This window comes from Sciurus vulgaris, assembly GCF_902686455.1.
Source record: "Sciurus vulgaris genome assembly, chromosome: 13".
Taxonomy (NCBI): Eukaryota; Metazoa; Chordata; class Mammalia; order Rodentia; family Sciuridae; genus Sciurus; species Sciurus vulgaris.
The window spans coordinates 57,797,554-57,916,077 of NC_136474.1; the positions used below are offsets into that span (position 1 = coordinate 57,797,554).

A 118,524-nucleotide genomic window follows, 5' to 3' on the forward strand; every position below is an offset into this window, starting at 1 on the left:
TGCCAAATGTGACTCAGATCCCAAGTTTGATAGCCATCACCCCCTCAAAAACAAACAAACCAACAAGGCACAGTGGCGGCACACACCGTAATCCTAACTACTTGGGTGGCCAAAGCAGGACTACAAATTTGATGCCAGTCTAGGCAACTTAGCAAGACGCTGTTGCAAAACAACATTTAGAATATTCTGGGGAAGTAGCTCAGTGGTACAGTGTTTATCTGGCATGTGCGAGGCCCTGGCTTCATCCCCAGTTTGGGAGCAGGGGAGGAAAAAGAAGTATGCTTTATCTTCTAGATTCCAGATTATTTCTGCCTTTGTCTTTCATTTCCATTAGTTTCACTCAGATGCATATGAATATAGGTTTTAAAAGAATTTATGTTGTTTGGGATTTACTGAATCTTGTACCTGCAACCTGATGCTCATTTTGGAAAATTATCAGAGATTCTCTCAATACTGTCCTATGCTTTCCCTCCTTTCTTTCTAGATACTTGTAAACGTTACAAGACTTTTTTACTAAGTTCAGTATTCTCTTAGCTTTTTCCCTATTTTCCATTGTTTTTCTCTTCTCACTTCCATTTATATTATTTCTCCTGACATATATACTTCTTATCTTGAAAATATGTGCAATGTATGACTGTGTCTCTAGGTCGCTGCTTCCTGAGTGATAAAAACTCCCAAAGCAAACAATCCCAATTATACTGGCCTCATCTCTCTGGCATTTCCTCTCCTGGATTTTGATCCACTAATGACTGATTATAATGGCAACACTTCAGGAAGAGGTTTTCTTTTGTTAACATTTTACTTCTCCTCAGCAGAAAGGCAAATTATCTAGTCTGTCACAACCACCTCAGAGTCAGCAAGGTAGTTATTTACAATAGGTTCAATAAGCTTTGATCTTCCTTTCCACTAGGAAAAGTGGATTATTCACATTTGTAAACAGGCATCAGACATGACAAATTTAAAGACAACATTCATTTGCTCATGTATAATAAGGCCATCAAGGACTTTAGAAAATTTAAGAATAAAGACCATATTTCACTTTCAGAAACAATGGCGATAAAGCTTTCACAGAAAATTGGGCGGGTACCTGCTGTATATGGTTGGCATTTATTTTAAATAAAGAATATATTAGGTCTTCAGAAAACCAGATTTTAAAAAAGGCATCTAATAAATCTATACAGTGAATAGCATGTCTTTATTCTATTTACAGTACATTTGTTATAAATATAATACATTTTTGAAAAGCTTATTTAATTAACTTGAGTAGATTTATATTTAAACAGATCAACTCAATTGTTAAAGTAATATAATAAAATGATTTTAATGACAAAAATCTCATATTGTGAAATAGTGCACTCTAGACTGAGATGAACGAGGAAAAAAAGTTAAACTCCTTTCAAAACTATTATTCAAATCATCAGAAAAAAAATTTTTTTTTCTCTTTACAAAGTTATATATAAGCCATAGAGACCACCAGATACTGAAATATGAAGACTCTATAACCAAAGTTCAAAATTGATTTTGGAGAGGTGTGTGAAGCAAGACAGGAAAAACTGTATTTAACACTCTATAGAACTTCACAGTAAAGCTGGAATTTATAGACTAATGGCTTAACAGTATTGCCGACAAGGCCTTTCCTTCCTCAAAATCATCTCCTAATATTCATACCACTGACAAGTTGTAACAGCAGACTTAGACATTGTTTTTAAGATGGGGCTTAATAAGGTGCATGGATATGCTGAAATTCTGTATTATGAGCATGTAAATTATTACCAGGTTTAAAGAAAGAAAAAAAAAGAATTTAAGTATTCTCAGTCCAACAGGGTTTGCATCATCAACAAAGTGACAGGTTGAATTATTTTGCAGCAATCAGACAACCACCTCCAAACACGTTAGGTATTTCAAATACTGTTGTAAAAACCATTCAGCAAAATTAAACTGATTTTTGTGGATTTCAGTATAAATTTGCAAGTTGTCACACATTATTGATGATGATCAGAGCAGGCATGGAGTTCTGCTGACTTGTTTCAAACACTGTAACTTGGTCCGATAACTTGGCAAATACCCTAGGAGTTCCAAGATTATAAACACCTGTATGAACAAAGCAAGCTTTCAGCTGCAAACTGTGAATTTCCTGGCTTTTAAGCTGAAGTTTATATTGTGTCTGTCCAAGCCATGTGAATGATCCATGAATTTCCAATGCTTCTGGACTAAAGGAGGAAGAAAATGGTAAGTTGCGAGGTTTTTTCTCAATAATTTTTCCCCATAGTCCCATTACCATAATATCTTTCATCTAATACTTCTATTTCTAGAAATTAATTCATGGAAGGCAATTGTTTATTAATCATAACAACATATTACTATAACACTTACCATGTATTAACATGGTATTACCATGTATTAACAATTATTATCTTCTAGGCAAAATATTAAGAGAAGATTATCTCATTTAATGCCCATAAAATCAGTTAGTAAATGATGGAACCTGATTTGAAATTTGAGAATTTTAACCCTTTGGATTAACCCAGCACCCACAAATGGGCATTAGTTAATTAGTTTATGATACACACCATTACACACATGTGCTTGGATTTGACAGAGCTATCACAAATCATGTTTGGGGTGTTACACAATAATATATAATACATGCTTCAAATTATTTTCCCAAGAATCCAAAAATTTCTGAGTTCTAGAAATCTCTTGGGGGAAGGAAAGATAATGAACTGAGACAGACATCATTACCCTATGTACATGTATAATTACATGAATGGTGTGAATCTACACCATGCACACCATAGAAATGAAAAGCTGTACCCCATTTGTGGACAATGAATCAAAATGCAGTCTGTAAAAATAAAAAAATTAAAAACAAATAAAAAAACAAGAGTGTTTATCTTTAGGAATTTTTATTAAGTATTATTTTATAATTGGGGGGAAAAATTCTAATGCCTCTGAAACTTTTCTGTAATACCATACCAAAATCTGGGCATGCTTGAGTAACTTTTGGTGTCAACATTAGGCAATTATCTGAATAATTTCAAAACAATAAAGTGCTCTAAAATTACATTAAACCCTAAGCTACAAAACCAACTTTCACTAAATAAGTCTTTACCTTGTGGTTTTATGCCGAAGATCAACTATCACGTCTACATCAGCCTTAGAACAGTTAGAAAGTAAAAGAGTGACTGGTACTAAACAAAGGCTAGGGAAGAAAAATAAACAAAAAAAGTTAGCTATATATTTTTTCTTAAAAATAGCTTTCTTAAAAATAAGGCTTATGAATATCTAACAGGGCTAGGGATATAGCTCAGACTAGAGTACTGGCCTAGACTTGGGTTCAGTTCCTAGCACCACAAAACAAAACACACACACACACATTCTCTGTTGACTATCTTAACAGAACACAAGCACTTTAAAAATATATTCAAGTAAGGGAAAAATCAAGTTCCAAAATGATTCAAGATAACTTACTTTGTAAATAAAAATATGCTAATACAATGCCTCAATACTAAGTATATGTATATATTACACTTAGTATTAGAATATATACTTTCTAAACAATACGGTAAGTAATACAGATTTCCCTAATTGTGCTGGTGCTATGCCCTAACCTCCCCGACAAGCTTCTCACATGGTGGGGAGGGCAACAAAGACGGATAAGTAGGTTTCCAGTCTATAGCATCTCATTAAGTTAAATCTCAACTGCATAATGTAGACCCAAGCAAAAACACAAGAATTTTTGCTATTCTGTTCCTATTTGATCCTCAAATGTCAAATTCTTTATGCCTTATTTAAATGCTACTAGAAGAAAAGTGAACATTTGGATATTTCCTGATCTCTTCATTCCTCCTCTTCCTCCATTTACTACCTCAGTAAAGAGTGCCCACATTTATCCTGGCAAAACTTAGGCTATCAGACTGACTCTTCCTGCTGCCTCACTAGCCCCCATTCCCAATCATCTTCACAGATTCCTGTCAATTTTCTTTCCCAGGTATTTCTGAAAACTTAATTCACTCTTTCTCATTTTCCTTACAAGTTCAAGTTACCATATGTCTTGATATATACAGGAACCTTTTGTTTGCAGTTCTGGGGATCAAACCCAGAGCCCTGCAAATGACAAAGTGCTCTACCACTGAGCTACATCTCTACCCCTATTTATTTTATGTTGAGACAGGGTCTTGCTACATTGCCCAGGCTGGTCTCAAACTTGTGATCTCCTTGCCTCAGCCTCCCAAGTGGCTGGGATTACATACTGATACAATTCAGTCTTTGCGAATCAGTGTTTCTCACACCTGAGCATGCACAAATATCACCTGGTGGGTATATTTGAAAAAAAAAAAAAGACTGATAAGTTCTACTCCTAGAGTTTTCTGACTCAGTATGTCTGGGGAATGGTCCCCAAAATTTCCCGTTGCTGCTGCTGCTAGTCTGAGACTACATTTTTGAAGACCATTGCTTTATACAACAGTCTTTCTGAACTGCTAAACTGATGAGCCACAAATAGTGCCCAGAAATCAAACTGCTGACAATGATTCCACAAACTCTGTATCTAATTATTTGATTATTATTAAAGGCCTGGGCTCTAAAGTCAGTTTACTAGTGCTCAAATATTGGCTCAAGAGAAACCCTCTATCTTACTTTGCTCAACTGTAAACAAGGAATAATAATAATACCTACCACTCCTGGAGCTTTTTGTTGTGACTAGGTAAAACAAAACACATTAAGTACTGAGGATGACCAGCAGACTTTCTAAACCTTCACGAACATCATCCTATGATTTTGAAAAGCTTATAGCACCTAATCTAGCATGGTTTATTTCTTTGTTATCTCTGGTCACCTATTCTTTCTTATAGTCTCATTTCTCTACTGCTCAATGTTCTACTGTCATGACCAAGCCTCCTACTGCCTCATTCCCGCCCACATTTTTATTTTTCTTTTCTGGAATTCCCTTTACGTTGAGGATACTTCCCTATATCCTCAACCTCTTTGTTTCTACATGTTAACTTCATCTAAAAGTTGGCTAAGGACACAATTTCCTGGATAGTCCTTCTTTACAGTAATACATGCTGCATTCCTTTTCTTTTGTGATAGAGGGATTGAGCCCAGGGGTGCTCTACCACTGAACTACAGGTCCAGCTCTTTTTATGTTATATTTTGAGACAGGGTCTTGCTAAGTAGCCCAGACTGACCTTTAATTTGCAATCAGTTTGAATGGAAACCTGCCTCAGTTTTCAAAATAGCTGGGCTTATAGGTATGTGCCATCACACCTGGCTGGATGCTGTATTTTTCCAACATCTTCCACATCTCGAGGTTATTGGTGAAGTTCTCAATACCAATCTTTGATGATTTTCTCCTCCTACCTTTCCTATAAGAAAACCTTCATTCTTTTGTCATAAGCTATGCCAGAGTTTTCATATTTTCTTCATAGTTCCTATGCTGACAAACTCACACCAGTGATAGTAACTCCACATAGCATGGGTACTTTGGGAGAAGAGAAAGAAATGGCTATTTTGAAATAGTTGAGGTACAGATGAGGCATGTGTAGGATGAAACATGTACAAATGCACTGCTCAATCCATCAAGCAGATACACAGCACCTAAGTAAGGCCACTGCCATACCACTCCCCTTCCACATTATCTGCTATTTTAAAAGCTTTGCCATGTGTTTGTTTTCTCCCTTTCGAGTCTTGTTGTTACTTTGGACAGCTTCACCTTCTAGGGAGATGACTCTCATACAACACTTTCTCAAATCCCTCACTTACCATCGCCACAATCTTCAGTACTATTCAAAACTCAGTCACCCAACTTTCATGACCATACCATGAACTTTTTTTAAGTCACCCAAAAAAGCTATCTCTGAAATAATTCTCAGTCACCTACTCTCTGACCACTATTTCCCATCTCTCTCTCGTCCTCTCAATTATCCTCTCTCATTTCAGAAGGATGTTCTTTAGTTTCACAAGGATACCTAATCACTCAGGCCTCTATTTCAGTTCTTCTTAACCTTGGTTACTTCGATAATTGTTCAGCAGTTATTTATTCCCTTTACCTTCCCTGTGGGGTTGTGTATCATCCTTGTTGACTATGGAGGTGAGGCTATTTTGCCTAGGGAATTTTAATGTCTTTGATGGAAGCAGAAGCCTTAAATTTGCATCTGTAATTTGATTCATTCTTTGTACTTTAGAAACATGCAATGTGAAGAGGGTGGCTGTCCTCTTCTGGATTAAGACCCAAATGTATGTGGCACAGACAAATACAACTTTCCTCAAGCGCCAAACCTAACCAACCCGCAGACTGGAGCAAACTTCAAACTGTAGTCACCCTACAGACACATAAGCATAAAAACTAATGCTTTACTATAAGCTAACTGCATTCTGGAGTGGCTTGTTAGGAAGCATTATTGCAGTAACAGTAACCAACAAAGATGCACACTGGTATTACCTGAAGACATGTTAAAAATACAGATACCTGAGACTTGGGTTCAATCCCCAGTATCCAAAACAAAACAAAACAAAAAATATACATGCCTGGCTCCTACTCCCAGAGATTCTGATTTAATTACCATGAACTCTTTGGGAGTTTCTAAAATTCTCAGGTAATTTTAATATGCAATCAAGGTTTGAAAAAACTGCCGTGTTTTACCTTTGTTTTATCGTTGAGCATGCCTACCCTGGTCTCCCATACTTCCATGCAGAGTTTTGATTCTGTGATGCTTCATTGAACCACTCCTCTGATTTGATCAGTCCTGTCCTGCTTCACATGCTTCCCTACACTGCCTAGACTGTATGGTGTCTTCTAATCCCCAACAGACAATGTGGAGAATTCCTAAATATCCTAGCTTCCAAAGTACAGCCCAGATTTTAACCACTAAGGTTGAGAAAAAGCATTGTGAAATCTAAGATATTTAGGAAGGACATGAAATAAGACAGATTTCATAAATATGGATAAAGTAGGACAGGATTAAAATGGAGTATCATGCTGGGTGTGGTTGTGCACGTCTGTAATCCCAGCAACTCAGCAGAACAAGGCAGGGGAATTGCAAATTCAAGAAGAGCCTCAGCAACTTAGTGAGACTCTGGATGTAGCTTAGCAGTAGACTGCTCCTGGGTTCAACAACAACAAAATACATCATGGGATCAAAACTGTGCATGGAGATATGTGAAGCCAAGACAGGTTCAATAAGAATAAATATGAAAGCTCTCCTACCCCCTCAGTTTTGGCTACACATTAGAATCACCTGGAGCACTTTAAAAAATCCAGATGCCCAGCATCTTAACTTGGGCCCATCAAACTGGAATATCAGCAGTGGAACTGAAGCATTAAGCACCTGTATTTCTTAAATTTCCCTAGGTGATCCCAGTGGTGCATCTGTATCAGACAAAGGCACATAAAATGAGTTCTGCATATTAACACCCCAACAGATTTAAGATAAAAATTATTTTTAAATTAACTTAAATGACTAATTTTTTAAAATCTGACAAGAATAAGTGTAAATAAAGGTGTGGAACAGGAGCTACCAGTATATATTGCTAACAGGACATGCAAATTGGTAAAATCACTTTGGAAAAGTCCCTAGGTAAATCTCAAGGGGGTAAAAAAAAGACAAGCACACATGAACTATGACAGGTACACAAGAATAGTCACAGTGGCAAAAATCAAAACACTTCAAATCTGAAGATAATCCAAAAGTCTATCAAAAGTAAGGTAAATAGATGAATTCTGCTACATTCAAACTTATTTATATAGAAATGAAAGTTAATTCCAGTTTTAGCAGTGGTTGACTCTGACATATTACAGAAGCTGGACATAAAGTGAATATACTCTGTGTAATACTGCTTGTACACAAAGTTCAAAAAATATGCAAAAAAAAAAAAAAACCAGGTTTGAACCATTTAAGTTAATTTATAAATAATTTTATCTTAAAACATCTGTCAAGGTCTTAATTTTGCCCAGAACGCCAGTGTGTCTTCATCCAGTTTGTCATTCCTCTCAACTGTTATCCTGAAATTCCACCTTTTTCAAATTCTCTACCTTTGACTCTCTTATCTCAGACTGTTCTGAGTAGTTAACCTTGCTCCTACAAACACTTCCTAAGACGGAAGTGCTGCATAATGCATAGACTTGTTAAGATTTTTTTCCTGCTTGCTTCTTTCTTTCAATATAAAATTTTAGTCCAAAGCCAATTCTGTCATTTTTCAGTGTGTATATCTTTCTGGGTATTAAGAATTCTGGTACTCTCCTTGCACCACATTATTTTTTCCAAGACTATGGACATATCCATATCTTACCTAGTACAAAAAAGTTATTGGCAGATAGTCCATGATCTCCATTCACGGACATCCCTGACCACTTGAAAGAACAGTCAACACTTAGCAAATTTGATCCCTTACCACCCTTTCTCTTCTCAACGTGCTATTACCATGTTTCTACCCCCACTATATAGTGACAATCTTCTCAAAAGTCATAAATGATGTTCTTATTGTCAGACCTAGTGAACAGTCCAGTCCTTTTATTATTTGATCTTTCCAGAGTATTTTCAAATGTTAACTACCTCTCTATCTTGAACAGTTCCCATGGACCTCTGAAATGCCACCTTCTTCTTGTTGGTCCTTTCTTCCTAATTCTTTAATTGCTCCATTTTAGTCAGTCTTCTCTGGGGTTCCTTTATCCTAAGCTGAACTCAAAGGTCTCATTGTTCATTTTCTTTTTGTCTTATCTCAACCCATCTCATTCCCAGCTCTATTTAGTGTGACTCTACCAAAACTCATACCTTCAATTATCGCCTATAGACTTGTCCTAGTAAGCCTTCCCTCCATCTCATGTTTGCAAATTAGCAACCTTTTGAAGTGTCACCAGATTTTAAGACTTCCTATTTTTAGAACTTCATATATTCAAGTTATTTACCAAAATTACAAACACATCATGCCCCATGAAATTTAGCACTTAATAAATCTTCAGGAAAGACACTATCTAAATTTGAACTGTTAAATGAGTCCATAGTATAGTCATGTTAAAGGTTTAACTTGTGACTAAAACAATAAAAAAAGAAATGTTATTTTTCTCTTGTTCTTCAAAAGGAAACTTCAAGCAACTCAGAAGTGGCCAGGCAATGTTCAGGTACAACTGCCACATAAACAGTAATATGGTAAAGGGTAAATTACTTACAAGTAATTTCTATAGAATCAATATTATTCTAAATTTCTTAGGTATTTGGGTTAATGCCATTGCCTGAATAAATAAGTAAATAAATACACAAAGTGTATAACTATGTGTGTACACATGTGTGAATTACAGGAAAATTTTAACAAAATGAACCTCAAACCTTTTTTGATGAAATGGATGATTGAATGATTCTGGGTAGTGAAGACTTGTTTTAATGAGATTAGAAAGCTGGTCCACTGATGGTCTTGAGGAAACTGCAGTGTTTTCTGGCCTGAAGAATTTTAACAGTTCCATTTCTGGTGGTTCCTGAGAAAAGAAGAGATTTATGACAATAGAAACATTGCTTTGTTTAAAGAGAGAGAGAGAAATGTAGTATAAACAAACAAAAGAAGTTAAAACCAGTAAAGAGAATATAAAGGACAAACAGTACTTTTCCTTCTATTAACTCTCAGTGGCTGTCATCTGCACTGCAATTCAGAATAAAGATATTAGGATCTGGAATTATCCATTCACTTATTCATTCAGGGCTAAAGTTAGGATTGAATTCCAGCAATTTCACAAATTAGCTCTGTGATTTTGAACTTTACTTAATATTTTAAGACCTGATTTCCTCATATGTAAAATTGGGTTCAAATAGGGTTAGATTTTTATCAGAGTTTGATGTGATTCTCTTTCAGTAAAATTGCTTAGAAATCTGGATGTAAACATTCAATTGCACAGCACCTGCTTTAATAGATGAAAATCGAAGATTGACTTAAAATTCAATTTTAAAAGTATATTGCTATAGATTACAGTGCTTTAGCTATATTGGTTGAAGGTTAATAGCATGTTCAAAATCTTAATACAGCCAGCATTAGACACACTGTAAATATATTTTAAAATATTAATCATTATTATCTAAATGAAAGTAGAGAAATATTCTATTTCTATATCCTTTCTTAATTATTTTCACTCTATTTTCCCTCCCCACAAACAAGAATTTTGATTTTTAATTTCCTGCTAGCCTAGTTTGATTCTGACTTATATCCAGGGACTGGCAAACTACAGTCAATGGTCTAAATCCTGCCTCCAGTTTTTTTAAAGAAAGGTTTATCAAAATAGAGCCACACCCATTTAATCTCAAGGGTTTACGGCTGCTTCTAGATTCCGCTGACACAGACTGCCTACCCCAGCAAAGACTTGAATAGCTACTTTCAGGCCTTTTTCGGAAAAAGTTTGCTGATCTCTAAACCTATGTGGTTATGAAAACCAGCATTAAGTTTGTTCAAAATGAACACTGTGGTACTGATTCCAATGATGAGGTACAGGGTCAATCCACTGACAAGTGAAGTAAAAATTTACCATTTTATACACACACACACACACACACACACACACACACACACATATATATTCCAATAACATACTGATATTATTGGTAAAACATTTTAAAAAATAAAAACCCAGAGCGTATATCCTAGTAAATGTTAACAAATAAAGATATAAACATATGGATTAACAATTTAATGTCTAGAAATTTATTCATAAAACATATAAAAAGCAAAACATTTGAAACTAGTATGATACAAAAATATATGGAAATTGACTAAAAAATCTCATGAAAATCAAAAGGAGATGAGTAGAGTAAAGAAAAGGGACTAGGGGCAGGGAGGAAGGGAGAGAGGGGGAAAATGCTGGGGAGTGATATTGGCCAAACTATATTGTTACATTGTTTGCATATATGAATATTTAACAATGACTTCCCCACCATCATGTACAACTATAATGCACCAATAAAAAAACATGGAAATAATAAGATGACATTAAAAAAAGTAAACAGGAGGAAAATTGCTCAGAAAGTTAAAGGTTGCATGAGATCTTAAGTGGCACAGTTCTATTTGACCCCTAAAGCCTATGCATTTAATAACTGTGCTATCTTTCTTTTTCTAATCATGACTTAAAATTACAATTTTTATATATCTTCTGTTGCTTAAACAAGAGAATCGAGATTATGAGAACATCCCCCTATACCTCACAGGTTTGTTATGAGAAGTACTGATATGAATCAACACTTGATAAATGCCAAACACCCAATAAATGATACACAGTATTTACCTATGTGATTACATTGTTCCCTGGTATCAGATAAGAATTTTCTGTAGCTTGAATATAATATTTTAAAAAGCACTTGTATAAAAAAAACTATTTCAGACTTTAAACATATTTAAATTGGCCAATGAAAGACTCAAAACACAGAAGTGGTACACTAACTATGTTAACAAATGCCTACCTTGGAGAAGTTAGTTGCTCACCTTTTGAGGCCTTAAAAACTGACATATACCTTGAGATTTCACCCTTTTCCAGAGTCTATCATTCAGCCTTACAGACTCCAGTGCTTAATATTATTATCTTCTTAGAAGTTGCATTACAGTGAGATGCTTAATCAGTATAACTGAGTTCATGCAGATGATATGTAAAGCCAGAATGTAATATAATAATATAAAATGACAAATATTACTTGCTAACAGTCTAACCATGAACAATCTTTCCATTAGAAGGCTGTTCTGGAAACCAAAATTCCTGAAGACTGCTTGTTGCCAAATATGGAATCAAAAAAATCAAACTAGTCAGATAACAAACGTTCACTGGAATAAGGTTGACTCCCCTACATAATAAAGATGTAACTGAAGGTACATCAAGTACTAATGTGGGTGAGCAGAGTCCATTTACCCCTGGAACTGTGCTTGGTCTAGGAACCTGCAACAACATCACCTTCAATTAATTTCATAGCTGATCTACTTCCCCTCTGAAGAATGGTTTCTTTGTATAAAATGTGGAAGGAAATAAAAACAAAAATACCCTTAGACTTCCCTTTCATATATATATATTGCTGTTGTTTGTTTGTTTGTTTAAGGGAAATTGCATAGAAAAAAAAAAAAAAGATGAGGTTTCACTATGCTGCCCAGGCTGGACTCAAACACCTGGGCTCAAGTGATACTCCCGCCTTTTGAGAAGCTAGTACTGTGTGTGCCATCACTCCTGGTTCAGAAAAATGCTTTCAAAACACTCAAATAGTTGTATGATCATCTGACATGTAATCAAATTAGCAGGCTCTTATAGTAAAACATAATAAATTATAACTATCACTCTGCTTAGACCTACAGTTTACTAAACAATATCCCCTTCTCACCTTTTTCATTAAAATTTACCCTTGAGCAAAATGCTTTAACATTTCACTTAAGATGTACTAAGTGTGAAACACATCTTAGAATTGAGTCTGATAAGTAGACACATAAAAAATCTGGGAACAGAAGATGGTCATGTGTTACCTAATCAAGTTCCAGCCAACCAACAACTGCATTTGAGGTTGGTTCCACAAGATTATAATAGAGCTGAAATTTTTCTATTGCCTAGTGATATCACAGCCATCAAAATGTCTCTAGCACAATCATTATTCAAGCATTTGTGGTGACACTGGTATAAACAAACCTACTGCACTGCCAGTCATATAAAAGACAACCAATTATGTACAGCATATAAAACTTGATAATAAGTGTTACTGGTTTATGTATTTATGATACTATATTTTATCATTATATTCTTTTCCAGAGTAAGAGGCATGAGTTCATCAGAAGGGATCTGAAAAGGGGACACTCTGGGTCTTCTCTGAGAAGGACCTTACCATTTTGGAGTATACTGCAAGTGTACTGTAACATACTACTGCTGTGTTATGTTGCAAGTAGTAGACTCCCATTTACCATGCCCCGCCCCTCTCTTTTTAAAATTAAATCCAAGGCTTTGTGCATGCCAGGTAAGCAAGCACTCTACCAACCACTGAGCTACACTCCCAGCCACCTGTTTCATTTCACTCAGCATAATGCCCTTCAGGTTTTTCTGTTATCAGAACAGAAGTTCCAACTTTTTAAAGGGTGAATATTCTATTGCAAGTAGCCTCACATGTTTACCCTGTCTCTTGATTGCATCATTTTCTGTTGTGCCTGATTTAATTTTGTTTTGCTCATTACAGCCTAGAAGCAATAGGCTGTAACACACCATACACAGACACACGATATAGATTAGGTGCATTGTAGGTTGTACCATCTAGGTCTGTGTAAGTCTATGATAAGTACACTTATTTGATGGAGCCTCATTTGTAAAATGGGATAATTCTGCTTTGCTTAGAATATTTATGAGGATAAAAGAATAAAAATTACTTTGTATTTTGTAAACAACAGAAAATCAATATGCTCCCCATTAGTTTTGGGGCACTTCTTACTTTCTGGCACCATAAGATCCTACAGCTCATCTTGTATTTCTCCTGCCCTGGCCCTGGAATCAATCATTGTTCCAAGGAACCCTGGTTCCTTAAAATAGAGAATGATAAGTTTTATGCTGAAATGTTTGTTGCAAATCAAAGAGCTACAATATGGATCAATTTCACAAGCATGAACCTTGAATTAATGCCAGACAAAAAGAGTACCATTATTATGCGATTATATTTATATAAATTCAAAAAAAGCAGTTTTGCTTTTGACTTATAAGTCAGAGAGAAATACCTAGGTTTATTCTGGGAGAAGACTTGGAGAAAAAAACAGGAACAGAATAGAAGCAAAGCTTCTGAGGTGCTGGTTAGGTTCTATGTCTTGACTGGGTACTAGATTGGAATATTCATCAATTTGTAAAAACCCAATGAGCTATTTATACACTTTTCTCTATCTATATTTAACTTGAAGTTTAAAAAAAATTTAATATATTCAAATCATCCAAAAAATTGATAATTCTAAATTATACTGAATAAAGGTAGAAGACATAGCTCAATGATAGTGTGGGCTTAGCATGCATTAGGTCCTGAGTTCAATCCCCAGCACTAAATAAATAAATTATACTGAGTAAATTTCTATATATCATTTGCCAGGAGAAAAACATGTAAACAACAGGATACCTACGGCCGGAAACTCATTTCCTGAGAAAATATTTAAAAATGTTTCTCTCTCTCTTCCAGCATAAAAGTAACAAGTATTTTCACAATCAAAGCAAGAAAATTTGTACAGTCATTTCTCAATAAGGGTTTGATTCTATTTTATGAATGCCACAAGAGGGGAAATATGTAAAGTACTGTTAATCATTGTTTTATAAGTGAGTAATAAGCTAAGATTAATCAAGTAAAGTAATTCACAGTAGGTCATCAATATTAGTCTTTGGGTTCCAAATTCATTATCTACAATGTGATGAAACTGCCTTATCTTCCAAGCTTAAATTCTCTTTATATATATATATATATAAAACTTATATACATATAACACACACACACATATATATAACATATATAAAATATACATAACATTTATTATTGCTTTCAAGTTTTTTTACATACATATTATGAGACAGAGAGAGGAGGGGAAACAAACTATTTTAATAGTAATATATTGAAATAGTGACATACAGAGAAATAAAAGGGCTATGTCATACATACCATGTAACATGGGAATAGAACAAGAGTAAAGTTCATAGAAAACATACAACTTCATTTTCTAAATGCTGTCTTAACATTGAGACACTCCAACTTATCAAATGTTTATGACATTAAGAAATAAAACTTGAGGTTTTCATATTAATTAAACTAAGAAAACCACTTTCCTTAAAATAAGCAACAGATTTGGGGTTAAATTTAGTATCTCCATTAAAACAAATGGAAAATTAGCATTGTATAATCAAGAGAGTAAAAACTGATCCAAGTTATAGACTTGCCAACAGATGCTAAAATTAGTAGAGAAACCATACATTTACATTCTCAAATGAACTACCAACAAATTACTTACCATTATGAAAAGAAAAATAACTTGTGGAGAAACATGGTAGATACTATCTTAATCAAATGATCTACCACTAATAATGTGACAAACTACTAACATGTCCTCTGATGTAATACACTGAGGACATAACATCATTTATGTAGTAGTATTTCTACCAAAAATGTACAACTTTAGTTTAATCATAAGAAAACATGAGAAGAACCCAGAGATATTATACTACAAAATAACTGGCCCAGGCTCTTCAAAAATATCAAAGGAAAAATCAACAAAAAAAGGCTAAGAAACTATTCCAGATTAAAACAGACTAAAGAGACATGACAACTAAATGCAACGTGTGATCCTGTACAGGAAAAACCAAATAATTACAAGGATATAACCGAAATCTCTGATGGCACCTGAATATGGACTACATATGAATAATGAATGCACCAAGTTTGAACTTCCTGAATATCTCAATAGTCATTTCTGATTATGTTACTGTCTTTGTATTTGAATATACAATGTAGCATTTAGGGGCAGAGGGACATAGGTCTACAGTTTACAATAATTACTTGAGAAGGACTAAGGAAAAAAATTAACATACATGTAAATACTTAAAAAGAATAAAGCAAGTAAGACACATGCTAACCACTGGTGAGCCTGAGTGAAAAGTGTGAGGTAGTTCTATATATTATTCTTGCAACTTTTTCTGTAAATTTGAAAACTATTTTAAAATAAAAATCATCAAAAATAATGGGGGAGCACACCATGGAAATTAAGAGCATTATTTAAATAAACACAACATAGAGCCACTATTTAAATAACTGGACAAAGTGTGATTAAATTTTCTATGTAAGAGAAGTTTTTAGCAAAAACTTTAAATATTATTTTAGAAAAAAATAAGAAAGCATATTAAACACTGTTATAGTTTGGATCTGAGGTGTCCCCCAAAAATTCACAAGTGAGACAATGCAAGAAGATTCAGAGGAGAAATGATTGGGCTATGAGAGTTTAACTCAGTCAATGACTTAATCCTCTGATGGGATTAACTGAATGGTAACTGAAGTGGTAGGGAGTAACTGGAAGAAATGGGAATCAGGGTGTGGTTTTGAGTATCTGGAAAGTAGAGTTTCTCTCTCTCTCTGCTTCCTGATGATGCCCGCTGCTTCCTTCTGCCATGTTCTCCCGCCATGATGCTCTGCCTCACCTGGAACCCCAAGGAATGAAGCCAGACTTCTAGGGACTAAGACCTCTGAAACCATGAGCCCTCAAATAAACCTTTCCTCCTCTATAACTGTGCTGGTTAGATTATTTAGTCATAGCAGCAAAAAAGCTGACTAAAACAAACCCTATTGCTACACAACTCCAAAGGACACCCTTTACATATCCCCTGGAGTGTGGTGCTGTTATAACAAATAAAATAGACACTATGCCACCCTTCCTCTCCAGCAAATCACTTCTTTATGTAGTTTTGAAATCTAGATTTAATATAGAATATATCTTAGGAAAACAATACCTTTACAGGTGCTTATCAACTTTGAAATTAATTTTGCTCATTTTTAATTTTATTTTCTTGTAGTACTAAGGATTAAACTCAAGTCTTCAAGCACTCTAGGGAAGTGAGCCACATCACCACCATCATTTCTAAATTTTAGTAAGTCTTCTGCTACCAAACCAACCCAAATCCCAATATAAAATCCTGAACAAATCAGATCCCTTCAAAATATAAAAATCAAACTAAAAACTCCACAAGTTCACAGGAAAGCCCCAAAACAAACTACATTATTACCTGTTTCTGAGGATAAGAAAAGGCTTCTTTTCCTATAGTGCGAAGAATTACATGATGCTGACCTTCCAAAATCAGCTGCTTACTGTCTTCTACAACATATGCCTTAAAAATACAAAGCACAAAAAATGTTACCCTCTTCGGTAGAAACTGAAAAAGCAACCAACTGAACACATGATGGGAGGCAGAAATACTTTGGCTAATATCTATAAATTATCAATAATCTTGGTTGGCTGTGTCAGCGCTTCAACTTTTATTTATTCATTCAATCAATAAAGACTGTGCCTACAAAATCTCTTTTGATTCAATATAATTCAAATGGCCTGGATAAATCTTGAAATCTTTCCTAATTCTCTCTAGATTCTTAAGAAACTGCTTCAAAAGAATTATGTCATAACACAGGGTTTTGTCATCTCTCCCTCCCCACTGGAATGCCAATATATAGAGTAAAGTTTTTTTCTTATATTCTTGATTCTAAAATGCCCTAGGGTTCATCACAGGAGAGAATAAATAGTGAGAATAATCATAAATCCTATCAGTGGAAATGTGATGTCCTTGGGACACCTTAAATATAAATATATATGCTTTAAAAAGAATTTTTTTTCCTCTAAGACAGCCGATTTCATCCCTATTAAATATTTGTTCCAGTTTATAAATCACCCTCTTTAACTGCTTGTTTCAGAGAACATATATTTTTTTTTATCTTTAAATGGCTCTGATTTACTGTTATTGTTGCATTGTGCAAATACAGGCTTAATTTTTTAAAATCCATATTTTTAACTGTTAGAGTCAACAAACAAAAAGTACTTAGTCAAAATGCTATAAAGTTTCTAATACAGGTTTATTTCAATTTCTGAACTTAACTTACTAAGGAGTAAACCCAGGTTAGCACTCTACCACTGAGCTAAACCCCAATCTCCCAACGGTTCATACTTTTTGAATAGTATTGCATTAAGGCATGGCATAGCCCAGAACCTATTCAGCATCCCTATGTGCAAAACCCAGAAAGGCAGGAGTTAAACAGTTAGGGAGGCGACCTTTAATTCAAAAGTAGATGAAAGTTGATGGATAAGATCTTAATACAACGTCAGACATCTTTTCTAACAGTCCCATGGAATCCAACAACAGTTGCCATGACTAATTCTATCATGCATCCTCCTCTCTGCACAACAGCTTAGATTTTTTGGGGGGCGAGGGGATTACCGGGGATAGAACTCAGGCACTCAACTACTGAGCCACATCCCCAGTCCTTTAATCGTATTTTATTTAGAGATAGGGTCTCACTGAGTTGGCTGGCTTTGAACTCAATGATCTTATATCTCAGCCTCCCAAGCTGCTGGGATTAGAGACATGTACCACCACACCCAGTAAGGCTTTGACTTTTTTAAACAAACTTATTTCTGGTTAAGACTGGTCAGAAGTTGTAGAATCCTCTTTTTTCCAACTTCCTTTTTCAAAAAATTTTTTAAGATTTTGGTTTTCTCTTGAATCATATTTTATTCAAGAATCCTATGCTTCCTGTGCATCTTAGTCAACATTTAAAATGACTTTGCAAGTCTCCTCTAATTTAATGTGTCATTTCTGCATTCTCTAGAGCTCTCACTCAAAAACAATCTACCAATCACTTTCTCAACTGAGTATCAATACACTAATAAGAACTAGCTACTACCAAACTTCATATCCCATTCAAACTTCCACTTTCCAAAAGTCAAGGATAAACACACTTTTAGATAGTGTTCTTCTTCATGTGATCAGTAGTAGTAGTGGGTTTTTGTTCAGGGCCATCTTTAAAAAAACAAAACAAAACAAAAACAAACCTTCCCGCCAACACAAGTTATTGTAGATTTCAAAATCAGTACAGAATACAGCATACAATACTCAAAATCTTGTCTCAAAAACATTGCAGTTACATGGCATGAACCTGTGGAGTGACAGCCATGAATGCCAAGAGTCTATTATACTTAATTTAAATGAATGGTGATTTATATCAAGGGACCATACTATTCAGCCTGAAAACAGGATCATCTTGATTTTCAGTTTTAAAAACATTTCATTCATTTCATTTCAAGCTAATAGGATGTAAGTGATCTTTTTAACATAAAACACAATGACAGCAATCAGGTTACTTAAGTAATAGTTCACCTGAAACTTCATGAAGCTTGGTTTCAAAAACAGTTTATAGGGATGGGGAGATAGCTCAATTGGTAGAGTGCTTGCCTTGCAAGCACAAGGCCCTGGGTTCGATCCCCAGCACCGCAAAAAAAAAAAAAAAAAAAAAAAGGTTTACTTTTATTAATAAAAAGATCCCCCTATGATAAATCTTCCCTTTGCTTTTTTTCCATATTTTCCTGGTACATATTAGTATACATAACAGTGGAATTTGTTGTTGCATATTTGTACATGAATGTGATATAATAATATAATTTGGTAAAGCTCATTCTGCAGTATTTTCCCTTTCCCTGTCCTCCTCCTCCCCCTGGTCCCTTTTCTCTATTCTACTATTTCCCTTCACCCTCCTGTCACAACTTTCTTTTCCTTTATCCTCTCTAGCTTTCACATATGAGAGAAAAAAAATATGAACCTTGACTCTCTCATTCTGGCTTATTTTGCTTGGCATAATCAACTATAAATGATATAGTTTCATTCTTCTTTGTGGCTGAATAAAACTCCATGGTGTATATATATATAACATGTTCTTTATTCATTCATCCACTGATGGACATTTAAGTTAGTTCTGTAGTTTGACTATTGTGAACTGTGCTGCTATAAACAAGAGTATGCAAAAACTTCTATAGAAAGCTCTTTTATTCTTTGGTATAAATGCCTAAAGAATGTTTGCAGTACTAGGCATCAAACCAGGGCCTGGAGCATGCTAGACAAGTGCTCTATCACTAAGCTACACCCCCAACAACAACAAAAACATGGTCCATATAAAAAAGCCTGGTTTAACAAGAAAAGCCCAGGACCAGATGAAGTCTCAGCCCAGTTCTACAAGACCTTCAAAGAATTAACACCAATACTCCTCAAACTACACAATGAAATAGAAAAGGATGGAACCCTTCCAAACTCATTCTATGAGGCTAGTATCACCCTGATACCAAAACCTGACAAAGACACGTCAAGGAAAGAAAACTTTAGAACAATATCCCTGATGAACATACATGTAAAAATTCTCAATAAAATCCTGGCAAATCACATACAAAAACATATTAAAAGAGATAGGCACCACGATCAAGTGGGATTCATCCCAGGGATGCAAGATTGGTTCAACATACAGAAATCACTAAACATAATACATCACATGAACAGACTTAGAGACAAGAATGATATGATTATCTCAACGGAGAAAAAGCATTTGACAAAACACAGCACCTCTTCATGTTTAAAACACTAGAAAAAGTAGGCATAGTAGGAATACACCTCAACATTGCAAAATCTATCTATGTGAAGCTCAAGGCCAACATCATTCTAAATAGAGAAAAACTGAAAGCATTCCTTCTAAGAACTAGAATGAGATATATTTGCCCTCTTTCACCACTTTTATTCAATATCATCCTTGAAACTCTAGCCAGAGCAATTAGAAGAAAGAAATTAAAGGGAAACAAGTAGGAAAAGAACTCCAACTATCACTATTTGCCAATGACATGATTCTATAATTAGAAGATCCAAAAAATTCCACCAGAAAACTTCTAGAACTAATAAATGAATACAGCAAAGTAGCAGGTTATAAAATTAACCATAAATCAAATGCGTTCTTATACATCAGTAATGAATCTACTGAAAAGAGAAATTAGGAAAATTACCCCACTCACAATAGCCTCAAAAAAATAAAATAAAATACTTGGGAATCAATTTAACAAAAGAAGTGAAAGATCTCTATAATCAAAACTATAGACCACTAAAAAAAGAAACCGAAGAAGGGTCTTAGAAGATGGAAAGATCTCCCATGCTTGCAGATAGGCAGAATAAACATTGTCAAAATGACCATACTACCAAAAGCATTATATATAGATTTAATGCAATTCCTATTAAAATCCCAATGACATTCTTCACAGAAATAGAAAAAGCAATCATGAAATTCATTTGGAATAACAAGACACCCAGAATAGCCAAAGCAATCCTTAGTAAAGAAAAATGAAGTAGGAAGCATCACAATACTAGACCTTAAATTATACTACAGAGCCACAGTAACAAAAACAGCATGATAATGGCACCAAAACAAATATGTAAACAAATGGTACAACAGAATAGAAGACACAGAGACAAACTCACATAAATACAGTCATCTCATACTAGACAAAGGCACCAAAAACATACATTGGAGAAAAGATAGCATCTTCAACAAATAGTACTGGGAAAACTGGAAATCCATATGTAGCAAAATGAAATTAAACCCTATCTCTCACCCTGCACAAAAATCAACTAACGTGGATCAAAGACTTAGGCACTAGAACAGTGACCCTGCACCTAATAGAAGAAAAACATACCAAATCTCCACCGTATCAGCTGAGGACTGGACTTCCTTAACAATACCCCTCAAGTGCAACAAGTAAATTCAAGAATCAATAAATGAGATGAAATCAAACTAAAAAGCTTCTTCTTATCAAAGGAAACAATCAAATACTGTAAAGAGAAAGCCTGCAGAATGGGAAAAAATGAGTGTAACCTACACCTCAGACAGAGAATTAACCTCCAGGACAGAGAGAACTCCAAAAACTTAACAACAAAAAAAAAATAAAAATAATAATAATAATAACAACCCAAACAATAAATGGGTAAAGAAAATGAATAGGCACTTCACAGAAGAAATACAATCCATCAACAAATATATGAAAAAATGTTCAACATCTCTAGCAATTAGAGAAATGCAAATCAAAACTAAGATTTCATCTCACCAGTCGGAATGGCAATTATCAAGAATACAAACCATAGGGCTGGGGAGATAGCTCAGTCGGTAGAGTGCTTGCCTTGCAAACACAAGACCCTGGGTTCGATCCCCAGCACCGCAAAAAAAAAAAAAAAAAAAAAAAAAAAAAAAAAGAATACAAACAATGATAAATGTTGGCAAGGATGTGCGGGAGAAAAGTACACTCATACATTGCTGGTGGGACTACAAATTGGTGCAACCTCTCTGGAAAGTAGTACGGAGATTCCTCAGAAAACTTGGAATGGAACCACCATTTGACCCAGTCATCTCACTCCTAGGTTTATACCAAAAGGACTTAAAATCAGCATACTATAGTGACGCAGCCATATCAATGTTTATAGCAGCTCAATTCACAATTGCCAAACTACAGAACCAACCTAGATGCCCTTCAACAGATGAATGGATAAAGAAACTGTGGTGTATATATACACAATGGAATATTACTCAGCCTTAAAGAAGAATGAAATTATGGCATTTGCCGGGAAATGGATGGAACTGGAGAATATGCTAAATGAAATAAGCCAATCCCAAAGAACCAAAGGCCAAATGTATTCTCTGATATTCAGTTGCTAATTCAGAATAAGAGGATGGGGTATAAGAATAGAGGTATTTTGGACCAAACAGAGGGGAGTGAATGGGGGAGAAGCATGGGGGTAGGAATGATAGCAGAATGAATTGGACATTACTACCCTATATCATATATGATATGACCTGTGAAACTCTGCATCATGTACAACTAGACAAATGAGAAGTTATACCATTTATGTGTGATGTGTCAAAATGCATTCTAGTATCATGTATAACTAATTAGAACAAATTTTAAAAAGAAAAAATATTAAAAGAAGAAAAAAAGAAAAAAATACCTGGTTTAATAAAAATAACACTCTAGAACATCTGAATCAATTTAATGACCTAGTATTGGAATGTCTCTATGCTAGTTCTTGTAGTAGGTGACACAAAATCATAGCTTTGTCCCAAAATTGAGGTAAGGATGTTCCTGGACAACATCCTTAATTTCACTCTAGCATTATTTTTAAAAAAACAGGTCAAAACATGCATATGATGCAAAAAGGTGTGCTGTTAAAAAAAAAGTTTTTCTGTATTACTATTCTGTTCATTTTAAGAAAAATTCCTGCCTAAATACTCATTCTGGGCTACCACATGTGGACTTACTTGAATTTGAATTTTTAACACACTGGTATTTTAAAATTCAATGGTATTTTCAAATAATTTGGGAAACTAAACAGAGCAATAATTAAGTAACTATTAAGGAATTATAAATGATTTGGCTGGGAGAGAGGAGAGAGAACAATACTGTGGGATTATATTAAACAAAAATATTGAACTTGGGGTACAGATCAGTGGTAAAGCATTTACCTAATATACAAGACCAAAGGTTCAATCTCCAGCAATGAAAAAAAAAGTCTTTATCTGCTAGAAAAGTCTTTTAAGTTGCTATAAGTCCATACAGAAACATTTATAGATGAACTATGTCATTTTTTGAAAAATGACAGAAAAAGCAAGCCTAGTATGTACAACTGACCTTGGATTCAATCCTCAGCACTTAAAAAAAATAAATAAATAAAGGTAAATTAAAAAAAAAAAAGGAGGGAGGGGGCAAACAAAATAGGTGACATGAACAGCAACAACTTAATGACTCTTGAAACCTTAATAATGGTACCCAAAGGCTCACAGTGCTTTGCTTCCTTTGTTACAAAAGTATTTGAAAACTCCCAGAATAAAGAATATCAAGAGTTTAAGGGCTGGGGATATAGTTCAGTTGGTAGAGTGCTTGGCTTGACCCTGGGTTCGATCCCCAGCACCACAAAAAAAAAAAGTTTAATAACCCCTGCTTTCATCGAGCTTACCATATCCATAATATTCTCAGTCACACACAGAAATAACAATAACACAGAAAAAAAGTCATCTAATTTGAATTAATTCTTTAGGCAAAAAATTTTAAAAGTGTATGGAACTGTTAAAAAAAAGTCATAAAACAACCGCAATACTGAATGTAAAAAATTTAAGCAGAAAATATATAAACAGTAGTATACGTTTATTCTTCAGCTTAAGAATCAAATATCTATGAGGCTATTGCATGCCATCTTTCTGTGGCAGGTTGGTTTTTTTGTTTGTTTTTTTGTTTTTTGTAGTGCTAGGGATTGAATCCAAGGCCTTGTGCATGCAAGGCAAGCACTCTACCAACTGAGCTATATGCCCAGCCCTCTATGGCAGTTAAGTAGAGTCGCTATATTAAATTACTGGGCATTCTCAATACTTGAATATGGAACATGCACGCAGGGAACACATCACACTTTGTAAGCACTGTACCATAAATAGAAAATGCAATGTCTTAAATAAAACTGTACACTGGAAAAAAATTTGAGGCTTGCTAAAATAATTTAGTAGCTCATACCTTCCATAATATGACAATATTCAAATCCACCTCGCTGCATTTTTTAATCAATCTCAGAGCATCCTCTGTTGAATGCTTTTCTGTATGCAGAGACAACTGAGCTTGTGGTTTTTTCAACTCAGAGGATAAACTTCGATAAAAGAAATCTGCACATGGGCTTGCTGAACTTATTATCTGTTAAAAGAAAATCATATCTGTATGTAAATGCTTTTAATTAAATGTCTTGTCAGAACTTATTTTGCATCACTCATTTAAAGGTATCCTGCCAAAATTTACAATTCTATAACTTAAATATACCCAAAAGACTTATTCAGTAACATCCTATCAATATGATTGAATACAGGATGGCTACCAGAACACTTAAAAGATATGATACAAATTACTCAAAATCTTAAAAGCTGTCACCCCAAAATAATCTATACTCCCATGGACTTCCAAATATCCAGGGAGGATGAATAAAACAATTAAATGTTGAAAACAGATATTTTACTATTAAAATAAGAGGAGTGTTTCTCAAACACTTAGAACACTAGACAATATTCAGTGAAACAGAATGCAAATAGTTGTTGGCATTAACTTGGCTTTTATACTTGCCAGGAAAGAACATGAGAAAAGAATTTTAAATGAACTCAGAACTAACTATAGGACTTCCCTTAATGGAATACTGTGCTTCATAGTAAAATCTCTGCACTTAGGGTTTCATGAATTGCAGGCTATGTATATATCATGTAGATGTTAAGCTTTAAGATAGTAAACAAATTTTAAATATTAATGTATACATTTTTCCCTTGAGTGAATTTTCTCTGATAAAACATGTCTCATAGTTTTCTCCTTAATCTGTAGTACTTGGAAAATTTATTCAACCAGATGTGTCAAAAGGGGAAATGTCATCGGACAAAACTTTCCTATGTTCATGTATGAATACACAATCAGTATAACTCCACATCACATACAACCACAAGAATGACAAGTTACACTCCACGTATATACAATATGTCAAAATACATTCTACTGTCATGTATATCTAAACAGAACAAATTTTTTAAAAAGGGAAAAAAAGGGGAAATGTCTTTGTTTCTACCTTCTATGGTAAAATTATTTAACAAATACAATAAAAATTACAACCTTAATATAATTTAAGGGCCCTACTGATATTTCCAGGGATTTTTAAATTTTTTAAAGAAACAAACAAAACAAACTGAAGGTCCAAAAGCTAAACTCAACCACATTCAAAGTATATTATCTCCAAAAGTCACGCGTGTTTTAGAATTATTGAGCTTTTACAGCCATGAGATATTTCTAAATAGCTGCTTCCTTAAATTGTCAAAGATTGTCACAAAGGGTGCATCAGATGAAAGCCAAGGATAAGAGAAGTAAAAATTATAAAGTTGTTTGAAATTATCAGAGAACACAAAGAAAAAAAATCATCCCATTAATAATATTCAGTTACACAAAATTGTAATAATGTGGGTCCAGTATTTTTCAAAGTAGGTCCCCAGATAACTTCTTCACATTATCTGCAGGGCTGGTTAAAAAAAGCAAATTCCCAACTCACGGTGCAATGAACTACAGCTTTAAAGAAGAGGATGCAAAAGCCTATACTTCTACAAAATCCTCTAGAATCTTGACACTCAAAACAAGGGTCTGCAGAATAAAACTCAATGTTACCTAGTATAACAATTTAGGACCTTAGGTTCTTACTCTCATCCTACTGAATCAGAATTTGCATCTAACAAGATCCTCAGTAAACATTTTTTGAAAGATTAAAAACTACTGCTCAAGTTGATTCTTACACACAGTTATAATGGGCTATCATTGCTGTCAACAATAGTACCTCTAAAAATCACAAGATAGACTTAATGTATCTAGCTTATTATTTGAGTTTCAGAACCATATAATACGCCAACATCCTAGAGTTAATATCTATATAGTGTACTGGGACCATTTCTCCTAACAGAAAATTTCCCAGGGAAATTTCTGCTTTTTCTTTTTTTAAATTCCAAGATCTATGTTTACGTCATAAAATTTTTTAAAAGAGAAATAATTTTAACAGAGAAACAACATGTATCCCATTTGTTTACAATAAAAATAAATTTAAAAAAAGAAATAATTTTAAGTAAGTAAATGGTATGGTTTATGCTTTATTTTTGGTTTGTTTTAGGGATTAAGCACAGGTTGCAATACTCAACATTTGAAATGTTCATCCTCCACAGAGTGTGGGGATTACTAAAGCAACTATTTTGCTCAAACAGTCAGATATTCCAGAATTATTATTTTTAAATCAAATATCATTGTGTTTATTTGCATACCTGTTCATTTCCAAAGATGATATCTGCAAAGGTATACCTTTCTGAGGACTGCATGGCACCTAAAAAAGAGAGGGAAATGAACTAGTCATATCATTGCCACAAAATATAAAATGAACATTTAAGAAAGTATAAAAGTAAAATGAATTTACCTTCTTTTTCCTTACATCTTATTGCTTTGAAGCAAAACTTTCCCTTCTCCCTACTGGCAAGTTTGGCCTCTAGGAAGAAAATGGAAGTTTTAAGATATTTCTCAGATCACGACACAGTAAAACCTAATTAATTATTCAGACTTTTTAGTCAAATTAGAAAATAATTCATAATTATAACTAATGCTTTAGAAACATTTTTGTTTTCATTTCAATGAAGTCAATCTTCATTCACCTCTTATGATAAAATTTAAGTTTTCTCGAAATACATGTGTGTATGTGAGATACATTCCAAATAAACAGCAAGATAAAAAGATTACAACTGGGAGTGGCAATCCCACCACTCTATCATTTCTTCATTTCCTTTCAGTATATTCTCATATATATGACTTATACCAATTCAATGCACACACTTTGCTATGTGGGTGTATTTTTCCCCTATTGCAGACACTTTAAAATGCTAATGAATATATTTTGATACCATGAGTCTGAGTTATAACATAATTTGCATTGAAGCCACAAAACAATTTTCCCATTAAACATAATCCCATAATAAACTACTCTGAACACATGAATTTTCCCATATTTTGAATTTATTATTTTATATAAAGATTATAAGGATTATATAAGGATTAATGTGAGGTTAAGGGCATAAACATTTTTACATCTTTTGAAATATACTATTCAGTTCTTTTCCAGTAATAGCCAATATTATTCTCAACTTCACATCCATTTTATAACCATAAGGCAATCTTATATTATTCATAGGATGACAAGTTGACAGGAATATTCTGGACAATTGTCAATGTGTATGATAGTGTATACATTCTTTTGTTTGTATGTTATAAAATGAAAATATACAAAAAGTCAGTAGAAATACAGGCATAGCTATACACAGAATAACCAATCTACCAGCAATGAAGAAAACAAACATCTTTATTCTAGTATAAATATATCTTAACTGTTTTGAATTTCTGATAGTGATCAGGTACTGATTTTACAAATGCAAAAACAAACAAAAAAGAATGAAAAGAAAAAGAAAAGAAAGAAAAATGTAAGTAGAAAAATGTGGAAAGGAATAAAAAGATGGAAAAGACTGGACCAAAACAGGTAATTTGGTTTATAATCATGTCAACAAGGAAAGCACAATTTAATACTAAAAAAAGAAAATTTTATGGCTGAATAATATTCCATTGTGTATACATAACCACAGTTTCTTTATCTATAAAGAATAATAATATTATGGCATTTGCAAATAAATGGATGGAATTGGAGAATATCAACCTAAGTGAAATAAGCCAATCCCAAAAAACCAAAGGCCAAATGTTTTCCCTGGTAAGTGGATGATGATATATAAAGGGGGTAGTGGGGTGGGGAATGAGAGAAGAATGGAGGACCTTTAGATTATGTAGAAAGAAATGAGAGGGAGGGAGGGTATGAAAAGTCGTAGAATAAGACAGACATCATTACCCTATATATATGTATTACACAAATGGTATGAATCTACAATGTGTACAACCATAGAAACAAAATGATGCACCCCATTTGTGTACAATGAATCAAAATGCAGTCTGTAAAAAATGAAATAAATAAATAATTAAAAACAAATAAATACAATTAAATTAAAATTTTAAGGACAGCATCAATAATCTTATGATATTCTGGTACTACTTTGAAAAATCAAGCAGTGATGACAGAACTTCTTATGAAGAGAGATAAAGGCACAAACCTTTATTTTCAGCAAGATTTACAGAGTTCTGTAATTTCCAGTGCTTGCTACTACTTGATACTTGGACTATGTGGAATTCCTTAACACCTGCTTCACTCTGTGAAAAAGAGAAGAGTTATTCACAATTTAGGAGCACTAAATTAAACTATTCTGATAAGAACAAAATTCAGATGTTACCCAAGTCTTTACCAATTAACATCAGATGGGATTTTTTATCTTGAAATAAGGTCAAAATGCACATTTCAGAAAGTTAACATTGGGGAGATCCAAGATGGCAGACTAGAGGGAGGCTGCGTTCCTTGCCGCTCTGTAACTCCGGTTTCAAGCAGAGGATATCTGTTTCTTGGTGAGGCAGTTTTTGCTGTTTATCTATCCCCTGCTGTTTACCCCATTTGTCTGCTGTGATGACCTGCAGTCTGTCAGCATATCGACGCCTTTTTTGAGTGCAGATTGTTCGTTGTCAGGCGCCTATCATCCGCCATTTGCCTGCCTCTCACCTGTCCATCACCTGCCTTACACCTATCCATCACCCAATGCAGGAGGTTCACCTCCGGATTGTCTGACAATAGTCAGCAAACTGATCGCCAACTGCCAGTGGAGCACCACCTGCCTGCTGTTGCCTGGAAGTTCACTGTTACAGTACCTGCAGTACCCCTGGCCGGACTGACTGAGCCCGTCTCCAGGATACCTCAGCCCGACAGATCACTTCCTGCCTCTGGGGCCCTCACATTGACTGAATGCTCCCTGCCGCCTGGACCCCAGACCAACTAACTGCGCCCTATCACCGCGACCCAAGACCGACTGATTGCACCCGGCCTCTAGGATCAGAAAGTTAACATTATTTAAATTCCTGACATTCTTAAACAGCAAACATTTTATCTGAGCGGTATTTTGAAATATAATGCACACTCAGTGGTAAATTTTAAAATACTGAAAGGCACTGAGTTATCAGAATCTATCACAATAAGATATTGGAGTATTTAATAGGATAAAAATTATCTGTTGTCAATATTCAAATAAAACTATGGACTTTTTATTTCTTTTGCTCTTTCTGAAATCTCAATCAATTAAGGGGGGGAAAAAAAAAAAAAAAAACAAGGAAAACCCACAAAATACAGCCTCAATGTATAGCCCACGTGTACATGAAGCAACTTAAAGAGGATATAATTTTTATTCTCCTAAATAAGAGTTATTTTGGAATTAAAATGATTAAAAATTTCTTATTCAACGACAAACATACTAATTTTTTTTGAAGATCAAAGTACTAACATATTAAATATTCTAAAAAAGTGATCATGCCCATTTATGAATGCTATAAACAGAACTAATACTAATAATTCAAGTATTATCTGAACTACTGAATCAATCTGAGTCTAAAGTTCTATAATTATGAGATCACATTCCCTTCTTCGAGAACATCCACTCTGATATTTAGAGTGCATAAAAATGGAAAAACTTTGGAAATGCCATATATTAAGGAAATGGTACTGTCAGAAATGTATAATTGAAGGATTACTAAGTTAACACTATGTATGAAATTTTGAAGAATTTCATAAACTTAATTATATCAATAGAATATACTCAATGATGAGCCCAGAAAGCACTTCAAGAGGTTTCTTTTAGATTGCATTACTAGCATATGCGGCTATATATCATATAAATATGTACCTTATTAATATCAGCAGATCCTTTCATTTGAAGAGAAGCTAAGGGATAAAATTACAAAGCTAATAGATAATTAAGATGATTTCACAATATTCTATATGAATATTCCCAAATTCCTAGCTTATATTGTCTTATGAAGGAAAAAAAAGAACCTATACTTTAAAAAGGGCAAATATTTCAAATGTTTTGTTAAAAACAAAACTCAGCTCTAAACCAACTTACAGTATTGGTATTTTCCACATCCACAAAGACTAGCATATTGCCTCCTCTGCCTTCTTCATCTTCTAAAGAATTACTTCTGCAGACAGTAGCTCGCACATTCAAAGATCGACTGGTACAAATAACTGCAGTGTGTCTTAATATTCTGTGTCTGAAGAAATAAATGTACATGCAAATTTAATCTAAATTAAATATCATACTCTAATAAAATCATTCCCTGTGTTACCATTCTCTAATTACAAATAAAGATTTTAAAACCTGATAACTCAGGACCATTCATATTCTAGAAAAACAAAGAAGATACAATAAAGTAAAATTACGTAGTTAGCCCACCTTTAAATTCTTTCTTCTCAATTTGGAAGGAAACTATTAACCTCCCTGACTCCAGGCTTATTCACTTGTTTCATGGAGTAATGTCTTGATTATGCCTCTTCTCTGATAGTGTTTCCAAAGTTACAACTACCAAACTCTTCACGATATAGTTTAACGTTTCAAAGGTTTAGTTCCCTCTACTTCTTTTAAACAAAGTTTACACTGTGGCTGAACTAACTATATTCAGTTTATATTCTCTAAATTATAAATCTTTTTTCATAGATATGGCCACTCCCTGGAATATCCCACTACTCTGTTACCTACTCCCTTGCTATCCAAATCCTGACATCTTTACTGTCCTTGGAAGCTCTTTTCACCACTACCACACTCCACAAAGCATTCCTTGATTGCTTTGGCCAAAATAATCCCCTTCTATCATCTTGTGGAAAATTACCATTTACTGAGGATTTAAAATGTACCCATACTTATAAATACTTCATTTTGATCCTGAAAGTTTTACAAGATATTTAGACATTCCATTGAATAAAATAAATGTAGCATAATTATTCCTAGTTAATTTTGTAAAATGAGAACATTTTACAAATGTGTAAACACACAGGTCCCAGGTTCTGGTGAGCCAGTTAGATATAATTTCTTCAGTGATTACCCATTATAATTCCACTCTAATCATTTGTTCTGAAAATACCATACTGATATTTTGTTCATACGTTAGAGAGAGGCACTAAGGAGAAGAACAAAGTAATTTTCTTAAAAACAGATAGCTGTCTCACCCCAATTAGAATGGTGATTATCAAGAATACGAGCAACAACAGGTGTTGGCGAGGATGTGGGGAAAAAGGTACACTCATACATTGCTGGTGGGACTGCAAATTAGTGCAGCCACTCTGGAAAGCAGTGTGGAGATTCCTTAGAAAACTTGGAATGGACCCTCCATTTGACCCAGCTATCCCACTCCTTGGCCTATACCCAAAGGACTTAAAATCAGCATACTACAGAGATACAGCCACATCAATATTCATAGCTGCTCAATTCACAATAGCCAGACTGTGGAACCAACCTAGATGCCTTTCAATTGATGAGTGGATAAAGAAGCTGTGGTATATATATACAATGGAATATTACTCAGCCATAAAGAATGATAAAATTATGGCATTTGCAGGCAAATGGATGAAATTGGAGAATATCATGCTAAGTGAGATAAGCCAATCTCAAAAAGCCAAAGGAATAATGATATTGCTAATAAGTGGATGATGACACATAATGGGGGAGGGAAGGGTTAGTGTTAGGGTTAGAGTTAGGGTTAGGGAGGGGGGCATGTATGGAGGAAGGAAGCACTGTATAGAGGGAAAAGAGGGGTGGGGGGAAAGGAAAAAATAACAGAATGAATCAAACAACATTACTCTGTAAATTTATGATTACACAAATGGTATGCCTTTACACCATGTACAAACAGAGAAACAACATGTATCCCATTTGTTTACAATAAAATAAAATTTAAAAAATAAATAAATAAATAAAAAATAAAAAAAAACAGATAGCTGTAGTTTGGTTGGTTCATCTACAAATGACATCCTATTTTAATATGCTGGTATCTATTAATTTCATCATTGTGAGAACTTTGGTCATAGTACTTAGTCACAATGAAGAATCATGAAGTTTACAGACAGAGGCAACTAAAAAGACCAATGTAGTTAAATATTCTCTACTTTTTGCTATTAAATTAAGATATATTTGGGATAACTTCATATAAAAACATCATACATGATTTAGAAAATAATAATTTCTCAAAAAGTGATATATATTAACAAATACAGAACGCTGATTCAAGTATGTGTACCTATATTAAACATACTGGTAAAATTTTTTAAATTTTATAATACTTACCGTATTTTAGGCTGCTTTTTAACACTTTCATAGTAAAACAAAAAGTTAATTTCATGAACACCTTCTTCATCTGGCCCACGTAACCACATTGGTAGCTGGACTGAAGCTCCAGGTAGAAGAACAGTGTCAGGAAGGGGAACAGATATCACCTCTGGCTGACTCCCTATACCAATGCCAAAGTCTACAGAAGAAGCCGATGATATGAGTGCTGTACACACAGAGGTAGAGTCTGTCACAACAGTCTTGTAAGCACTACAATTTTCAGAAGCTGAGGGGCTCAGTGGTGTTAGAACAGCAGTATTACCACCAAAAGTAAAGAATTCTGGACGTTTAGAAACAACCTTCAATCCAGTAAGAGGACATTTGCTGACATTGACAAATTCTACATATGCTTTTCTGATTTCTCCACAGAGGAGCCCTGTAGGAAAATGTATAAAGAACACCTGCATTGGAGGGAAAAAATATTATTATATTGTCTGTTAAAAATTCTGAACTTCTAATGAGTAATGCTTTTAAGATGCTGTATGTTTTTACTAAAGGTTTACAAGTATTTCTTAATTCTCTTTGACAGCTTTTTAAAAATAAACAGCTCCATTTTAGAAAAACACAGTAAGACACTCAGATTTTGAGTTAGGAACTAAAGGTAAAATACAAGAAAGCAAACCTATAAAAATTCCATAACTTTGCAGCTTATGGACAAAAAAAATGATAAATAATTTAACATGACTATAAAATAATAATCATTTTCAATAATCCTTATCACTGTCAGTTTAAAAAGCTCAACTATACATCCTTAAAATAAAAATATATACCAGGGGTCTTAAAGAAGAGGAGCACCTAAATCTGATTATACAACCATAATTACAAAATCCACAATGCTCCAAACAACCTCAGGCTTTTCATTAAACTGCATGGGATCAAAACCTGGCATAACCAATAGAGTTTTTTTATCAGCAGATAAAAACTAGGTATATACTGTTCTTAGATTACATGACAATTATCATTAGGTTTTCACTTAGAAGAAACCAAAACTGGAAACTTAAGGTGACAACTTCTGAATGTGGTTTAATCCATAAAAGACCAAATTAAACTCAGATTAGAAAATCCATCCCAGTACTCCCAGAAAAAAGTCTCTCATCCTAATTCCACAACCCCCAAAATGGTATATAAATGCACATTGTATGTTTTAAATTTAAAGAAGAATGTTTAGGAAGTGGATCTACTAAAAGATCTGCATTTGTAACAATACAAAAAACACAATTTCTTTAAACAATAGTTTTCTTAAACTATCATATGTAAGGTTAAAAAAAGAACAAGTGCTGTCAAAAACAAGATGAATGTAAATTCAGAATGTTGTGTACTGAGGAATGAACCCAGGGGTACTTATCACTGAGCTATACCCCCAGCCCTTTATTTATTTATTGAGACAGGGTCTTGTTAAGTTGCTAAGGGTCTCACTAAATTGATGACACTGGCCTTGAACTTGATGAGGATGGCCTCTTTCCTCAGCCTCGGGACACCACAGGGGATTACAGGCATGTGCCACAGTGCCAGGGTCAACAGAGATTAATATCAATTATCATCTGGTTCAACTTTCCTCATTTTATAAATAAACTTTCAAGGGACAGATAGGGATGAAACTAAGTCTAACACTAAAGTCAGGTGTGGTGGTGTACACCTGTAGTCTCAGCTACTGAAGAGGTTAAGATGGAAGGATTGCTTAACCCCAAGAGTCTGAGACCAGCCTAAGCAACACAGTGAGGACACATCTCAAAAAAAAATAAAGCTCTATCCAAAACAATGTTATCCAAGAAGCACTGCTTTTAAAAACAATTTGTACATTAACAGTCTTATATTTTAAATGATACAGCTTAATGAAAACTATAAACTGGTAGAATCACTTAAAGATGAATCATTTATTTTGACAACTTTACACTAATCAAAATATTCTCTTCTGAAAGTAATAGTCTCAAAAATGCTTACCTATATAATCTCAAACAAATGTTTTAAACTATAATGGTGAGTAGCCCTAAAGTAGCACTTAAATTCTAACTCATTTCAATTGTTCTTCAGTCCCTTAACTTCTAGTTATAGCCATGCAATATGAATCAAAATTATTACTATGGAAACTTGACAAGGTTGGACAAGATGTATGAAAAAAAAAATATTAAAGATTATGAGATGGAATTGGCTTGCCAGATTTAAAAAAAAAAAACATGATAAAGTAACAGTATAATACTAACACAGAAAGAAATGAAGAAATCATTACTGAACAAAAAAGGAGGCATACAAAAACAATCAAACAGGAAGGGGTACCTTTGGGACACTGGTAAGTAAAAAGATAGCACAATGGGTTGCCCATACCCTATTAATGGTATTGGGACTAAAAACAAAGTTTGATTTCTGTTCCCTTGCTATTAAGAAGAAAATATTCTCCAGATTTAAAACTTGCAGATATTAAAAAATAAATAAAACCAGGGCTGAGGATATGCCTTAATGATAAGAGCCCTTCCTATCATGAGAGAGACCCTGAGTTTGACCCCAAGCACTGCAAAAAAATAAAATAATCTGTAATTTTACCAAGGAAGCCTATTAGTAAATATAAAACTTATATACAACAAAGTAAAAGACTACCCAACATGATTTCATGTAAGTTAAAAACCTCAACATGGTGAAAGACACCAGATTGAAGATAAAACATGTAGAAAATATTTTTTAACCAGAAAATGATGCTCAGGTCCATAAGTCTTTTATTACCTTTAAATGCAACATAATTTAGAAAGTGGCAAACCTGGGTAGAATAAATATATTGCATGTACCCACACATGCACACACACGCATCACTCATCACTTTCATGTGTAGTACGACTCTACTTATAATTATTAAAACTGTAATTAAGTGCACAAGAAAGACATAAAAAGATAAAACACAGAAGATTCAGGAAACGAAGATTCAGGAAGAAGATTCAGGAAGAAGAGTCTCCTTCCAGTGTTCATATTTATACGCTTCTATGACACAACCCTGCCTTTGATCACTCAGGTAAGAAACTTGATCCAAGGTGGGCTGCTTTTCTTTTCCAGAAACTTGAAATTTGAAATGGCATAAAGACTAAAAGTTGATGAACTACAGTCATATCAAAAGTAATTCTCCGCAGGTGTGGTGGTGCATGACTGTAACCCCAGTGACTTAGGAGGCTGAGGCAGGGGGATCTCAAGTTCAAGGCCAGCCTCAGCAACCTGGTGAGTCCCTAAGCAACTTAACGAGACCTTGTCTCAAAATAAAAACTAAAAGGGGTCTGGGGCTATGTCTAAGTGATTAAGCACCCCCTGGGTTCAATCCCCATTATACCTGCCCTCTAAAAGCAATTCCTTCTAGAGGCTTATAATGTTTCCTCCTAAATTCTCTGGAGCTGTTGAATGCCCCTTCTTTGAGACTTCTTGTTCCATAATACTTTAATTCCCCTGAGATATTAAAATGTCTTTCAACTAAATAATATTATTTTCTCTTTCTCTGTAACTAAAAATTCCTTTCATACTGCATGAAAGTAGGATAGGGTGGGATAAGAGGGTAAAGGGAATACTGGTTCTTTTTTCACATACTTCTATATTGCTTAAATATAAGCATTCACTCACACACTATTGTGATAAACTACAAAATTACAAAAATTACTGAGTTTAAAATAACCAAATTGTTTGCTAGAAGTTCTGTCCCAATTTCCATTAATTTAACGTTTATTATTTTATAACCTGGCTGTGACTTAATATGAATTTGTATAATTACCTTATTTTGTAAATTGAATTATTTTAAAACTTGCCTAATAAGACTTTAAAAATATAGCTTGATGTAATATCAACAACTTCAAAGTCTAAAATTAATTTATTTAAAGTATCTTCTGGCTATGTCAATTATGAAGTCCATTAAATTTTAAGAAGTGAAATACCTCCAATAGTGGCATTTCTTCAGTGATTATAGGGTCTAAACGTCGATCAGGACCATATTTAATAGATGTTTTTTCTTCTTTTGTGTTGTTAAGTCGAGGACCTTGAATTTCTAAATCCTGTCTCCCTCGGACTGACATACTCAAGGAATGCTTTCCTGAAATAAAAAACAACCAATGCCCTAAAATAATCTGGTATGTTAACTGACAAGAATTTAACTTGAATAAATGAATATTTAAATTTCAGATAATTCAATTACTGATTAACATGATTAATCAAAGAAATACCACCTATGTTATGCTGCTTAATTTTTCATTTCTTTTGGATTTACTTATGTTGCATAAAGATTATAAATCGCTGAAGAGAAGTTCTTTGAAAACTGTATTTTCTAAACTATAATACTTATTAATCAGAAAATTCTGAGAGAATATCCTAAGTCCAATATTTAATTGGGCCATCAGAAGATAGAGAATAAATATTCAAATGAAAAAAAACTAAAAAAACACAGAACAGGCCAATTCTTCACTTACTCATATTTGAATACATACTAACCTGAATAATTTCAGGATTATTAAATACATCTTCTCAAAAGACTGAACAAAGAAAGTTGAATACGGTATAGGTAGTTTTAACTTATTTAATTCATGTGAGATTTTTCCCAAAAGCTTCCATACAGTACATGTATGTACTTTAAAAAAAAGGGGGGGGGGCGGTTACGGTACACAACTCTATCTTTCCTGCATGTCTACTCAAAGCCTTTAATATGCTGAAGGTTACAGTAAGGGTTCCAGGCCAGATATATAATATAGCATTTCCCACACTTCATGATTCAGATCCCTACTAGCATTTTACATAATACTGAACTACATTAAAACATCACGAAAACTCAGTTTTTAAGATGGGACTTATTTTAATAGTTAATTCATAGTCTCCACCTACTAACACCTTCTAATTACATATAAATTACACTATTAATGCATATGTTTAGTCCTTAAATGGAAAATTAGCTATATTTTACTGACAACCATAACTTTGTGGTACTAGGTCAAGAAATGATGTATGCACAAATGAGAAAGGAGCTTCAAAAAGTTCTTAACACCCAGTTATCTTGCTTTTAAAATGCAACAAATTAGCAGAATTATTTACAAACAAATTTGTCTGGTACTTGCCAAACAAGAAATACAAATACAGTATAAAAATAAAGAACACCTTACTCAGTGTATTTTTTTTCTTGTTTAGAACTTTTTAGTTATTATGAATTCATTATTTTCTAATTTTGTATTCAATTATCTTAGATATGCAGGCAACAGAAATATTCAACAGGGGACTAAAAGGATCAAGTTTTCTAAGTGTTCCAAAAGACTTCCCATTATTAATAACCAGCTTTTATAAGTGCTAAATTCACAAGTATCAATAACTAGTCACTTTAATTTGTTATAAGATACATCCACTAAAATGAAGGGCTGGGATAGAAGGTTTAGCAGTGAACTTCTTTCTACCATCTTTTCAACCTACATGTAATTATATATCATAATTACCAGGTAATATCAGATCCTGAAAGACTCCCTGAATTTAGAAAAAAAAAAAAATGGATAACTATGTTAAGTGTCTATATTATAGTTTTAATCTTCAAAAAAATTGTAAAACATTCTACATATGGCACCAAGAATATCAATTTACACTAAAACTCCAGTCTTCTTCAGGATAGAAAACAAGTGTTTAGATGCCAATGATGTGAAAACCAATGTTTTTTAATTTGTTCTATACTTTTTTTTGGGGGGGGGGGTAAGGGATTGAACTCAAAGGCACTCGACCACTGAGCCACATGCCTAGTCATATTTTGTATTTTATTTAGAAACAGGGTTTCGCTGAGTTGCTTAGTGCCTCACTTTTGCTAAGGTTGGCTTTGAACTCAAGATCCTCCTGCCTCAGGCTCCCGAGTCACTGGGATTACAGACATGCGCCACCGCACCCGGCTGTTCTATGCTTTATAAAAAGAACATATTCAAAAAATAGAATATACTAAGGTGGTTTCTACATTGGCAGCCAGACATCTTAATAAATGGTTAAAATTTATTTGCTGAGAATTTACTAAATTTGCATCAATAACAGAAAAGAATTATCAAAAGAATATATATTAGAAAGGAAAAATGTTGTTTAAGGTTTTTAAGCTATGGTAGAGGATAAGATAAATTAGTCATTCTTACGTCTGCCTAAATACTTTTATCTAAAGGTATATTAGTCCTATTTAGAAAATACATCATTTTCATCCATTTTATTCTATGGAATGACTTAGGCATTAGTTTCTAATTGTTTAGCAATGCTATAACTTTACCTGTATGACATCCAGGAAGAGCACCAATGCCATCTACTGTCAAGGAGCCCTGAATAGTGCCAAGATTATAAACAACTCCCAGAATATGCAGCTCCCCTATGTGATGGGGAAAGAGCTTTAGTCTCGCCTGTGGAGATATTTAAGTGACTCTTATTATGTTTTCATAATATCAAAGAGTGCAATACCTAAATTCTGTAATGTTGCAAAAATAAAAATGCATGACCTAAACTTTTCAAATACCAATATTTCTTATTGAAAAGCAGCTTTTTCAAAAGAAAAATCTCTAAGTTCAACAATTACACTAGATCCTCAATAGTTTTAATAAAAATCTAAATATGCTGTTCAAATAAATATCATGTGAAATTACCACAATGACACTAAGAAGGAAGTGAAAACTTTTCACCAGGCTTCCTAGGAAATTAATCAAAGACCACTACAAACCTACTTCCCCACCAATTTCTTCCTAATTTCAATTTCCTAATCATCTAAATTTTAGTTCTTAAAAATACTGGAATACAGATAATTTCATTGAGATAAACTGATTTTTATTAAATGTTTTCAGCTTACTGTTAGCAAAGTATAAAACAGAAAAATGATAAAACAATTACCACTTTAGATTCTTCACTATTAATTAAGAATTCTGAAATAACTTCAGTTCCAATCATTTCAGGTTCACCTGTAATCTAAAAAATAAGTCATTTTTAAAAATATACATATCTAATAAAGTGTCAGATTAATATTCTTATATACCAATATTAAGAAACAATAACACTAATTAAAGTTAGCATTACTAAATCTTTATGAATGTATGTCGTGTTGGGGATCAAACCCAGGTCCTCACACCTTCTAGGCAAGTGCTTTAGCACTGATCCATAGCATCAGTGCACCATTTCCAGGTTCTTATTATTTCTTAAGCTCTATGAAAAGTGTTTATTTCCATCCCTGGAATGGGGCCATGTTGTAGTGAGTACTTAAAATGTTATTTTTCACTTTGTTCCATCCAACTCAACTGGAGAAGATAAGTGATCTATTCAAAGATGCAATCACCAAGAGTATAAAACCCCAAGAGATAAAGTTGTACTTCTCATAGTCGACAATGGCCAAAATGGTAATTTAATATTGTCAGAAGAACAAATCTCTCCATTTTTTGTCCAATCACATCTTTTTCCAAACTGGCCAATTATACTTAGAAAACACAGATGGTAGCTTAGGCATGATGCAGATAAGACAGGTAGACAACAAGAGCAGTAGGAGAAAGGCAGACCTATTTCCTACAAACCACTGACATTAGTAAGAGAAAATATCTATGGTAATATGGCAAAGCAGAGCTAACTAGCTCACACTGGAGGTAAAGTAGATTCTCAAAAACATTATTTTACTTTTGCTATGAAACTAAATATTTGATACAAAAAAAATAAAAAATTACATCTCCCTAAATTCCAGTTTAGTATCTGTGTCCATGACCAGAAGAAGCCCACTAAATAAATCTAGAGTTTGGGATTTGTGGATGTAGCTCAATGGCAAAATGCATACTTAGCATGTGGAAGGTCCTAGGTTCAATTCCTAGCAAAGCACCCCCCATCCCCTAAAAAAGAAATCTAGTTTGAAATTTGTAGAAAGAAATGTAACTATTTATTTCAGCAGTACTGAACATTTTCATATAGCTTACTAAACCTCCTTTAAAATCCAGAATACTAAACAGACTAATATATTTATAAAACTAATATATTTTTCTTAAAAACTTTCCCAAATTCAATGGTTCATACTCTTATAACCACAAAATATCATCAATGAATTTAACCAGCAAGAATTTAAATGAGGCAATCTTTAAGAAAAAAATCAAAATACTTCAAGAAGAAAAATAGTCTAAATAATTTAAAGTTCAAATTTCATACAACAGACATCTTTCTAGTTCTCCCGTCACAGACCAGGACCAAAATGCTAGGATGCTTCCCAGATTCAAAATAATTTTAACCACATTATTAAAACGTATAGTCTGGGTTAAAGCATTTATTTTCTGATGTAAGACTCTAGTGCTTTCCTTTCTTGCCTCAATCATGAAAGCACATATATAGTTAGAGGACATATGAGATCAAAGCCATCACTAATACTAAGTCCCCACATAGAGGCCAGCTCTTCTAAAGTCCCCACACTTGTAAGGTACTTTGTGGGGATAAAAACTAAATGTCTGTTATATTAAAATATATATATTCATATATATATATACACACACATATGTACATATTTAGGGGGGAGAGAGAACGGAAAAAAAAGGCAATACAAAACAGTGAAAGTTTGTGTAAAAAATACTGGTAAATAACCTAATAAATTATTAGCTAAAAAACATATTTGGAGCCAGGCACAGGGTGGCATGTCTATAAAAATAGCTTACTAGGGAGGCTGAGGCAGAAGGATCCAAAGTCTGAGATCAACCTCTACAACTTAGTGAGACCCTGTATCAAAATGAAACACACACATACACATACACAAACACACACACACACACACACACACACACACACACACCCCTGTCAAAGGGATTTCAGTTACAATCAACTGGGTAACAAGAATGATTTGTTCAAATCATTCCTGCTTTAAAAATAACTATCTTAAATATACAAAGTATTTATCATAGACATGGGTATGAAAAGAAAGATAAATACATATATGAAGCTTGTTAAGTAGATAATGCACAAAACAGGAAATAGAAATACAGTAACTTTGACTCCACTGGAAATCAATGAAATGGATAATAAATCAGCAAGATGATATTTTTATCTATCAAATCAACCAAGTTTTTTGGTAAATAATAATATTAATGCTGCAAAGATGAGATACCCAACTCTACATGCTGCAGATGAGAAGCTTATTGGTATGAACTTTTGCAAAATGAATACAGGATGAAAAAACTTATTTCCTAAAATCTTGTAAGTTCACATCTAGAAATCTATTCTACAGAAATAATCTGAAGGCTAAGAAGTTATGCACAAATATATTCATCACAAGGGGTGGGGGTGTAGTTCAGTGATAGCTTGGCTACCACCCAAGAGGCCCTGGGTTTAATTGCCAGCACTCCATTAAAAAAATTAAAAATAACCACTGAACTATGATAGTATTCAAATGGAAACCTCCAAAACAACTACAGATAACAGCAGGATACCTATGAATCATCCATAGGATTATGTAAAAATGAAATATTAAGATGCTTGAATATCAGAAAATGCATATTAACACAGAATGAAAAAAGCAACATACATAAGGAAATCCCAAATCCAAGCCAAAAACACACAGGTGGAAATGACTGAAATGACAAAATGTTAAAAGTTGGTTATTTCTAAATATTAGAAAGACAGTTTCATTTTTATACCTTATGCAGTTCTGTATTCTCAGTTTTCAACACTAGCACACATAAATTTTAAAACTAAGGAAAAATAAGCAAAAGAAAGATTAAGTATAGCTCACTGAACCAAAGCAGAAATGTTATTACAGCATTTGTCAGACTACAACTGAAATATGCTTATTACAAATACCTTTTAATAACTTACTAGTTCTTTAACTTCTTCATTATCCTTTCCACTGAAATCTTTAGGTTGAAACTTCCAGAGTAATGACAAATCAGTCAACAGAAGTGGAACCTTCAAAGGGTTTCTAAAAGCCACTTCTACTGTAATGGGTTCTATAAAAGAGAGACCTACATTAATAACTTCGATAAATCTCACCCCTCACCCTAAGTTTTAAAGTTCTAAACAACACCCTGCTTTCATTTCTGCCTAAACTGTCCTCTACCTTATAAAGTTCCATTTATTCAGGATTCAGTTTTTAAATTACCTCTTCTAAAAGATTTTCGTAATTTCTCTCAACTAAAGGATGTCATTTCCTCTTCTATATTCTACCACCACATTGCATATTCCTATATTAAAGCCTTTACCAGTTTTATAAATGCAACTCGGTAAATTACTAGTTTTTAATTCATCTTTGCATCCTCAGCCTCTGAAACTGATAAATTATCTTAAATCTGCTGTAAGTAAAACAAAGAAACAAAAAACCATAAATAAAATTGAAGCATATCACCTTCCACAACAGCAAGTGGAAATCTGGAGTTATCTGAATAACTGTTCAAACAATATTGTGTGGGATGGAAACTGGATGGAATTATTCCTTTGTTAACCACAGCCACAACTTGCTCTTCAAGTTCTCGCCACTGCTGAGAGGATTCAGAGTCATATTCTTGATCCAGACTTACGTGAGTAGCTGCTTGCTTTTCACCTAAAAAAAAGTCACAATTAAATACACGCTCATGAACTACAAATTTATGAAGTATATGTTTGTGAATGTCCTCAAATAAAACATGCTAAAAAAAAATCAGAGGTATTCAAATAAATACATATAAATCACTCTTGCCTATTTCTTATTCTCTAATAAAATATTCTCTTATTAACCATAACTTAACTGGAACTTTGCTTACAACATTATTTTCCTCTTGACTCTGAATGTATTTTCCCTATCTTCCATGAACAAATTTTATGAAATATTTCAAACATACAGAAAAGGAATGGAGAATAATGTAGCAAATACTTCTATTCTGAAATGTAACAAATGTCAACTTTTGTCATATTATTCTGAATATTTTTTATAAAATGAATATTACAGATATAGTTGATATCCTCTCTGCAATCCTCCCACATCCAATTACTCTCCTCCACTCCCACTGGTATCACTTCTTCCCAGAGCTATTTCAAAGTTGAAACCTATCATTCTCACCTATGTGTTTGTTCTGTTTTAGCACAGGAGACTAAACATAAACAATGCACAGGACTGAGTTGTATATTTGAAATTCAGAGTAAAAGAATTTTTTCACATACATATTGAAACACACAACTAGTTCACTCTTGCCCTGCAGTATAAATTCATTATGTAAAAATACCAAAATATATTGATTCATCCTCTGCTATTAGGAATTTTAGTTTCACTTTTTTGCTATTAAAAACAACACAGGCACAGTGGCACAGACCTATAATCCCAGTGACTTAGACGGCTGAGGCAGGGGGATCGCAAGTTTGAGGCCAGCCTCAGCAACTTAGTGAGGTCCTAAGCAATTTAGCAAGACCCTGTCTCAAAATTTAAAATAAAAAGGTCTGGAGATGTAGCTCAGTGGCAAAGCATCAGAGTTCAATTCCCAGTACCAAAAAAATAAAAATTAAAAAATAACAAAAAATACAGCTATAAACATAATAAATATATTTTTAAGAACACTAAAATAGATTTCAAGGAGAAACATTAAGCTCAATATAACAATATTTAGGATCACAAACCTTACTTCAGTGTACATCAAGAGCCTTAATATATTTATACTTTTGGTCCAGTACTGCCATTCCAAGGTTCAATCCTAAGGAAATAATATAATTCTACATATTTTTTTAAAAGTCTTAAAACAAGAAATGTAGAACACAGGTAACTGTTACACAATTCTGTGTACATTTAAAATTTTTCATAATAAAAGGTTAAACAAGTTTTGCACACAAAGATGCTAATCACAACACAATTTTATATAAGCAAAAAGATGGAAATAATCTAACTATATAACAAGACAATGTTAAAATACTTTACACTGAATGGAATATCTTACAAACATCAAAAATGCTTATAAAGATCATAAGCACTTTCTATGTGAGAAAAGTTGTAATTATAATTTTTTTTTGTTTAGTTTTTAAAGTTAAAAAATAACAATGTAATAGCTGTTACCGTCAGATTGACTAGACAACAGATGAAGTGGTATAAAGTTATTTATTTTCAAATACTCAACTATACAGCATTTTTTTAATGAAGAAAGGAAACTCCAGAAAACTAGTCATTAGGTAACTTAGGTCAAATAAAATTTTACTAACCATCTGCTGGTCGTCTGTCATGGCCAAAGAAAACCCGTGTTGCTGAACTGTTAATATATGGTAAAGGAAGCTGTGGTAAAGGACCATCTGGTGATAGCTGACTTACATTCTAGGAGAAATATGAAAGAAAGCAAAAATAATAGTTTTTAAGAAAACTATACTTTCTTCACATATGCTTCATTTTTTAAATATGCAAGGTATTAAAAACACATTAAGCAAAAATACTAAGACATAATTACTAGTTTTAATATGAAAGTCATATATTTTATAACTGAAAATAACTTTAGATATCATTTATTCTGCCTTGAAAGATCTTTCGAAGATTACCTAACTAATTAGTTCCCTTTTGATAATATACTTCCAAATATTATTTTGGTATGCATTTTACTTCCTATGACTCATTTTAGCATTCTATCTGCCAAAATTCCAACACAAATGATTTCGAATTAATAAAGTCTAAAAGTGTAGTCATTGTATATAGGATAAATAAAATATTTATTTACAGGTCTTAGGGGGGAAATTACAACTCCTATTTTTTTTCCGTAAATAATGCTTTATGTTCTATCCTCCTGCCTCAGTGAAATATTTTTTCTTCCTATTAATTTTTCTGAATTATGCCATAATAGCCTGTTTACTTCTCACAGATCCATACTTCCTCATCTTTCATAAGGAAAGGAAATAAATGTGTGTTTTCAAAGGATTATAAAAGGATCCACTGTTGTGAAATTGATTGTGGTCCTACAAAACAGAATGAAAAAACAATCCAGAAAGCTTGTGGCATCTTTTCTTTTTAAAGTTTCCAAGAATTGCCACCAATCAAATGTTTACAGAAATATAAAATTCTCTCTTAAAAACAAGGGATAATAAAACAGATGATTGAATAAAAAACCTAACCTGCCATACTTTATTAGGATGGATAATTACATGTATTCTAACAAGACCATTTTATTATACTCATAGAATACAGCAGAATATGCTTTTTTGCTAAAAACAACTTCTTCAATATAATTTTAGTATCTATTCCTGAAACAGTATTCACCTTATAAACATAAAGATACTCTCTAAGGAAGGCCCCTTGTTGAGCAGCAGACTGTTTACTTTCATTGATTAAAATATGCCTAAAAGCAGACACAGCATTGTCCAGTTGCCTAAGAGTATAGGACTGGCGTCCAATAGTGAAGTTAATGTGATCCTCCGCAAGAGACCAGCCTTTTCCTTTGTAAACTTGCATGGCTTGACAATAGCAGCGTAAAGCATGCTTCTTCTGTAAGAAAACAAAGAAAACAAAGTATAATCCAAATTCATCTCAGACTGGATAAAAAAAATCTCACACACATATACACATACACACACACATATACAAAATCAAGTAAGTGGTTCATACTCTAATAGAGAATAGGATGTTGGAGACAATAAAACTAATATTTATGATAACCTCTTCATAATTATACAATCACACATGCAGAAAAAGATTCCTCAACCATCCAAAGGGTGTGTGGGTATGTTTATGGTACATAGGTGTAGGGATGAAGAAAGAGAAAGGAAAACCAGTCTACCATCTACCCACTATTCCTCTGAGCAGCATCTTAAAAAAGGTCAACTTCAGAAGAAAATGCTCACTTCTCAATTTGGCTTTATCTACTTCTTTCTGGAAAAGGCAAGGTCTATATAAACTAACAGTTTTCAACATCTAAGATGGGCAAATTTTGCTAACATTAGGAAGAAAAAAAAGTTCTGACAATGCACCTAGAAGTGTACTATATATTTTCAAAGAAGTTTTTTATATCAAGTGAACAAACACCAAACTTTTCCCCCCTTGGTTAAAACCAAAAACATGCATCCAATTTATGTGGCCATATATGCCATGTGACATGGAGATTTACATGAAATATAAGTAAACCTTACTTTTCTATATTAAAATTCACATACCAGTCCTGCCATGCTGACCCTCACCAGCCTGCCAACCACAACTCACTGGCCAGTGCCATGAAACCATAGGGTTGATGCATCATATCTTTCAGATATGGCAGGGTTTTCTGCCAGCATCAGATGACAGCACAAATTCATATTCAAGGTGGCCTCTATATGGATTAAGGTGTACATTCTGTGGTTTGGTACAACCTACTGCAATACTGAGAACAGCAAGGAATTAAAACCACAATATGCTACCCAAGAAATGTGTTCAGAATGGAAGTAGTGCAGAATGCCAAAACCTACAAGTACTGCAGCAAAACGGCAACATTTATGGCAATAAATGTCAACATATGCACAAGAAAGGTACAGATCACTACATTCTTATAGCAGTGCAACAGTATGTTTGATAGAAAAGATAATAAAAAATCAGGAAATGGAAAATTTGCATTGTCCATACACACTACACAGAACTTTTAGAAAGCACCAGACACAATGGTGCACACCTATAATACCAGAGACTTGGGAATCAGAGGCAGGATGATGGCAAATTCAAGGCCACCCTCAGCAACTTAGCAAGACCCCCAGCAACTTGATGAGACTATGTCTCAAAATAAAAAATAAAAAGGGCTGGGGCTGGGGCTCAGTAGTAAAACACCCCTGGGTTCGATCCCCTGTAACTTTAAAAAAAAAAAAAAACAAGCTTACAAAGCAGATAAAGCACCAAAGCAATTACTCCAACTGCAGTCATCAGGAAAAGAAGACAATAATAGAATAGGTAGCAGCCATTTTAACAGCCAAAGAAGACTTGCCATATTTAAAAATAAAAATAAAATCCTAAAGGATAAAACCCAAGTTTCTTCAGTGACAACGGAGACAGCTTTTCTTCAGATTTGGCTCTGGACTCATTAGGTATCGACCACCGTGTCATCACCACCCAATGAATGAATGAAGTGGCCACTTTGAAAGAAATGCTTCAGCAAAAGGATCTAGTGATTTTAGAAAAAGGAAAGAGGGTTACAAAGCTGAAGGCTGGGGATATAGCTCAGTTGGTAGAGTGCTTGCCTCAAAAGCACAAGGCCCTGGGTTCAATTCCCAGAACCACAAAAAAAAAAAAAAAAAAAAAAGGTTGAAGGCTGGTTTTCAATACCAGGAATCTCAGATGAGAATCAAAATTAACCAGAGAGGCAGCCTGGAGGGGCAGGCACAACTCCAAAGAACCTCCTTTCAGTCAGAACCACCATCTTCCAGTAATTCACCAAAAGGATGAACACAAAAAAGAGGCACCTGATAATATATTCTCTATCTCTTTTAGAAAACATGGAGTTATTCCTTTGGACACATATATGTGAACCTATAAGAAAGGTGATTTATAGATACCAAGGGAATGGGTGCTGTTCAAAAATGAGTGTCCCACAAATGATACCATGGCAAAACTACAATGATATGATTATGCCTGACATTTGACAATGACACCCAGCATGTATTAATTCTTGCCAAGAGAATTAATGTATGAGCCAGGCAAGGTGGTGCACACCTATAATCCCAGTGGCTCAGGAGGCTGAGGCAAGGAGGATCGCAAGTTCAAAGCCAAACTCAGCAATTTAGCAAGGCCCTAAGCAACTCTGTGAGACCCTGTCTCTAAATAAAATACAAAATAGTGGCTCAGTTTCAAGTACCTATGAGTTCCTGGATGAATTTTTGTATTTCTGAGTAAGAATCAGTATTTATAAAACCTTTACTTAGTAATTACAATGAGAGAGCACTTATAAAGAGAGAGAGAAAGAGAGAATTAATGTATTTATAGAGCACATTACACACTCTTAAGAGATAAGCTAGCTTCCTGAAACATGTGAAGGAAAGCGATCAGAAAAAGAAGCCAAAGAGAAAGGTACCTGGATTCAACTGAAGTGCCATCCTGCTCTGCCCAGAGCAGCACACTTTGTAAAAACTAATGGAAAGGAGCCTGAGCTGCAGCAACCTATGCCCTATGAATTCATGGCATAATAGGTGTTAGGAAAAAAAAAAAAAAAAAAAAAAAACCTCTGAGCTGTTGAAAGAGAAAGCGAGAGAGAGAGAGAGAGAGAAACAAATGAAACAAATGCAGTCTAAAAACACAGAAGTCCCAAAGCAAACAAGCACCACCTGCTTTGTCTGAACACAAGAAATCTGTCAGGCTACTCAAACTTTGTGAAAAACTATCTAGAAATGCCCAGAGCAGAAGCATATAGATTAGGGTCAGGGTGGTTAGTTTGAAACTGAACTCTCAATGAAATCTAATTCTGCTATGTCTATCCCTCTTTATACCACTACATTAAGCTAAGTGGAAATAACCAGTCTGTGCTAAAACTGCCAAGTTTAAGTGTACAGTACAACTGTGTATATTTATACATAAACTTTTTTACACCACTGTTTGTGTTTGGTAGTGATAGAGTTTGGTATTCTTTTCTTTTTCCTATCAATGCACTCCCATAACAACCAAGAGAAGGTATTTGGTATTAACTATCTATCACTGCTACCCTTTGAATTAAGACAACTTCCATCTTAAAAATGAAGTCTGTCACTGTGGTGAACACCTATATAATCCCAGTTACTTGGGAGGTTGAGAAAAGAGGATCATGAGTTTGAAGCCAGCCTAGGCAACACAGCAAGACCTCATATCAAAAAATTAAAAAATAAGATTTGATAACAAGAAGAAGCTTCTCTCCACTAAACCTTTGTTTAAGAGAGTGTGTATGTGTATATCATCTTGGGGGGGGGGGGGTGGGAAAAGGTGGGTGGTACTGGGGTACTCCAGTAGTATTATACCACTGAATTACATCCCCTGTCCTTTCCATTTTTTAAATTTTGAGACAAGGTCTCACTAAGTCACCAAAATTAGAATCAAACTTGCCATCCTCCTGCCTCAGCCTTCCAAGTTGAGCTTATAGGTGTGTGCCACTGCACCTGGCTCAGAGTACACTCTCGTATTCACTACTCTCCAAAACTGAAATTATAACCTTTGTACTAATTATAGTCAGAGATATCTTTGTGAGCTTCTGAAGAAATATTTTCTGAATTGTTAATGAAATCGAAGTCAAATCACCTGCCACCTGATAGCATCCAGAACAGTGTGTCTTTTGCAAATTTCCATAAAGATACCAAATTTGAATAAATCTAATGAGAAAACAGTATCAGGAAAACCTAACTGGAGGGACATGCTACAAAATAACTGGCCTACAGTCTTCAAAAGTGTTAAGCTCATGAAGTTAAGGAATCCTTTGAGTAAAAAAGGACAAAAGATCCTATGTCCTTTGATAAAGGACACTTACAGTACAACAATCGAAACATGAATGGGGTCTGAGGATTAGACAGGAGCACTGTATCAATGCCAATTTTTTATTTTCATGGTTATAACATGGATATATAGGAGAATGTTCTTGTTTCAAGGAAAGAGAAAATTTGTCCTGAAGAATCTGGGGGTAGCAGGGTACCAGGTAGATAACTTCATTCTGAAATGGTTCAGATAAACAAAATTTCTGAACTGAACTTGCAACTTTTTTATAAGGTTGAGGCCGTTTCAAAATAATTTTTAAAAAATATTTCTTGAAAAAAAAACAAGCTATTCTCTAGTAGCATTTGATAAAGCACACAATTGTAAACATTGATATACAGAAAACAATTGAAAATGTCTAAATGTCCAATTCAAGTGCATTTATTTAAAAATATTTTCAGTTGCAGATGGACATGATATCTTTATTTACTTTTTTAGGTGGGGCTGAGAATCAAATCCAGTTCCTCACACCTGCTAGGCAAGCACTCTACCACTGAGCCACAACCACGGCCCTCAAGTGAATTTTTGAATATTTCTTCGAAAAGTATCTTAAAAGATTTTAAAATGGTGTAAAAATTTAAAATCTGTCTTTTAAAATAAAAACAGAAAGAAAGATTGTCCAGGTTATATGGAACAATTGTACACACCTTCCACAGCATTTTTCTTAAACATTTTTCACTGATTAAACTTCCTAAAGAAAATTACATGCTTAATATAATTTTCACTTTTAAAATAGAAAACTTTCAAATAAAGACAAACACTAAAATAATGTGTTTCAGATGCATTGTCACTTACTATAGGATTATGAAAAATGAGTTAATTTTTAATGTTTTTTCCCCACTTTAGAGTCTAAGAATTCTAATTGATGAAGTACATCAATTATCGTAGGGCTGGGGAGATAGCTCAGCTGGTAGAGTGCTTGCCTCACAAGCACAAGGTCCTGAGTTCGATCCCCAGTACCACCAAAAACAAAAATTGTAAAAAATTTAATTTTATGACATTTTACTAAGTTTTTTATTTAATTAAAATAAGTCCACTTATTTTCTAATTTTCTACAGGTTCCAAAAATAGAGGAAGGAACCCAATATTAAAATGTCGTTTACTGCCAGGCGCAGTAGCACATGCCTATAATCCCAGAGGTTAGGAGTTGAGGCAAGAGGATCTTGAGTTCAAAGTCAGCCTCAGCAAAAGCGAGATGCTAAGCAACTCAGTGAGACCTTGTCTGCAAATAAAACACAAAATAGAGTTGGGGGTGTGGTTCTGTGGCTGAGTGTCCCTCAGTTCAATCCCCAGTACCCAAAAAAAGTGTCGGGAGCAGCAGGGATGTAGCTCAGTAGTAAGCACTTCTGGGTTCAATACCTGGTACCAAAAAAAAACAAGTTTCTTATTAAAAATCAGAAAAGTTTGCCGGGCATAGTTCTGTACACCTGTAATCCCAGCAACTCAGGAGGCTGAAGAGGGAGGATACTCCAAATTCAGGACCAGCCTCAGCAACATAGTGAGACCCTCAGCAACTTAGTATGACTATCTTAAAATAAAAAGGACTGGGTATAGCTCAGTGGTAAAGTGCCCCAGTTCAATTCCTAGTACAAAGAAAAAAAAATAGAAAAATTTTACATGAAATTGAGAGAAATTTTTTAATATCTTTCTTTGTACCTTTGAAATATCATTTACAATACTGGCAAGTTTTGTTAGCACAGGCTTGTAAAAATGTTAAGTATGTTCATTAAAACATATTAAGACTGGGAATGTAACTCAGTGGTAGAGCATTTAACTAACATGTATGATGCCCTGGATTCAATACCCAGCACCACCCAAAAAATACAGTATTAACTAAATTTTTTAAAATTCTCATTCTCCCCTATTAGATCAAAAATTCCTTAAAAGGCAACACCATGTTGATTTTATGGGTTTCCAGGGTGTTCCTGGAATAGTTTCTGAAATACAGAGATTATTATTCAATCCGCATTTCTATTTAAAGTAAACCATTATCTCAGTGCTGCTTACCCTAAAAAAGCTCTCTCCACCTAATGTTTATAGGAACAACTGGGACTATAGAAATTTCCCAATATAAATAAAGATCTCCAGCCCAATCACTTTGAAAAGATAAGAAACAGAGAGTTCTACACATTAAAAATTTAGTCAGTAACCATTATAAAGCATTCTCAAAGACACCAGAGGATCAGAGTGCAAGCATTCATCCCTTCTTAAATGCACAGTGTATCCAGCCCTTAACATATATGATTTGGTTTAACCTCATTAAAAATTCGGGTAAAATTGCAAAATTTTATAAATAACAGATTCAGAAAAGATAAGCAACTTGGCCAAAGTCAAGCTGTGAGTAGATTAAGATCTAAACCCATATTTGTCTAAATTCAAATCCATATCTTTTCCAATAGAATACTTCAGAACAAAGTTTATTTCAGCTTTTAGAATTAATTTTAAACCATAAAAAATTGATGACATGTTATAAAATAAATTAATTAAACAAATAGAACCTTTTCATTTTAAATAAAAAATGCTCACCTGTCCTGCTTTACTAAACCGATGGCCGGCCAATATCATATGAAATGCATATTTTCTAACCATGGGACTCTTCATGTTTATAAAGCAATGTGCTGCCTGTTCCAAAAGAAGTGCACTTCGGAGATCAGAATCCTATTGAATGTTTAGAAAAAACGATTGTTAATTAAAAGTGAATAGATAACTGGTTAAAAACATTTATATTCTTAGCATATAGCATATCCAAAATTTAACTTGTGAGTATGTGAGGGCAGAGATAAAGGGGCAAATCAATTTTGATTCTTTCTTCCAAAAAAGCTTTTTAAATTTCATTTAAAAAGCAAAAAACCAAAACTTTCACCGTGAAATATTTTGCTTTTCATAAGCAAACACCTGATTATAGTATGTACCATGTAACAAATCTCTGAAGAACCACAATCTCTTCCCAAATGGGCAAAAAAAAAAAAAAAAAAAAAAGGAAGCAAAGCTGGGAATTTAATACAGGTATACTGGTTAAAGATAAACCAAAAATCACAAAAGCACAGGGGGAAAAAAAATCAGATTTACACCAATCTAATTTCTTCTAGAAATTAGTCTGTGACTTCTAATAGCATATTTCTATCTACCCAAGACAAAAAGATACAAATGAATGTGTACAGATTATGAAATAATCTTATCTACTAAAGTTTTCTTGTATTTAAAGGAATCCTCAATTTTTGCTATAATTTGAGAGGGTCAAATGTCTGCTTTTCATTAAAAAGTTCATGAAGATTATCTTCAAAGATTCTCTCTTCACCTGCCAATCATACATTAGCAAACAGTACAACTCAAATCAGTTTCCACTTCAACTGACGCTTACAAACACAATGACTACAAAAACTGCACACTTATATTAACATCATCACTCATAAGAACAACCTTTTTAAATATGTCACCACTTAACAAATAACTGAGAAAGTACTGAAGGTTGCTGATTAAGTATCAACAACATTTTCACCGAAACTTTCTCTAGGTTTTCAGCTATTCTCAAGCTGAACTTACCATGCCCTTCCATGTGTTCTGCTGCCATTATTTTCCCCAGGGAAAGTTGAAAACAGAAAACATTGACTTTAAATGCAATAATTTAAACAAATTATAGTTACATCAAAAAGTGTTCACAGACCATTATTATAAACTATCTCTGTAGCAATCCTAAAATCTTAGAGCTGAAACACATCTGAGGAATGAATCCACCTAGACTGCATTCAGTAACTGGTAGCTATTATTATTTCAAACCCCTCAAGAAAAAAACTAAATGATCAGATGATTTCTCTAAGTATTAAGATCCAATCAAATAACTAGAAAAATCAGGAATTGATTCTTAACCAAAGGTCTATATCAGAACTACTTGGGGGGGAATCTTGGGAATGAACTTTTTTTTTTTTTTTTTTTACTTTAAAAGATTTATTAAAATATATTCTTTCAAAGAATTTTTTTTCTTTTTTCTTCTGGTGCTATTGGTGATTTAACCTAGCAGTGCTTGGCCACTGAGCCATATCCCCAGTCCTACTTTTATTTATTTATTTAATTTATTTGCTTAATTATATTTTGAGACAGGGTTTGGCTAACTTGTTTAGGGCCTCAATAAGTTGCTGAGGCTGGCCTTGAACTTATGATCTTCCTGCCTCAGCCTCCCAAGTCGTTGGGATTACAGGCATACAGCACCATGCCTGGTTAAATAATAAATGTTTAAAGAAAACAATGAACATCTTTCTTTCCCATACCATGCTTCATCTCATTTGCCAGAGGTAACAACTATTCACAGGTTATTTATTGTGTGTGTATGTGTGTCTTTCTCCATATGTGTACATGTATACTTATATGCCTAATATATATGTTTTTTAAAATATACATTCTTAATACATGTGGCTTTATTCACTTTATATCAGACACCTTTCCAAGAAATCTACATCTCTCGTTTCTTTTAAATATACACTGTATTCCATTATATAAATGTGCCATAACTTATTAATATAGTTTCCAATTATTTCATTTTTGTTACTACAAAAATAATAAGTATCTTTATAAAAAATATTTTAATTATTCAAATATTTTATTAGATCAATTTCAAGAAGCAGAACCACTAAGTTAATGAAAGCTATGCATATATTTCAAATTTTAACCAATGCAGCCAAACTGCTACCAAAAAAGTGTACATTTCATCAACAAAGAGAGTTCACATTTTCACTTCACTAAGTCAAAAACTCTAAAGCTTTTTGTCTAATAAAAGAAAAATGACACCTTGCTCCTTAACATATATTTCTATAATAGCAAGGCTACTGATCTTTTCATACACTTGGAAGGCCTTGGTATTTTTTTCTGTGCTTTGCTTGGTAAGATCTTTTTGTAAATGGGTTTTCATGATTTTCTGATTTGTCAGAGCCCGTTGGATACTTAGTTAATTTTAGTCCTTAATCATACAATTTACAAATATTATTTCCCAGTTTCAACATGAAAGAGTTTATTCTTTTGTAGTAAAGTGCACTATTTCTGTTATTATGGCTTCAAGATATTGCATCAAACTAAGAAAGGATATTATCATTACCAGATTTAAAAAAAAATGTTCTAGCATTATCTTCAAGATAAATGTGTGTATCTTCTGTATTATACTGGTTTCTTTTTTATATTATACTAGCATATAATAAACAAATAGGAATCCAACCCAAATGGCTGGACAGATGTCACAATACCATTTATAAATAACCTAGTTTCTCCACTGATTTTTAAATGGTATCTTAAATCATATGAAATATGTAATTCCCATCCTATTCCATTAATGTGTCTATTCCTATAAATGTAAACAATTTTAACTTCTGTAGCCTCACTAATATATTCTAATATCTAGAAGAGGTAATTCCCTCTAATTTATATTTTTTATTCCAGAATTTTCATTTAGGTCTCTCAACTGTTTCACAGTTTTTCTTTAGGTTCTATAAGTTTAAGTTTATTCTTAGCATGTAAATGTGGAACCTAGTAAATGGTCATTAAGTCACAAGGGGCCTTATAAATGGATTAATGACAATATCACAGGAATAGGTGACTAGGAAAGTAGATTTGTTATAAAAGTAAGTTCAGCCCTCTTTTTCCTTCTTGCTCTCAAACTCCTTTGCCCTTCTGCCTTCCACCAAAGGATGAGGCAACACAAAGACCCTCTCCAGATGCCAGTGCCATGAACTTCCCTTCCTCCAGAACCATAAACCAAATAAATTCATATTGCTTATAAATTACCTAGTCTAGGTATTGTTAAAGCAACATTAAAAGACTAAACAGATTTCAATAAACACTTTCATAAAAAGTTGATAAAATCACCTGTTGCAGCTACTGCACAGAATCAAATTTCAAACAAACAATGGCTCTAAGATTTTGATTTTTTTCTTCATATAACATGAAGTTAATAGGGAAGGTACTATTGGTTGATCAATTTCCCATAGGAATAGTTGCTCCCAAGCTGAAAACCCTAGATTGTGTGCACTAACATTCTGAGAATCCCAGAGCATGAAACAGTAAAACCTATCTGTCCATATAATTGCAATACCAAAAAATTAAGTCAAAGCACAACATTTTCACTCAGCCTTATAACTGTCTTTTGCTACAATGGTACTAGCAAAAATCTAGGGAACACAATTCAAGAATATCAACAGTATGTGATTATGTTCTCTATTCTTGACACAAGTACATTTGTCAAGTTAACAAAAATACATACAATAAACAAATTACTAGCTAAGATTTTATATTAATTTTATACACATTATGCCTAGTAATCTTTATTTTCAAGTTATCACAAAAAATACAAGAAATAGAACAGGTCACTGTGAATCACAATTTCTGGGAAAATGCATCAAAGTACCTGCCCCCACCCACTACCCCACAGCAGTAAATAACAGTGATACATTTTCTACACTTTCATGACAAAATAAATCATATGGACTAGAGAAAAAAAATTGAGAAAAAAAGAGTTGAAAAAAATGACAGAAAATAACAAGGATATAATGCAGAAAAATTTGCTCTATAGAAATTTTATTTACAAATGCAGGTAGAAATGTAATTAAAAGTAAGCAAGAAAAGAATAAATTTTATTCAAGCTCCTGGACCATTAATTTTTATATTCACTCACATCCCTAGTGTGAAAAACACAGTCACACATTCAAAACCCAAATCAGATTATTTATTATAATAGAAAACATCAACACACCTTGAGCCTATATTCAGCTCTACCAGTTTGTCTGACATGTGTTCACATTTAATTGGGTCAGTGGGCCCATGCAATACCAATCATTAAGCATTCTAAATATTATTTAAATATAAACATCATTTTAAATATAAATAAGTATACATTTCTGTAATATACATTACAGAAATCTTTTTAGAAAACTTAATAATTCAGTTTAATAAACATTTTTAGAGTATCATGTGCCAAGACAGTATTAGTTACCAAGGATAAAAATATGAAGAGCAGCCCACTTCCCTTCCCTCAAGCTGTTAAAAGCTTAAACATAATTTCCAATATAACACAACAGGACAAGTTAGGTTTTATAGCACTATATGAGAGAGTAGAAAGAAGAAAGGAGACCTGGGGTAGTGGGAAAGACTATCTGAAGGACATGACTTATAAAGAACTAATGAAGGACAAGTAAATTAGGTAAAGCAAAAGGAAAAAAGTCATAGTCCTGGTAAAAGATATCAAGGATATGAACTAGGACAGTAGTAGGACTTGGGGGAAGTAGGAGATAAATAAACTATTTTGAGATATAAACAAAAATATAGTTAAGAAAATGAAACAACAACCCCGCCCCCAACGCCACAGTTACTGACAGGAAGAATGAATACAGGAGCACTTCAAGTAGTTTCTGCTGGAGTAAACAGTTGGCTGGTGACAACGCAAAACTATGCTATATCACAGAAGAAATTTCAAATTTAGGGCAGAGACTGTAGTTCACTGGTAAAGTATCTGCCTAGCTGCAAGTCTACATGAGGCCCTGGGTTCTGTCCCCAGTTCTGCAACCAAAAAAAAAAAAAAAAAAAATTGAATTTCTTGATATGTTAACTTAAGATGTCTTGGAAACACTCAAGTAGATTTGTCATTTTAAAATGGTCAAACTAATCTAAAATTCAAGAAGTCAGGGTTGGGAACAGATAGGAAGTAAAAACCACAACTGTGAAAAGGATCACCCAAAACTGTAAAAAGTAAAAATAGAATAGTGATAACTTAAGGGGTGAAAAATGTATTTGATTTGTACCTTTGTTCTTGAGTATTCTAAAAAATGTCTTTAACCATACATACAAAAGAATACTACCATTCTTTACAAATCGATTGTCAAAGCAACTCAATAATGTCTACTACGTAATCTTCAACAGCAATTATATATGGATTATTTAACAGTTTTGAAATATTCATAATAAATTTTTTTAAATGATTAAGATGATTTTCTTTAAAAGTTCATTCTAGCCAGGTGCAGAGGCACATGCCTATAATCCCAGCGATTCAAGAGGCTGAGGCAGGAGGATCAAAAGTTCAAAGCCAGCCTTGGCAACTTAGTGAGGCCCTAAGCAACTTACCAAGACCCTGTTTCAAAATAAAAAATAAAAAAGGCTGGGGATGTGGCTCAGTGGTTAAATGCCCCTGGGTTCAATCCCCAGTACTAAAAAAAAAAAGTTCATACTAGTTATAAACAAGATTTAAAATTCTTCAGTGGCTATATTTTTTAAAGTTGAGGAATGATATACATGCATGTTGTTTTAAAAATTATTACACATAGGACAGAACCTAAGTCATAAGATACGCCCAATACATATTTGTGGTTAGTAATAATAAAATGTAGAGTTAAAATATATAAATAAAATAAATTCAATTTATGCAACATTACACTTAAAATGAATTCAACAAATAACTAAAAGGCTATCTTATAAATCTCAAAGGGATGCCACTTCTAATTTTATATTTTGTATACTTTCTCATGAAAAAAGACACAAGCTTACAAAGTAATGAATACTAATTAAATTAAATACTATACAGTTTCAGTACCTCACTTGTCAACCGTATTAGGAGAGCTGCAGCCTCTGAATATTTGCTTTGGCTTTTTAGAATTTCAGCACTAAGCAATACACATCTTTCAGCCAATACCATATTCCTAAAGAAAAATGAATGAGAAAAATAAAATCAGCACCATAACAATACCTCGGCACATCAAAGTTACCACATATTCAGCAAGACTACAATTATAGATTTTAAATATAAAAGTCTACATCCTTATTACCAACATATCAAGTGTTTAAAAAAAAAAAAAAAACCTGCCAAGAATTCCCATAACCCACCAAAACTTTTTATCCTCATGTAATATTGTAGTAAGAATACAATGCAAAATTACAATTCCTATATGCAAAAAAGCTAGAATAGTAAACTATGAACTAACGGTTAACAAAAATTGATTCTAACAGAAAAGAATGTAAGCATGTCACCAATATTCGTTTTCTTGTTCTCACTATAAGTTCTGGTTATTTGTTTCATTTACTGGTTACTTATAGGAATATTTAGGCATTTTCCCATTGGTAGTAGCACTGTAATGTTTCAACTGGAGACAGCAAAGAACCAGAGTTGCCTGAGTGATCCCAGAGTCAAACTTTTTTTTTTTTTCTTTTTGGGTAAAAATACATAATCAGTTGGTTTTTCTTGTGGATTACTATATCAGAAATCTAGAATTAGATTATTCATTTTCAAAAACAAACTAAAATGAAAACATTCTTTCTGTGAAATGACAAGCGAAGTCCTTCTTTGGGAAACAGCAGCAAAAGTTTCTTCTTTTAACTTTTAATCCTTATATTGGAATATTACTTGACTTTGAAATAACAACCAAAGCTTACTAACTCAAACCTACTATGGAATGCCACTGTGAACAATATTTTTAGAACACAATTTACTAGTCTCAAATTACTGAGGGTGATCTGTCATAAACTTTCTACACCATGATTTTTTAATATAGAGTTAGAATTTATAAATATCTAAGATTATTAATGAGCAAAAAAAGACTTAATTCCTATTTACCAGTACTTCATGTGTATAATATAATATGCAGTTTTCTTAAGTAAATTTTATAAAATCTCTCAGGTCTTAACACTATTATTTTTGGTTCCTCACCATTTCCCCATGTGGTCAGTTATTAAGTCAATGGGTACAAATCCAGGATTTTATTAATTTGTCAATTCAAGCAATATTTTAAAGAGGCATTTGTAAAAACAAAACAAAACATTGTTATCAGCAGGGTGAAGTGCTGAGCAGTCAGGTATTTCTAGGACACAATTTCAATATTAAAAGTAGAAATTGATACCAAAGACAGAATGAACAGGCAATAATTTATTTTTATTATGATTTGAGGAGAGAGAAGGATGGTTTTATAAAAGAAAAAAATGGGGGTTGGGGTACAGCACATGGTTTTTTCCTAAATTTAATCCCCAGGAGCCAAAAAAAAAGAAGAAATTCAAGAAGTCTTATAAGTAGAATTTCATCAATTCAAAAATGAAGCACAGAATTCTAAGAGGGCATTGCAATGAAAAACAATATGTTTATTGTATCTGAAGAAAATTTATTTACATTTTATTATTTCTGGGATCAGGGAGCTTCTTAAAATTGCTATGTATAATTGACACAGTGTTTCTAATTTATCCCAAATACTAAACGGCCCACAAATTTTAATCAATAATGGCAACTTAGAGTGAGGATTATAAGGTAAATAATGCCTAACAGTAAACAGGGATTCAGAAACACATATAGTCTGTTGTGGAAAAGAGGACAAAACTGGATTGCTAATGTTTATCTGGTTCACTATAGCCTTTTCTTTTGCAGCATTCTACACACATATCTCTACAAGTTCTGAACTTCATGAAGACAAGGCAGATCTTTTGAGAGAACAAATATTCAAACTTCTTGAAACTTTAGCTATTTTGGCTTCTGTGGTAGCTCACTATACTAGTTCTACCTTTACAATTTCTCCTTTCAATCTCTTTCAGTAATTCCTCTTCCAAAGGGCTATCTTCTGCTAAAATCTACAAATATGTTCTTGACTAGAATATAAAGTATAAGAGGGAGGATTTGATAGTGGTTCCATCATTTATTAGCTGTATACCCTTGGGTAAGTGAAACTTTCTAAGTTTCAGTTTCTTTATCTATAAAGCAGAAATAACACCACCTACCATGTCACAGGTTTGTTTTGATGATTAAATGAAGTGTAAATTACTTGGTCATAGTGAATTAAGTGCCAAACACTCAAATATTAACTTTTTAAAAGTAGGAATGTTGCTTTATTGTAAACATATTGCTATTACAACTACAACTTTACTTAACATCATAGGAGTCAAAATTGCTTTTATCTCTCTCTTCCAATGCATCCATTCTACAATAGAAAAGTAAACAATGTAGCTCAAATGTAGAATGTTTGACTAACATGTAAGCAAGGCCCTGGGTTTGATCCCTAGCACCACAAGAAAAAAGAAATGTTAGATTAAACATTTTGAAAAATAACTTTTATGATGTCAAGGTTCTAATCATGTATTCAGTAATTTTCCATTTACTACTACATACATTTTAATTACAGATTAAGAATAATCATAATAAATGATAAAGCCTCCTTTCACTGATTTATCTTAAACCCCTTTTCCAAATTTATCAGTCAATATTTTCCATATATATAATTGCTATGATCTAGACAGAGTTCTATCTCCTTTCACTAATAATGGTTCAACCAAAACATTATTTCTGAAAATCATAATTCCAGAAATGTCTATCAAATCCCAACTACCTTTCTTTTAAGTTCTATTCATCAAATGTCCCAAGAAACCTCCTCTGACCACTTATGGATCTGTTCATAATCTCCTTATAGGTGGTTAATTCTAATACTACCATGTATTCAAAACACTTTCCATCTCCACCACTGACTCCCACCCTACACTGAACTATTATTTAACTCTTAATAAACAAAAAAGTCAAAATGGCTAATTCCTGACTTAATAGTGGAAATGTTCGGAAATGTTCCTACAATATAAATCACCCTCAAGGTAACACATAACTTCAACATTCTTAATCCAAACCAAATAGAAAAGAGGTAGTAAAGTAATAAAATACTAATTTTTTTCACCCCAACTTATCTGACTACATTAACTTGAGAATCTAAAGCATGAAAAACAAAGAACTCTTTATAAGTAATAACAATATAAATATCAAAAAATAAATTTAAAAAAATGTTAAATTTACCTCTAAATGGGCACAATATAAATACTACAGTCACCTACTTGCAGATATCCCTGTATGTCTGAATTGCTGTATCCATGTAATGAGCAGGGTATGGCCTGGGTGCTCCTGGTTGAAGAAAAGCTGACACTGCTGCCATTTCCTAAGGGAAAACACAAAATGTACACTATTTTAGAAGGAGAAATATTCTTATAATTTAGCATTCAGGATGCTCAAAAATTAGAATGAAATTTGTTGGAATTTGTTATTGTACATACATATAAAATGCATAGCTTAAAGCAGACTCAAAAAATATATACTTTCATCTTAAAATTCATCCAAATTCAAGTATTTCCTTAAATATTTAAATGACATTTCCAAGAAGACCCAGTAACTTTCGTTTATTATATATATATATATATATATATGTGTGTGTGTGTGTGTGTAAACAACCAAGTGAACCTAGCTTAAGATTTCTGGTATGCCTCCTCCCTGTTCTTCTAAGAGCACAGAACAGACCAATAATGGGATTACACAAAGAAAATATAGTCATGTGTCACTTAATGGCAAGGATGCACTCTAAGAAATGTGTACTCATGTGTTTTCTTGTTGTTTGGGCAGCAAACTGATAAAATTTTTTAATGCATTATGCTTGTAGGACACCACCATGGTCCACGATTACCCAAAACTTTGTTGTGCACCATATGACTGCATCTTTTTTTTTCCAATTTTATCTACTATCTGATAAATATTACATCTAAGCTATTTAAACAGAGATAGCAGCTATATGAAAGAAAATAGATTAGCACTAGAAAATAAAGGCATGTCTACTATAATATGATATATGCACACCTGAAAATAACTGAGGTTGTGAAAGCTGCCCTTAAAGGTAATATACCTCAAAAAAAAATATGGTTATGACAGTCCTTCCGAGGTCTATTCATCTGTGTAACCAAAGCACAAGCAAAATTATTAAATGCTATGTTGGAGGGTGACCTACATAATCTAGAAAAGCAGCTTAGCATGACTGGAAGCTACCTCTGGGAATAGAAAAAATACCAATATATAAATCCTGGCAGAGATGGAGACAAAGAAAAGGACCTCCTAATAGGCAAAGATACTATGTGGGTGAACATGGGAGAAAGTGTAGCCTGCTTTGAGCCCAAAGCAATGCAAGGCCAGAGGTGTACCTCCCTCCAGAGGAAGTTCATGTACATCAAAATCCAGGCATTCAGTTTTTATTTTCTTAAAATGCAACCAAGGGCTGGGGATGTAGCTCAGTGGTAAAGTGCTTGTCTAACATGTGTGAGGTCCTGGGTTCAATTCCCTGCAAATCAAAAATCAATAAGTAAAAATAAATACCAACCAAGGCACCAGCTGCATACAGCATTGCTTGATCATTAAGAAAATCCTTCTTTGCAGTATGATAGCAACTGTAAGCTAAATCATAATGCTGCACCAAAAAACATAAGTCAGCCATTTTCCTGATTTGAAGTTCTGGTGCTTCAGGTGGATACCTATACATACAAAATAAGTAAAAATATATATATAATTTATTACCCTCAACTCCATTAAATATTAAATGTTTAACAAGCTATTTAACTATCCAGAACGTACAGAAAACTGATTCTCTTTAACAAGAATTCTATCCCCAAGAAGGTTATCAATTTTCAGAACTATTTGGAAGCAAAAAGTTATTTTATTTAATTTATAACTGTGGGAACTTCTTAATAGCAGGCAAGTAATTTTCTCCATGATAAAGTTACAAAGTAAATAAAATGGTTAATTCCAGGAATTACATATGATCAGGAAGAAAAATTAAAATCCAAATGGATTAATTTTATTCTCCCTTAAAACAAAATTTTCTTACAAAATTTGCTAAGTACATGCCACATTAAAATCATAGACTATAACATTTAAGATATAAAAGGGTTATTAACAAATACCTAATCTAATCCCATCTTCATGCAATTAGGGAAACAGACCCAAAATAAAGTGACTTTCCCAGGTATCTTAAGAGTTTGTTTTATTTTTAGATGTCCAAACTACATTTTTAAAAAAATTAATATAACTTACTTATAGTCACTGCTCTTACCCACTGAATGTCTGCCAATGTGAAACTAAGAAACTAAGAAGGTTACTGTTTGCAGGACAACATATAATCAAACACTAGACAAAGTTAAAACAAAAACAGGAAAAATTAAAATAGCAGTTTTTTACTCACAGCAACCCAGATGTATTTTTCAGCTCATTAATGCTTTTTTCTGGAACTTTACTGCCACTAAACCATTTTTTAGTTGCAGAAAATAGAGATCGACTCAAACCTTTTCTTGATATTAGCTAAGAAAAAAGATTAAATACATTGACAAATACAAAGGACTTAAATTTTTATTCCCATACAAAAAAATTTAAATAACCTGAAAAAAGTTTTAGTAGTGGGTAAATAATAATTTTAATAACACTGATTTTTTTCCTTGAAAAACTATCTAAAGGGCTAGGAATGTAGCTCAGTGGTAGAGCATTTACCTAGCACACACAAGGCCCCGGGTTCAATCCTCAGCAACACACACACAGACACACACATACACACACACACACACACACACACACACACACACACACACACAAACTAATATGCTGGCAAAAATCTACTAAAAATGAATAAGTTTCTTCTAGGACTGAACAGAATTTCATCACTGATAGTAATTTCGATTAAGTCTTAATTTGGCCTACTGTGAAACAAAAAACTTAGAATACTTTAAGTAATTTACACTACATTCTTAAAGTTAGTATTTACTTAAATTTGAAAAATAAAAACCCAAAAAGTTAAGTATTACCTGGTCGTTTAATTGCCGAATTGTTTTCTCTATATGTGGCAAAAGGCCCCGAAATGTAAACTCTTGTATAAATTGTCGAATTCTATCATGATCGGTAAGTGTTAAACATGCACCATGAATTATTCCAGTATTTGCTTTCTTTGTTTCATGTAATGACGAGGCAGATTTTACATGATCTGGGCCATCAATGCTGTTAGAAGGGTCACTGGATTGGTCCAATTGAAGTGGGTGAGCTCTAAAGTTATTTGGTAAGCCATCTACTGAAAAACAAATCTTTCATTTACTTTCAAAATGCAAGAGAAAATGGTAAAACTACTACCATACTGCTTAAAAAAAAACAAACAGAAAAATGGAACCCTTTATCTCTCCATATGCCTTAGAAGTCTGAGATATATCATTAACATTTTTGCCCCTAAATTAAAGGGTTTGAGTTAATACTTGCTACATCTAGTAGAAATTTAAGAATTCAGGTAAATTGGGAAATAAAGAAAAATAGTTTCAAAATAATATAAAGAATTACTTTTAAATATCACAACTAAGCCATTGAAAAAAATCATAACAAGAAACTATTTAGAGCTACTATTAGCAAAACTAATTAAAAATACAAAAATACAGCTCCCAAAATCACTTGAATTTGGGAAATAATTAATGCTGTACATCACAGCTTCCCTTGCTTTCCACATATATTGTTTTAAAAGAAAGCTGACAACATTACTCTTATAAAATGAACTTTTAAATGTCAAAAACCAAACTCAAAGGACTCAATAAACACTTCAGAAGAAAAGCTAACCTGCTCATTATCTTTCTGTGTTACCAAAATTTCCCCATCTTTTATCTATAAAGGTTAGCATGCTTTGATAACAATACATGTTTTCTATCAAAAGAGAACTCAGAGAAAGTATATCAAGACCTTTGACTTCGTTATCTAATCCATCCAATGAAAGCAAGTTACTATCTGAATTCTTATTTGAAGTTATAGTACAAGGGCCATCTTCATATGATTCCTATCAAAATAAAATAAAACAGTATTAGCAATCATATTTACTCATGTTTAAGATATACCACCAAATCCATCAACAACTATGGTTGTTCTTCTACCACTGGCTTTATTTGCTAGCAGTAGTCTTTTCTTCTAGTCCTCTAAAATCCTAACTTCTTCCATGTTCTTTTTGTATTGTTGTTTTTTGTTTATTTATTTTTGCAGGACTGAGAATTAAACCCAGGGCCTCAATCGTGCCAGGTAACTATCCTACCACTGAGCTACATCCCCAACCCTATTTTTATTTTATTTTGAAACACGGTCTTGGTAAGTTGCCCAGGCTGGCTTTGAACTTGTGATCCTCTCAAGTAGCTGGGATTATAGGCATGTACCATGCCCAGTTTCATGTACTTTATTCTATCACTCCAGTCCACACCTGACATAGTCTTAAGTTCTTTTGCAACATTCAATTTTCTTCTGAATTCAAATGATCTATCTTACTTAATTTGTTACATGTGATAATATACATATACACACATATGCATATACATAGATATTCACACAGGTACATATGAATGTCTATGAATCAAAAGGAATATGGTAAGGAAGATGGACTGCTGGAGTCAGATAGGGGACAAAAAGACAAAGGGGTATATAATCTCCTAAGTCATGGGCACAGTGCTGCAATGTCTGAGTGGATTCTGAATATATTCAAGTGTTCTGAAAAAACATCTAATGCAAAATTCATTGGTACAAAGGCACTGCTTTGTCAGTCAACAAAGAAAGCTTAAAATACTCAGGTTACTCCATGAGACTAGTAAATATGGAATTATTCTGAGTGCCACAGTGAGGAAAATATGTAAACTAGAATTTACTGACAAAAATATGTGAAACAACCACTTGAGAAACACCAAGAAACTGGGTATATTTAGCCTAGAAAAATGTGTAAGGTGACAGACAGCTATCCTTCTACATTTTGAAAGCTGACAATGAAAAACTGATATGCCTCCACAAAAGGACCAATGTATACAAACAATGCAAATGTTAGGTTGACCCTCAATTTCAAGCTGTTCAGAAATTCAACTAGTTACTTCAGGAAATAGTGCTATCAGTACTTCATAGATTTAAAGGAAATTAAAGCATGAAATTGGAGGCTGACACCTCTGCCTTCTGTTAAAAGTTCTCAAACTGGACAACCTGATTTACATTACCCTTTACAAACTAAACTCTAAATCAAAACTTTCAGTACTGTTTCTATTCTGAGAATGGTCCTGAAAGACTATTTTTAAAAATCAAAGCTTGTTAACATCCAAATGGTTCTTTTTTGCCTAAAAAATTTTCCATACCATAAATCGCAAAGTAAGTTAGCAATCATTTCAATATTTAAATGAATAAAATATTGGAAGAGCACAATGTCTAGACTAAAAATTTCATGTTGTACAGAAAAACAAGTCAAATAAGATCTTTAAACAATATCGATATTAGAGCAATAATTACTTCACTTTATAACTGGTATGTTTTTAAAATAATATCACATAAGAGCACAAAACATAGTACAGTTATACAAAATAAAAATATTTTTTCCATTTACTTAGAATTTTTCCTTCTAAACACAAAAACAGTCAACTCTTGATTATCTACCTAAGCAAAGGAATTTGGCATTTAACTACTACGGAGTGGCATACAACCGTAACCTTAAATGTTTGAAAGCACATGAAACCTTACTCCTATCCACTTCAGCCAACAGACAATAATTAACATTAGCCTAGGACTATATAGTAAGGAAAGAGTTAGGAAGGAAGAAATAACACCCCTTAAAAATTCAATAGAAAAGGAAATCAAAGGAAAGCTTAGGTGGGAAAGTTCACCCACCTAAAAAGCATGAGCTCCAAATTCCAAAAGGTGAGTAAAAGAACAGCATGTTGAAAATGTAGAAGGCAACCTCAAAGCATGTGGATAATAAATAACTGACTGTTGGACAGGTAAAAAAATTCTACTATATTCATGTGTAGCCAATCTAATTGTTTTCATTATGTAATTCACTTTTCATCTTTTAAGGAAAAAGAGCAATTAACACAATTATATACCTGACAGGAGTTGCAGTTGGTTAAAAACAGCTTTAGAATTTGATTTAAGAGCTCACAGCTGATAGCCAGATTCTACAAAATAAATATTAGTAACTCTACCAGTTAAACCAAGACATAAAAAATCCTCACTTATACTATTATGTCATAAAACTGAAATACAACTTTTGTGGTTTGTTTCGTGTGTGTGTGTGTGTGTGTGTGTGTGTGTGTGTGTGTGTGTGTGTATGTGTGTGTTTTTACATATACCTGGTTTTGAATACTACTTTTCTGGAGATACTGACTCCAAGGATCTGGTATCTGTTCATCTGATGCTCGATTTGATGTTCGAGAATTAATTTTAAGCAAATAACAACCCTGAGTTCCATATTTCTGTTTCATTTCTTCATAAATTGATTCAGCTCTGAAATTAAAAAAAAAAAAAAAAACACTGTAATAACTTGGGAGCAGACTTTGGACAAAACGTCTTAATACAAAAATAATACTCAAAAAAAGGCAAAACAAAATTAGAGGATAGAATAATTAAATAATTAAATGAAAACATGCTTCTGTTTTGTATTCTTACTGACATTTTGGATATCACCTTAAAGCAGAGTTACCAAAGTAGGTTCCATGGAGTAAAAAATTCTGCAAGATATTCCTGTTAGTCAAAAGAATATCGGGTGATCAAACTAGTTTGAGGAAACCACAAAAAAACAAAACAAATTCCTTTACAGGAAACCATCTCTGAGTTTTCTATGAGCCAATGTACACTATGACTTACCAATCCAGCTTAAACTCATAAACCAGCAGCCCTTCCTCTCAGGGGACTATTCTTCAGGAAATATAACTTCAGGGAATTTTTAAAGAACATTTGTCAATAAACAAAAGAAAATTAGCTGGGCTCAGCGGCACATGCCTATAATCCCAACTACATAAAGGAGGCTAAATCAGGAAGAATGCAAATTTGAGGCCAGCCTCAGCAATTTAGCAAGATGCTATCTCAAAATTAAATAAAAAGGATTGGGGTACATTGTAGTTCAGAGGTGAACTGCCCCTGGGTTCAATGCCAGTACTGGGGATAGGTACATATGAATGCCTATGAATCTAAAGGAATATGGTAAGGAAGGGGGGCAAGGAAGGAGAAATTATCTTCAAAATCTCACAAAACAAGACATAGTTCAAAGGAATAAAAGGAGGGGAAAAGAAACAGTCAAGAAATGTATTACACAAAATCCACTTATTTTTCTTACGAAATTTACAGTAGTTAAATTTATGAGCTGTTTAAACATACTAGTTTACTAGGTTGCTGATAGGTAAGATAATTCAATTCAAATGATAACACAGCCTAAAAGCAAACAGTACAAACTATGGGAAATGAAATTTGGGTCCATAGAGCTAAACCAGTTTAAATGGGTGTTTTTCAATCAGCCATCTGGTGGGGACTAGAACCCTAGAAAACCTAAAAGATTATTCAAATGCAAATGCTGATACTATACATAACAAATCTAGCAAACAACTAAATCATATTATACTCTATAAAGCCTAAATTAATAAGCTATAAAAAATTATATAAACATAGAAATATGTGTATGTACACACACTCAAGTATAATAAATCAAACTCCAGTTCACTGTACCAAATAATACCACTAAAAATAAAAACCACTGATCTAATTACTTGAATTACTACTTAAGTATCCTTATAACAACCATTTAATATGTAAGATATAAACCATATTGAACTCACAGAAACTAATTTTAATAGTTCAAATTATTTCTATTTATATAGTATACTTTATCCAATAAGGCTAAAGACATTTTGAAAAATTCTAAAGATGAATCCTCAAAGTAATTCTTTGGTTCTATTGAGTTTACTTTGTTTAAAAATGATGGTTAGCAGAGGGTGTAGCTCAGTGTAAAGAATGTGCTTAGTATGCCCAAAGTCCTAAGTTCGATACCCAGCACCCAATACATAATGGTTTGTGCTCAGAACACAGGTAAGAAATGATTATAAAATTAGATATCCTAAATGACACTGAGGTATCAGAATAACAGGGGCTGGGGATGAAGCTTAGTGGTACACTTGCCCAGAAACACTGGAATAATACTATGAAATGGAAGATTAGTTTGATCCACACCTTGAAAAAAAAAAAAGTCAAAATAAACTACAAAGTCAAAAAAGAAAAACTCCTTTTAATATTTATTTTTCAAGAATTTTTTTTTTTTTAACACAACTGATTCATGAATCCCAGAGGTAGAAGTGCTACTGCAAAACACCAACAATGACTATTAAAGGAAACATAAGAAAGAAATGCTTGGATTTGTTTTTTGTTTTGTTTTGTTTTGTTTTTTGGTACTGGGGATTGAACCCAGAGGCACTTTAGCAAGGAGCTACATCCCTTTTAATTTTTTATTTTGAGACACGGTCTCCATAAGTTGTTCAAGGTCTCACTAAGTTGCTGAGGCCAGCCTCAAACTTTCGATCCTCCTACCTCCCTGGATTACAGGCATGCACCACCAAACCTGGCTTTACAATGTTTTTGAAACTATGAAGAAAATCAAGGCTGGACAAGAAAAGAGATAGTGAAAACATAAGTGCTCTAAGTAACAGTGCACAGTGTAAAAAAGGGGAAACTAGGAAGGGAAAAGGGAAAAAATGAGAAATAATTTTACATGAAGTAAGAAATAACAATTAAGGTCTACTGGTACAGAACAGCAAGTGTTCTTAAACAAAGACTGTGTAAGAGACATATTGAAAAGAGTTTAGGTATACTTATGAAAGCTACATTAAATGACTTAGTTGTTGGATATAACTCCAAAAAAAGGTAAAACTAAATATATTATTAATAAATTTATACTATAACAACTTTTTTTTTTTTTTTTTTGGCAGGGCTGGGGATTGAACCCAGGGCCTTGTGCTTGTGAGGCAAGCACTCTACCAACTGAGCTATATCCCCAGCTACTATAACAAATTTTTATTTTGGGGGTAAAAAATAAATACAAAATTTAAACAAGCAATGTCCAAGTTAATGTTAAATCATTTAATAAGAAAAAAAATAAAATTTTAAAATAAAACTTACCTCTGTTCATCTCCTGCGCTTATATCATGTAAAAGTACATAATATTTAAGCGTATTTGGTATAAACCACTTAGGGTAGGAATAATCATTGTTGTGCTGAATTCGATGCTGCTCTTGTGACAATTTTGAAAACTGTTCCATAGGTTCAACTTCATTAGATGATGCTACCAACATACCTTATAAACCATGTTATTAAGGTAATTATCACTTATTGCTGAATAGTGTCATCTTATTAAGATAAGGAGATATTTCCCAGCCAGGAAAAAAAAAAATGGTTTCACAGATTTTCACTGCAAGCACAAAATAATTTCTCCAACACTTCAAAGTAATTCAAAGTTCTAAATCTTAAAGATTTTTTGTTCAGAGTTTTTAGGTTATTTACATGTTCAATAGGAAATTCCTAAAATGGACAATATCAAAATCATATAACTATCAACATCAAGACAGATTCTGGAAATCATGTTTATCTCCTCCATTCTGCCTCAGTGCAATTTCATACACTATACTATTTAACTTTTCTCTGCAACTTGTCAAGAAATTTAAAAAGCCATAATTAAAGGAAGATTAAAAAGATTATTAAGGCAAGTATGGAGGAAGGAACTACTGTATAGAGGGTAAAGAGGGGTGGGAGGGGTGGGGGGAAGGGAAAAAATAACAGAATGAATCAAACAACATTGCTCTATGTAAATTTATGATTACACAAATGGTATGCCTTTACGCCATGTACAAACAGAGAAACAACATGTATCCCATTTGTTTACAATAAAAAAAAAAAAAAAGATTATTAAGTATATGGAAAGTTTTTTTAAAATATGAGTTTCAAAGCAACAAATTCTGCAGCGAACATTAAAGCAGTTAACACTGACCATTCATCCTTTCTCTTTCAAATTGCTAAAAATTTATTAAGCATGAAATATTCAAGCTAGAAAAATAAGAAAAATAATAAGCGAATTCTGAAGTCTTATAATTAAAGTAAATCAAAAACTAATTAATTATAGAAGTTATATATTAAGTATGCCATTTAACAAAAAAACAACAAAAACTTGATACATAATCGATAAAAAATAATTTCTCACTGGGTACAGTGGTACACACCTATAATCCTAGTGACTTGAAAGGCTGAGGCAGAAAGATCGCTCATTCAGACTAGTCTCAACAACTTAGCAAGACCCTCAGCAACTTAGGAGACTGTTGCAAAAAAATTAAAAGGACTAGAGATGTATCTCAGTGGTAAAGTACCCCTTGGTTCAATCCCCAGTAACAAAAATATTAATTGTTTTTATAAATGTTAATAATAATTACGATTTCTCAGCCTTGTATATAGCTCAGTAGTAGAGTACTTGACTAGCATGCTCCAGGCCCTGGGTTCAGTCCCCAGTAATGACAAAAATAACAATAATTTCTGTACTCTCTATAGCCCTTCAATAATTTCAACTTCATTCAACTATTTCTAAGAGTAATAACTTCCATAATATTTTATTTCAAGAGAACTTAAAGTAAAGGATACATGCTAAATAGTGGTTCAGAAATTCATGATCTGACGCTGGCATCGACTGAAGAAAGGTCTCTCTATAAGACTCAAACCACGGAGTAGTAGCTAAAATTAGCAATATATAAAGTTAGAATTCCTCAATAGAATCAGTTTACAACAAATGAAATTTCAATTCCATATTCTTAAAAGGTATTAAAAATGATAATTTTTATTAGTAAACAAGCATTTTCACCTGTCTTTAAGATATATCACATATATATATAGAGAGAGAGCCATTCACACAAATATATTCATACATTAGAGTATATATTTGCAAAAATAAAACAGTTATTCCCAAACCTCTACACAACCCACTTACTATTAGTGCTCTAATATAACCTAGGTGAATAAAAATATTTCAGAAACAAAGTTTTGTGCTACTAATCACATTGTCATAAGTAGATCCTATTCATAAACTATCACTTTAGAGTCTGGTTCTCAACTGAGGTTGATTTTAACCCCTGGGGAAACATTTAGCAGTATCCGGAGGTATTTCTGGTTGTTACAACTGGAGGTGGACAGTGCCTACTGGCCTCTAGGGAAAGAGGTGAGGAAAATAAAAACATTATACAATGCACAGGACAAGATACCCCAGACAAATAATTATCTGGCTCAAAATGTCAATACTGATGTTGTGGATAAACTCTAGAATTTGATTCTTCGAGTAAGACTGTAATAAAGTCTCTTTAAAGGGAATTTCAAAGGATACTTACCTTATAATCAAATACAAAGCTGAGTATTTTCATTTTTTGTATAAATGTATATCAATCATGATTCTTGGAATGCCAACTCTTGCTTGCCCCATTCCAATAACTTTATATTACATCTAGTCGTTTGTCATTTGAACTTATTTGACTTTACTAGGCTTAAGCAGATTATCTAAATCAGTTTCACTAAAAAGGAAACTCCACTCCTACTATTGGTGCTGAATAACAAACCTCACATTCTCTGTTTTCATCTTAACTATTGAAACACAGGAAATGTTTACAGCTTATATTATAATACTACATTAAATGACTGGAGGGTTGACCAAACAGTGTATCTAACCTGGTGCCAAATATACAAAAATTTAGTCTCAACAAATGTGTTATGAAAACAACCCATATATTGTAGTCTGATTAGGAGTCATATTATTATAATAATTTCAGGTTCACTACTATAAAAGAAGAAAAATATTCCTACAAATAGTACAATCTATACAAAAAAATGGCAAAAATTGGAGAATGAATGACAGACTAGTATCTGCTATTTACAAGAGGAAACCAATTTTCTCACTGACTAATAACATATTCTCTCCATCAAATCCGTCAAAAATAGTTTCTGCCTGCAAAACATTATATTTTCATTTAGTACCACTAGCATGAAAAAGAAGAGAGATAATGAAAACTGGTTAAATAAGAAGGTATCTCCACAGATATGGTAAAGTGACTATGAATATGTATATATTTTGATTATTTTTCTCTTTACCTTGTTGTATCATTGTTGCTTGAACTTAACAAATTATAGAGACACACTTCATGAGGAGGAGTATATTTTATAGTGGGGACTGGGAGTTCTAAATAAACAAAATAGATCTTCCAAAACAGCTGTTCATCACAACATTATCTATAATAACAAAATACTAGAAAACCCTCATGTCATCAGGAGGAGACAGGTAATATAAACTATGGTGCAACCATTAAATGGTACACTTAAGCAGCTATAGAAGTGGAAAACCTCTACATGCAGATACCAAATATTCTCCTAGATATATTAAGTTAAAAAAGAAAAAATGGAACAGAAAAATATGCATTTTTGTGTAAGAAAAGGAAGAAAACAAAGAGCAACACATGTATTTGTTTACATTTTCAAAAAAAATAATAGAAGAATAAACCTAATACTTTTGTGCTGCGGATGGAACTCAGTGTTAAGGGCTTGCCTAGCATTCATGAAGCCCTGAGTTCGATCCTCAGTACCACCAAAGCCAAACAAAGCAAAACAAACAAAAAACCTAATAGAATTAATTATCTATATGAGACAGGAAGAAGAAAAAGAAGGGAGGAAATGAGAAAGGGAAAGGGACATAGAAAGTGACTAGACCTCCTATACATTGTTTTATAGTTTGACTTTGAAACCAAAGAAATATATGTATAATTTAAAATTAAATCCAAAAGAAAAAAGAAAAGAAAAGGAAAAAAAGCACAGATACAACTTCTTAAATTGAAATAACTTTCTATATACTGACACAAAAAGATACTGGGTACTCAACTAAGGACATGAGAAGCAAAGGAATAATTTTAAATTATATATGGCAGAAATGGGTTTTAATCCTTAAGACAGGTCACCGTCAGATTAATAAGGTAAGTTTTCCTTTCAATCATATGTGAAGTTCTCCTTTCAGTCACATGTAAAGTTTTCCTTCACAGTCCTTCAAGGGCTGAGGACATACACACTGTGGTTCCTTTGTTCTCCTTTAATTTTGTTAAATGCCAATAAACCAAGGGCATCATTCTATTTTTTTACTTGTTCAAATGACCTTTTTTTTTTTTTTTTTGCAGAAAACAAAGGGAAAATGATAATTTTCATGTTAACAGGAGACTTCAACACTTAGCAACAATTCCTTCTCCTTAAAAAAATTTCTCTTATATTTATTTGAAGGTAAAAATCACTATTTTGCCTATCTTTTCCATCTCCGTATGTTCTTTTTTTTTTTTTTTATTAAAAATCATAAATTTACATAGGGCAATGTTATTTGATTCATTCTGTTATTTTTTTCCCTTCCCCCCACCCCAAAAGAGACGATGGAAGGTTGGGAGGCTCAGATTTGGTTTCCTTTGTTATTTCCACAATCCCACAGTGCTGGGGACTCGAACCCGGGCCTCGAGCATGCAAGGCAGGCACTCTACCAGATGGGCTATATGGCCTGCTATGTTCTTTATTTGAAACTGAAAGAGCAACCCTGTTATCCTACTAAAGTGTCTCTGTGCAGAATGTACTTTGTCTTGATAAGGAAGGGTAGTATGTTTTTCCTTATCAAACTAAGACACAGCCCAAACTATACTATTCAAGGACAAAACCCGGATTTAGCAGATATGTTGTAAATCAAGAGTAAACACAAGAGATAATAGGATAACAAAAGATGAACAGACATCATCAGATCTCCTTCATTTTAGAAAAATTAGACGTTACCTGGGATGAACAGGAAAAGTAGTAGTTGAGTAGGAAAAAAGACAATAGACAAGGAGAAGAGTGAGAACAATCTAGAAAACTGAGACCACCACAAGAAATACCTGTGTATAACGAGGATTCTTTCAATTCCATCAATGTGTCTTTCCAATTACTGTACCAAGGAACACTAGCTTTAATTGACCGATCTGATGAAGAAAATATGGCACTGTTAAGCTAGGCTTATGAGGTAAATGTCTAACATCTATTTCTTAAACAGAATGGATGAAGAGTATGCTGACTTAACATTAATTGTAAAAATCATAAGCATACTTCTAGTCATAGAATTAACACTTATTAAAATGGATTAAATTCCTTTTAATAATCTCCAAAGAGTATTATTTTGTATAATGGAATTTTATTCAAATGAATTAAGTACTTTATCACATTTCATTCCCAGTTTTCAAGGCCACAAAAATAAAGCTGTGGGCTGGGTTTGTGGCTCAGTAGTAGAGGGCATGTGCTTAGCATGCACATGTTCAGTCCCTAGCATGAAAATAAATACATAAATAAAGCTGAAAGGAGGTGGCTTAAAATTCAGGGAAAAAGCACAAAGAATAGTTTTATTTTTCTACTTATCCTAAACACTTGGAATTCTTTTAAAAATCTGCCTGAGTTCAGCTATAATAGTGCATCCACCTGCTTTTAAAGGCAAATAATCATCTTTCCTTTGTGTAGAGATATTGACAGGACCCTGAGAATGCAAATAATATAATCAGATAAAATAATTTCTTGCAATCAAATAATGACAAGACTTTTCCTATCGACTACTAACCTACTTTAATAAACTACTAAAAATAAATAAGGCCCCTTATACGCAGATGGCCAGACAGCAGATCTGAGAATCCTTCCCTGGAGAAAGTAAATGGCCCCAAGGAAAAGAGCTATAAGTAATAAACACTGGGCAATTTTCAAGCTTCTTCACAGCCTCATCAACCCAACAAGGAAGTCCACTAACAGATAAAGCTTTTCTTATGCCCAGTCAGGTTTTAATGTTTCAATTTGAAATAGAAAATAACACTACTGGCTTTTACCAAACATTTGAGGAAAGTCTCCAACAGAAAGAGATCAAAACAAACTGAAAAACGAGTAAGAAAAAGGAAACAAAACATAAGAAAACTTAAATAAAAAGTTAATAAAAATGTATTCATATCCTCAGAGTTAAGATACCACAACATGAAACAAGAACAGGCACAAAAAAAGGGAAATTCAGAAAACAGGAACAATCTCAAAAAAAAAAAAGAAGAAGAAGCCCATTAAAGAATTTCTACTGCCAAATAACAGTAGTTCCAGAAAGAGCAGGAAGAACAAGTAGAAAGCAAGTAATAAAGAATCTCTGAGCACAATTTCTTAAACTAAAGATTGTACTTTACCAGACTGCCAAAAGGAGTGAGCTCAAAGTGAAGAAGGAGTCATAAACAGGCCCAACATGGAATTTCAAAACAGCAGGGATAATATATTTCTAAAATCTTCTAAATGTTGGGGAGATAGAGGGAATATGTATCATAATGGCTTCTAGCTTCTTGAGAGCAATACTAGAAGCTTCTAGTGGGATGAATTCTGAGAAAGATTTCTAACTAAAACTGTATACAGTCAAACCATTAATCAACTATGTGAAGTAAGAACATTTTCTCAGATATTTGAGTCTCAAAATTTTTAACTCTTAAAAATTGCCAGTCTTCTCAGGCAGTTATTAAAGATGTCCCCTTCACCAAATCAATGAAATGCACAAAAAAAAGTATGAATGAAAGACAGTGAAGTGAAAAGGAAAGGCAATCCCTATGACAGCTATGGAATGAGCCTTGGGGAATAACCAGCCCAAGACAGAGCAGAACAGTGTTTAACAACTTTCATTTCATTACCTTTCCCCAATGAGTGTTTTTCAACTTTTTCCTAATCATCCCCTCCCCCAACAAATTTTTCCTTTTTTGCAGTGCTAGGGATCCAAACCAAGGGTTTGAATATGCTAAGCTCATGCTCTACCACTAAGCTACATTCCAGTCCCTACTGTCCAATATTATTTTTTTTTAAACCTTTCTTGAGATTTAACCCAAGACCTAACACATTATTAGGCAAGTGCTCTACCACTGAACTTCATCCCCAGCACTTTTTCTTTTGTTTTCAGATAGGGTCTCAATAAATTACCCAGATTGGCCTCAAACTTGTGTTCCTCCTGCCTCAGTCCCCTGAGTAGATGGCAGTACATGGTGCACCACCACACCCGGACCCCTAAATTTTTTAAAAATACCACATGTATACATGGACCAAGACACTTTGGAGAACCAAAACTATTACAGTATCCAAAAATTTCTGTCCCTCCCAAGAAGCAAGTTTCACCTCACTTGGGGATAATATCATCCTTGTCAAAAACGCATGGAACAGGAAGAGAAGACTTCTGCAAGAATTAACATTATTTTACAAATTAATCATATTTTTAAATTCTCCTGAGAAATTTTGCGAGACCACAGTGAATATTAACCAGAAATCGTGGAAACTGCATTTGGGACATGAAAAAAAAGGAAGAGGAGTAATTAAGCTAAGTCCTCCTTAATCATAATTAGAAGTCAATAAATAAAATTTAAAATTAAGACATAGACAACACTATAAAAATATTACTTAGAACACATAATACCAGAAGAAAACACTAAGGGAAATGGTATATCAGAGAGGGGAAAGCTGAGCACTGCTATTTTTTCCATACAGATCTTTTCAGCATTACACCTATGTATATACATTATTTTGATAAACATGTTTTTAAAGAAAAAGGGAGAAGTGCTTTGGAGGTCAAGAAAACATTTATATTATAAAACAGATACTTTTATTTTTAATATATGATAGGCAATACCTGTGTCCTCTTAGCACTTTAGCATATCAGCTATGCCATATCTATATTTATAATGTATTGTGATTATAATGTATTATCAATTAGAATGCACTATGATTACTGATTATCTCCCTACTAGATTAAGAACTGATAAAACGTGTCTTGTATCTCAATGTAAAAAAGCATCTCTATATCTCAATGTAAAGCATAAAGCAGGAAATCAATAAATATTGGTTGAATGAACAACAAATAATGTTAAAACCCCATAAAATGGAATCACAGGATTAAAGGTCTAAGAACAGTCTTAAGAAACAATTAGCCAAACTTTTGTTTTCAGAGACTGAAATAAAGTCTCTCAGAAACATTAAGTGATTTATTCAAGTCATCTAATTAACTAATGATATGGTAGACTAAGAACTTAAGACACTAAAGCATTGGATTCCTTGTCATTCACACTACACCACCATAGCAGGACAAATTCAAGCATCACTACTTTCTCTGGGCAATGTCCAAGTTTCCACACCATGTTAAAAACATTGTTCAGGTGGGCCTAGGAGCACATACTTGTAATCCCAGCTACTCCACAGGCTGAGGCAGGAGAATCACAAATTTAAGATCAGCCTAGGCAATTCAGTGAGACCCTGTTTCAAAATAAAAATTAAAAAGGGCTAGATGTATAGCTCAGTGGTAGAGCACCAATGGATTCAAAAACCAACATCGCAAATAAATGCCAGGAACTTATCAAAGTAGGTACCCTAAAATTCAGATTTGATTAGTAAAAAGAATCATTATATTGTAAATCAAACTGAATCTCAGATGTATAGTGTATGCTTACCACGGACAAGACCCTGAGGTCATCCCTCACACCAAAAAAATAAGAAAATTAAATTACCAAATTAACCTACCCTGCTGGAATTGAAATTAATGGCAAAGAAAGAAGAAATTACAGGACATTTAATCAAAATAATTTTACAAATAGTACTAACCATACAAACTAAAACATGCTATTTAAATTCTCCATAGGTGCAGGAAATTTTTCAAAAGCTTTTAAGAGATAAATTAGATAAATTATACTGGGTTAAAAAGATTATTTTAAGAGGTTGTTGAAAGATTGTAACTAGGTGAAGTTCTTCTAATCCTTTCCCTTTAAAATCTGTTCCATCTTCTTTCAGTAAGTTAAGATTTTAATATTGGAAAGGAATCATATCAAATGCAGCTAACTTATTGTACATATTAGTATATTATTTCACTTACCAGTCTTGTTATGAAAAAATTTACCATTTAAATCAGATTAAGAAGCACTCATAAAAGATTATGCATTTGTACATATTTTATAAACATTTCCTCCACTTAACAGCAAACAAGATTAAAACAACAATAAATGTAATGTTTTTATTTAATTATATTATTTCCACATCACAAAAAATGTTATCTACTGTTTTTCATTGAAAAAATATTTATTACACACATTCTCGGTATTAGGTACAAGAATAAAATAAAGAGCCAAAATTCCTGGGATTGTTTTTAAATATTGTACTATAGGCCCAGGCTCTAGCACTTCATAAAAACACTTAAATATCTATTGAATGATCTCCAAGTCACAGAATTACTTTTTCTAACAAAAGAAAATTTCATTCAAAAAATAATAATAAATCTTATTACATACCACTGATGTTAAGGTCATAATCTCCTGCTGTAATCACATTAGCTACTAATCCTTCTGCAGGCTGACTGCCAGAAACAACATCATTCAAAAGCTTCCGAATGGCTCCAGGCTGAGGTGGTTGGGTGATAATGTTGCTCACTGCTATCTTCAAATTTTTAATTATGTGAAGCTGATTATTAGGATCTCTCATATGAACTTTAAAAGAGAGAAAGAAACTTGAAATTAATTCTACACAATGCACAAGAAATCAAAATTGGTTTAATGGTTTTCAAGCAAAAAGCCTGCTCAAGTCAGAAACTAGGAATTCCAAGTGGAATACTTCCAGAAATACAACTAATTTACAATATTCCCTTCCATACCAAAAGAGCTAGACAGACAGACAGCCTATTAACCATTAGGTTACTTCCTCTCATATTATGCTGTCACTCACAATTTCCCTAGAGTAGGTACTTTCCTTTCTCCTACATTTAGAGTAACCAAAAAGTAACCACCGTCCATTCAAACCTCTAATTTGACCTCACCCTAAGGATGATCTGGCCAGAGTAAGGTCTGTGGTGGTCTCTATGTCTCAATGAAATCAGAGTAGGAAATCAATAATAAAGGGAAATTAAATGCTGTAAATAAGCTTTGCTATTCTTTCCCTAGTCTTCTGTCTTCGTTCTATTTTACTATCATAAAAATCAGTGCCCAGCTGGACATGGTGGTTCATGCCTATAATTCCAGTGACTCCAGAGGCAAGCCTACGCAACTCAGCAAGATCCTGCCTCAAAAAACAGAAAGGGCTGCATATGTAGCTTGGTGGTAAAGTACCTCTGGATTCAATCCCCAATACTGGAACAAAAAACAAAAAATCAATTATTACTCAGGGGTAAGAGACTGATAGTAAGGGAGGCTGGGCATGTGTAGTAATAGGTATATGTGGGTACTCCACTTTGTGCCAAGTTGTGCTGAAAGCCTGAAACTGGTATAAAAAAATAAAACATCTTCTTTAAAATAATCAATGCTCAAATCCCTTCTTATTCCAGTCCTGCCTATCTGCTATAGTCCTTGTTTCAGTCTATGGAATTTGTAAACAGTGGTTCAGAGCTGCAAGACAAGGAATAAATTCTGAAATAACTGAAGCAACACAGTACCCAAAGTACAGAGTTGAAAATATAAGCATATCTTTTTAATGTATCAAACATGATGATTAGTTTCCAGAGTAATATTAGAAGCAGTCCATTATAAAGATTAAAGACCCAGCTTGTAGAGTCATACCTTAATTTAAATCCCAACACAACACTTATTAACTGGGTTATACTGAACAACTTTCTTAATTGTTCTGTGCTTCAATTTCCTCATCTGTTACATGTGATTACTACCTACTTCAAGGGATTATTTTAAGGATTTATTTCAGATAGTAAGTGTAAAGCACAGAACACCATGCCTGATAAGTAGTATGAAGAACAGCCAGTCCTCATCATCTATTCTGTCTTTATCATGGATCATCATACACAAAGAGGCAACTTAGAAGCAAGACTGGGCAACTTAGCAAGACCCTGCTTCAAAATAAAAAATAGAAAGGGTTGCAGATGTAGCTCAGGGGTAACTGCGATAACTGGTTTTGGGTACCTACCCACACATACACACAATTTTTTTTTCTCAGTGGAAAATGCTTTATGCCAAACGAGCTTTTAAAAGTTCAGGCTTACCTACACTTTAAGTAGTTATAAAGACTGTCTGTATAAATATCCTATTATTTCTCCATCAATTCCTAAAATTTTTAATCAAAACAAGACTAAAAATTTTAAAATACTATGTAAGTCATGAATATCTATATTGTAAATATATGTACACAAAGTATACATGCGAATTCCATTCAGAGTGATTATCTATGATTACAGAAGGATGAAATGAGACCAAGGCAATACAGAAAGGGAATTTCACTCTTATCTGTAATTGTTTGCTTTCTTTTTAAAGGAAAGGAAAAGATAAAAAGCAAAGATGACAGAGGGTTAATATTTGCTGAAGCAATGGAGAGCTGGATGTTTCTTCTGTTCTCTACATTCTTCAGTAATTGTTATGTTTTCCTAATTTAAATAAACACATACAGGCCTCTCCCTAATTAAACTTCCCAGCTGGTCTAATTACATAACAGAAATAAATAAACAAACCCCAAGAGTACTATGGTACATTTCTGATATCTTTAGGAATATACTATACAAGTATTTTCCTTAAAGTTGGACCATAATTATCAAACAACTTAAGTAGCCATATGTGTATTAAACCTTCCTTTGGGGGCTAGGGATGTGGCTCTACAATGGAGTGCCTGCCTAGCACTTCACTGATACAAAAAATAAAACCTCTTCTTTAAAATAATCAATGTCCAAATCCCTTTCACTCTAGTGCCTCCACCTTGCTATAGTCCTTGCTTCAGTCTGAGATTTATAAACAGTGGTTCAGAGTTGTTGTATTCGGTTGTATTCTTAATTCAATTCTCTACACCATCACCACACACACAAATAAAATGACTTCAATTTTACTGAGTTTGATACTTGAAAACCTTGGAGATTAATTACCTGATTATAACAACATGGTAATTAAGATGAAATGTTTCTAAGTAAACAATATTTGAGAAAGCTAGAGGCATTAAGTATCTTTCAAAGATTATTTCCTACTTTAATCTGCTACTTTCCCTAGCTCATACAGAAACTATTCAAGATTTATGAAAAAATTTCATTACAATCTTTTTCATCCTTTAAATAAATTTAATCAACTTTCAAATACTTAACAAATATGAAAGCCATATATTTCAAAAGCTAGTGTTTAAGTGAAATTTTCTTAAAACTTATAGACTGTCTAAATGATATGTTGAACCACTGTTTAGAATTATCAAAAAACTATCGCTAAGCAAAAAACAATAAGGCTTGGTTAACTAAAACTAAATTACCACTCTTTGAACCAAATGGCCAGTGAAGATTCTTCAAAAACTGTGAAGGGTAGCTCAGTAGTAGTGGTGGAGTGCCTGACTAGCATACACAAGGCCCAGAGCTTCATCCTTAATACCACTGGGTGGGGGGGTAATTAAGATCACAACATGTGTATTGAACGAAGTTTATCAGTTAGGTCTCCAACATTTATCAAGGATATAAAAAACAAGCTGAGCGCAGTAATCCCAGAGGCTCAAGAGGCTGAGGCAGGAGGATCATGAGTTCAAAGCCAGCCTCAGCAACTTAGCACAGCACTAAGCAACTGTGAGACCCTGTCTCAAAATAAAATACAAAAAAGGGCTGGGGATATATATATATATATATATATAAAACCATTCTTTAAAAGAACCATTTTTAATATAATATAAGAAATACCCTTCAGGTTTTAAAAATGTATATAAGGAACCTAAAATGGCTCTCCATTGAATAAGACTTCAAGCCTAAACATTATTAAGATCACACACATGAATGGTACTCAAATTTATCTAACAACCTCTCTTCAGTATAGCTTTAAACCATGTTCTTCCACTGAAACCTAAAAATAGGTTTCCCAAAAATACTTGGCACTGTATTGACAATACATAATCTTGGCAGTCAAAGCAAATTTTTACCTTAACAGCATACCTGCAGGCCAGAAATGGAATCTAGTTGTCCTTTTTTTTTTAAACATTCCTTTCTCTTTGTAGGAAAACGTTAAGCTTGTTTTAATTGTATTCTTAAATAATATTGCCTTAAGTGATATTCTAATGCCTTACTGCCTAAATAAAAGCTAGCTTTGAGGAATCACCACAAGACAAAAAGGAGCCTGTTTCAAATGATAAAAATCCCAAAACATATTTACCAGAAAAAAACTTAAACCACAGAAAAATTAAGTCCCTTTCATCAAATTCCTAATGCCACCACCATAGTCCATATCTTAATCATCTTAAATGTTAAAATTTATATCAACTTTTATCATTCTCGTAAACCACACAACTCATTTACCTCCCAAAATTTCACTGCCTTGCCTCACATTTACCATTGGATATCTAAAAATCCTCTTCCCAGAATTCAAGGTCCTCCTTATCTAGGCATTCTTCCTTACCATTCTATACCCCAACAGAAATAGTTCCCCACAGTTCCCCAGCCACTGAATCATAATTTATACCTTTTGCCCTTACCATTCTGACCCCAAAATCCCCTCCCCCATAGGGAATGATTGCCCTGTTCCTTTCCACCATTTCTCCAACTATCATTAACATATACTTCATTAGGCTCCTTCCCTAAATCTTTCCCAGTCTGTGGAAATCAAGTGTACTGATACTGAATCTCTCTGCACTATCCAATATGAGAAGGCACCTGTGTCTGACTGAGCACTTGAAATATTTCTATGCCATAGACTTAAGTGTGAAACAAACCAAATTTCAAAGACCTAGCAATAAAAGTGAATGTAAAATATCCCATTAATATCTTACACTGAATACCTACTGAAACGGTAAAACTTCAGAAATAATTGAGTTAAAATATGATGTAGTATTCAAACTAATCTCACCTGGGCTGGGGTGTAGCTCAAGTAGCAGAGAGGTTTGCTCAGTATTCAAGAAGCCTCGAGTTCAATCCACAGGGCACACATATATACATACAGACATACACACACACACACACACACCCTCACCATTTCTTTTTTTTTAGTTGTTTAATGGATACTAAATATTTTTAATTATATACATGACTCATATGGGGGCAGGGGGTTTGCGGGGAGCTGATGCTAGAGATCAAACCCAGTGCCTCCTGCATGCCAGGCAAGTATCTACCCCGAGCAGACCCTTGGATTATATTTTTATTGGGCAGCACTGCTCTTCAGTATGAATAAATAATTCTCCACACTGACAGGAGATAATGTGATGATTATGAACACAATGTCTTGATTCACATTGCATATTTTCAAATCTTTCCCAAATGTAAGACCGTGGACAAGTTAAGACTTCTGTGCCTCAATGCCCTCAAATTCAAAATGGCAATAATAATGAAGGATTCAATGCACATTAAAACAGAAAAGCCACATAAACCAGGTATCAGGTATTAGCATTATGGTTTTTATTAACAACATAGGAAAGAGTACACACAACAAAGTCAAACTGGCACTCGAGTGTGTTTTTTAACAATCCATAAGAATGTAGGGCATTTTGTTGTTCTTGTTGACCTAGTTCAACATCAGAGGAGCTGAGACTAATGGCTAAGGTAGAAACAAGAAAATCCAAGAATTGCCAAACTCTGGGGCTTTGTATTTTTTTTCCCTTCTGTAGTTTTTTTTCCTTCCTTTTTTTGGAACAGTTCCCTCTTTAGATACAAAGCAAACTTGCAGCTATTTTCCTGAAGAAACACCTGTGGCATGTAAATACATGAAATTTATGGCAAAGCTCTGTTTTGGGTGGAGAAGTCACCATAACCAAAAAAACATCAGTCACTCACTTGACAAAAGGTTTATTAGAGAACCCTTCATTTATGCAGACCTTAACAAAGATCTTTACTTGTACTTTTTGTAATATTCTGTGTGCAAGATACTGGTTTAAAACACATTTATTACCCGAACTAATAAAATTCCAAATGATTTGACCAACATTCTTTGCCTTAAGAATCTAAAGTTAAAGAAAATAGGTAACTCCTCAATGAGAACACATTCTTCCTACAATTAAACATCTATCTGAAAAACCAAAATTTAGGACTTTCTATGGCTACAAGTCTAGATAACTTCAAATACCTCGATTAAATTAATCACGACTTGTCCTTAACTTCCTCATCCTTCAGGTAAAAGGTTGTTACAAGTTTTATTATTTACATACACTTTTTTTGTTTTCTTGAGAGGTTAAGCAAAATACTGTACACCTAAGAAAATATTTAGGCGGGAGGGAGCGGGTGGGGGAAGGAAAGATAGTAGAATGCAACACAGTATCATCCTATGATATGTATGATTACATGAATGGTATGAATCGACATTGTATAGGACTACAGAAATGAAAAGTTGTACCCCATTTGTGTACAATGAATCAAAATGCAGTCTGTAAAAATAAAAAAAATAAAATGTTCAAAGAAAAAAGTAAAATAGCTCAACAGAAGTTTAGACACATAAGCCTCAACGCTTAATTATAATAGTTAAAACAACTTTGAAAAGTCCACCTCAACAGTCAGGGGAAGATGACAAATCTTCCTTACGCTTTACACCCTGTCCATTTAATAGGCAACATCTTTCTACAATTGTTCCTTTGCAAGTTTGTCTAATTTCTTCCCTATAGCCCGTCCGAACAGTCCCAGTGCCCTAATCCAGAGCTCAGGTTTTCCTTTAATATTAATTACTTAACAACCCGGCTTGTCCGAGGAAGAAGCTAAGTGCCTACAAAAGCTGGAGGTTAGGAGAGCCCGGTCTTGACAACCTCACGCAAGGCCCCTCCTCCAGCCGCCACCTGGGGCACCGAGGGACCGCAGCCCCAGTCACCACTCTACCGGCTCCGGAACATAAACACCGCCTTTCTCTCCCCTGCCCGCCCCCAACTTCCTTCTCCCGGCCACGGCTTTACCAGAGCCCAGGGAAACAGGGAGGACAGCACATACCCTCGGAAGTGAGGCGAGAAAAGGGCTTAAGCAGCTCCGCGAAGCTGAGATGATTGAGACGAGTAAGCCGCTCTGCTTCCTCGCTGCACAGCGCGGCGACACAAGGAACGAAGGAGTCCGGGATTAGCTCCTGCACTGACTGTACGCACTGGGCCATCGCCGCGGCAGACGCAACGGTGGCGCCCGCCCTCCGGCCCACCCTCAGAGCAGATCCTGTGGCTGTGGCTGCGGCAGCTACCGCCGCCGCCCGCCGGCCTGCCCGGCCGGGCGGGGCCCCACACTGGAGCCTGGAGACAAGTAGAAGAAACAGACGACGCCGCCTCTGCTCCCAGGGCACACACCACTGATCCCCTCCCCGTCACCGCCGCCCCTCAGCGCTCTCCCCGGCGTCCTCACATTCCACCCTAGTAGGTGGAGACGCCGATAATCGCCACTCAGTCCTCCCGACAGCAAAACCTTGGTCACTGCCCGACCGGAACCGCCATGTTAAGGCCGAACCCTGACCCGCCGGCAGTACTGCTCCCGACAGCCCCTGCGCTCGCCCCTCACGTGACTGTCAAAGAAGGCGGTAGGGGCGGGGAAGAGAGCCGAGGTGAAGGAACTGAGAAGCGACGGAGGCCGGTTGGGAGGTTGAACCGGAAGAGGTGTGAAGGATGGGCAGCTGTGGGCGGGGCCGGGCGGGGCAGGCAAGCAACCTTAGGCGGTGTTCTCACGCTAGTATTTGACAGAGCCCAGCTGGGTGCTGCAGGAGAGCTAGCCAAGTTCTCGGTCTAGTTAGGCGCAGTCACAGCCATGAAGACCCCGGCTCACCTTCCTCTCAGGCTTGTCCTCTTTGGCTTCCCAAAGGGCTGCAGGGAGCAACTGATGGGAGGTTCGCGCTGCATTCTGCCCTCTCGCTTTGCCAGAAGGTGCGCTGCCTGCCAGCTACCCGGGGATTTTTCTCTGGCGCTGCCCAGGATAGACTGTGTATCCTTTGAACACAACCATACTTATAAAAATGAACGGCCACGTATGTGACCCCAGCCACTGAGCAGAAAGTATGCTATCGTGGGTACTGCAGTTAACACCAGTGTAAGGGGAACCTCCTGAACTACTTACTGCCTTTTCGTTGATCGGTGGGAAAGGGTGTGTCTGCAAGCCGCCGCGTTTTTCTCCCTTGGAGTCTTCCTTTAGCCTCTGTTGGTGTGTTCATAGTGGTGGAAGTGCAGGAAGCCAGTATTTATGGTGTGGAATCCTGAACTGGTTTCCATTCTTAATTTTCATTTTTAGAGTGTTGCTATAAATAAATAGAAGTGAATGAAATGAATTTTACCATTTTCTCAGTTTTTTGAAATTCCTCTGAATTATATACCAAAAACAAGGCAAGGAAAATTGCAAAGCTGTATTCCTTTGTGGAGCCTTCATTAAACGAGGCTTCCCAATATCAGTATCTTAAATTGTCCCACTTTTGGGCACTCAGCTCTTATTATGGCAAAAAAAAAAAATTGTGATAGGTAAAGGATATTACTTTTTCTATAAATTGAGAAATGAGAAGTAGGGAAGGATGGTAGATTATAATGACGTGACAAGTTGGCCAGAGATCAATTTGGAATAAGAAAACCTCGTGCAAGTTAAGGATCTAAAAATTCATTTCTTTAAAATTACTTGTACCTGTACATCTCAGAAAGTCTTATATACACATAATCCCTTTTGAATGCGTCTAATCTCAATTTTATAATGTGAGAATCTACAACTGAGAGGGACAAGTTATGATACAGTTGTTTTGTAACAGGACTCTTACATGTGAATATATTGCTTTCTCTAATACTCAACGAAAAAGAAAAGAGGGGAAATGGGGTGTAACTCAGTGGCCCATGATTCCGTCAACAGCACCAGAAGAAAAGCAGTTTTTTTTGTGTGTTGTTTTTTGTCTTTTTTTTACGGTGCTGGGGATTGAACCCAGGGCCTTGTGCATGCAACGCATGCACTCTACCCACTGAGCTATCTCCCCAGCCCAGAAAAGCAGTTTTATTGGCTGGTTTTTAAAAAAGTTAAAAAGACAATTTCCTTTTGTGCAGAAGATAAAACTAACTGTGTTGGGCTCTTTGAGGACTTTCAAGGATAATTTAGAATGTATGGATTTGAGATATAATTCACATACCATAAAATTCACTCTTTAAAAGTGCACCATCATTACTAATTCTGGACCAGTCATTCCACCCTCCCGCACCCTCCAGTCTCGGCAATACCAGTCTACTTTCTGTCTCTATAATTTACCTGTTCTGGATATTTCACATAAATGGAAGCATGCAATAGGTAAGCCTATTGTGTCTGGCGTCTTTCAATTCATAAAATGTTTCCAATGTTCATTTATGTAGCAGGAATCATTCCTTTCATGGCTGAGCCTAAATAAGTTTTGTCTTATAACCTGACTTTACAACATAACATCACATTCATACATATGGTGTATTTCCAGTGAACAACTTCACTGGCCCTGGGTTTGATCCCCAGCACTGGGGAAGGGGTTGGAGGGGTGAAAAGGATTCAATGACAACAACTTGCTTGGGTTCCAGGAAAAAAAAAAAAAAAAAAAAACTTCACTGTAAAATCTATTAAACTCTATAATCATTGTCTATCCTGGTGCCCGCGTGACCCCTTTCTCTGTCTCTCTCTCTCTCTCTCTCTCTCTCTCTGTCTCTCTCTCTCCGTCTCTCTCTCAACTTTTGGCAGGTTTTGTTTGAACTGTGGGTACCCCGTAAAACAGATGATATTAGTAGTGGCCACAGTGGCAAACCTTTCCTCAAGATTCTTTCATTATCAAATTAAACTTATACTAATATAAGCAAAGTGGGGAATATTATAGATTATGTAACTTTGAGTAAAAGTGGAATAAAGCTCTCAGGAAAAAAAGAGAAGCCCTACAAGAATAAGGGCTCCAGGGACCAAACCCAGGTTTCAGCATCAGCAGGACTCTTTCTCTCATCTCTAATTCTCTCTGTTTTGTTTCATTTTTCAGGAAGCATCTCACCACATGGTAGGGTCTGCCTACATTCTCAGATCATATCCTTTCAGCTTAACAAATCAAGCAAAAATGGATTTTTTTTGTTCCCAGCATCCATTTATCAATCCCAGGAAAAGCCTCTGATTTGCTCATATTATATGATTTTTTCCTAAACCTACCAATTTTCAGCAGGAATGGGCTATCACTAGCCAGGCACGCATCATATTTTCATTCTTTTAGGTATGGAAATAGGATTTATGACTAGAAAAATTAAAGTGGGAAAATTTACTGCTAAACCAAAACAATACCCATCATACACCACAAAATATGTGTTGGCTTCTCAGCATCCACGTACCCCCTTCCTCCCATACGTATGATTTTAAGAATGCCTCTACCCACAAATTAACTCCTTTGAAACTGAAATAGGCTCATCTACCCAGAGGCAAACAAGCAAAAGTCACACTCAGTCCCCCATACCAGTTCCAAACCCAGAAATCTGGATGATATGTGCTCTTGGTCAGGTCTGGATGTGGTTCTTCGTGGTCCTATTACCAATGGCAAATTTTAAATGAAACAACCCTAGTCAACAGTGGAGGAATACAGGAAAATCTCAATCCCACTTTTAAAAAGAGAGACAATTTGCAATGATCACTGGACAAGGACAGCAAAAACTCACTTCCCAGTCAATGAAATGAGTCACATGGTCATACTGATCTGCCCCTATTCCTGCCTACCACAAAGATGGTCTTCAATCAATATCCTCTGAAGTCATTTCTGAGACAGAAAAGCAAAGTAAAGAAAGAATAATATCTTGAGACCTGTCCCCACTTCTCATTTGCAAAATTATTAAGATTTGGAGATTATCTCAGGATTTTCCAGGGCACAAAATCAGTAAGGGACACATATCCTTTCCAGATTATTTGTCTACCACCTTCTGAGACATTGTCCTCATTTATAGTATTTTTCTTCCTTTCCCTCTCTCTCCCCCCCCCCCCCCCCCTCTCTGTCTCTCTCTCTCGTACTACGGATTGAACCCCCAGGGTTGCTTTATCACTGAGCTACATCCCCAATGCTTTTTAATTTTTATTTGAGACAGGGTCTCACTAATTTGCTTAATCTGATCTGGAACTTGTGATCCTCCTGCCTCAGCCTCCCAAATTGCTGGGATTACATATGCCGTTGCATCTAGCTTCATCTACAGTATTAATTCTGAGTCACTGCCGCATCTACTTTCTAGCATGCAGGAATTGGAAAAAGAAAACGGAAAAGCACATTTCCAATGGTTTAAAGTCAAATCATGAAACTGCCTGCCATTCAACAATTTCACATCCAATAACTCCATTAAATCTCATTGTCACACATATCTCCACAGGAGGCCAGAAATTTAGGCCATAGAGTTCTGTTGTTAAATGAAGAGAACAAATGAAATGAAAGAAGAGGATGAATATGAGATAACAATTAGAGGTCTCCACATACTCTGTTGGGAATGAGGGACTCTGCAGGACATATTTGCATGGGATCCAGCTTATCACAACTACTTCTCTGTTTCTCTGACTCCTCTGGACTCTAACCCTACTTACATCACATATCTTCTGGACAATTCACTGTGTCCACAAAATTGAGGTACAATTATTGCCCAAGTTTGGTCATGTGCCTGTCTTCAGGGCCAAGAGAACAGGTTCTGTCACTAAATTAAAGGACGATTGATGGACAAAACATAGTCATACGTAAAAGGGATACATTTTGAGAACTGCGTTATTAGGCAATTTCATCACTGTGTGAGCATCACGGAGTGTCCTTAGACAAACCTCAATGATACAGCCTGCTAGATTACTAGAATATATGATATATATGTGTGTATATCTATATACTTATACATAATATACACACGTGTGTATAATCTAATAACCTTCTGTTCCCAGAGCTATGATGAACAAAATAACAAGATTAAATGAAACACATCAGGAAAATGATGCAATCAAGAGACAAGGGTAAACACAAGTGAGGCAGCTGCCAGTATAACGTAGCATACTGTTTAGCAATAAACTTTGGGGGGCGGATGAGGCTATATGTGGTACCAGTAGTGGCTCTACCATTAAGCCAGATCCCCAGCCCTTTTTAAATTTTATTTTTTATTTATTTTTATTTTGAGACAGGATCTTACTAAGATGGACAGGCTGGCCTCAAACTTGTGATCCACCTGCCTCAGCCTTCCAAGTACCTGGAACTACAGGTGTGTGCCTCCAGACCCGCTAAATTTCGTTTTTTTGTAAGTAGAAAGAGTACATCCAAAACAGTGATCAAAAATAAAAATAAATAAAATAATGATCAAAAGCACAGTATAAATTGGAGCAACCCATCTTTTTAGGAGGCTGAGGCAGGAAGATGACTTGAGCCCAGGAGTTTGAGGCCAGCCTTGGCACCATAGAGAGAGACTCTGTCTCAGAAATCATGTGGTATAGTAAATACATAAGCCAGTAATGTCCTCATTTATTATCATTACCACATATTATGTACATTAAAATCATATTGTTTAAAAAATATATATAATGTACATGTTATACTTTTAGATGAATGGCAGCACAGCAGATTGGTTTACATTAGCATCATGAAGAACAGGTAAGAAATGTGTTTCACCATGTCATGACAGCTCCTATGTAACTGGGTTGTAGAAGTTTTCCAGCTCAGTTATAATCTCATAGGACTACATCATATCTGCTGTCTATCAATGACTGAAATATCCATAGGCAGAACATGATGTAATAATAACATTAGCAACCAGCTGAGTGTAGTGGTGCATGCCTGTAATCCCAGTAGCTCAGGAGGCTGAGGCAGGAGGATTTCAAGTTCAAAGCCATACTCAACAATTTAGAGAGGCCCTAAGCAATTCAGTAAGACCCTGTCTCTAAAATAGAAAAACGGTCTGGGAATGTGGCTCAGGGTTAAGTGCCCCCAAGTTCAATCCCCAGTACAAAAAAAAAAAAAAAAAAGTAATAACATTAGCAACTAAGGGCCTCTTTTCCCAGTCTTAAAGATGAGACTTAGTTTCCTTCTCTCCCAAATAATTCTATAAAATTTGTTATGCCAGTGGACTTGTATTTTGATATACTTGTGTTATCAAGTGTTCACAGTGTTTTATTTTATACATATGATAATGTTAGTTTCATCTCATAGCTGGTGTGGTCAAGTTTAAAGAATATAGAGAAGAATCCAGGTATGGTGGTGCATGCCTATAATCCCAGCTACTCAGGAGGCTGAGGCTGGAGAATCACAAGTCTCAGGCCAGCCTCAACAATTTAGCAAGACCCTCAGCAACTTAGAAAGACCCTGACTCAAAATAAAAAATAAAAAGGGCTAGGGATTTAGCTCAGTAGTAAAGCACCCCTGGATTCAATCTCAATACCAAAAAAAAGAATATGGAGAATATGCACACTGGACTGGAGATGTAATTCATTGGTGAGTGCTTGCCTAGCATGCTCAAGGCCCTGGATTTGATCCCTAGCACCAAAAAAAGGGGAGGGGGGTGGTTTGGACAGTGGCTACTGAAGTCAGGAAAGCCTGGATTCAAAATCAACTCCACTGGTTGTGAATAAAAATATTGCACCTTTATTAATCACCATGTATCAAGCACAATACTTGTCTACTACTCTCACAAACCCCAAAAACATAAATGTTGCCATTTTAATTATATGCTTAATTAATTTAAGCATATATGTTGCATGGAGAAGTTAAATTGCCCAAAAATAGTAAGCACACTGAAGCCAGAAGCAGAACTCAGATCCTTGATCACAATGAAAAAATCACCTTCTCATGAAAGTTTCCTTGTTTTGAAAATACCTATAAAAATTTTAGTTTGTAGTAGTATATACTGTTTTAGTAAGATACCAGACACTTGATTTATTTCTCTTTCCTGGCTCTTGAATTCTTCATCTTTAAGCTAGAAAGTTGGGACTAATCGATTTCTTTTGAGTTTACCCTTCTTACCATTATTATTAAAGTTCACTTATTTCAACAGCAGATGGTGCTATTGAGTATTGGCTTTAAAATTAAAAACTAATTCCCAAATACATAGTTGTCCCATAGAAATTATCTACCTGTATATAAGAGCATTGGAGGTTAAGGAATACACTGAAAATATTTTTTAACTATTTTAAATATTTTCAAAGTTATTGCCAGGTATGGTGGCTCACACCTATAATCCCAGCAACTCTGAAGGTTGAGGCAGGAGGATTACAAAGCTAGCCTCAGCAATTTAGGGAGGCCCTAAACAACTTAATGAGGCCCTGTCTTAATATAAAAAATAAGAAGAACTGATGATATGGCTCAGTGGTTAAGTGTCCCTGCATTCAATCCCCAATACCAAAAATAAATAAATAAATAAATAAATTTACTAAGGCAAGTATGGTGGCACAAGCCCGTAATCCTAGCTACTCAGGAGGCTGATTCAGGAGGTTGGCAAGTTTGAGGCCAGCCTGGGCAACTTATCAAGATTTTTTTCTCAAGATAAAAATTTTAAAAGGGGTGGAAATATAGCTCGATGATAGAGAGTATGTCTAGCATGTGCAAGGTCCTGGATCTGATCCTAAGCTCCACAGAAAATAGATATAATTCAGACACTGGGGTTGTAGCTGTGTGGTAAAGCATGTGCTTAGCAGACATGAGGCTCTGGGTTCAATTCCACACACCAACTTGTGTATGTGTGTCTGTGTATAAAAAAATAAAAAGGACTGTGAATGTACCTCAGTAATACATTACCCGTAGGTTCAATTTCTAGTACCATAATAAATAATTAAAAATAAAATTCAGCAATAATATCAGCGCATTTTTTTTTCCTTCTTTCTTTTTATTGGTGCTGGGGATCAAACCCAGGGCCTCATGAATGCTGAGCAAGCTCTCTAACCACTGAGCAACATTCCCCAGCCCTGACCCACATTTTTCTATTTTATGTATGATATTGTATGTTTTAAGATGCTTTTACCATAACAAAGTATGACAATGGCATAAGGATAGACATATAAAACAATGGAATAGAATTGGAAACCAGAGGCCAAACCTTCCTATTTAAGGGCAATTGGTTTTTTGAATGGTGCCAAATAACTAAATGAGAAAAAATATCTTTTCAACAAATGGTATCCACATGCAAAAGAATGAAGGGGGACCCTTCACACCACTCACAAACCTAACCATGTACAAAAATTAACTCAAAATTAATCAAACACCTAAATATAAGAGGTAAAGCCATAGCACTTTTAGAAGAAAACAGGTATAAATCTTCATGGCCTGGGATTAGGCAGTGGTTTTTTAGAAATGATACCAAAAGCCAAAGCAACAAAAAAGAAAGAAAGAAACTAGACATCATCAAATTTTAAAAATTGTGCTTCAAAGGACACTTTCAAGGAAGTGAGAAGACAATCTACAGAATGGAATGAAAGAGATTGCAAATCATGTGTCTGATGTGATCTGATAAAAGTATAATCAATATATAAATACTACTGAATTTGCATACCCCCAAAAAAGCATACAAGAAGGAAAAGATCTAGACCATGTAAAGAAAATTAAAATTAAACAATAAGCTAAGTATGGTGGTGCACACCAGTGATCCCAGCTACTCAGAAGGCTGAGGCAGGAGGGTTGCAAGTCTGAGGTCAGCCTCAGCCTCTTGATGAGACCCTGTCTCAAAATAAAATATAAAATGGAAAAAAATAAAAAGAACTGTGAATGTACCTCGTGATACATTACTCCTAGGTTTAATTTCTAGTACTGTAATAAATAAATAAAAATAAAATTCAGCAATAAAAAAGACAACCCAATTAAAAATAGCCAAAGGATATAACACTATGGTTCTCAAAGAAAGATACACAAATAGTAAGCACATGAAAAGATATTCAACATCATTAGCCACCAGGGAAGTGAAAATAAAACTGTAATAAGATACTACTTATATCCACTAAAATAACTATAATCAAAAAGAAAATAACAAGTGTGATGAGGATGCAGAGAAATGTGAGCATTTATATACTGCTGATGAGAATGTAAAATAGTGCAGCTACTTTGAAAAAGAAACTTTTTTTCCAAACTATTAAACGCAAGGTTATATGATCCAGCAGGTCCACTCTCTAGAAGAAGTAAAGCATATCCACACAAAAATATTTGCACAAATACTCGTAACATGTTTTAGTCAGCTTTTTGACCCAGCCAGAACAACTGTAGAGGAGGAAAGGTTTATTTAAAGGCTCACAGTTTCAGAGATCTCAATCTCCATTCCTTGGGGCTGGAAGTGAGGCAAGACTTCATGGCAGAAGAGTGTGCCAGAGGAAAAGAGCTCACATGATGATCAGAAAGCAGAGAGAGGGGTCTCCAGTTGGGGTATATACAAATATATATACAAACATATACCCCAAAGTTACATCCCCAATCCCCACCTTCTCCAGTCACCCCCTACCCCTTTGGTTACCACTCAGTTAATCCCTATCAGGAGATTAATTTACTGATTAAGACTCTCATGACCCAATCATTTCTCCTCCAAACCTTGCATTGGCTCACACATGAGCTTTTGGGGCACACTTCACATCCAAACCATAACACAATGTTATTAATAAAAGTTAAAAAGGAGAAATAACCCAAATATCCATCAACTGATGAATGGATGAATAAAATGTATTATATCCACACAATAGAATATTATTTGTCAATAATATGCCTGTAATCCCAGTGGTTTAGGAGGCTGAGGCAGGAGGATGAAAAGTTCAAGGTAAGCCTCAACAAGTTAGTTGGGGATGTTGCTCAGTGGTTAAGCATCCCTGGGTTCAATCCCTAGTACCAAAAAAAAAAAAAAAAAAAAAAAAAAAGAAAGAAAAAAGAAAAAAGAAAGAAAGCTAATAACACACACTATAACATGGATGAATCTAGAAACATTATGCTAAGTGAAAGACATTGATCACAAAATAATAACACATATTACATGATTCCGTTTGCATGAAATATCCAGAATAGGTACATCTACAGAAACCAAGAATAGGTAAGTGTTGGCCTCGGCTAGTAAGTAGAAGTGGGAGGTGGCAGATTTGGGAGAGTTGTGAGGTTACACTTAGGGATACCAGGTTTCTTTCTGGGTTTATGAAAATGTCCTAAAGTTGATCATGATGATGAATGCATACATAACTCTGTAACTGTACTCAAAGCCACTAAACTGTATTATTGGATGACAAATTGTATGATTTCTGAATTACATCTCAATAAAGCCTACCAAAAATGCAATGGCAATGTTTTTTAATTAGAAAAAAAAAAGGTAGATAAAAGGATTAGCTATTTTGATGTCCATCCTTGTTTCAATTAGCCATGGTCAGTGACAGTCATGTGTTATTTAAAATATGATGGGTGAGGAAGACAATGAGTCCTACACAAAATTTTCCTTTAATCTCACCACCCTGTCATCATTTTCTTTATTCACCTGATTAATTCATTTTTTTTGTACGGGGGATTGAACCCAGAGTGCTTAATCACTAAGATATATCCCCCACCCTCATTTTTTATGGTAATTTTTAGACGGAGTCTGGCTAAGTTGCTCAGTGCTTTGCTAAATTGCTGAGGCTGGCTTTGAACTTGCCATTCTCCTGACTCAGCCTCTTGAGTCTCTGGGATTATAGGCATGCCCCATTGTGCCCAGCTTCACCTGATCAATTCTTATTCTTTCAACACTCAAGTGTTACCTTCTCATGAGACAGCCTTCTCTGACCATCACATCTAAAAGAAGGGTGTCCATCTGTGTCTTATGGCATACTCTAGTATAAATTCCGTCTCAACATAATTTAATCATTTGTTTTATGTTCTCCCATCTGAATTTTTAATTTTTTGAGGCCAGGTACACAGTAGGCACCTATTTCATCATCCACATACAATAAATGAGTGAAGGATATGAAGAAATTATAGACGTTACAGTTATAGTTTAAATTAATGCCTCATCAATACTATTTTGTTTGTTTGCTGTTTGTGGGGGTTGTTACTTTGGTGCTGGCAATCAAACCCAGGACCTTACACATACTAACCACATATTCTGCCACTGAGCTATACACCAAGCCCTATACTCCATGTTTGTAAAATAGTTTGGTAGCATGTATGAAGAACTCTGGAAGTGTTCATTTGAATTGGTGCCACTATAAAGAATTCATTGCACTTAACAAATATTTATTGAATAATTTTTATATGTCAGGCACTGCTCTGAACACTAGGGTTTAGAAAAGGCCCACTCAGATTTGCCATTATCATGTTAGGACTGTCGATCTGTGTGATCTGCTCTCCATGGTTCTGAATCATACTTACCCATCAAGATGCAAACCTACTTTACAAGAATCTACTGTGTAATCTTCCCCGGGTGTTGTAACGAAGAGATGACAAGAACAGGGAAATGGAGGAAACACAGGAAGAGAGACCATTAGAAAGGCATAGCCACTTACAGATTCAGATAGAAAAAGGAAAGATTATTTTCAATAGTTTCAGCTAATAGCAAAGATATGACAATTTACACACTCACGAACACACACAAAGATGAGTGGAGAAAAATACATTCCAAGCAATACAAAACTTTAGGATTATGAATTCCAGAAGATTTAGAAATGTGGTAACTGAACAACTATCATCTGTTGAGTTTTACTAAATTACTTATGGCTGTAGTCTTTATTAGTGATCTTTAATTTTTTGTGGATAATAAGGATTACTGTTTTAAAGTTATATAGTTGTCTTTTTTTAACAAGTATCCTTTTTTTAACATTTTTGTTTTTAGTTGTAGATGGACACAGTACCTTTACCCAGTGCCTCATACATGCCAGGCAAGCACTCTACCACTGAGCTACAACCCCAACTTATAGTTATCTTAACATATTTCATCTTGATAAAGATAGTCTCATGTTCCTTTGGTTTTCTCAAAAAAAAAAAAAAAATTCTGATAATTACTGCCCTGAGAACTTAATGTCTGGATTAGGCAGAAAGACCACCAGATGCAGTAGCACATAACTGTAGTCCCAGCTTCTTGAGAGGCTGAAGCAGCATGATTACTTGACCAAGGTGTTTGAGGGTCGTCTGGGCAATATAGCAAAACCCCATCTCAAAAATAATACTGCAGAGCATGGTGGAGCATGCCTGTAATCCCAGCAGCTGGGGAGGATGAAGCAGGAGGATTGTGAGTTCAAAGCCAACCTCAGCAATTTAGCAAGGCCTTAAGCAACTCAGTGAGACCCTGTCTCTAAAATACCAAAAAGGGCTGGGGATGTGTTCAGTAGTTAAGGGCCCCTGAGTTCAATCCCCAGTACTACTACTAATACTGAAGCCAGAATTGAGGAAAGCCAGTTAATGTAGAAATAGGGAATCCGGTCAAATCGTGAAAATGGAGGACACGAAAGTCATCTACATCTGGGAAGTTGGAGACTGGACCTGGGAGAATGGAATGTCAAAACCTCCAGAGCCCTTTGATTACCAAATTTACTGTCCTTTAACAACCTTTTTCAAAAGACTTCAGGCAAAGAGTTGCTAATGAATGCCCCTGGGTTCCATTTGGCCCACCCCAGCTGCCCATCTGCTTCTCACCTTTTTGCCATCTCACCAGCATCATCTCCTGGGCTTAGTCACTTAGGGAGGAAGGGGAGAAATGAGTGGAGAGAGAAAAGGAGAACAAAGGAGACCCTAATCCATAAAGAAGGCAAGGTGGCTGGGGAGATAGCTTAGCTGGTAGAGTGCTTGCCTCGCTAGGCCCAAGGCCCTGAGTTGGATCCCCAGTACGGCAAAAAAAAAAAAAAAAAAAAAAAAAAAAAAAGGCAACGCATACTCCTTAGGATTCTAGAACATCAGCCATTGCCCGCTTCTCCCTCCCAGGAGAGGTCTGTGTTATTACCTTTAAATAGAACCTGCTTAATATGCTTGCCTTAGCATGCTTCTCTAACATTATACTTCAACATCTGAGGAAGCAGAACTCATCACTGATAAATGGCAGTGTCAATATTATTATTGCTACTACTAATAATAATAATAATATTAAAATAGCCAGGCATGGTAGCACACACCTGTAATCTATACTCCCATCTACCTGGGAAGCCCAGGCAGAAGTATTACAAGTTCAAAGCCAATCTGGACAATTTATCACAAACTAAAAACTAAAAAGGACTGTGGATATAGCTCAGTGATGAAGTGCTTGCCAAACATGTGAGGCCTTGAGTTCAATCTCCATTACCAAAAAAAGAAAAGCATTTAAAGACTAAGAATAGCAAATTAAGTACTTTTTCTTTTTCTTTTTGGTATGGGGCACTTAACCACTGAGCCACATCCCCCAGCCCTTTTTTGTATTTTATTTAGAGTCAGGGTCTCACTGAGTTGCTTAGGGCCTCACCAAGTTGCTGAGGTTGGGTTTCAACTCGTGATCCTCTTGCTTCAGCCTCCCAAGCACTGGGTTTACAGGAGTGCACCACTGCTACCAGCTCATGACTGCTTTTTGTATCCATGAAGAACATCATTGGAATTTTGATAGGAACTGCATTGAATATGTATAGCGCTTTTTTAGTATGGCCATTTTGACAGTATTAATTCTGACTATTCAAGAAATAGGAGGTCTTCTTCAATTTCTTTCTTTAGTATTCTGTAGTTTTCATTGTAGAGGTCTTTTCCCTCTTTTGCTAGATTGATTCCCAGGGGTTTTTGTTTGTTGGTTTTTTTGTTTGTTTGTTTGTTGAGGTTATTGTCAATAGGATAATTTTCCTAATTTCTTTTTCTGCTGATTCATTGTTGGTATATAGGAAAACTATTGAAGTATAGAGCACAACTTATTTATGGATGTTGCTTTTATATCCTGCTGTTTTGCTGAATTCATCTATGAATCCTAGAAGTTTTCTGGTGGAGTTTTTTGAGTCTTCTAAATATAGGATCATATCATTGGCAAATAGAGATAGTTTAAGCTCTTCTTTTCTTATTAGTATGCTTTAATTTCCTTGTCTTGCCTAATTGCTCTGGCTGGAGTTTCAAGGACCTATAGGCCAAACAAAGAAGACACATTGCCAGTAGGTTACATAGTGAACTCATGCTCACAAGAAAATGTTTATAACCTTGAGGACACTGAATCAGGGTGTTCATGACCTTGGCTACATATTAAAAACATAGCCCACCAGAAGCTTTGGTGAGGGAGCCTAACTACAGTTATTTAGGGCCTGTGCTACATAAGCATATGAAGGGTGTTTCACATCACTAGTCACCAAAGAATACACGTTAAATTCATATTTAGGATATAGACCACCATAATGGCTAACATGCCATTGCTAATACCTGATATTGACAAGGATGTGGAGCAATGGGAATCTCATATTCTGATAGTGGAAGTTTTTGTTGATTCAGTCCCAATGGCTTCAGCAGTTTTTGTTTTTGTTTTTGTTTTTGTTTTTGTACCGGGGATTGAACCAAAGGGTGCTTAACCATGGAGCCACATCCCCAGCCTTTTTTTTTTTTTTTAATATTTTATTTAGAGACAAGTCCTCATTAAGTTGCTTAGTGTCTTGCTGAGTTGCTGAGACTGACTTTGAACTTGCAATCCTCCTGTGCCAGCCTCCCCAGCCGCTGGGATTACAGGTGTGCGCCGCTTCACCCAGCCCAATAATGTGATAATACATAATGCATGTATATGTGCCCCAAAAGATTTGTATTAAGTTGCGGAGGTTGACCTCCAAAACATGAAATCTTTCTGCTTGGTCTCCAGAGTTTCTGGGATTACAGGTGTGTGTCACTGAACCTGATGAAATAGCAATACTTTTGAAACATAAAATGTAGCCTGGTGTGGTGGTACACACTTGTAATCCCAGGGACTCAGGAGACTGAGGTAGGAGGACCGCAAGTTCAAAGTCAGCCTTGGCAATTTCATGAGGCCATAAACAACTTAAAGAGATGCTGTCTCAAAATAACAAAATAAAAAGGACCAAGGATGTGGCTCAGTAGTACCAAAACAAACAAGCAAAAAACAAAACATAACAACTGGAGGTGTACTCAGTAATAAATCACCCGTGGGTTCAATCCTTAGAACCAAAAAAAGAAAAAAATTATGCTTTAACATGAAATTATGGAGCAAGCATTCTTGTTTTGGATCCAAACACCTTCACAGCACTTCCTCTTCTCTATTTTGAAGATCTCTACGGACTGTTCCCGGGTAGAAGATTAGGACAGCTGCTTAGACAATTTGGTTCTTTCTTCATCCACTTATCCTGCTGATTCTTCAGTTTCCAAAATGAGCAAATAACAAAACAGAACACCAATGTAGTCAGTTATTTTGCTAGTTCAAGCCAAAAGGTCATTTAACTTGAATTAAACAGTTTTCCCAATTTCATCATTGTACCTTGCTTACATATAGAGCCTGTTTTAAAACTGCAGTCATGAAAAAGCAAAAAAAAAAAAAAGTCACTCACATAAACTCATATTGGATTCTAACTCTCCTTGTGTTTAAAGTCTTGTTTATAGAAACAATGAAGGGTGCGAAAGTGTTAATAATATCTATGTCCAAAGTTGACTCTGACTCTGGGTATTTGTTTACTTTTGTTTGCAGAGTATGATTTACATGTTTAAGCAATGCTCTAGAGATTATCAGAATATTGCAGGACACTCCCTAATTCGATCTTCCTCACTAATTCCTTGGCCAGGAGTCCTTTTTTTTTTTTTTTTACAGACTGCATTTTGATTCACTGAACACAAATGGGGCGCAACTTTTCATTTCTTTGGTTGTACAGAATGTAGATTCACACCATTCTGTAATCGTACATGTACATAGGGTAATGATGTCTGCCTCAGTTCACCATCTTTCATACCCCCTCTCCCTCCCGCCCCATTTCCCTTTACACAATCCAAAATTCCTCCATTTTTCTCTCGCCCCTGCCCCCCTACTTCCCCCCCCCCGCCCGACCCCCTTCATTATGTATCATCACCCATTTATCAGAAAAAACATTCTCTGGCCAAGAGTCTTAACCCGCATGCTTAAATTCTGTTTTGCATTTTGCTTTGCTTTGTTTTTTAGTGCTGGGGATTGAACCCAGGACTTGGCACATGCTAAACATGTTCTCTTTGCCAGTGAACCTCACCCCTAGCCCTAAATTCTCTAAAAAAGAAGAAGAAGAAGAAAAAAAAAAAGATAGCCTTGGGTGTAGTCATGCATGCTGTGATCCCAGCGACTCAGGATGCTGAGGCAGAAGGATGGCAAGTTCAAGGTCAGCCTGAGCAACTTGGTGAGACCTTGTTTCAAAGTAAAAATAGGATGTGAGGGCAATCTGACTAACACCTGTCACCACATTGATCACCAGGATTGATTCAGCTCATCCAACTGGCTAGGCGGGTGTTCCCTTGCACCCTCACCTCTTCACGTGCGTGTCCGGTGGAAGAGGACAACCTTTCTGGATAGAGGAGGACAGCTCTTCAGTCAAGAGTGTATGAATAGCTGTGCTTCCCTGCTAGAACCTCCAAACAAGCTCTCAAAGTAAAAAGAACTGGATGGAGATGTAGCACAGTAGTAAAGAGCTCCGAGGTTCAATTCCCATTACCAAAAATTAAATAAAATACATGGCTAAGGGTGTAGCTCATTGGTAGAGCACTTTCATAGCATGTGGGAGACCCTGGGTTCAATATCCCCAGATTATAAACATGTAAATATTATATTTACTATTTTCCATTGATTTACAATTCTGAAAAATAAGAAGTATCCTATCTAAAAAGGTCTAAGATCTAAAAATCTTCTCCCATTCTTCAAAATATGTGGTAAGGTTAAGGAGACTTTTGCTTAAGTCTTAGAACTCTGACATCCTTGAATAATGACATTTACTACTTATAAAGCATTTACCAAGATCCAAGCACTATTCAAAGTGTTCTTCATGTATTGATTCACTGGAATTCACAACAATTCTAATAGCTAAGTCCTAATATTATCCCCATTTCAAAAGTGAGGAAACCAAAGCACAAAGAATTGACACACTCAGGCAGTCCCACTTAGTGACTGTTTCTTCATCTGGAGATAGTCTGCATTCTCCCTTGAATTTACCCCAAAGGCATCTCTCTTTTGAGATTGCCCCCACTCTTCCTTGCGTGTATCTACTTTCCTAGATAAACCTCTGGCTATGCCTTTGTCTGGCTCATACTGAAGTTCTTTCCTGTCACACATGCTAAGAACCCCACTAGCGGTCCTAAGTCAAGTCTCCCACTCCCTCCCCTTTTGGGAACTCCTTGGGCCCTTCTCCAAGGACATCTTTTATCTGTGACATTTCTTGGTGGCCCATATGGGGATCTTCGGAAGCATCAACTTTGATTATAACAATTTCATGTTAAGAGGATGGCCATGCAAGAATTCCAACCCATCCCCACAACTTAGATCACTCAGACTGAGACTTTTGATCCCTGACTAGGCAGGGTCATTGCCCCTGCCAGCCTGAAACACACATAAAAGATAGATCTTCAACCCACAAACCCTTAAGATTAAGGGATCAAAGTCTGGGAAAGGGGCATGAGATAGGGATTTAGAATAAAGAGAGAGATACACTGAGTCCTAAAGGTAATGCCCATGAGCCTCTGACATGCAAAAAACAGTTGAAAGTCTTGAGTGACATGCTCTTGGTTCATGCCCTTGTAAAATGAGGGAAATGCACAAAGTGAAAACTGGTGTGAAATGTGCATCTCCACCCTGCCTTCACCTTCAGCCCCTAACACCAACCCTTTATAAATATTAATATTCCACACCAACATGTGGCTGTCTTTCCTTGTGGAGTTAGCCCATGATCTCCCTTGAATGTGTATTCTTTGCTTTACCACAAAGGCATCTTCCTTTTGAAATTGCCTCCATTCTCCCTTGAATGTGTGTTGCCAGAAGCTCTGTCCTTGTCCCTGATGCCAATCCAATAACAAGGACATGGTTTTTGGAAAAGGGAAAGAGGGTTATTGCTTTGCTAGCAAAGGAGAAACGGGGGACCCCTGTCCCAGAGGCTGGGATTCTGCCCATCATTAGGAACAGGGGACTTTAAAAGAGGTGATTCGAAGGCCATATCACACATGTTCTCTGTCAGAGTTGTAATTCATTCAGTTATCATTAAGCAGGGGCCCCAAGGATTTCAAGAAAATTTTAAGTTTTTTTTTTTACAATGTTATATTTCATCCCATAAAATGTGAAAGAACTTTGAAAAGTAGAAGATAGCATTTGAATATAAAGTATATTATTTCCATCATCAGAATCTGTAGACTTTTCTATTTTTGACACAAATGGATTAAAATCTAAGAGTATGCAATTTTCTCTTCATCTAAGTGCCTTCTACAAAGGAAAGGAGACCCCTGCTCTTTCCACAGCCTCCCTTGCATGCATTCAATACAGTCTCAGCTGCTCTATCCAAGGTCTTTAATGCTGACACCTGCCAGTCTTCCCCCTTGCCTTCTGTTGAGCTTTGTCTGCTACTGTTCTCCCTTCCTACTCCCCACGCATTTATCAGCTCTGTCCTGTTACTCTCACCCTCATCCCTCACTCAGTATGATGCATTCATGAGTAATACTTCATGGTGGCATTCAGCCTGTCCATGGGATGTGATATGAATGCAAAGTGGTTTTAATCCTACTTCTGAAAGTCAGAGAGCACTTCCCAGGATGATTCTCTGAAAATTGATAACAGGTTTTCTTCCAGAAAATTGCAGGACAAGTTGAACTCAGTCTATTTTAAGAAAACACTCATGAAGTTTCCATTTCTAAAAAGCTAAAAATGCTACATTTCTGGTTCTGCTAGTAATTTGTGTCTTCAAACTATGTCCTTGATGTCCTGAGACATTTTATATTATTTATCCTTCAAAATATATATCAGAAATATGGATGAGATTGGGCACAATTTTGCAGTTATTTCAAAGGCATAAAAGCTTTCAAAAAATGACCTAGGTTCTATATCAAATTATATCAGCTAAAGTTTTTCAAAAGTAATGTAGAATTAGAAGACGTGACCTCATTTTATATCAGATTCTGGGTTTCCCATTAACCAAAGGTCAAGAAGGGACATAAAATCTAAGTGTCGTTTATTTAATTATTTCTTTATGTTTGGAGTACTGGGGAATGAGCCCAGGTGTACTCTACCATTGAGCTACATCCCCAGTCCTTTTCATTTTTTATCTTGAGATAGAGTCTTAGTTGCTGAGGATCTTGTTAACTTGCTGATGCTGGCCTCAAACTTGCAATCATCCTGCCTCAGTCTCACAAATAGCTGGAATTATAAGCATGTTCCACTACACCTGGCTGAAAAATCTTATATGTAAAATAGAATTAAGAGTTGGGCATATTAGTCAGTGGTAGAATGTGTACCTAGCATGCATGAGGCCCTGGGTTCAGTTCCCAGCACTGTCAAAATAAATAAATAAATAGAATTGAAAGCACAATATCCCAGCCAAAGGAAGTCTAGCCTAAGCTTTATTATAATTTTTTTTAAATGGGGTCTTGCTGTGTTGCCCAGGCTGAACTCATACTCTAGGATCAAGCAATCCTCCTGGTTGAGCCTCCCAAGTTACTAGGACTACAGGTACCTGTCACTGCACCTGGCAAGCTTGGTTACCTTTGAGAATGAAGAAGTCAACTGAATACCAAAGTAAAGACCTAATCTAGTTCTCAGTTTGAGCTGCAACATGTCTTCTCATAGCTTCTACCCATTATCTGAATTTTGCTTTCCAAACAATATAGAAAAACAATGCTGACTCTTTGAACATATTTGAAGAAAGCTAATGAGCTATTGTGTACCCTTGTAATCTGCCCTTCTTGAGGGGACAAATACACACCATCTTTAGCAGTTTCTTTTAGGCAGGGTTTTAGCTTTCCTCTCCACTTTCCTAAGAATACTTTCATCTGCCTATATTTTCCTAAAAATGTAATGCTTAGAATTGAACATGGTATTCCAGATCTGTGACCACTACAAATATGATGCAACTGTTATCTCCCATCATCTGAGGGGTATACCTCTTATAATGCCTTTTAACAAATAGGAAAAAAAGATGTTCAGTTTGACTGACAAGTATGTAGCAGACACTCCGGAAGTATTTCTGAAAATCATTAAATGGAAAGCCAACATTTTTTCTTTGTTTCATTGTTGTTGTTTGTTGTTTAAAAAAAAAAAAACTTGAAGAATATAAAACTAAATTTTTATGAGACTTTGAATTTTTTAAATATCCACCTTCTCAGTATATTTGATACCTAGTTTTAACTTGGATATTGCACCACTTTTGAGAATCAGTTGGATTACCAAGAATCACTTTTAGTTAACTCAATTTTAAAGCCATTATCGACTTAAAAGTGATTTTGGTAGGGGGGAGTCCCTATTGGGGATTTAACCCAGGAATGCTTAACCACTGAGTCACATCCCCAGCCCTTTTCTAAAAATAAATTTTTAATTTGTTCTAGTTAGTTATACATAACAATAGAATGCATTTTGATACCACATACCTCAATGGAGCATAACTTATTCTCCTGGTTGTACATGATGATCCCCAGCCCTTTTTATTTCTCATTTTGAGACAGGGTCTTAATAAGTTACTTAGGGCCTTTCTAAATTGCTGAGCCTGGCCTTGAACTTTCGATCCTCCTGCCTCAGCCTCCTGAGTTTCTGGGATTACAGATGTATACCACCATGCCCAGCTCAGAAGTGATTTTTTAAAACATGTTTTTTAGTTGTCAATGGATCTTTTACTTTATTTACTTATTTATACTGGTGCTGAGAATCAAACCCAGGGCCTCACACATGCCAGGCAAGCGCTCTACCACTGAGCCACAACTCCAGCCCCTCAGCATTGATTTTTATCAGAGCAGAAGTCCATTGGATAGAACCTGGAGCATGAATATAATGTGAACTTTGGCCAACTGTTTTTTTATGGTGACAGCATGTAATGATATCATGGTTTTTATCTAAGGGAGCAAAGGGCTTGTTATGGGGAATCATCCCAAACAGGAAATTAGCATGATCTATTTTCTAATGTAAAAGTGAGTTGTATTTTTTTTTTTTTAGCAGAATAGATATTTATATGAACTGAAGAATGGTTTTCTGTAGAAATTATGTAAAAGAATGGCCTAATCTAAATGCATTAGTCTGAGATTAAACAGTTTGGAATCACCATTGTGTCTAAGCAGATGATTACTGGGAACAGTATGTAAAAATTATGTTTGCCCCCCATCATCTCTCCAACAATTGCTCTCATGCTTTTAAATAGCAGATCCTCAAAAAGAATTTAGAAGTTAAAAAAAAGGGGGGTGGTGTGGTCAGGAAAGAATTGAAAAAGAACCAGAGGAGAAAGGGGGAAAAGTTTCAGGAACACTAGATAAAGATCCAAATGCTGGTGCAAGATGGGGTCTCTAAAGTTAGTGTGCAACCTCTTTATTGCAGAGACGGTGTGTTACCTATTTATCTCTTTGACAAATACCTAAGAAAAATAACTTAAAGGAAGAAAAGTTTCTTTTGGCTCACTGTTTCATAGGTTTCACTCTGGTCAGCTGGCTCCCTTGCTTTGGACCAAAGATGAAGCAGAACATCATGGTAAAAGGGCATGGTGGAAAAAAAGCTGTGTAGTTCATGGCAGCCAGGAAGCAGAGAGAGAAAGAGAAGAAGGAGCCAGGGATAAATATATAGTCACTAAGGGCATGCTCCCAAGTGACCTACTTCCTCCAATCATTCTCCACTTGCCTACAGTTTCTATCACCTCCCAGTATTCATTCAGCTATCAATGAATTAATCCATTGATAAGGTCAGAGTCCTCATGATCCAATCACTTCCCCCAAAACCCCACTTCTGGTCATTGCTGCATTGGGGACCAAGTCTTTAACACATGAGCTTTTGGAGGATATTCCAGATCCCAACTGTAACAGATGGTAACTGGAGACATAGTAGCTAACTAACTTTCTAGGGCTACAGTATCTCAGTTTAGTTTGTTACTGAGTTATTTCTCAGTTTTAGGACTTTTCATTCTTAATCCAGTGCTCTTTATGTAACAGTAGTTGAGCTGTAGAATGTATCAGAGTAGATTTTGTGTGTGTGTGTGTGTGTGTGCATGCGCTCGTGCCTGTGTGTGTGTGTGTGTGTGTGTGTGTGCATGTGCACCAGGGATTGAACCCAGGAGCACTTAACCACTGGCCACATTCCCTGCCCTTTTTATATTTTATTTTGAGACAGGGTCTCACTAAATTGCTTAGAACCTCGCTAAGTTGCTGAGACTGACTTTGAACTCGAGATCCTCCTGTCTCAGCCTCTCAGTTCACTGAGATTAAAGCCATGAGCCACTGCACTGCGCAATCCCTGGATCTTGCATTCTGCTCCACAGTTGCTTTAGCATGGTCAAATTGGAGGAAGTTTGAGAAGTGGTCTTAGCCTTTGCTAGGGTTTGTATGTGGTTTGTTCCCCAAAGATTTCTATGCTGCAAACTGATTCCCCAGTGTGGTGGTTTTGAAGCAGGGAACTTTTAAGAGGTGTGTTCCAGTGGAAGGTCATAAGCACTCTCATGAAAGAATTAAGGGTGGTCTCAAGGGTCTTTTAGACCTCAAAGGAATGGGTTAGTTCCCACAAGAGCAGGTTGCTATGAAAGATCAAGACTTGTCCTGTCGCTTCTCTTGCTTCCTTGCTTGCACGCATGCCCCTTGGTATGTGGGTAGTTTCCTTTCTGCTTCTCTGCCCTGTTGTGATACAGTCAGAAGGCTGATACCATGCTGTTTAGAATTTCCAGCTATCAGAATCATGAGTCAAATAAACCTCTTTACTTTACAAAGTACTCTGACTCAGGTATTTTATTATATTGACATAAAATGAACTAACAATCACAGGCCTGGAAGACACCCTGTTTTTTTTTTTGTGCGTGGTGCTGGGGATCAAACCCAGGGCCTTGTGCATGCAAGGCAAGCACTCTACCAACTGAGCTATCTCCCAAGCCGGATGCCCTGGAATTTAAATGAATGAATAAAAGCAAGCTATGATGGAGCAATTTAATCCCAAATGCTTACTAGACTAAGACTAAGCAAATCAATGTGCTGTTATTTCTTTAATGTTGATGGCCTGTACTTCTCTACAAATATATATCATAGTCCCAAGTTGTACATAGGACTATCTGGATGAGATAACAGTAGGTCATACTCAGCGATAGGAGTTAGATTTCTTAGGGACAGCAATTTGCCAGTAGAATTTGTGGGTCATGACAACTCTGGAAATGGTTTCCCCCAATACCAGTGCTGTGAGATGTTAATAGATATTATTTCTGGAATACAGAAAGAAATTCTGCATCCATTCTTCAGAAAATGTTTTGTTAAACAAGTTTCTTTTCTTTAAGACATAAGATTTTTTTTTCAGTAATAGACCCAAGGACTGTCTACCACTGAGTTACATCTCTAATCATGTATTTTTTAAATTTTTTAAATTTTGAGACAGGGCCTCAGTAAGTTGCTGAGGCTAGACTTGAACTTTTGATCCTCTTGCCCCAGCCCCCCAAGTATCTGGGAGTACAGGTATATGCAACAGGCAACCAACTTTTATAGGTCTTTTAATATACAAATGTGAATTTGGAATCTCCAGAAGGCAAATTGGTTCACCAATGTTCCTGAACTTTTTTCAACATAAATCCATTACTTTTCCTTGAAATTTTTCCAGGGAATATACCACTGGGAACAATGGTGCTGTGGTTTTGATATGGTTTGAGAGTGTCCCCCCCAGAGTCCATGTGTTGAAATTTAATCCTTCATGAGGTATCAAGAGAGTGGAACTTAGTCTGACTACGGTGTTTAGAAGTGAGGCCTTTGAGAGGTGATTAGGATTAGATGCGTCATCATGATAAAGACCTAATGACTGAATTCTGGTGGTTTTTTTTATAAAGAAGGAAAGAAAACATCAAAACCAACATAAACATTATGTGTCTTTTGACATGTGATGCCCTTCACTGCCTTGGGTTCTACCAGCAAGAAAGCCCTCATCACATGCAGCCCCTTGATCTTGGACCAGAACTATGAGCCTAAAGAAGCCTTTTTTCTTAAAGTTACCCAGCCATAGGTAATTCACTGCAGTAATGCAAAACATACTAACAAAAATGTTTTTTTTCTGAGACTGCAGTTTGGAATCTATTTAATAGCACAAACCAATATACACACACTTGTAAATGTAAAACTGAAATGTTTCTATATGTATTGCACGTGTTTTCTATTCTAATTTTACTTCTAATATATTGGGTTTTTTCCTTTTTTTTTTTTGTTGGTACATTATAGTTGTACATAATTACAGGATTTGTTGTTATATACTCATACATGCACACAATATATCAACATAATTTGGCCGACATCAGTGACCAGTACTTCCCCCTTCCTTCCCTACCTCCCACCCAACATATTGAATTTTTAAACTCATTAAATTGATTTCACAACCCATAAAGGGTCATGAACTGTAGTTGAAAAACATTATTTTGGCAAATAGTGGTGTATGATTTACAAACTTCTCTGTATCCCTTTAGTTTTTCTTTTACCTGTGAGCTGTGTAATACTTTTGGCTGAATCTGAGATCTACCCAGGATATGAATAATAGGGTGGAGCTAAGTAATTCCAACTATTTCATTAAAGTTCTGTTGAAGAATATCATAAGAAAGCAAGATTTAGAAAGCCTGGAAATGCAGCCAGTATAACAGTCAAAGAAATCTCAGTATCTTGGAGAGACACTTTATGTAACAGTGGTCCACTTGCCCTTTTGAATATAGATCTGAGGTTTATTTTTTTAAAGAGACAAGTTTTCCTTTTTCTCTTCTCCCTCTTTTCTTCCCTAACCTAGGGGCAGGGAACAGGATTACCCTGAACTACCTGTGTTCTACAGGAAGGAGATGCCTGCTGAGGATCTGGGAGATGACTATCTCCCAAATTAATAAGTGAACGTGAACACACCTTCAGGGCACCCTGGTACCCCCTGTCAGGGCACACCTGGAATGCAGCCTTTGAAGAGCTCCTTTAAAATCTTCCTGTTCCTCCTAATGGGCAGAAATCACAGCCTCTGGGAAAAGAGTCCCCTGTGTTTCTCCTTTGCTAGCAAAGCAGTAAGCCTTCTTCTTCCTTTTTCGCAAAACTGTGTCCTTGTTATTGAATTGCAGGGACAAGGACGGATCTTTCGGCAACATTTGGGACCCATAGAGTGAAAGAAGGGAACTCTAACAGCAGATTTGCTGTTAACACAAATGAGATACTGACTTGAGACAATCTGCAAGCTCTTTCGTTTAATGAATAAAGCAAGATGTAGAATGTTGTATACAAGACGTTCCCAGCCAGGCACAGTGACACACACCAGCAATCTCAGCGGCTTGGGAGGGTGAGGCAGGAGGATTTTGAGTTCAAAGCCAACTTCAGCAACTTAGTGAGACTCCAAGCAACTCAGTAAGACTCTGTCTCTAAATGAAATACAAAAAGGACTAAGGATGTGGCTTAGTAGTTAAGCATTCCTGGGTTCCATCACTGGTACCAAAAAAAAAAAAAAAGAATACTTCCATATGTGTACATTTGTTTGTATATAACAAGAGGGATGTTTTATATACATTTATAAACTTGATGTGCACAGCTCTGGAGGACACCCATGAACTGGTCACAGTGGTGTGTCTTTGGTAGGGGTTACTATGAGAAGGCCACTTATTTTTCAATGTATATTCTTTATTACTGCTTTAAATTTTCATCATGTAAGAACCCAGAAACCACTCCAGACACAGGAACTCAGGCAAGAGTTTATTAAGCAGACAGACAGAGTGTCTCCCTGCAGGTTGAGAGAGAGTGTGCGCAAGAGAGAGAGTGAAAGCCAGGAGAAGAGAGAGAGAGAAAATGGCGGGAGAGCTATTCCTAAGCAGTGGAATTTCGGGGGCTAATAACACCGGACCAATGGTTGGCGAGGAAGTTCGCGGGCTAACAATCTGGACCCATTACTAGCTAGGAAGTTCATGGGCCAACGCTCTGGGTAGTAAAGTGGTGTGAGGGAGCAGAATGAAGGCGGCGACAAATTAGCAGATCTGATGCCAACGCATCACGTATTATTTTTCAAAAATAATAATGGATGAAAAAATAGACATTTATTGAGAATGAGAAAACCTGAAAGAAACAAAAGATTTCAACCTTTGTGTAAACAATTCTAAGTGATAATGGCTTGTGGGAAATTAAAAACAAAAATCTGGGTTTGGAGATGTAACAGTGGTCCACTTTATGCTTTGACTATAGCTCTTGCTGCTCTGCCACTGCAACTTTTTTTTTTTTAAATGGGTGTTTCTTTTCTTTTCTTTTTTATCTTTTTTATTTTTACAGACTGCATTTTGATTCATTGTACACATGGGGGAAAATGGACATGTTTCTTTCTCTTCCTCTCTCCCGGTTCCTCCCTAATCTCTCTGCTTCCTAATCTCAGGGGAAACAGAATTACCTTTCTTCCCCATCCTAGGCACATTTATCTGCCCCTGAGTACACACCCACCATAGGAGAGAAGTAATCCAGACCTTGGGGATGGTACCAGAGGATCTCAGAAAATGGCCATCTCCCAAATTAACAAGTGAATTACAACTCCAACAGAGAACATGTGGAATTAAGCCTTTGAATCATCTCTTTTAAAGCTCCTGTTTCTGCTGATGGTCAGAATCCCAGCCTTTGGGACAGGCATCCCCTATGTTTCTTTTTTGCTAGCAAAGCAATAAACCTTCTTTCTCCTTTTTCTCAAAACAGTCCTTGTTATTGGATTGGTATTGGAGACAAGGACTGAGCTTTCCACTACAGAGATACAGCTTAGTGGTAGAGAGCTAACCTAGCATACACAAAGTCCTCAATTTGAGCCCCAGCACCAACGCCCACACACAACCAAAAATCGATTGGTTCAAATCCTGAATATATCTGTATATGTTGTAAAGATTATTAAGCATCTTATTTTTTTGTTGCCGTTTTTGTTTGGTTGGTTTGTTTCTTGTTTTGGAAGTGCTGGGATTCAAACCCAGGGCCTTGTGCATGCTAAACAAGTGCTCAACCACTTAGCCATATTCCCAGACATTTTGTTCTTTTCACTGAATTCTTGGACCTTATTAACAATCTTCCAGATCTCCACAACATACAGCATGTTATGAAAAGCCCAGGAAGAAGATCCCAAATATGTTTTCTAGAACTGAGATTGGGATTTAGGATAAGGAAAAAGAAATATGGACTCTTAAAGGAAACACTCTTAAGCCATTGAGATGCAGAAAACAGTTGTAAACCTTGGCTCAGGCCCTTGTAAAATGAGGGGAAAACGCAAACCCAGGAAAACTGGTGCAAAATTGTGCAGCTCTACTCTGGATCCATCTCCAGTCAAGCCCCTGACACAGCCCATAAATATTAGATCCCCAGCCCAAGTCAGGGCTACTTCTCACTCTCAAGACAGCCCACGTTCTCCTTTAAATGTGTATTACCTTCATAAATAAATCTGTTTATTTCTTTGTCTGGCTCGTACTGAAATTCTTTTCCATCACGAATTGCCAATAACTTAACCGGTTCTGAGTTGAATTCCCTCTCCTCTGGGAACTCCTCAAACCCTACTCCGGTGACATCTCTTCTCCTGTGACAGAATGTTATAGGTTTTCCTTTTACCCTACTTGTAGTAGAAGAGCTAATGGCAAAGAACAATGGAGCAACTGAAGAGGATCTCCCAGGGTGGGGCTGCAAAAGGGAAAGCAAAGAAAGGAGCTTCACATTTGGGGGATAATTTAATGAGAGCAGTTTTTAAAAGTTAATATGCATAAGAATCATCAAGGTCAAGGGTTAAAAATTGAGCCAGATGTGTGTGTGCAGGCCTGTAATTGCAGCTACTGAGGAGGCCATAAGAGGATCACAAATTCCAGTCCACCGAGTCTCAAAATAAAAATACAAAGAGGGCTGGGATATAGCTTAGTTGTACAGCATCCTTGGGTTCAATCCTCAATATAGGAAGGAAAAAACAAAAAGAAAAACAAAAAAAACCACAGTGGTCTTTTTGGGTCCTGCCCCTAGAAATTACTATTTAGTGGCTCTGAGGTTTGCTATTAGTGGTATTAAAATAGGTTAATTCTACTGGGGATTAGCTCAGGAGTAGAGCACTTGCCTGTCATGTATGAGGCCATAGGTTCAATTTCCAGTATCTCAGCTGGGGGATAAAAAGATAAACCCTTTTTTTTTTTTTTTTTTTTCAGCAGCACTGGGAACTGAGCCCAGGACCAAGCAAGTGCTATATTATAAGCTACATCCCAGCCCTTTTAAATTTTTTGGGCCAGGTGCATACCTGTAATCCCAGTGGCTGGAGATACTGAGGCAGTTGGTGCACAAACATGGCAGCAATTTAGTCAGGCTCTAAGCAGCTTAGCAAGACCTTGTCTCAAAATTAAAATCAATTTTTTTTTAAAAAAGTGGGAGGCTAGGAATGTGGCTCAATCCCCGGGACCAACAACAAACAAACATAAAAAATTTATTTCCAGACCAGTTCTCTCTAAATTGCCCAGGCTGAACTCAAACTCGCTGTCCTCCTGCCTCAGCAGGGATTGTTGCAGAAAGCTCAGTCCTTGTCCCAGATGCCAATCCAATAACGAGGACATGGTTTTGAGAAAAAGGAAAAAGAAGATTTACTACTTTGCTAGCTAAGGAGAAACACAGGGGACTCCTGTCCCAAAGATTGTGATTCTGCCCATCAGCAGGAATAGGGGCCCTTTAAATGGGTGACTTGAAGGCTACATTCCACATGTTCTCTGTTGGAGTAGTAATTCACTTGTTAATTTGGGAGATGGTCATTTCTGAGATCTTCTGGTACCATCCCAAAGTCTGGATTACTTCTTTCATACAGTGGGTGTGTACTCAGGGAGAGATAAATCTACCTAGGATGGGGAAGAAATGTAATCTTATTTCCCCTGAGATTAGGGAGAGGGAGAGATTAGGGAGGAGCAGGGAAAGAGGAAGAGAAAGAACATGTCCATTTTAAAAATAAGTTGCAGTGGCAGAGCAGCAAGGGTTATATTCAAAGCAAATAGTGGACCCATGTTATATTTCCCCATTGTTAATTTCTACATTTTACTTCTATGGAAAAAATGGCTAAGGACATCTCCAAGTTGCTTCTTGATGAAAAGAGGCAGTGAAGTTGGAGAAAGTAACCCAAAGTCCCTGTTCTCTATCAGGTAGAGCATGGACAGTTAAGGGTATTCAGCATCAGAGCAATTCAGAGGTCCACAGTGGCAGAGAGCAGGTGACTGGACAAAGCATACATAGGGCAGGGATCATGATAAGACAAAAATAAAAACAGCAAAGCATTATTTTTTTTGTAAACAGCACAAAAGCAATTAGTATTTCAGTCAATCTATGAAAACAGTAACTCATATCGGTGAAAAAAACAGATCAAGTTTATCAATGTAGGAGATTTGGAAAATTTATAGGTCTATGAGATCCAGTTCATATTAACTCGGGACAAACTTGCAACTTTAGAGTTCTTCGTGATCATCATTATTAGGCACCCCCACACAAGGACACTTCCTTTATAGCCTCCAGTTTTACTTGTTTTTTGTAGGGCTGACACAAGTGTACATCTTAAGTTACATTTAAAAAACCATGGTTTTTCCTTTTAAAAGCCCATGTAGGACTGTGCTCAGGCTATACTCTCCTGCCAGGTATTTAAGATCAAGTTGGTCAAAATTTACCTTGTTCCTATCTATCCTTAAGAGTCAGCTGAGATTCTTCAGAGATCACTCTTGGGAACCTGTGTGAAGCCTCTTACCTATGTTAGCTTTCCTTTATCAGTGGTGCCATCTGCCAGGATGGGTTAGGGTCTGGCTGACCATCCATGGCTTCTTTTGGAAGCATCAGGGATATTTCCATCTTCAATGAACCTCCTCTTTGCAGAATGTGCACTGCTTGGCTTCCCATTCTCTAGGGTCCTCTCAATCTACTTGATCAGCAGACCAGGTGACTCACCAGAGTTGCAGGGCCCAGGGAGGAGTCCTGTCATTCTCTGGGTCCTGACTGATCTTAGAGAGCAAGGGCCAAAATTTTGGCTGCTTTTTCCTTGGCCCTTTTACTTCTTTGACTTTGATCTCCAAGTTTTTGGTTTTAAACAGCAGTCTTAAAGAGGGAGAAATACGTTATAACTTTAATATCTATAATTTTAGTTACCCCTTTCATTTAACTGGGGTCAGTATTAGTATTAGTATTGGAAGTCAGCATTTTACACTATCTGTCCTGTAGGTGATGGCTTATTATCGCCTAATAACTAAGGTTAGGTTTTTTTTTAGAACAGCACCTCTGTAAAACAATAACAGGGAACAGTAAAAAAGTTTACAAGGAAAATATAAAATGAAATTAACAGAGCAAAACATACAGTTTGTGTAATAGCTATGAACCAAGAAAAATGACTTTTATAATTTTAAACCTTTCTTTACTTAATTATACATTATATCCCCTGTTTGAGATCATGGAATTTTTTTTTTTTTAATCATGGAAATCTTTACAACAAAAATCAGTCTTTAGAATACAACTTTAAATCAGCTGAAGTTTAGCCTATTTTGGAGCCATTCTAACATGGAGTAAAGGGGGAGGCAGAGCTTTATCTCAGGTTAAGCCAGGGCTCTTCACAAATAACACAATACAACATTACATCTGAAACATGAATCAAAGAAAGGCTTAGAGAACTTTAAACTTTCTTTTTGTGGAAAAAGTGGCAAAATACTTCTATGTTTTACAATATCACCTTCAAACAGATCAGGCTATCCTTATTATTTTTCTGAAATGCATTTGAATTCTAATTCCAGTGTGAGGAGTAACACAAAATTGTTTATATAACTTATTGGCAACAGGTTACTTTATCCAACTATAAAACATCAAATGACATGAATAAATACCAACCAAATTTGCTATTTTTACACAAAGCTGAGATTTCGCTACACATAACTTTAGTTTGGAGAATACCAGCTTGGCAAAGTGCTCTCCTAAGCTTTACATTTAACTAAGTTTAACTTTTAAAGTACAATTTAGACTCCAGAGTGTATGGTAACAATAATCACAGGGCTGCATGGGTTAACCAAAATCAAAGGATAACCTTAAATCTCTTACACATTTAGGAAACAGTGTTAATGATCAGAAATTGACTTAGTCAAAGCAAACAGATATAAGACAGGTCTTCAAATGACAGTGTGGCCCTTCTATGTCAGATACAAGAAATAAAAGAATGCACTTATTGGTTATCTTGCTAGTAAACTTACATAAACTTTAATTTTAAAAACTTTCACATAACACTTTGACAAGGCTTAGCCACATATAGTTAGTTCTCAGATGCATAAATATTTCTAGTAATATATATTTAGGGTGTCAACTAGGGTGTTATTATTATAACAATAAACAGTTATTTATTCAGTTATAAAGTAATCATTTAAGACTTTAAAACAAGTACAAACCCTAATTCCTTCAAGATTTAGTTTCCCCAAGTACTAATACTTAACAAATACAAGAAAATTATCTTGATAAGCACAGATCAATGTTTCAGACTTCGATTCATATCAATACATTAAAGTTCAAATAACTTTGGGCTAATTATAATCAATTTAATCACAAACCTTTTGAGATTTACCTTCCACGAACCTTCTGTGACTTACACACATCTTTACATCCTTAGTTTTGTCCTCTTTCATCTTGGATTTTAGCCACAAATATTACTTTACCAGACAAAATACTTTCTCATCCAGAAACATTTCTTTTACCTTCTAATTTTCTGTACTAAACTGTATGTCCATATTTATACATTTCTTTTGTCTTTTCTAGTTTTGGATCCTTTCTTAAATTCATATTCTGAAATAGTCCTTATGAATGTTATCTGTGCATTTAATTTACACAACAAATTTTATCCCAGGAGAGGGTTGGACAATCCAGCATATACAAAAACTGTGCCTTAATCTTTTTTCTCCAAGTTTGCATTCAAGAGGTTGGAGCACAGGATATTTTTAAGCCTGATCTGGCTGCATTATCATTATCACAGTGCCATCAACTCTAAGTGAGTTTCCCACTATCAATTGTACCCAGAGGCTCCTTGGGGGCCTTTTTCTTATACTGGACAATGGGGGAGGCCCTTTCCATCCTTTTCTTTAGGCTTCCTTGAAGATTCCTTTGCAGGGGCTGTCTACAAAAAACACAGATTGGCTTTAATTTGTCTTTTATTTTTCTGGGTACAATTATTTATTCTGCCAGTCTCTCCATGCATTTAGTTTGATGGGATGCTATTATAGCAAGAATTGCTTTGCCCCAGTGATGAATATCCCCTGACCAAATGGGGTGTCCTGTCAGATCTTAGTAGTGGAGACA

General features: G+C 35.1%; 1 protein-coding gene across 6 annotated transcripts; it reads right to left on the reverse strand.

The window, feature by feature from the left end:
- Positions 1–1,176: 1,176 nt before the first annotated feature.
- TRAPPC8 (trafficking protein particle complex subunit 8) lies at positions 1,177–86,842 on the reverse strand. Of its 6 annotated transcripts, none has more exons than XM_079109313.1 (30): positions 86,232–86,831; positions 79,675–79,869; positions 75,250–75,333; positions 71,957–72,046; positions 70,451–70,625; positions 67,639–67,792; positions 65,237–65,330; positions 64,327–64,586; positions 63,714–63,829; positions 62,856–63,006; positions 61,552–61,652; positions 58,295–58,400; positions 52,258–52,389; positions 45,547–45,771; positions 44,508–44,616; positions 42,694–42,888; positions 42,168–42,298; positions 39,231–39,305; positions 38,623–38,749; positions 36,290–36,444; positions 32,349–32,791; positions 30,135–30,282; positions 28,248–28,344; positions 26,522–26,590; positions 26,373–26,431; positions 24,064–24,237; positions 16,724–16,825; positions 9,324–9,469; positions 3,113–3,202; positions 1,177–2,210 (listed from the first exon to the last, which is right to left on the reverse strand). In XM_079109313.1, exons 1-30 carry the CDS (start codon positions 86,386–86,388, stop codon positions 1,976–1,978), a joined length of 4,395 nt encoding a protein of 1,464 aa, XP_078965439.1. In that variant the 5' UTR covers positions 86,389–86,831; the 3' UTR covers positions 1,177–1,975. The 6 variants fall into 6 exon arrangements, with proteins under 6 accessions (XP_078965439.1, XP_078965440.1, XP_078965441.1 ...); XM_079109314.1 differs by having other exon boundaries at positions 64,327–64,583; positions 86,232–86,828; XM_079109315.1 differs by lacking the exon at positions 75,250–75,333 and having other exon boundaries at positions 86,232–86,829.
- Between the last annotated feature and the right edge of the window lie 31,682 nt (positions 86,843–118,524).

Coding starts and splice junctions, on each gene's coding strand:
- TRAPPC8 (XM_079109313.1), bottom strand. CDS start 86,388: ATGGCCCAGTGCGTACAGTCAGTGCAGGAGCTAATCCCGGACTCCTTC. Junction 70,626..71,956: donor TCTGAACCACTATTTAGCAT/GTATCCTTTACT, acceptor ATGGTTTATAAG/GTATGTTGGTAGCATCATCT. Junction 26,432..26,521: donor AAGATGTAAGGAAAAAGAAG/GTAAATTCATTT, acceptor TCTCTTTTTTAG/GTGCCATGCAGTCCTCAGAA.